Genomic DNA, 144,179 nt, shown 5'->3' with positions numbered 1-144,179 from the left:
CAAGTTAAGTCCTCGATTGCAAGCCGATAATAAGAAACCTCCAATGGAAAGGCTGATCCCCGATCATAGCCTCTGGTCTTATGAGGAAGAAATACTAAAAGGGACTAAACCATAAGGGGGCCTAAGAAGCATCGGGACTCGCTGTTTGTAACGTCCTCTAGAAGAAAAGTCTTGATGCAATAATGTTCCAACAGTGTGGTACAACGCTTTAACGTTGGATGGGTAAGCAACAGAGACTTTGAATAGAGGTATGGAGCGGTTGCAAATTGATATGGACCGATCCTATGGAAGCCTCTGCAACAAGAAACCCAAGACAACAATCCCCTCATAAATGAATTCGATTTGCTTCATTGCACGTCTTTAGAGAGTAAATGGAGGTATGGGACTCAGGAAGACTTAATGGCTCGGCATGGAGCTCCACTCAGATACACAACGAAGGACTACCAAGAAAACCTCCACTTCTACTTTGTAACAGGAAACCACAATCGATCACTATCAGCTTCAGAGAGTGGGGAAGTCAGGCAGTTGAGGCAAAAGAGACAGGGACCAACCGAGCAGCTAGAGGGACACACGATGATAGAGACGTGGCTTGACTAGGGGTTTTCACAGGAAGAATAGAAGGACATCTTCGTCCATCATCATCCAGTTTTCTTTTTCTTATTATTTATGTAATTTCCATATTTCCAAGAGGGGAAACAAATTTCAATTGTAATCATCTTTGGGTAGGAGAGCTATCACTAGCCGAGGCAGTTGGTCAATCAGATAGTTGGCCCTTGGCTGAGATATGTTGTAAATGTTGATTCAAAACCCCCCTTCTCTGTATAAATAAGGGGGAGAAACACTTAATATTGGTTCCAAAATTCTGCACCGAAAGGTCCAAATTCTTTAGTTCCATTTGGTTCTAATGTTGGTTCATGAGGGACTAGAGCGATATGCATGATGAATGTAATGGACTAGGGATGGGACTCGAAGATTAATGAAACTATTCTTTGATTCCTATCAGAGAAATGTGCAGTATGTTTTCTTGTCTGTAATCTCATTCCATATATGTTTTTCTTTCTCTAAAGTAGTGTGATGAAGCTGTCAGTTTCTTCCTTGTTCATGATTGTATATTTGTTACCAAGTAGCAACAGTACCTGTGTTAGCTACAAATTTACTTAAGTACATGTAATGTGCACATATTTGCTTAAGCTTTTGGATACAAATGTGCCCTTGAGTATATGGCCCGAAACCCTGACTAGCGCTCCACTCCTACCACTTTCTCATCTCCTCCCTCATCCATACTTATACTGGGGTATTTTTGCTTAGGATTATGTTACAACCCTATGCATTGAATCCCCTCCTTTCTCTCCTCCTCTTCAAATTTACTGTTAGGTCCCTATACTACTAGTGTAACCCCTTATTGTTATTAGTATAAACCCCTTATTATATTGTTGTGCTCATGTAGTCCCCATATTGTTATTATTGTGCCCCATAGAAGCCCACTATTGTTATTATTGTGCCCTTACATTATTATTGTTATGTCGGCTCTGATTATATTATGACCCCTTAGACTCCTATATATAGAAAGGAGGTCTTTTCATTTGTATCATCCAAGAATTATTCATTTGTGTAATGTAAAGGAGGTTGCCCACTCGAAGAGGCTGAATTATAAGGCGTTTATCTTTCTTTTCTATCTTTTTGTGAGCTGGTTTCATAACATTTGGTATCAGAGGTTTGGATTCTAGGGTTTCGCTGCTCCAAGCAAGTCATCGTGGCATTTTCATTACAACGTTTCAGAAGATAAAACAAAAACCCATTTGAGAAGAAATCAGTCTGAAACTCGTGTCTGAATTTCAGATCTTGTATCACTATATTTTCGAAGCTATGATATGAGGAAGTTATGGTTTTTGCAAGCTTGAGAATTTCATCTAAAACAGGTTATCGTGGAAGTTTCGCTACAATTTGTTTTCTACGAAGGTTCAGACTCTGAAATTAAAACCCGTTTGAGCCAAAATTGTGGGGAAGCTCGAGCCCGAATTTCAGATCTTTTTTCACTATATTTTCAAAGATACAGTCCAAGACATTTAGGGTTTTTGCAAGCTCTCGAATTACATCCCAAATAGGTGACCTGGGGAAAAGCGTCATAATTTTCTCTCTGAGGATTAGATTGAAATTTCGTAAGAAGTTATAGAAAGAGGACGGACTATAGTTTTCTATGTATCTTTTTCAGATCTGAAGGTCGGAAAAGTGACACGTGGAACTTCATACAAGTTCACTCTTTTGAAAAGGTATATAATCAGGTCATCTTGGGAGATTGTGCATAACTCTTTATTGGAGAATCCAAATTCGATAAGACTGGAGGCATTTGAAAGAGGACGCAGAGGGCTACTGCAAGTCGCACTTTCAGAATAGGAATATCCGAAATTATAGAGTTACAGTTGTTTCAAGATCAAGCTCCTAAAATCAAGAAAAGGCAATATGAGGAAGTTTGATGGCAAGGATCCAGTAAATTGGATACTACAGATGGAGCAATATTTTGATCTACATGAGGTGCAACTGTTACAAAAGGTACGTATTGCATCTTCATATTTAGAACCGGATCAATTTTTATGGTATAAAGGGTTTTGTTCTCGTAAACCACTTGTTACGTGGTCAATTTTCATGAAGGAAATGATAGCACATTATGAGGATACAAAGAGAAACACCTTCTTTAGCCAATTGATAAATCCCAAACAAAAGTGTTCAATGGAAGAGCACATTGAGGACTTCCAAAAATTGAATATAAAGGTAAATGATATTCCAGAGAAGCAAAGGATTGATGTCTTCATAGGGACTTTAAAGGAACATTCAACATGAGGTTCGTCTTTGGGAACCTGATTCATTGGAGAAGGCATTTAGGTGGGCAAGAAAAATTGAAAGAGAAATTATGGAAACAAGGAATCCCACCACTCACGACTATAATTATGGAAGTGTTTTTTCTCCTAGCCTTCCACAAACTACAAGGTTTACACCACAACAATTTCAAGAAAAAAGAGAAAAAGGGCTTTGTTACAATTGTGATAGTAAATACACTAAAGGTCATAAGTGTGCTGAGAAGAAATTATTTTACATAGATTATGAAGAGGAAGAAGAAAAGGATCAAGAAACATTAAAAGAAGAGGATATGCACCAGGAACCAACCCCATAGAAATAAGAAATGAATCCGACCATATCTTGTAAAGCATTAGCAAGAATTACCACTCCTCAAACTATCAAGATAGAAGGAAATATCAAGAAGAAAAAGGTTCAAGAAGTGAAAGATCACATTGAGAAAGAAGAAATGAATCCAACCATATATTGTAATGCATCGGCTGGAATTACCACTCTTCAAACTATCAATATAGAAGGACATATCGAGAAGAAAAATGTTCAAGAAGTGAAAGATCACATCGAGCATCAAGAAATGAATCTGACCATATTTTGTAATGCATTGGAAGAAATTATTGCTCCTCAAACTCTCAAGATAAAAGGAAATATCAAGAAGAAAAAGATTCAAGCAGTGAAATATCACATCGACCATCAACAACAAGTTCTCCAATTTTTAAAGGATAATGCCACTTTGGTGCAGAATCGAATGAAACAACAGGCAGAGCAACATCGCAGTGAAAGAAGTTTTGAGGTAGGTGATTGGGTATTTTTACGGCTACATATCAAGCAAGCTATTTATGAGAAGGAAATGTTGGCAATACTACATGCACTTAAGAAATGGCGACCTTACTTAATGGGAAGACACTTCAAGGTAAAAATGGATCATGATAGTCTTAAATATTTTTTAGAACAAATATTATCTTTAGAAGAACATAAAAAATAGGTCACAAATATGTTGGGTTATGACTTTGAAATCATCTTTAAAAAAGGGAAGAAAAATGTTGTTGCAGATGCACTCTCAAGAAAGGATGAGGATGTAGAAGCATTGTTTTGTGCTATTTCTATTATCCAACCAGATTGGATAAACGAAGCAAGGGATGAATGGAAGGAGGACGAAGAAGTGTGGCCACTCATTCAAAAGTTGCAGAAGATCCCAGTTCAAACAACATTACCAAACTTGACGAGGAAGGAAAAATCATATTGGAACCTGGAGCAGTCATAGAAACAAGAACTCGACAGCTACGAAATCAATCAATTTCAGAGTATCTCATCAAGTGGAAGAACTTACCCGCTGAAGATTCCACATGGGAGGACAAGAATTTTATACAGAAGCATCAAGAACTACTCAAGCGTTGAGGACAATACTTTTTGAAGGAGAGGGGCATGTTAGGTCCCTATACTACTACTGTAACCCCTTATTGTTATTATTACAAACCCCTTATTATATTGTTGTGCCCATGTAGTCCCCATATTGTTATTATTGTGCCCTTACATTATTATTGTTATGTCGGCTCTAATTATATTATGACCCCTTAGACTCCTATATATAGAAAGGAGGTCTTGTCATTTGTATCATCCAAGAATTATTCATTTGTGTAATGTAAAGGAGGTTGCCTCCTCGAAGAGGCTGAATTCTAAGGCGTTTATCTTTCTTTTCTATCTTTTTTTGAGCTAGTTTCATAACATTTACTACAACTGCAATTTAAGTTGCCTGTTGTTGTGTGTCGGCCACCAGAACTAGGAATTTCTCTTCGAGGTCGGCCTGATTTACCTCCTGAGCATTCAGATCCACATGTTCACTTGAGCTTACCCTCATGAAGGCTTATTGAACCAAGCCCCCTTTTATCCTTTTTTATTTTTAAACTACGTGACAATTGGAGTGCAACGAAAATCCCCTCTTGAAAATCTTCCATGCACTCCTCTAAGATGTCCTAAGCACTGGTCTACAGTCAACCTCGAGGTTGTCTCTAGGAATCTTTCTATGTCTCCTGAAGCACTCGTGATACAGGTGTCGTTAAAAGCGACAACAGAACACAAAGGTGTCCTAGGTAGCATAACAATTCATCTTAGAGGTGGAAATCTAAAACTTGCTTGCCATCCACTAACATATGGTATGTGGTGGTGAACTCTGGATCATTTTTGTATAGTTGTGGCTATTCATAGGTCTCGTGGCCACAAGAGTTGAGAACAGTAGCCAGTGTTTAGCTAGGGGCCGACTGAGGCAACCTGCAACATGATTGGTGTTGCTCTTTTTGTATTTAATGTTCAAGGGGAATTGTTGCAGATATGTAGGCCACTTTTGATGGCTATCATTGTGCAACTTCCTTTGTGTTTATATAAACTGAAGAGGTTGGTGATTTGTGTGGATGATTGTCTCCTTCCCCATAATGTAATGTTTCCATTGTCAACAAGCCTGCACGATAGAATAGATCTCTTTATCATAGGTGGGGTACTTGTAAATTGTATCAGAAAGTGTCTCACAATGATAGGCCATCAGATTCCTGTGTTAGGTTTGGACTGCACCAATAGCATAGTCGGAGGTTGTTGTCTCGATTTCAAATGGTTTTTGCATGTCTAGTAATGTGAGTACACGTGCAGAGTAGAGGCAGCGCTTCAGCTCAATGAACACCTTCTGTTGGGAATCATACCAAGAAAACTTTACTTCTACTCTGCCTTTGGTAATTTGACTCAAAGGTCAAGTGATATGGGAGAATCCCAACACGAACCTTCGATAAAAATTTGGCAAGGCCAAAAAAAATGTGAAGCTCTATTAGAGTGGTCGGGGTTGGCCAATCCCGAATGACTTGGATCTTCGGTGGATCCACATGCACGCGTTTCTCATCTATGATGTAACTCAAATATTGGACCTGGCTCATGCCAAAGGTGCATTTCTCCAAGTTGTCACACAATTTGTGTTGCCGCAGGGTTTGAAGGACCTATCAAATGTGTTGCAAGTGCTCTTCCCAACTCTATTGAAGATGAGGATGTTTTCCAGATAAACAACCATGAATGAGGTTGTGAAGGACTGCAATGTGTTATCCATCAACCTCATAAAAGTAGTATGGGAATTCGTCAACCCGGAAGGCATGACCAACCATTCAAAAAGGCCTTCCTTGGATTTGAAGGCGACCTTCCATACATTTGCAGGCTCTATTGGAACCTGGTGATAGCCAGACTTTAAATCGATCTTGATGAAATACTTGACCCCTTTGAGTTGGTCTAAAAGATCATCAATCCATGGGGTTGGATACTTTTTCCTCACAATGATTTTGTTTAGTGCCTGATAATCAATGCAGAGCCTCCAGGTCCCATCCTTCTTCTGTACAAGCACAATTAGGCTCCCACAACGTGAGGAACTCAGTTGGATGTGCCCTTTTTACAGCGACTCATGGATCTTATGCTTGATCTCTTCATTTTCTAGAATGGAGTGGTGGTATATCGTCCCATTGGGTAGAGGTGCTCCAGGAGTCAAATCGATCAAATGTTTGACCTAATAGTGTAAGGGTACTCTTGTGGGTGAGGAGAATATGTCCCTGTATTCTTCCACGACCTTATCCACCTTCTTCTGCTTCGTGGAGGAACCCTTCCCAGGGGCCATGCATGTGGCCACGATCTTCGCCTTACTTTGAGATCGAATCAGAAAGAAAACAAATTTCCAGGTCTAGGAGATGATCTTACTACTGCTTAGCAGATATCAAAGAGATGGTAGTAGGCGGGGCTACCTTTGATATCCTGTATAACTTATTGCCCAAAGTAATAATAACAGTGTGAGGCCTAGACTCATACACAACATGACGCTTCCACAAATATGGTGGGCCTAATAATACATCACAAACTTCAAGAGGAGTGACATCAAACAACACCTCACTCGTGAAGGGTTTGATGTTGTAGGGAAGGGGGCATTGTTGGTTGATGCATAGATATCGTTCTTGGTGGAGCCACCCAATGCTACGTGCATGGTGTGGTTGGTAGGCCTAATCGTTTAACAACTTCTGTTAATATGTGGTTATTTTAGCTCATATAGTTGTCAATTAACTGCAAAGGTGACCCCTTCACCCACATATATGAGTGGAAGAGATGCTCCCCTTCCTGTGGGTCTTCAAGCTCAACCTTTTGGACCTTGGTGGTGGAAACGGTGGCGTTGGGCTCTGCATCAATAATCTACTTCCATTTGTCATTCCCCTTGTTGGGATCTGATAACCAGTCAAAACATGCATCTTACTCTGAAGCCTTCATCTTGACCACTAGTGACTGCTTGGCATGACACTCACTTATGTTGTGAGTGGGGCTCTTGGGGAACTCACATCACTTCCTTGTCTTCTTTGTCTTCATGGTGTTGTTCTTTCCTTGCGGCTTCGATGGGTTGTCTTGGGTCACCCCGCCTTGACTTTGTCCTTTGTTCTGTGGTTTGGGGGTGCTTTTTCCTTGCTTCCGATTGGAAAATCCAAAGTCTTTTTTTTTAGTTTAATTTTTTGTTCAATGTTGGTAGCATATTGGTATGTTGCACCAAGCAAGGAGATGTCCAGGAACTCGTTTTCTTCCTTAATGAATTTGTGTAGACAATCGTGGTACTTGAGCACCAAATGTTGCTCAAAGTCTTTGATATCCAACTTTGTGTGTAGAGTATGAAAAATATTTTTGAACTTGTGTACATCTTGGTCCCTTTGCTATCATAATGTTGTCCATTGTATGTATTTGTCCTCATAGCTCCCCACTGGGTAATATTGCTCCTTGACAACATTTTGGAAAGAGTTCTAAGTGGGTGTGACTATGAACAACAAGGTTCCTTGACTCTTTTCTCATAGTAAGTTTCCCAGCAGTCCTTGACATGGGGAGCAGCCTTAAGTAGTGCAAAAGTAATCTTCTCCCTATGGGAGAAACTATGGATTGAAAAATAACTCTCTAGTAGATTCAACCATCTATATACAACATTTGCATCTATTTGACCTTTGAATATAGGGATATCGAAGTTCACTTGTACCTTGAAAGGGGTGGGGCCTCCAAAGTGATCGTTGGATGAAGATGCATTGACGGTGGGCGTCCGTCGAAGGATCTAGGGAAAGTTGTTCATCGTCTCGTTCCTTTGCCGCTCGAGGGCTTCTTCAAGCAACAATTTGATAATATCACATGCTCCCTCATCTTTCTTTTCTTCTACCATGGGAGGTTGTCAATGTTGGTGGGGACGATATTGCAAGGGTTCAATGAGTTCATGTCCCAACTCCTCATACTCGAAGTTGTGCTACAATTAAGGAAATTGAAAGAAACAATGGCGAGGGTCCAAGTGGAATAGGTGGGTGGCCACCAATATCCACTTGGATCAAAATCATTGTTGCTTAAGTGTGCACACCCCCTAGAACTTCTACATTTGAATACCTTTTGAATAATGTATGAATCACATCAATTAGAGTTTGAATCAAAAGTTATGCCTCTCAAAAGTTAGCCTATTATGTTAGACCACCATAATTTGAGACGATGCCATGTCAACCCCTCTTACCCATGAAAAATGGGATAGCCATGTGGGCACTATGAAGAAGACTCTAGAAGGGTTGAGTTGTAAATCATATTGAGGATTGAATGGATCAAATTAAACCCCTACTTACTATCAAGTTGTGTTATAACTAGGCCACTAAGAGGAAAGGGGGTTCAATTATATTATTTTGCATTTTTGTTCCATAATAGAGAAGAATAGTTCAGAGTGGATAGAGAGAGGGCATAACAAAAAGGGTTTGTGTTTTGTAGTAGCCCATGGTCATAGGTCTCACTCCTTTGTATTTGTACCATTTACATTCAAAGAAATATAGAGCGAAGAAACCTCACCTTTCAACTAGGTTTCCTCCTAAAAGGATTTCTCATGTCATATCATGGTGTTATTTTGGTTTTATCAGTGATTTTTTCTATTTCTCTATTTTTCATATTTTATATATTGCATGCATAAGTTGGAAAATAATAACTTAATAAATCCAAAAATCTAAGGAAAAGTAACCCTCATAGTATATGTTTTAGATTTCACTGCATCTTTATCAAATATGTTGCAACGATCTATCTAGTAGAATATCCATGATAGTATATAGATCAAGTTTACTTCTTATTTTTCTCCACTTCATTTTAAGACTAGCAATTTCAATTTACCAAGTATCCATAAAAGCATTAATATGTCCAACATTTAAAAATATGGAGTAGACTATCAATGATCACATAGTAGTAGGATGAAGAAGACTATTATTAAGTAAAACATAATGGTTCTCTCCTCATATAAAGGTGTAAGACTCGATCACAACAGATGCTTTCACAATAAAAAGTTTTCATCCTTTGAAAAGGGGTTGTCATCTTGGGAAGATTTGGATCACACCATGAGAAATGGATATCCAGAACTTTTATATGGGAAACATGAACCCTTTATTGGTCTTGAATAGGTGACATACAACTTACCATGGCATCACTCTACCATTAATTATAAACTCCACCCATCATTATGTAACATCCCTGGTGAAAATTCCATGTAATAAAATTTAATAAAGGAAAAAATAATAACCATGGTTGATGGGACACTTATTCCAAGCTTAATGTTGGGCAATACATCCTATTGTGGGTGTTAATTGGTTTATTATGGCTAAGGAAATTGGCAAAGGCAATGGCTAAGGCTTTGGAAAGGAAAAATTATATTTTTATCACATTTATTTATGAAAATAATGGAAATTAGGAGAAAAGAAAGGTGAAAGGTCATGGGTTGCATGTGAGGAGGAAAATAATGGAAAATGAAGAAAATATAGGCCTAATTGATAAAAAGGATTATGAGGATTAGTTGGTACCTTTTGTCAGTTCAGTTTTGGAGCTCTCTCATTATTCTCTCTCTCTCTCTCTCACTCTTGGATACTTAGAGTTTTCTTGGATCACTTTGGCATTGGATCAAGAAAGGCAAAGGAGGTAAGAGGAAGGAAGGAGAAAGCAATGAAGAGTAGGATCAAGCAGCTATAGCAGGATTCTTTGTAGGTGTTGATTTTCATGTGTGTTTTCCTTGCTAGATTTGGCATGCATGGTATTGCATGTGGTTCTTTGTTGTTATGGCATGGGTTTTTCCAGGTGTGATAGTGTTTTCAGCCTAACCTTGTCATTTTCGGATAGCCATGGTGTGATGGGGTTCTCATGTTTTAGTTGAGTTGGATTTCCGGATGGATACGACGCTGAGTGAGGTGGGTCTCTGAATAAGAGAACACGTGGCCTAGTAACCCCTGAACCAAACTGTGGGTTGCGGTAAAGCCAACTTTTGTGTTGCCTTAGTAGGTCTAGGAATCCTCGGTCGGTGAATGGCGGGATATATAGTAAAACCTAGAGGTGGGAGCTCTCCATCAAGCCCAGTAATCTTGAGATGGGATATACGGTAAAGCATGGAGAGTGGGTCTCAGTTTAGGGCCAAGTGATCCGGTGTGGATTGCGGTAAATCCTAAGAGACTAGGAGACATGAAAATTACTCACAGTGTAGGTGGAGAAATCTAGTGGCATCCATACTTTTTTTGGCCTAGTGATTTGGTGGAGATCATGGTAAAGCCTATTATTACATGTTTATTGTTTGGCCTAGTGATACGAGATGGATTACGGTAAAGCCTGGTTTCTATTGATGAGGGTGAGGTGGTTTAGCCTCGGGATGCCCTGGTTGGTTCTTTTGGTTTGAGTCCCACATTCATGCTTGGAATATGGTATGGGGGTGAATGGTTGAAGAGAGAATTGGGTCATTCATTCTATGGTCGGGTGGAACGTGGTAGTCCCGTCCCAGGTTGGATTTTGCATCCATTAATAAGAGGTTCTTTCCTTGACATCTTATGTGTAAATGTATTGGTTTATATGTGTATTCTATGGTTGATTTATGGTTGGTTTTTTGTTGTTGTTATTATGCTGGTTATAAGTATGTATTATGACAGTGATGATGTATGGCTCTCTCCATGTTTTGATTCGTAAATGAATGAACAATGTATCTATGACCTAATAGATGGTAATGAAACTAATGATATAATGGAGCAATGCTTCTTAGCAATTCTTAGATAAGTATGAGACCTCTATGCTCAAATATGTTGTTTAGACCTGTAGATTACATATTTGTGACATGTTTGACAAAATGCTTGTCATGGCTAGTAGGGGTCCAATATAGACCTTGTCATTGTTTTTGCAAATGCATCATTTTTATGTTGTGTAAATTCATTTCCAAAAGTGTCATTGAGTTCTAGGCAGTGACTTGGGCTCTGGGCCTGAAAAAGAGGCACAAATCCTAGAGTCGCAGGCACAGGTCCGAGGATAAAAGTCCCAAATGCATGCATACCCATACTGTGGGAGCGTATGGAGCCTCTTAGATGCATGCTTATCCATATCAAGGGAGCTTCTGGGGGTTTAATGGTCTAAAATTTCAGTTGCTTTGAGGGGTTGGTTACCTGAGTAGTTGGGTTGGCTCCTGGAAGTTTTGTTGTTGATGTGGAAGGTCTGTGTGATGTGTTTCTGTCGATTCCACTTCCTTAAGGTCACCTAGGAGGTTGAATCCCATTATAGTGGCCTCTCGTTACATATTTACCCTGGTTGGCCAGTTACTTGGGTAGATGTGGGATGAGGGTGTTACAGAGTGGTATCAAATCATGGTTCACCCCTCAGACTAGATGGGCAGTGTGTGTTGGTCATGCATTCATGTTGGTTGAACATGTGTTAATCATCCTTGTGGTCTATATGATTGTTTCATATACATGGTGTCAGTCATGGTTGTAGTGATGTCACCATGTGAAAGATGATGTTGTTGTTGTGAAGTGTGTCGTCATAAGTGTATGATTGGTTACATGTTGTTTATGCTTGCGTATTGTCGTTGTACATTGGTATGGTTATTGTTGTCATGCATGAGTATATGGTATGTGTAGTTGATATGGTCATGCATTGATGACTAGACTCTAGAGAGAATGATGGTTATATTGTTATGTGCTTATGTATTATATGTATATATGTTGTTACGATTATGTTATACATCTATTACTCTGATTGGTTGATCTTGCAGATGAGATATCCTCCCCGAATTTTTCTAAGGTAAGTTGGTTTATTGTGATTTGGTTTAGATGACATAGTATGCTTTGCACGAAAGAGATCACAAAAGACTAACAAGATGGTAGACTAGGAAGATTCTCCTTATGAATAAGATGAGTAACGTGGTGTTGGGAACTCTTTTGACTTAGCAGACACATTGAGAAGCTTGAAGGAAGAAATAAGAAGTTGTAAGGCGGACAATGAAAAAATCATGCCGACACAATAGAAATAAGCAGATGTTAATGCAACACTCCTTCAGAGTTTTTCAGAATCGTAGCGGTAGGGGCCATTTCGGATCAACCATGGACAGGAGGACAAAACTAATGGCACATAAGGCAGTAGGTCTCATGGTGATCATAGGTCGAATAGAGATGACACAATGAGAGATGGCAGGTTGTTGGATACTCCAGATAGGAGAGGTGATGGACACAGGGACTACTCTAATTTTGGTTCTGATAGGTATTATGATCATCATCGTTATCATCCTTACATGAGGAATGCTAGGGGATCTTTCCAGATGAGTTTAAGAAAGAAAAGCCATCTACTTTTGACGGAGACTTGAAGAAGTCAGAAGATGCAAAGGCTTGGATACTTGGGATGAAGAAGTTCTTTGAGTTTCATAATTACACATATAATATGAAGGCCAGAGTAGCTATCTTTAGCCTGAGAGATAAATCAAATATATGGTGAGAAGATGTGAAGTGAGTCAGAGACATCAGGACAAAGGACTTGGGTTGGCATGAGTTCAAGAGGATTTTCAGGAAGAAGTACTTGTTAGAAAGGTACTACAACAGTAAGGCCAAAAACTTCTATGAACCAACGATGGGATAGATGACAGATGAGGAGTATACGACCAAGTTCCTGGAGCTATTAAGGTATGTACCATATCTTAAATATGAGAAGGTTAAATTTCAGTGATTTGTCAGTGGTTTTCCATTAGCATTTAGAGATCAGATTGAGTATGACGAGCCTCGATCACTTGAGGAAGTTATTGGGAAATTGAAGCATTGCTATGAGCAGTCGAAGCGTAAGAATGAATCTCAACAAGGAGAGAAAGGGAAAGATAAAGGTAAATGGCATCTGAAAAGAACAAGGCCTCAGAACATAGAAGAGAAAGAAAATGTACAACAAAATAAGTTAAATGCAACTAGACAGGGACATGGGGCACAACAACAACATAGAGGTGATGGTACTGGACAGTTGGAGTGTTGGACATGCGACAAGGAACACCTTAAGAGATATTTTCCACATAATCAAGGTGGTAGGCCTTATATCTATAGTGCATAGGAGGCGCATACTGTTGGGATGTTGGTCATAGCATTCCTCATATCTATGCAGCACTAGATAACAGTCAGGCAGGCCATCAAGCATCTATCATTGAGATGGACGGTAAACTTTGTGATCAAGTTGTTTCTATTTTTATTGACCCTGGATCTAATTATAGTTATGTTAGTCTTGAATTGGTGGATAAGTGTGGTTTGAATAAAGAAGTGCATGTAGAATCTTGGTTAGTGTAGTTGGCTACAGGTACAAAGAAGTGAGTTCACCATTGGGTAAGAGCTTGTGTATTTGAGTTGAATGGTATGCCTACCGCAACACATTTGAATGTATTACCTTTGGTATCATGTAGTATGTTGTTGGGCATGGATTGGTTGTACCTTCATAGGACCAAGGTGGATTGTTATGACAAAACTATTGAGTGCTTGGATGATAACGGGGAACCAAGAGTCTTACAGGGAAAGAAGAAAGTCACATCAGTTAGGATGGTGAGTACTGTGTAGGCAAAGCGCAATCGCAGAAAAGGGTGTGTGTTATTTGCAGTGCATATTTCTAGCGACAAAGGTAAGGAAGTTGAGGATGCAGACGTTTTGATCAGGTACCCAGTTCTACAATAGTTTCAGGATGTGTTTCCCGCAAAGATTTTAGAGTTTCCACCTCACAGGGAAGTATAATTTTCTATTAAGTTAGTGCCAGGGGCAACTCCAACATCAAAAACACCATATAGGATGAACACACCTGAGTTGGTAGAGTTAAAGTTGCATTTAAAGGAAATGTTTGACAAGGTATACATTAGGCCAAGTGTATCACCTTAGGGCACACCATTATTGTTTATGAAGAAGAAGGATGGCACTCTCAGATTATGCATTGACTATAGGTAGTTGAACAAAGTGACCATTAAGAACAGGTATCTGTTGCCAAGGATTGATGACTTTTTTGATCAACTGAAGGGAGAAACAATGTTCTCAAAGTTTGATTTGAGATCTGGATATCATCATGTACGTACTAAAGAGGAGGACATTTACAATAAAGCTTTTCGGACCAGGTATGGGAATTACGAGTTTGTTGTAGTTCCATTCGGTTTGACTAATGCCCCAGCTACATTTATGTGTTTGATGAATAGTGTCTTGAATCCCTATTTGGATAAGTTTGTTATTTTGTTCATTGATGACATATTGGTATATTATAAAAATGAGGAAAAGCATACCGAGCATCTAGAAATAGTGTTGAGGTTGTTGAGAGAGTATCAGTTGTATGCTAAGCTCAACAAGTGCAGTTTCTTTCAGACTGAGGTACATTACTTGGGACATGTTGTCTCCAAGGAGGGCATAACAGTGGATCTAGAAAAGGTAAGAGCTATCATGGAGTGGGCAGCTCCTAGAAATGTAGATGAGGTGAGATCCTTCATGGGGTTAGTAGGTTACTACAAGAGGTTCACCAAGAAATTCTCACATATTTCTTATCATATTACATCATTGCAGAGGAAAGGTAAGAAGTTTGAATGGCCAAAGGAGTGTGAGGCCAGTTTTGAGCAACTTAAGCAGTTTTTGAAACAAGCTCTAGTGTTAAAGATCACAGATCTGGACAAATAATTTGTAGTATGTATAGATGCTTGCAAGAGAGGACTTTGTGGAGTCGTTATGCATGATGGTCAGGTGGTATGCTATGAGTCACGGAAACTAAATGAGAATGAGCAAAACTATCTGACGCATGATCTTGAGTTAGCAGTGATCATACATGCATTGAAGATGTGGAGGCACTATCTTCTTGGAAGGAGGTTTGTATTGATGAGTGATCACAGTGGATTGAGGTATCTATTTGACCAACCCAATCTAAGCACCATGCAAGCTAGATGGTTGGCTACGATTAGTTAGTTTGAATTTGAGATCAGATACATCAAAGGAAGGGAGAACAGGGTCACAGATTCTCTTAGCACGCGGATACATGTAAATCATATAACAATTATGAGTTCCTATGGGACAGATCTACAAGATAGGATCTTGCAGGCAGGTCAACAGGATGTCAGGTATATGAATATTGTGCATAGGTTGCAGCAGGGTGCATGTACAGGTACAGGTATAGGTGTAGGTGCACAAGATGTGGACTATTGTCTTACAATAGATGGATTGGTCAAGTTTAGGAACAAGATATATGTGCCAGACATCAGTGAGCTCAAGAAGGTGATCTTGAGGGAGTTTCATACGAAACCATATTTAGGTCACCCAGGCTATCAGAAGACATTGACCGCAATGAAGAAGTTTTATTATTGGCTGAATCTGAAGAAGGATGTAGCAGAGTTTGTGGCTAGATGTTTGGATTGTCAATAGGTAAAGGTAGAGTGTAGGCATCTAGGTGGACTGTTACAGCCGATTGCGATTCCATAATGGAAATGGGAGGTTATTTCCATGGACTTTATCACAGTTTTGCCGAGGACAGTGAGACAACATGATTCCATCATGGTTGTTGTGGACAGGTTGACAAAAGTTGCACACTTCATTCCAGTGAAGTCTACATTCTCAGCTAGCGATGTAGCACAAGTATTCATTAGAGATGTGGTCATATTGCATGGATTTCCAAATAAGACTGTGTCAAAAAAGGATGCAAAGTTCACTTCCAAGTTTGGAAGGAGTTGTTTGAAGGTTTAGGCACAAAGTTGGCCTTCAATACAACGTATCATCCGTATAAAGATGGACAGACTGAGATGGTCAATAGGATATCGGAGGACATGTTGAGTATGTATGTGATGCAGCAACAACGAAAATGGGAACGATATCTTCCACTGGTAGAGTTCGCTTACAACAATGGGTATCAAGAATCTTTGAAGATGAGTTCGTTTGAGGCATTTTATGGGTGGAGTTGCAATACTCCCATTAGTTGGAGTGATCCAGTTAACAGGGCGTTGATTGGACCGAACATGTTGGAAAAAATGGAACAAGAAATGCAGGTAATGAATAAGAATGTGAAAACATCATAGGATAGGAAGAAGAGCTATGCAGATCGAAATAGGCTGTTCACAGATTTATAGGTTGGGGAACAAGTGTACTTGTGCATCAAACCGAAGAAGAGCTCCTTACAGATTGGATCATGTGCCAAGATGGCACCACAATTTTGTGGACCTTTCAAGATTATTGAGAGGATTGGGCCAGTAGCCTATCAACTTGCACTGCCTTTGACAGTTTTAGTCCATGATGTTTTCCATGTGTTATTACTTAAGAAGTATGTTAAAGATGTTGATCATGTGATTGACTGGTTTGTATTACAGGTGGAGCTAGATGGAGAATTCTAGTCAGAACCTCAGTTTATATTGCAGAGAAAGGTTCTCATGCTCTGAAACCGAGAAATCGAGTAGGTTAAAGTGCAGTGGAAGCACTTTGGGCCTGGTGAAGCTACATGGGAGATGGCAGATCAAATGCGGGCTATGTATCCTTCCTTATCCACTGGTTGAGCGGATGTTTTGTTATATGTTTTTGGTACATGTTTTGGTGATGTTTGGTATAGGTACATATATATGTGGATGTAAATACTTCCATAAGCTAAGTTATAAAGCTCCAATAAGTGGTATGGGTGTCATGTCATTATAGTTGTCATGTTGGTTTTCTTTTTAGCAGGGTGATCATTGTAAATACTGAATCGAGCTATGTTATAAATATCCATGGGCAATATGTTTGATTTTCAATGGTTTTGCTAAGGTATAGGTGTGGTTGAACATCGAGGACGTTGTCCCCCAAGGCGGAGTGTTTTATAACAACCCTGGCGAAAATTCTATGTGATAAAAGTTAATAAAGGCTAAAATAATAACCATGTTTGATGGGACACTTATTCCAAGTTGAATGTTGGGCAAGGCATCCTAGTGTGGGTGTTCATTAGTTTATTATGGCTAGGGAAATTGGAAAAGGCAATGGCTAAGGCTTTGGAAAGGCAAAATGACATTTTTGGCACATTTATCTATGAAAATAACGAAAATTAGGAGAAAAGGAAGGTGAAAGGTCATAGGTTGCATGTGAGGAGGAAAATGAAGGAAAATAATGGAAAATGAAGAAAATAGAGGCCTAATTGATAAAAAGGCTTATGAGGATTAGTTGGTACCTTTTGTCAGTTTAGTTTTGGAGCTCTCTCATTATTCTCTCTCTCTCTCTCACACACATACTCTTGGGCACTTAGAGTTTTCTTGGAGCACTTTGGCATTGGATCAATAAGGAAAAGGAGGCAAGAGTAAGGAAGGATCAAGCAAGGAAGAGCAGGATCAAGAAGCTACAACAAGATTCTTTGTAGGTATCGATTTGCATGTGTTTTCCTTGCTAGATTTTGCATGCATGGTATTGCATGTGGTTCTTTGTTGTTATGGCATGGGTTTTTCCAGGTGTGACAATGTTTTCAGCCTAGCCTTGCCATTTCTGGATAACCATGGTGTGATGGGGTTCTTATGTTTTGGTTGAGCCAGATTGCCTAATGGATTCAACGCTGAGTGAGGTGGATCTCCAAATAATAGAACACATGGCCTAGTAACATCTGAACCGAACTGTGGGATGTGGTAAAGGAAATTTTTGTGTTGCCTCAGTGGGCCTAGGAATCCTCGACTGATGAATGGCGAGATATACAGTAAATCCTAGAGGTGGGTGCTCTCCATCAGGCTTAGTAATCCTGGTATGGGATATGCCGTAATGCCTGGAGAACGGGTCTCGATTTATGGCCTAGTGATCCGGTGTGGATTGCATGAAAGCCTGGAGAGTGGGTCTCGATTTATGGCCTAGTGATTCAGTGTGGATTGCGGTAAAGTCTAAGAGACTAGGAGACAAGAAAATTCCTCACGGTGTAGGTGGAGAAATCCGGTGGCATCCATGATTGCTTTGGCCTAGTGATCTGGTGGAGATCATGGTAAAGCCTGTTATTACATGTTTATTATTTTTCCTAGTGATCCAGGATGGATTACGGTAAAGCCTAGTTTATATTGATGAGGGTGAGCTGCTTTAGCCTCAGGATTCCCTAGTTTGTTATTTTGGTTTGAGTCCCACATTCATGCTTGGAATATGGCACGGGGTGAATGGATGAAGAGAGAATTGGATCAACCATTCTATGGTCGGGTGGAACGTGGTAGTCCCATCCCAGGTTGACTTTTGCATCCATTAATAAGAGGTTCTTTCCTTGACATCTTATGTGTAAATGTATTGGTTTATATTTGTATACTATGGTTGATGTATCCTTGGTATTTCTATTGTTATTATGTTGGTTATAAGCATTTATTATGACAATGATGATGTATGGCTCTCCTCATGTTTTGATTTGTAAATGAATGAACAATGTATCTATGACCTAATAGATGGTAATGCAGCTAATGATACAAGGGAACAATGCTTCTTAGCGATTCTTAGATAAGTATGAGACCCTTATGCTCATATATGTTGTTTAGACCTATATATTACATATTTGTGACATGTTTGACGAAATGTCTGTCATGGCTAATAGGGGTCCAATCTAGACCTTGTCATTGTTTTTGCAAATGCATCATTTTTATGTTGTGTAAATTCATTTCCGAAAGTGTCATTGAGTTCTAAGCAGTGACCTGGGCTCTGTGCCTGAAAAAGTGGCACAAATACCAGAGTCACTTGCACATGTATGAGGAGAAAATTCCCCAAACACATGCATTCCCATGTTGTGGGAGCTTTTGGAGTCTCCTGGACACATGCTTGTCTATATCAAGGGAGCGTCTGGGGGTTTAATGGTCTAAACTTTAGTTGGTCTAAGGGGTTGGTTACTTGAGTGGTTGGGTTGGCTCCTAGGAGGTTTTTTGTTGATATGGAAGGTTTGTGTGATGTGTTTCCATCGATTCCACTTCCTTAAGGTCACCTAGGAGGTTGAATCCCATTAGAGTGGCCTCTCATTGCATATTTACCCCGGTTGGCCGATTACTTTGGTAAATGTGGGATGAGGGTGTTACACATTATTGATGAGTGAGTTTACTATAATGCATGAATGAAAAATTGGATGAATGATACATATATCTTTACAGACATTGATATGGGAAAATAATATATATTAATGAGTGAATCTACTACATTATATGAACAATAAATTGGTTATACATGATCCACATAGCTTCAAAAATATCAAGTTGTATTTGTAGCTCATAGGTTTATATCATGGGAGAGAACTAATAGGTTTACATCATGCAACGCTAGAGATGAATATACCACAAACTCTAGGCTTGATATGAATTGAATGGGAATAAGTTAAATCTGGAACTTCCTAGGAACATGAGCTCATACTAGATTTGACTTGATTTACACCCTACCATGGCATTAGTCTACCATTGAGTCGAAAGCTGCCCCCCAATTATGCTTGATGAGTGAATTTAATATGATATATAGACAATAATTTGAATGCACATGATGCATACATGGCTTATTACACCAATACACATGTATATTTTGGAATAAGGCTTCCAAAATTTTAATTTAATTATCAATAGTTAGTAGGTGGATGGTAAGGATTTAACCTCCACGAAATATTCTAGAAAATTCTTAGTACGAAACACAAAGCCAAGGTTGAGATTTTTCTCCAAAGTAGTTATGCCTCTTTTGCCCTTTCAATTAGATTGGTTAATTAAAAAAATGTCATATGAACAAATATCATAGGAAGCGAGTTATGATTTTTTGGCATGTGGTATTGATAAGCCATGGTATTGACACATTGTATTGTAGTAACACCTATTTACAGATTAAGAATCTCCATGGTAAAGTGGGGGTAAATCTCCATGGATAATAGTTTTATTTCACACTTTTTCAAATGCATATATGTTTAATTTATAATAATAATAATAATAATTTAAAATAAAGTTATAATCAAATTCATTTTTACGATTTTTAATTTTAATTTAATTTAATTTTAATTTTAGCAACTTGAGATGTATTATGAAAATCTTATTATGGATTGATGCATATCCCTCGTTTAACAACAATTTAATTTATAGGGTTGCGCTAGAAGATATTGCTATGGAAAAATACCATGTATTAATGAATGAGTCTGTTGTGGTATATGGACAACATATTAGATGCACGTGATCTATATAACTTTGTAGATATCAAGTTGAGAACATATGTTTATAATTGGTCAGTTTTCACGGGACAATCAATTAATTGTATCATAAACTTTGGGTAGTCAATCTAATATGAGGTGGATAGGGATATGTTATGTTATGCATAAAACAAATTTTGAATATATGTGATCCTTTCCATCTCTTTTATGGCTTTCTCATTATACTAGGCTTGTGGAATTAATATGAGAGGGCAGGGATGGCTATATTAGAAGTAAACTCTACGCCATATTTATATGGAAAAAAATGGATACAAGTTATAATTAAAGCTGATTTTGAATAAACTTTGACCACAAAGAAGCTATAAATAATGCAATTATGAATCTCATGAAGAGTTTGATCATATCTTAAGATGAACATTGGTGACATACTTCACACATGCAAGTTGGCTAAAGAGTGATGTTTCTATCGTGGTGGATGAGCAAGTAATGCATAAAAGAGGCCTTTGGGAGGGGAACAACCACTATAAATGACTGCTAATATTCCATAGGTTGAAGAACAAAAGGTGGAATCCACCTAAGGAGGGGATCACATTTCATTAATTAGTGAGTGATGTAATGGATGACTAAGGTGATGATCAATTATTGGTACCAATGGAATTAAGCATTCATTATAGTGATGAATACATGTAGACAAATCTACTTGAAAATCTACTCATAATTGCCCTAACATTAATCGTCTTACATGGATCTTGTCTCGAGTTGTACGGTCAAACAACTCTATATTTAAGAAGTGTAATTATAAATACACAAAAAAGAATGATTAAGCATATCATTTTTTCAAAAAACACTTCATTGGTTAATGAATGCATTGTACAATCACCATTGAATATATATCTATGTTCTAATATTAATATCATGAAAAACCTAAAAAAATTATAAATACTATAACATATAGAAAAAAAGAAAAACAACTTTATAATAAATAAATATTAAACTCTAACCAAAATAAGATAAAATATTTCATTATATTATTTATATTAAAAATTATACTTCCATTTGCATTACTATAGAAATAACTTTAAAATTTGCATTATTCCACATATAACTTTAAATTGCATTACTCTAGAAATAACTTTAAATTTTGCATTATTCGAGAGATAACTTTAAATTGCATTATTCCAGAGATAACTTTAAAATATTAAGAGTTTGTCTCTTTAAAATACATTTTCCCAATAATCTTCAATTCATTAAGGATTCACTCCATATATTCTCTTAGCATTATAAAAGCTTATGGATTAGCTCCATCATGAGAATTCATAATTTATTAGTTATATTATGCTAATTTATAATTATTTTATTGTTCATTATTATTTTTATATATATTCATTTGTAATTATTTTTATTATTAAATAAAATATTCAATTTTAAAAAATAAAAAAATAAAATAATTAATCAACCTATTTTTTATGTTATTGAATAATTATTATATCCATTATAATGTTAAACATAAACATATATGTTATAGTATACACGTTCAATCCACCCACCATTATGTTATACACACACTTTAGATGATAAGTAAACCAAAGCAATGCATTACTAGCTCGTATGAGGGATCATTTATACTAAAAGTTCAAATCCCTATCTCTCAATTTGGTTATTATGAATTTTAAAAGTACATATCTTTGAATTTTCAAAACTAGGGCATTATGGATTTTTAAACTATATACCTTTTGAAGTTTACTGAAAATAATATTACGTAATAATATTTCACAAACATTGTCATTTCCTTTACTCTCCCTTTTACATGACATAGGAGTCTTGGTTCTTAAGGACATGGCTATAGTTTCAGGCTCAAATATGTTCACAAGCACATGGAAGGAGGTTGGGAAGCTAGGAATATCGTGTCAACTAGCCACGGAATGGAAAAGACTATATTATCCAGTTGAAAATGGTAGGTATATATTTGTCGTCTCAAGAGGACAGATTGACAATGCAAAAGAGTGTAAAACTTTGGACTCTATTTGTCTTAATTTATTTACATATTCATTACATTATTATTATGCTCCATTTATATATTAATCACATTATCGTTATGGTCTTTAACCCAGATGGTGTAATCATCATCACATTTATAAGATATAATTTGTGACTACATTATTGAAGTCTTTAGCCATTGTTATAGTGATGATGGAGATACACAATTTTATTTATTTATTTTTAATATTAGATATCTGATTTTTTTTTTTCATATGCTTGTATATATTATTTGAAAAAAATCTAAATATTTTGTTAAAAATGGTTTATATAAAATTTGTTTAAATATTTTTTTAGGGTGTAGTTTAATTTATAGAAGAAATGACTTTTTTTTTTTCACGGTCATTTTTGTGGTTAATTTTAATCAAAATGCGACAATTTTTTAAAAAAATTTAAGTTTAAATTGTTTAATCTGCATAATTCCAGTGTTTCATGAGTTTTCAAGGGTGCTGAATTCATTTATGCATTCGAAACTGTATTTTAATCAACAAAAAAGACTATTTCGTTTTCGTCTGTAAGTTAGACTAAGCCTTTTTTTAGTATAGACAACAATGTAGAGTAATGTAGTGCAACAAGATCTATGACCCTTCTCAAGTTAAAATTTTATGTTTAATTCGAATGCTTTCTACATGCTAAGACTAATATGGAGTCAACTATTCAATTTATGGATTTTATGTGTTTAATAATGGTATTCTTATTAATTTTGCGTGTATATATGTATTTAACTAATAGATAAAATGACTTGTTTTTTTGGCAGTTTTTTAAAGTCAATTTTACTCAAAAATATGGTAAATATTTTAAAAAATAATAAGTTTAAATGGTTTAATTTGCAAAATGCAAATGTCTTAAAGTATTTTCACCCATTTAAATATTTAAAAATACATTTTAAATATTGAAAAATTTAAATTAAAAAAACTTTTTCATTTATATCTATATCATTATTCAAAACTCATACTTCAATTTTATTTTAAAATTTAAGAGGTAATCTTTTAAAATAAAAGAAAAACCTTGATTAAAATAAAATAAAAGTTATTATTTCCTTTATAAAAATTATACTAAAAAAGAAATTTAAAAATATTAGCAAGAAGAAAAAATATAAATTTAAATAAAAAATTTAGCTTATTAAATTATTACTTTTATCTAAATTTACATAACATTCAATATCTTCCATAAATAATTACTTTTATCTAAATTTACATAACATTCAATATCTTCCATAAATACTCATTTCTTTCTTGTTATTTTCAATGATGTTTAAATAATACTTATTTTCTCTCCATAAAATTATAAAATTATATTAACTATCAATTATAAAAATATATATATTAAATCCTGACTTAATAATTGAAAAAAGTATTATCAAACAAAGTGCACCAAAAATATATTATTAAACAAAGTGCTTTAAAGCTTAACCTAATAAGTTGGAATGAGACATCACCGACCAAAGTACACCAAAGCCCTTATATGTGCAAGGAAAAATGTTTAACTTTTCAAAGATATTTTTCCTTTAATATAAAGAACTGGACACATTTCCAACTAATCAAATTAATTTAAATAAATATTAATAAAATAATTTCTCCTTTACATCTATTAATTAAATTATTAATAAAATAATTTCTCCTCTGCATATATCAATCTAAAAAACCCAAAAGCTGAATGTGAAAATTCCAAGAGCCATATATATAATTATATCAACGTACACACTCATAACACCCTCTCTCCTTCCATTCTACCAATGCAAGTGGGGTATTGCTATTTTCCACTTCATCGTTGTGGGTTATTCCAATTTGTAATTTTACTATTAAAAAAATAAAAAACTAACTTCTTCAAAAAGATACGCATATGACTTTCTTTATAATAAAAAAAAAAAAATCCAAGAATGATCAAGTTCCTTATAAAATGGCATGAAGTTTAAAAATGTCGATAGCAACCCGTGAGCAAAGCAGGGCACACAATAGCCACCTAGAGATTAAAGGTGTGGGGCAGGGAAACTTTATTTAACTTTTTTCGGTTATGTTTGGAGCACAAGAGACCTCAAACCTTGGGTTAAATATCTCTAACCCAGCGCTTTGAGCAAAGGCGATACAGAGATTTTGAATTCCGCGTTATCATGGTCGCAACCCTCAGCTGTTTCGTGACCAGAAGCAGCAGCAGGCCTCCCATCCATGTCAATATGCCTTCCAGCACAACGAGAAGAGCGATTTTCCAAAAATTTTAACAGGTACATTTCTTCAATCCGTATAATTTAATGTTAGAAAGAGTGTTATTTCAGGCTTGTCTGGAATTCATTACATAGCCTAAACTGATGTCGGAAATTCAAAGAAATAGGCGTTTAAAGGATCAAAGGACGTCAGAATCGGATTAGAAAGAGTTCTAATCGAGTTTATTATCGGCATTGCACGCAGAAAACATTTCTTTGTTTAAAGACAGAAGGCAATTGCTCGTCCGGCCTTAATTTCAGCGTCAATTACAAGTTTTGGCGTTAAATTGGGCCTGGCATAGCTGTTAATTGCACTTGTTCTTTTAAGCTTTAATTTCCGTAAAATGAAGCTGTTTGCAGTTGGTACGACACGTATTTAAAGAGAATTTGCGGTGAAATACCACATCTTTACCGTGCCAGAGCTTTGTATATTGAACAGGACACCGACATACTATTTAGTGAGCATCGGGCGGGAATCTAGGCGTCCGTTGACGTCATGAGGCGTTCGAGAGGCGGGAAGCCGGCGTATGAGGGAATTGATACGTGCGTCAGGGCCAGGATTGCTTCTGTTTTCCGAGTGTTGCTTGTTTTTCTGCTTTTGGCGACGCCTGGTGCCTGTGAACGAAGAAAAGGTAAAGCGGATTATGTTTTTTAAAATTAAGTTTCTTTTGATTGAATCCTTGATGCAATCGTGTGATAATTTTGGCGAGGAATTTCAAATTTGTTCGTAATATCTTACTTCAAGAATAACGATGCGACTCTCAGTTAGGTGATGGCTCTTACTTTTGCGAAATGGAATTTAATCATGCATATTAGGATTCATAACGTCAACTCCTCCATTAAATTCAGTCATCAGGGTTTAAGCCCGAGGCTGACAGTTTCAAGTTTCAACTAACGGAGATTCAAATCAGGGTTTTTAAGTCATATGAAATGAAGATTGTTTGTGTGTTCCGGTGGATTGCTATCTACTTCTTGTCTACGGAGACTTGAAATTTAATCACCTGGGATGCTTGGACCATTAAAGAGATTAGGAAATAAGCTCCATGCCAAGTTCGTTAGTTTATTTTGGCTCCAGTTCCCCTGTTCTGGTACAGAGTGTGTAGGTGTTAATGGCAAAAGCATGCTTTTAAAGACTTTGCTGGTGATACGAAGAAACATCTTCCAATGCCTCATGTACTTTTTACGGGTGTGAGCCTGCATTCGTTTTTCATTCCGTGGGGAACAATTAATATAGTGGATTTCAGGGTAAACATACCAGAAATAAAAGAAAAATGATGATATCAAAAGTAGGGTAACAAATAATTAATTCAAGCAAAAGAGACATAAAGGATAAAAATTTCATATAGAATGTTGTGAATGATCATCTGTAACTCGTTTACCACCTATGCATTGCAATTTCCTACTACTGCTCTGCTGTATCTCGTGGAGAACCAATTATGGAATGAAGGTGCGACTACTCTGCCTGATCTGATTTTTTTAAGGGCGAACTTGTCACTTTCAACGCTTGATTATTTGTTATTTGGAAGAATTGGGGCCTGCGGTCAATGTTGACCATGCCGCCCACAATATGCCTGTCTAACACGCTGGGGCGAAAAGGCAGATTCAAAAAGCATATATTTTCGCCTGGTCCTGTATATTGCTACCACGGTGGATCTTTGTTATGCTAGCCCCTCTTTTGACATAGGTTAATTCAAATGATGGCAATTTCCTATCCTTTATCGTCAACTGTGCACCTTTTTCTGCGGCCATTGCAACATTCCTTGGTTCCAAGCATGTCCAATTTCCTAACTCTTTATGTAGTTGATTGCTGCTCATGTTATCTAGTGCCTTTATTTAAGGTTATTTACTATGAATTCTCGAGTATCCATGGAAAAATGATCTTAAAGCAACCCCATTTCCATCAGTGAAAGGAATGTGCATCTTTCAAGTGTACTGGAGAAACAAAAGTTGAACTAGTAAAGTCCATTCGTTTATGCTACTTTGTCAACATAACTAATGATAAATCAATGCACTTTATGTTGAAAAATGTAACTAGGTTTGGTCTTCATAATTGTATTTGAGTCATAATAAAATGTACTTATGAAAAAGAATGAAAATAAATTTTATTATTATTATTATGACTTATTAAAGCATGGGTTTCATGCTTGGGTCATCATGTTTTAGGTCAAAGTCCCCATTGAGGACTTCTAGGATTTATTCTAAGTCAATAGAGTCATTGTACATTTAAAGAGACCCTTCTTGGGCTTTTGAATCATGTAAAAAGAATTATTTTTGAGTCAAAAATGAATTATGTCACCTCCACACCAAGTCGGCCTCAAGAAAGGTAATTCGACCTCACCAGAAGCCTATATATTGAAGTAGTTCGATTCATTTGGAGGACAATCACTCACACAAGTTCGATCTCCTAGAAGAAGCTGTGAAAAAGTGCGAAGTTGCAGTGGAAGAAGGAGAATTGAAGGATCAAAGGTTTTGGGTTATCTCTCTCTCTCAAACGTGTGATTTTCTGGGCTACAGCATCAAGGTCGAAGTTCTGTTACGACATCAAGAAGTTTTGTTACGACATCAAGGTTGAAGTATGACATCAAGGTCAAAGTGCTGCTCCAAGGTAGAAGTGTTGCTTCAAGGTTGAAGAGCTAAGTGCTTCAAGGTCGAAGTTGTTGCATTAAGATCAAAGTTGCTAGGTCGAAGATACTACTGCATCGAAGTGTTGCTGTTGCTATTGTTGCATCTAGGTCGAAGACAATACTGGAAAGTGATCATTTGCTGAAAAAGGAAAGGGTTGACTTGGTGTGGAGGAAGTCTGTGTCTATGTCAAGAGTCTTGGATTATCTCAGGAAAACTATTGAAGGAAGAGTTGTTGACTGGGTTTTCCCCAAGATTGGGGTTTTGCCTTGGCTGTCTACCTACATCTGGTGTCCTTGATCTTCATGCTATTGTTTTGGTAATTGCTTGATGAACTAAGATAAAAGAAGAACATAAGAAAGTTAATAAGAACACAAGAATCTCACAAGTAATTATCAAGTATAAGAAAATCTTTCTGCCTTTTCAATTTTCTAACATGGTATTAGAGCTAAGGTGAAGAAGAAAGAAAAAGGCAGGTTGAAGATCTATTCAAAGAAGACTAGTGTTAATTTTAGGTATGTTCTATGCTAGAGCAATTTATTTCAATTTTCTCAGTTAGCACAATATCTTTTCCAGATTAGCAATCACATCAGCATTAAAGTAAACTGCAGATAGAACATAAACATAAATCGCAGAAGACAAGCCAAGACAAGAGGACACAAGATGTGGCGCTAGCTAGGGACAAACACCAATGTGGTGAAACCCTTGATCAATTCTTCTTTTATGTTCTTCAAAGTTCAGCAGAGAAAGAGAGAGAGATAGTACATTTATAATAGAAGTCAACACTTTGAATATCGCATGAGATCAGTTGAAGACACATTGCTTCAACTGATTCTCTAAGGTGACTCCTTCACCTATCATAGTGCTACATCTCGTCCATTTGCCGCACCTTACCATGTAGTACCATCATGCATCATCATGCTGCTCATGATCTCATCACTATGCTGCCCATACATCATGCTGTCTATGATCTACATTATGCTACCCATACATCATGCTGCTCATACATCATGCTGTACTCCAAGTCACTGTGGCATGTCACCGAGATCCATATACCAGATCTCTAATCCTCTTTTCCATTGCTGCTGAGATCCTCCTCATTTCAGCACCATTGAAGCCATCATTACGGAGATCTTCAGTGTTGCTTCATATCAATGTGATCCACTCACTGTGATCTCTATGCTTACATTCATGCACTAAGACAGTCATTACATTATGTTAATGAGCTCTTCATTGAAGTCATCATTATGTGGACTGTTGCAATATACCTTTGTCATCACTGTATATTTGTTGAGACAATGATTCTCATTACTGCTTTATTATGTAACCCTTACTGTTATGCTGCTGAGTCTATATCATTCCTTTATCATTTGTACCAAACAATATGATAAATCTTGTAGAGCGGATCTGCTCCAATACTCACACGAAAGAATGTCAGATACCTCCTTCAGATCATAGGTATGCTGAGACTCTTCTTCACTGCGATGACGTTATTCATTTCTCTTGGCATGTGACTACATCGAAACCCTAGGTGCAGTCAAACCCTACTGTGGCTCCTCTCTATGTGACTGTGGCTTCTTATCTCCATTGCAACATATTCCATATCTGCGTATGACCTGCGTATATGTTATGTAGAATTGCTGCGTATGACAACGTATATGTGTATATAGAATTGCTGTGTATGACAGTGTATATGTGTATATAGAATTGCTGCGTATGACAACGTATATGTTATGCGTACATCGTGTATAGAGTTCTGCGTATTACATGTCATCATGACTGCGATTTAAATGCTATGTATATGCATGACAACGTATAGAGGCATGCCAACGTATGGAGGTTGTGCTATAGTCTTCATTATATGTATGACAACGTATGTGCCATTGCTTCGTATATGCAAGAGTCTCCATTGTTGTGTGTGTATATGCACGAGTCTTCATTATATGTATGACAATGTATGTGCCATTGCTTCGTATATGCAAGAGTCTCCATTGTTGTGCGTGTATATGCATGAGTCTCCATTGCTGTGCGTCTATAGTGTCTTTATGAACGTTTATCATCTAGGGCATTAGCTAGGGCATCATCTGCAGCTATTATACACTTAGCCCAATGTATCTTCATTAGTGTCTCTCCTTCACCAAAAACCCAAGACGTGGAGAGGAGGAGATCACGTGAAGAATGTGTGTAAAAGGAATTCAAATCTTCTCTTATTTATACTAAAACGTAGATGATGAATGGACATGACTATTGGGCTTTAGAGCCTACATAAGATGTTGGCCGACTTGACAACTAGTCTTATAATACAAATAAATTCATAACTCCATAAATACTTATTGCAATCGGATGATCTTTAGATCAATCCTACACCTCTCGATGAGAGGGGTGCAATAAAAATATCAGCTGCCATAAATAAGATGACCTACATGGAGTTTGGCCCTAGTTGCCAATTTAACAACTAGGGAATAAAAGAAGGAACATGGATCAAGCAAACTTTGCCAAAGAAGTTTCACCAAAGAAGAACAAGATGGAAGGATCCGAAGTCAAGGACCTATTTGTTAGGGACTCTATCCTTTACGTATCCTGCAAGTTTGGACCAAGAAGGAGCCCTTGCCACTTTCCAAAGATAAGTATCTTACTCCTTGTATTATCTTTTATATTTGGTTTCTCTTATATAAGTTTGTTTATATTAAATACTAATCACATTTCTATTCATATTTTCCTTGTTTAGGAAAGGCTTACTAAATACTCAAGGATTATGAAAGAAGGCCTCACAAGACAAAACATTGGGATTACAAGGTTTGTTAAGAAACAAAGGTATGCCTTAGACCATAAGCTTTGTTCTCTTCATGATAAAGGAATATTCATTATTTTTGGTAATCTGTTATACATTACTAACATTGTTGTGTCTCACACTCTTGAATCATAAAGATTCTTGATTGGGTGATTCATCATTAGATAAATCTACCCTCCTCACATCTTTGATTATTCTTGTGGAACCCTAAAGAGGTTCTCTATAAAACCCTAACTTAAGGGTATGACGATGATAATGTGTGAAACCCTAGCCTACTTAGGGTTATTGATGAAGTCTAAAGAAAATGTTTGATGCTTTGATGATGTCATTTTTGGGGTTTTGGTATAGTTATGAAAACCCTAACTTGTTAGGGTTGAAAGGTGATATCTGAAATCCCAAATCTTTGGAGTTTTGGTAATTTAGGATTTGCTATATTATGTATTGAAACCCTAGATCTTTAGGGTTTATGAGCAAGACCCTTATGACCTAGGAATGAATCCCTAGGTATATGTTTGTTTGTTTAATCAAGTTTGTTATATGTCTGACTTTAATGTGTTTGTGTCATTGGGTTTGCCTGACATATGTTATTATGATATGCTTATGCATGATGATGAAATCCTAGATATGTATATATGCTGACCTAATTATTGATAGTCATAAGTCTTAGGGTTTGGAACTAAGCCCTAGTCGAAGTTTGATATTCTAGGATGATATTGTTTGTGAATTCTAGTGTTTTGTGGCTAAACCTTAATGGAAGTTAAATTCTCTACTCTATGGTTTGACAAATCTGAGATTTATGAAAGGTTGATAAAAACCTGAAATTGTATTGTGATCAGTTTGATTGTTGAGAATTAGTAAATGAAAATCTAGGGTTTACATCAAACCCTAGTAGAAGCTAGTCATGTTGTTGATTGAGTTGTGATTGGTTTTGATTGTTGAATCTCATGTATGAAATCTAGGGTTTGTATGAAATCCTAGTAGGAAGTCTAACATATGAATTCTAAAAGTTGTTAGATGCATTGTTATACTAGTCTCTAGGGTTTGCTATATGTTATAAAAGAGTTTGTCATATCTCTGAAAGAAATATTGAAGCCCTAGATATAATGAGATTGATATCTTGAGTTGTTGATGTGATTTAGGGTTTGTAACAAAACCTGGGCAAGAAGTTGAAGTATAGAAGTAAAGTCTCCTGCTAGTTATGTTTATAAAGTCTAATGCTATATGTTATAAAAGGGTTTGTCATATCTGTGAAAGAAATATTGAAGCCCTAGATATAATGAGATTGATATCTTGAGTTGTTGATGTGATTTAGGGTTTGTAACAAAACCTGGGCAAGAAGTTGAAGTATAGAAGTAAAGTCTCTTGCTGATTATGTTTATAAAGTCTAATGCTTCCATTATTGTATGATTTTGATGAGGTTAACTTCATGCTTCTATAGATTTGGTTGTACTTGCTATCTAAGTTGTGCAGGTACATAATCTTCAAGATGGTGAAGATGTTCATAAGTAAAGTTGATATGATAAGCATGATGAAGAAATTTATATGGATGATGATGGTCATGATAACTTTGATGAGAAGGATGGAAGCCATGAAAGATTCTCCGATGTTGTAGAAAAGAAGTTGATCTCCCTAGGTTAAGAGGGAGCTTGGGTATATTCCTTGTATAGGAATGATTAGATCCTCCCTGGTTAAGAGGGAGTGATGGATATGGTTCTCTACTTCATGTGTCATGCACTAGAATAGGACTAACAACTATAAGTCTTAGTGAAGGCCATGAGTGAGAGAAGGACACATCACTCTTGTCTTCATGGAAACAAGTCCCTAGTTAAGAGGGAGGGCATATTATAGTCATGATGGACACCTTGAAAGAAGAAAATTGGAGAATGCATTTTGAGGAGCTGCTGAGATAAGAAAAGTAGGATTTGTTTGTAGAATATGTTGCTGCATAAGTAGGAAAGGAAGATGTATGATTAAGGAATCTTCTGTCAAGATTCATTTGGAAGTCCTACTATGATAAATTGAGAAGCAACATCAATTGTTTGGAAGACCCTAGAGGTTTGTGTTTACTTATGTACATTTGAAAGATTGTTATTGATTGGGGTTGTGTTTGTACAGGTAAATCTCTTGAAAGTTTTGATAGCATGTTTTACATGCTTGTTATTATCGATCATTTTGATTGGGAGAGATTTGTTATTACTGATCTATTTGATCAGGATGGATTTGTGTTAATTTTAGATAACATTGGTATGTTCTATGCTTTAGCACAATTTACTTCAATGTTCCTTTAGCAGCTCAATGACAATTTCCAATTATATCCAGTAGCAATCACATTAACTTAAGCATATTGAAAGTAAATGCAGATAGAACATAAAAACATGTGCAGAAGACAAGCCAAGACAAGAGTACACAAGATGTGGAGGATGCCAGGGAAAAACCCTAATGTGGGGAAACCCTTTGATCAAATCTTCTTATTATTCTTCAATAGTTCAGCACAGAGAGAGAGTACAAATATCATATTAACTTGCCCAAAACAGTCTTGTCAAATTAGCAGTCAACATCAGTCAACTGCAGCCCTAACCAGAAAGTCAATGGTGGTCAAAGCAACTCCAAAATGTCCTCCAAGCAGCTTGATCAACAACAAAAGAATTTAGCCTTCCAAGAGGGTCAAATTCAGCCCAAAACAGTTTGGTCAACCCAGTCAAATGCTACTGTAATTTATGCAGTCAAAAGTTGAAGTCAACGTTGAAGTCAAACCAGTCAAACTGTTCCAATCACCTCGAAAACCGTGGCAATCAATGCGGCCTTCAAAAATCAGAATTTGCCACAAGAATGAAGTCAAAGTCACCCAAGTCAACACTGTCTTGTTTCCTGAAATTTTTGGCCTCCAAAACAGTGCTAAAATTCGTCCTCCTTTCACACGTGTGAAGTAGAGAAGCCTCCAAGCTGTACGAACCAATCAAGAGAGGAGAGAGAGAGGTATGTGATGAGATGAGTGATGTCCAAATAAGAGAGATGTCACTCCTATTTATACACTTTGTTGAGGGTGAGGAGACACATCCACTGGGCTTCATGAACCTACATTTGATTGAGGCCGACCTTGGCAATTTGTGCATGAGAGAATAAATTCAAAATTCCATTTCTGCTTGTCAGAATGAGATAATTTTTATATCAAAACTGGACCTCTCGAAAAGAGGGATCCAATGCAATAATCAGCTCCATCACATGAGCTGTCCTAAGGTGGAATTTGGCCCTAGTTTCCAATTTTAACACTCCCTCTCAACTAGGGAGAATTCCACCTGCCAATCCATCTGTCATCATCATGCCATCCTGTCATCCTGTACCATCCCTGTCATCATTGCCCTGCTCTGCTCTGTTGAACCATGAAGTAATAATGAAGAAGAAGTGATCGAGAGTGAGTCATAAGATCATACCACTCTCCACTGACAAAAGTCAGTCCTTGATCCCAGATCAAGTTGTTGAACACCATGCATCCTAGTCATAGGGAGTACGGCAGTACACGATGCGTCCATCGGTAGTGCTATGGTCCCTAACCATCTTTTCCCAACTCATTGGCCAGATGAGAGGTACTTCCCATGAGTCCCAAACTCTATCGGTAGGATGTGTGCCAGGGCATCAACAGGACAAGGTGAACCACTCGTCTTGCTCATATGCCGTAGGAGAAGGTGAACCTGCATATGTAAATCATAGGGGAAGGTGAACTGCTCACCCTACATGCATGTGTTCGGATAAGTGAAGGTGAACCACTCACCCTACACACATGTCAACCATAATGGAGTATCGTAGGGGAAGGTGAACCACTCACCCTGTGTCTAGCATACCACTAGGGGAAGGTGACCCTAAAGCCCCTAGGAGCTCCCAGAGCTTAGTGTCCAACTCATACAGGACCCTCATAGGAGGGTTGTTCCACGACTCCAAGTCTGTCTCTAAAGTTTAAGAATTTGACCTTCCCTAAAGGCTTCGTGAGAATGTCTGCGAACTACTCATTCGTCTTGATGTGTTGGAGCCTTATTGCTCCCCGTTGTACCATGTCCCAGATAAAGTGGTACTTGATATCAATGTGCTTGGAGCGGTCTTGGAACATGGGATTCTCTGATAGGTGAATCCCACTCTGGTTGTCAGAAAAGATCACAGTGGTATCCAACATGTGCTCAAATAGCTCATTGAAGAGATTCCTCAACCAAACTGCTTCACAACAAGCCATACTTGTAGCAATGTATTCGGCCTTGACGGTGCTTAGTGCAACCGATTTCTGCTTCCTTCTCATCCAAGATATTGAAGCAAACCTCAAAGAGAAGCAACACCCAAACGTGCTCTTACAATCTACCACACTGCCAACCCAGTGAGCGTCTGAATATCCATGTAGCCTCAAGTTCTCGACAGTGTATCTCAGTCCATAGTGGATTGTGCCCTGGAGATATCTCAAGAGATTCTTAACAGCAATCCAATGAATGTGATGAGGCTCGACCATAAACTGACTCAACGTGTTCACAACGAAGCATATGTCAGGACGGGAGTTGACCAAAAACACCAGGGTCCCCACAAGTTGACGATACTCGGAAGGGTTTGCTAATCCGGGTCCAACAACACTTCCACATAGCTTCTTAAAGTTGAGTTCCATCGGAGTAGTCACGGACTTGCAATCCACCATCCCACATCTCTCAAGTAGCTTCACAATGTATTGTCCTTGAGAAAGGAAAATCTCACTTGGCTTTTGCAAGATCTCCGGCCCTAGGAAATAATGCATCAGCCCTAGGTCCTTCATCTCGAACTCAGAAACCAACTCCCTCCTGCATTGACGAATGAGAGGGTCATCACCTATTAGAAAGAGATCATCCACATAAAGGACCAGAATGAGAGGCTTGTCCTTTTCAACCTTGAGAGGCTTGACCATTTTTGGGAGGTGACATTTCTAAATGTACCCATTTCAGAAACTCCGAAATGTTTTGGCGTTTCATGTAACTTAGTGTCCTAACCATCTTTTGCATTTTATAGTATATTTTTTTTTTGTTTCTTGCTTATGGTCATGATATGATTTTAACTTTCCTTTTAGCTGCATCAACCTCCGAGACAACATTTCCAAGCTTGACCCAGATATGTGGACAAGGGGAGTGGGTGTGCCAGTGCCTTGTGGACCTAATAGTCACGTGGACTCAGAGAAGGAATATGATGAAATAGGGCTTGTAATGTGTGGAGGGCGATGAAAAATGTGGACCAGGAAATTGGGACTGCGCTACCAAAATCGGGGTTTCCCAAGTAGTGCACTTCCTAAATCCATAAGCCAATAGCGGAGATCCCACAAGACTAGGGTTGAGGATTAACCCCCCATTAAAGGTGAGGGAACAAAACTACGGTCAAAGTCCTTCCTTCTTCCAAGTCACCCAATAGTCCATGCCTAAGATGCCCAAGGAAAAACATGCATAATCGCTTGATTGCACAATGAAAAACATACCTTTTGGGTTGGATTGCCCACCTTCATACATACGCTCTTGACAGATGGGCGAGGGAACATATGATTGATGCAGGGAGTGGAGATTAAATGGCGCATTGTATTGGCTATACTAGTGGCTACTGGCTGTCCACTGGAGAGAGATCTAGGTGAAAATTTCTCCTATCGGGTCACCCACTGTTGGTGGGTAACAAGGCCGATTAGAAAGGTACACTAGCGAACACAGAGAGTAAGAGGGGTGGGCTAGAGAAGGTATATAAGACCACAAAAGAAGAAAGGCTGTAGGGATAGAATTTAGACATAGGAGAATCCAGAGGAGAGATTGGAGATAAAATACAAGCAAAAAAGGAAATGAGACTATGGAGGGGATTCGAACTGGAGATGAAGTCGACAGGGCTGACACCCACCAAAGACTGCTGATGCCTGGAGTATCTCGTCGCAATTTTTCTCAGAGGATCTACTTCAAGATTAATAACATGCATGACAATTTGGATTGGAGGGAAATGACAACTTTTCCTTAGTGCGCCATGGAGCCAGATGCGCTGCGCCGTTGAGTCTTCATTTAGGAAAATAGGAATTTCGAATTAAAAGATGGCAAGAGGGGGGGCAGAGTAAGGGGACTAGGCTTGGCCGAAGCTCACAAAAGTGGTTGGCCAGTGCCCATAGGACGACTTGCAAGGGCGCCTAGAGCATATGATGACCAAAACTCAAGCCAACCAAGAATGAGCAAGGGATTGAGTAAAAGATTTGGGAGGGTGGTGGTGGCCAACAAGGAATAACAATTAAAATCCACACAATCCAGGCCAACGATGGCTTGGCGGTTCGAGTTGCAATTAATGTAGATGGCACAAATCATCATAATCCCAAGGCCAATAAAGCTCTTATATGAGGCTCCTCAATGCGACGACATATGAAACATGGTCGCAAGCCTGTCACCCCATCTGAGATTCAAATTTTTAAATATTAAAAAAATTATGTATAGCTATTAACACTTATAGTTACAGTCTAAATATTTTAATAAATTTATTTTTATAGTTATATCATTTAGTAATTCTTAATATATGTTATATATTATAATGGGATATATACATTTATAGAAAATGTATTTGATGTATATACTAATATATATCTTAATTTTGAACAATGCATCTAGTTGTTTGTAGTCCCTCTCAATTGATTCTTGGAACTCTTACCTTTGTGATGGATTACTGGCAAGATATGCCTGTTGCTATAAATACTGCATCCCCTCTTGAAGGTCATATGTAGGTTGCTCATTGTTTTTGATGATGGGGAGCATCCTGACCCCTCTATCGAGCACTGTAGAGATCTTCTCTAGTGTTTCGACAATTCGCCCCAAAAGAAGACACATTTCTTGTGATAGGTTATGGAAAGATAGTATTATCATTCAACTTTGAACAACTTGTATTAGAAGTTGATGAAGACCTTGGTTAAGAGATTTGGTTCAAACTCCAGATGAAAAGGCTTTAACTGTTGAACAACAAAAATTAACATTTGACATGTAACACGGGACAAATGTGAAAAACCATGAAAAACATGTAATCTGGTGCTATTGTCCATGTAATTCGAGTTGACCTTGGGAGAATCCGTAACCTTGCTCGCATATTAGAATATCTCGTAACCCTATTTGCTTACTTTACTGGTTTTTTTCGGTTGTGGTCCACATATGCGCTTCCGATAGAGCATAAAAATCCTCAGGTCATGCAGGTTTCATGTCCCGTTTGGTTTTTGAACTCACGCGATCCACTGAAGCTTGTGCTGAATCTATATAGAGTTCATGCCTCGATTAGAAAATCAAGCATTAAATCCTGTAATTCGAGGGTATTGTAATTTACTCGAACCTTAGACGAATTTGACTTTTCTTTTGAGGTTTGTGGAACTTCGAACTTCAAGGTTCAAGTTCGACAAACCCTATGACATTGCATAAGTAACCCAAACACATAGCATGATAATTATCATGTACTTCATCTTGTTTCATTACCAATCACATCATCGCTTGGAATTTAAATTAACCCACAAAATAATGAAAACAATGACTACATCACATGCAACTTCATCATCCTTTCATAAGAATGAAATTTTAGCATACATGTGGCAGGATGTGGTAGTGAAAATATTGTTACTTAATGGCATTTTGAGTAAACGTCAAAGATTCAAAGGTATATGTTTTTAAAATCCATAGTGACCAAATTAAGAGACAGGGATTTTAACTTTTGGTATAAATGATCCATAGTACAAGCTAGTAATGCATTGCTTTGGTTTACTCAATCATCTCTCTAAGATAAAAGTATTTGTGTATAACATAATGGTTGGTGGATTGAAGTTGTATCCTATAACATATATTGATTGTTCAACATTATAATGTATATAACAATTATTCAGTAACATAAAAAACAATTTGATAAATTATTTTATTCATTTTATTTAAAACACTTTTTTTTTTGCCTTTCTTCAATATCGTCATCTCTTTTGCAGATGTTGTAGAATTAGAGTTTCATGGAAATTTTCATCTTATTATATTGAAATTTTTATGGCTCTAAAATCTCCTTTGCAAAATTATGACCAAGTATCCATCAAGGAAACTTAGCCGATTATTCCTTGATCTTAAGTCTCCAATAGATTGAAAATAGATGGAGAGATTGTCTTTGTCATAAATCACTCTAATCAAGTTTTCTGCCATTGACCTTGCTCTTTGACTCCATATTCCCTAGATTGATAAAAGAACTAGTCTCTTTCATGTGTCAATCTTTTACAAAAATTAAAACCCATTTTTTTTAAACTTTTGAAGGGTAAGTTAGGGCTAGGTTACAACAAAATATGCATTAAATAACATAAAATATCATATATATCATATTCCTAGGGCTAGGCTTTATTAAATTGAAAAAGAAAAATATCATTTGATATGCAATTTTCAGCCACCTTTTTATGGCTGATGTCTAGAGTTTTGTAGCTTTTTTATGCATTTTTGGCCATTGGAAAATTACTTCAAACAATTTGTTTGTTTACTCATTCAATAGCCTTGCTTATTTATTCTTTATCATTAATTATAGGCTGTTTTGTTATTGTTGTTATGAATTTTGCATGTTGTAAATTACGCTTGTTAAAATTAGGTTACAACAAAATATGCATTAAATAACATAAAATATCATATATATCATATTCCTAGGGCTAGGCTTTATTAAATTGAAAAAGAAAAATATCATTTTATATCGAATTTTCAGCCACCTTTTTATGGCTGATGTCTAGAGTTTTGTAGTTTTTTTATGCATTTTTGGCCATTGGAAAATTACTTCAAACTTTTTGTTTGTTTACTCATTCAATAGCCTTGCTTATTTATTGTTTATCATTAATTATAGGCTGTTTTGTTATTGTTGTTATGAATTTTGCATGTTGTAAATTACGCTTATTAAAAACTCTAATTTATAACAACAATAATTAATTTCAGGATAACATGTGTTTGGGATCTATTTGAGTCTCTCCAAGACTATTTAATCTCTCTAGATTTAGCCATAGGTCCTTTGAACTCGTCACCTCATCTCACCTAGAGCCATATGTAATTGAATATTACCCTTGGGTGTTTATTTTGCGGAGTCCTTGGGGGATATTTAGCTAGGGAATTCTTGGGTTACCTAATTTGTGAGATTTGCTAGGGAAGCCTCCCTTGGGGGGATAATATCCATCCATAGAACAATAGGGGAACAACTACTATACTGACAATGGTGGTTGATCTCATTGTTGCCCTTAACCTAAAGTGTTTAGTGAGGCTTTGCACTAAGGTGCTAGATTTTGCAGTAACAAGCTGCATAATAAATAGGCCAATAATGTAGCACTTTAGCCTTAGCTTTGGGTTTGATTAATCAACAGTAAAACATCCTGAACAACTTTGGCATGTTCACACATGTAAAAGGTGAATTATTGAAATATGCCAAATGAGGGCTAAGTCAAGAAAAAAATTATATGAAAAGGGACGAAAATGTATCATGTGCCCTCTAGGAGTGGGTCAATGATGGAAAATGGGCATGATATGAAATTTATCTAGGTAAAATGGAAAGGGGATAGCACAATGGATGTTACTTAGGGCAAATGATGAATAGATAATGAAAGGGGAATAACAACTAATAAAACCACAAGGGAATGCATCACCAAGCTAGAGGAAACGACAACTAGGAAAAAGACTTGAACCCAACATGAAACAAACAATAGAAAGTAATGATCGTTAGATAATGAGCACATGTTAAGGAGATAGGAGATTTTTCCATCAATATTCAATAATGGAGTAGCACCTTCAACAAGATGAATACACATAATATGTCGCTGAATTAAGCTCCACCAATGATACAAATTGTCCAATAAATTTTATAAGATGAAGTGAGCAATAGAGCACGAAAATGAAACTATTAAGTCATCTTGTAACAATGTCATTTTCCCGCTTGGTTGGCCAAGGGTAAGATAAACAATGAGGGTAGTGCAAAATAATACGTGCATTAACAAAATTCTCTAAGATTTGAAATTGGTACATGGAAGGTTGATGGGTGTCATCCTACAAGTATAATGAATTGGTCCTTAGACACCCTGTACAATCTATGGTTTAAAATGCCTATTATGCTCTCGGTGCTCTTGTGGGTTTTTCTTTTCTTAAGGTATCTTTCCTTTGTCCTAAAATATCGTTATAGTTTTGAGCATTTCATGCAAATGAGAGATGGCATTCTTGTTAGAGCCATGTATACTCATTAGCTCCAGATCCATAGCCTCATGACTCCTTAGGCCAACTTAAAGTTTGTTCACATCAACTTTGGGTTGAGACAATGTTGAAGAATCTAGGGCAGTTAGAGTTAGAGTGATTCTTCTTAGCATGATAACTATTTGTGAGGTGTTTCAACTTATTCTTCTTGTTCAATCTTCACTTGTTATTATTAGAGTGTGTCTTCTTTAGTTCATCAAATAACTACCAAAAACAAAGAGACAAGAACACAAGATGTTGGCATTCTGCTAAGGCCAAAACCTCTCCCTCTTGGAGAGGAAAACCCGCACTAAATTATTCTTATAGAGATTCCAATTGACGAATACCAAGACCTTGACCCTTGACCTATTAGGCCACTCCAAGACCAAGACACCAATCCTCTCCTTCGTTACTGCTGAGATCATCATCATCACTGCTGCTTCACCTTCTCTGAGATATTCATTACAATAACGAGATGATTACTGCTGCCTCTTTGTTAGATCTTCACTGACATCTTCACTATAGTTTTATTGAGATTATTTCTGCATTCTCATCTGTAATTATATCTTCATCAAACTGAGATCGAGTTCATGACTTCATCCAAATTGTATGTCATGCCAAATCGTGTTACTGTAGGATCTATTCATCGCAATTGGTGAGATCATTGAGATCCTTTTTGCCACCCTTAATCCGAGACTGTAACTGTGATTATATGATATGCCGAGGGTACACTGTAAGATCACTTAGTGACTGCGTTTAGTTTGTTGAGAGAGCACTGTGAGATCATTTAGATTCATGATTGCATTTAGTACATTGCAAGAGCACTGCGATTACTTAAATCATCCGTTGTGTTTTTTTCCTACTCAAAGATCCTTATTGTATTGCCCATCAAAGAACTGAGATATAGAGATTGTACATATGTAGAGGATGTATTGCTACATCCACGATTACAATGATTGTGTTTTATATCACTGTGTTGAAGACTGTGATCATGAGGAGGTCGAGACTGTTATTGCATTGAGACTGTCATCACAGGAATGCCGAGGGAGTGTATTCTCCTCCTTCATCGAGACAAAGTATCCACCGAGATACTATACTTCGCTGTGCTCGTCGAGACTTATAGAAGAGTTTTGTCCTATTCCGCAGTTGCAGACACTTATCCAAAATTCCTTGTCTCTGTGGTGATTCCAGTTGCGTATTTATAGGTGTTTATCCATGTATGCAAGCCAACATGAACCAGTGAACTGTTGTGACTTCATTTTTGAGCCGACTTGACATCTATATATGCTTTGAGGCCAACATGACTGTCTTTCACATTGTTTAGCTGGCAGACTTCTTCTTGAGCTTGTCTTGGAGGGCTACTTGACATTTCTATGGACTTGTATACATTACACATATGCTCAAGAAGAGCTCTTTACACATGTCTTTGACTCTTTGACTTTCCTAGACCTATTTATTTATTTAATTTTTTACACCCTTAATATTTATTTATATATTCCTTTTTTTTTCATTTATTGATTTAGTTATTTTTTTAACGCCTTCTCTTTTATTTTTATTCCCTTGTTAAAATTAAATAATTGATTAATTAATTACTTAATTAAATAATTTGATTATTATTTTTTAATGAACACTGTCTCTTTTATTTTTATTCCCTCATTAATATATTTTTTTAAAAATAATTTTTACTCTTTATATTTATTTATTTATTCCTTTTATTCATTTATTGATTTAGTTATTTTTATTTTATTATTTAGTTATTATTTTTAATCCTTATTTTTCCAATTCATTACCAAATAAACAATTATTCAATAACAATAAAATAATGCATAAATAAATTAGTTAATCAAGTAAATAAATAATTATACAAATTAGAATTCCCTACCCTAGTCAAATATAGCCGTTTGGTTATTAAAAATAAATAAATTATAATAATAGATAAAAAACTGTTTAAATATATTAATTTCCCTCCTTGGTCAAATTTAATCGTTTTCCTCTAGCCGTTAGGATGACCTATCTTCCTATTTAACCTTCCTCTGAGATCTGTCTCTTCATCTTGTCTTGAAGATGAACCACACTGGCTAGTTCGAAACGCGTCAACCAAATATTGGCAATGTGATTTTTTCCGAAAATCTTCATTAATTAATAAGTTATGGATCACAAAAGCTTGAATTCGAAACTCATTCTTATCATTTATAAAAATAATATTTCTTTTTCTTGACAAGTACAAAGATCAAAATTACATTTGTAAATACCGAACCTAGTTACACTTTCTTCAACAGACAGATCATCACATTATGAAATCAAAGATGTGTCATGCTTGTCATCTGCTAGACATCAAGTTGGTGGAGCACCTTATCTTCTATTGCCTTAGATATAATGAGATAGGAGGAGCTTCCACTATCTTTACAAAGTTAGGAGAATCCCTTACTATTTTTCTTTTGATTCTTCTAGGAAAGGTGTCTAGCAATCTTCTTAAGGGAAGTACAAAGTTTTAGAGGACAGATTCTATGGGTCTACCCAAGAAAAAACTTATTAAGTTGATCCCTTCATTTTTTCTCCTAGTCTTTGGTGGAAGATGACCTTTAAGTGCTGTGTAGAGTCCCATGTGACATCCACTTCTAGATCAATGAAACATCATGTTTCTTTGAGGTCTACAATTAGAAGAACAATTGCCACTAGAGCCTTGAGGAGGCTTCACTCATGATAGTTTAACTATTTGCTCTCCCATCATCTTGACTTCCTAGAGTCTCATCACCAATTTCTCCTCAATGACCTTTAGTGTTAGGAGAATTGTGATAGATGTTTGTAATATCCCTAAGGAAAATTAACAATAAATATGCAAAGCAAACATAGACAAAAACACCATAAAACAGTGACAAAAATCAGATCACAAATTGACACCAAAACTGTGCTACTGAGCTCTTTTTATTAATGAAAATGGGTGTACAATAAGGTGCTGGAATGAGTTGTTAAAATTGGACAACTAGGTCCAAACTCCATGTTCTGATGCTCAGATTAAGAGGCTAATATTTTTGTTGGATTCCTCTTTCTGAGAGGTGTAAAATCCATATAAAAATAGTCTTAATCCGATGAGCAGAACTTATATTTTGAATTTATTATTCTTAATAAATTATATGTGCTAGGTCAGCCAGTTTTGTAATGTAGGCTCACATGCCCAACAGATGTGTCACACACCCTCATTGATGGATATATATACAAGAAAAGTTGGAGAGGATTTGAAGAGAATACAACTCACATCTTCCTCTCTCATCCTAAAAGTACGAGCTACATGGAGGGTTGTTGTGACACATGCTGGGCTGACTGACCAAAGGAGACTTTGCTGGTTGAAGCATCCTGTTGACCGCCGAAACGAACACATACATTTCTCTTGTTTCTGATTTGTCTTCTGTAAGATCTGCTTATATGTTCTATCTGCATTTTGCTTATCTACTTGTATGATTGCTGTGAGAAAAGCGAAATTGCTCTTAGCATAGAACATCTACAAAACTTTACATGGTATCAGAGCTCAGGTGAAGACAAACTCTATCTATAGCAATCATCAAAAAATCAACAAAGTCTCTCTTGTTAGCTGCGCAGTTCTAATGCGTCTGGGTTATACGCATGAGAAGAAAGGGTGCAGATGTTAATTCCGGGGATTCGGTCGAATTAACAGCAAGAGGAGAAATCGGTTGACAGGATTGCAGCGGATCTTTCATACGTTCAAGAAGGCAAAGGTTGCGCAGGCTTGAAGGTTGAAAGATCGAAGGAACACGATGTCTCTAGCTCGCAATTCCAAAGGGATAACAGCGCAGTTCTAATGCGCACTGTTCATGCACATTGCTGAGGGAATGCGAAGGGTTATACTTGGAGACGGTGAGATTGATAGGGGTCTGGAGTGGTAATTTAACAGTGGTCTCTCATACGCTCGAGGAGCAAGGGTTTGCGCAGGTCGAGGTTGAGAGAACGGGTTGAAGACGGAATTCGAGCAGCGGCTTGGGTATAAACAAAGACGCAGGTTATACGAGCGGTGGCACGTTCAGAGAAATAGCGCCGGAAGTTTATACGCAGTGAGCTGTCAGGACTTGGTTGGACACGTGGTCAGAGATCGGTGGTATTACGCAGGTCACTGATGGTCTGACGCGTGGACAGTATTATATACACAGGGTTATATATATATACGCTGATGCGTTTGGAGCAAACAGCAAAGGAGATTGCGCAGGATTGCGGAGATAACGCGTGGACAGGGTTATATATATACGCAGGTTTATATATACAGTGATGCGGTTGGAATAAACAGCACGAAGATTACTGAAACATGATGAATCTGCTTCGTTGTGGAAGAGCCGCAGTCAATAAAGGCTGTAATGTTCTCGAATGCAAAAAGATTAATACGCAGGTCAGAAGATCTATCTGTCACCTAGCCGCAGTAAGGGAAGATATTTATATGATATAATAAAATACGCTGGAACATATGCTGTCTAGAATTCACAGGCCCTAATCTATGCAGTCAAGATGGCTCCCATATACGCGGAACATGATGGAGACTTACACGCTGTACATGAGAGGAATGCAACACCGTTCACAAATGGATTACATGCTGTCATGAAAACATATATGCACAACTATGGAAACCCTATACGCTGTGCAGGCAATGAACGCATCAATGCAGTGCAGTCAATGATAAACATTGCTCGTGGAATACATTATCGCAGTCAATATGTGAATGTGTTACACTATATTCACGCAGTTATATATCAGACACAGTCAACGTGTGATACCCTGTTATACGCAGTCAAATCACTGTCAAAATGAGGTAGCTGCAGACCATACGTGAAGAAGCCACAGACTCCTGTGAGTATCCTCGAATGAAGAAAGCCGGATGTATGTGATCTGGGCACATCTAGTCTTGATGAGCTAAGATCACAACAGTTATAAACATTGAACAATGATCTTGATTTTAGTTGGATAAAGAAGATCTCATTGACATACAGCAGCCTTGAAGCATTGGATGATGTTTCTATATGCTGTAGTGATCACCTCTGAAGAAAGTAAGAGACAAGGATCATAATCTTACAGTACAGTAAGATGCAGTTATGATCTCAAGGTTCAAAGATCATCTCAGCCTCTTGGAATAATCATGGTGTGTAATCACTCATCAGAGCAGAGATGAGATCATTAGCATGAGTAGCATAATGAAACATGATGTAGATCATGGATAGCATGATGTATGGGCAACATGATGAAGATCATGGGCGTACAGTGATGTATGAGAGCATGATGATCATGAGCAGCATGATGGTGCTACACAGTAAGGTGCAACAAATGGATGAAGGAAAACATACAAGGGGACCTTTCCCCTCAAGTGTCACAAAGACATCTGAGATATTGCAACTGGTCCATTCTGATCTTTCCGGTATGTTGCCTGTAACATCCCTAGGGGGATGTTCTTACTATATGACATTTACTGATGACTTCTCTCGCAAAACCTGGATATACTTCTTGAAGAAGAAGGATGAGGCTTTCATGTGGTTCCGTACCTTCAAAGCCTTGGTGGAAAATATGACCAGAAAGAAAATCAAGATTTTGAGGACTGACAATGGCACTGAATATGAGTCAAATGAGTTCAAAGACTTTTGCAGAGAAGCTGGCATTAAGAGGGAGACTACCACTGCATATACTCCTGAGCAGAATGGTGTTGCTGAACGCAAGAATAGGACTATTGTGGAAGCTGCCCGTGCCATGCTATGTGACCAGGGTCTTCCAAAGTCTCTGTGGGGAGAAGCTGCAAATACTGCTGTGTACATTCAAAACCGATGCCCTCATTCCGTTTTGGACTCCAAAAACTCCCGAAGAGGTTTTCTCTGGTAAGAAACCTGATGTCTCACATTTTAGAATTTTTGGATGTCCTGTCTATTTTCATGTGCCGAAAGAAAAGAGAAGTAAGCTGGATGCTACTGGGAAGAAAGGAATGTTTGTGGGCTACAGTGAGACTTCTAAGGCATATAGAGTCTATGTACCTGGTCAAAGGGAAGTAGAGATAAGCCATGATGTCACTTTTGACGAAGATGCTTCCCTGAAGAAAGTAGTAGATCTTCCTAGTTCTGAAGAAAACCATGAAGAAAGACCTGGAAATCTGGAAGAACCCCAGGATGAGACTATGCCTGATGTTGAAGGGCCAATGGACCCTATTGATCCTTCCCCTTCTCTAGGAAAGAGGCCATCATGGCTCAGGGACACCCTCGAAGATGCTGAGGGTCATGCTGCCCCAAGGGGAACATTCCAAGAAAGCAAGAAGCCGTGTAGATACCAAGGGTATCTAGCTGCCTTGAGTACTATTATACAATCTGAACCTGGATCTTTTGAGGAAGCCATCAAGCATCAAGTCTGGAAGGATGCTATGCATGAAGAATATGAGGCTATTATGAAGAATGATGTCTGGGATGTGGTCCCGAGACCGAAGGACAAATCTGTTGTCACCGCTAAATGGCTCTACAAGATTAAACATGAATCTGATGGGAGTGCTGAAAAGTTTAAAGCAAGATTTGTTGCCCGTGGCTTCTCTCAAAAGGAAGGAATTGACTATGACGATATATTTGCACCTGTGGCTCGATATACCACCATCCGATCCATCATAGCCCTTGCTGCTACGCAAGGATGGAGTCTTCATCAGATGGATGTCAAGACCGCTTTTCTGCATGGTGCAATAAAGGAAGAGGTGTATGTAGAACAACCTCTGGGATTTGAAGTTCAAGATCGAGACACTTATGTCTGCAGGTTGAAGAAAGCCCTCTATGGGTTAAAGCAAGCACCCAGAGCTTGGTATGAGAGGATGGATAGTTACTTGATGAAGCTGGGCTTCACTCGAAGCAATGCTGATCCAAATCTTTACTTTAAGGTTGAGGAAGGAAAGCCTCTCATTCTAGTGCTGTATGTGGACGACCTCTTCCTGACAAGTGATGACCCTCTCATTCATCAATGTAAGAGGGAGCTTGCTGCTGAGATGAAAGACCTAGGACTGATGCACTATTTCCTAGGCCTGGAGGTCTGGCAGAGACCTGGAGAGATTTTCTTTTCTCAAGGAAAGTATATTGTGAAGCTTCTGGAAAGATTTGGGATGGTGGACTGTAAGTCCGTGTCGACACCAATGGAACTCAACTTTAAGAAGTTGAGTGGCAGCGCTGCAGGGCCTATCTTGGTCAATCCTACTGAGTATCGTCAACTCATAGGAGCTTTGATGTTCTTAGTGAACACCCGTCCGAACATATGTTTTGCAGTGAATACTTTGAGTCAACAGATGGTTGAGCCTCATCATTTTCACTGGGTTGGTGCCAAGAATCTTTTGAGATATCTTCGGGGCACGATAAACCATGGGCTGAGATACACTGCCGGGAGTGTGATACTCCGGGGATATACTGATGCCGATTGGGCTGGCAGTGTGGTGGATCGTAAGAGCACATCTGGATGCTGTTTCAATCTTGGTTCTGCTTCGATCTCATGGATGAGCAGGAAGCAGAAGTCGGTGGCTTTGAGCACCGCGGAGGCCGAATACATTGCTGCTAGTATGGCCTGTTGTGAAGCAGTTTGGTTGAGGAAGCTCTTTAGTGAGCTGTTCCAACATGTGCTAGATACCACTGTAATACTCTGTGATAATCAGAGTGGGATTCGTATGACTGAGAATCCTGTGTTCCACGACCGATCCAAGCATACTGATATCAGGTACCACTTTATCTGGGATATGGTACAACAAGGCGCCGTAAGGCTCGATCATATAGGAACTGATGAGCAGGTCGCGGATACTCTCACTAAGCCCCTGGGGAAGGTCAAGTTCCTAACCTTCCGTGAGAGTCTTGGTGTCGTGGAAAGACCCTATGATGTGGGTCCTGTTGGACGATGAGCTCTGGGAGCTCTGGGGGGCTTTGGGGATAGCTTCTCGGAGCTATAAGCACTCACAATGCTTCTGCCCCACCCTTGTGATTATTGAGCTGGTTCGCCACTCATTTAATCTGTGCCCCGTATGCATCCTACCCATTGAGTTCAGGGCTCATGGGAAGTACCTCTCATTTGGCCAATGAGGTGTGGAAAAGCTAGAGACTATTAGCAAAGACTGATGGACGCATCAGAGATTGCCGTACTCTCTATCTAGGATGGCATGGTCCAACCACTTGATCTGGGATCAAGATTTGTGAGGTCTGGGACCTCTGGACTGATTATGTCAGTCGGGGAATGATGTCTTTGTGACTGACCCACTTCTGTTCTGAAATAAAGAAGCCAGCAAAGCAAGTTTCGGCGGGATGACTCACGATGTTAATTGCACTAATAGATGGAGTTCTCCCTAGTTGAGAGGGAGTGTTAAAATTGGACAACTAGGTCCAAACTCCATGTTCTGATGCTCAGATTAAGAGGCTAATATTTTTGTTGGATTCCTCTTTCTGAGAGGTGTAAAATCCATATAAAAATAGTCTTAATCCGATGAGCATAACTTATATTTTGAATTTATTATTCTTAATAAATTATATGTGCTAGGTCAGCCAGTTTTGTAATGTAGGCTCACATGCCCAACAGATGTGTCACACACCCTCATTGATGGATATATATACAGGAAAAGTTGGAGAGGATTTGAAGAGAACACAACTCACATCTTCCTCTCTCATCCTAAAAGTACGAGCTACATGGAGGGTTGTTGTGACACATGCTGGGCTGGCTGACCAAAGGAGACTTTGCTGGTTGAAGCATCCTGTTGACCGCCGAAACGAACACATACATTTCTCTTGTTTCTGATTTGTCTTCTGTAAGATCTGCTTATATGTTCTATCTGCATTTTGCTTATCTACTTGTATGATTGCTGTGAGAAAAGCGAAATTGCTCTTAGCATAGAACATCTACAAAACTTTACATGAGTGCACTCGGGGTTGCTCAAGGCAAGCTAGCAAAGCCCAAATGACAAATAAGACACCCTTCCTTTGATTTGCTACTATGCTGCTCAAGCTTTGCGTTGAAGATGCCTAGAAATATGTTGCTGGCTGAATGAATCTGCTGCTAGGGCTTTCTCCCATGCTTAGAAAATTTTGTTAAATTAATCCCAACCTCTCCACCAAATACCCAGAATAACCCACGAAGGAATTGGCCTTTGCTTGACTTCGGAAATTTGGCTTTATTTCCCCTCTATGGCTCAATTGTTGGGTAATTCGACCCACTGTTGCAAATGACCTCCAAAATGGCTGCAATACTCCTCAAAATGTCCCCCAGGCCTTCACTCAAAGTTTCAGCCAAATCCCCAACTCACTCCATCTCCCGGAGTGCTCCCACAAAACACTGCGCAATCCTTGTGCTGTTGTAGCTGCCCCTCTCCCAAAAGTTCGATCCTCTTGATGGTAGTGCAAAAATGGCAAGGTGAAACTCCCTCCTTGGGTTGGCACTCGAAGTCCACCAAAGCAAGGGCCGAGATCTCTGCTCAGAGATGCTCGTGCGCTAAACAACACTTGCAGACTTGGCTTTAGCTCAAGCGTGCTCTTGTCTTAGACAATTTTGTAAATGAGAGATGAATGAGCCAAATGAGTGTCTCTTCCTCCTTTTGTCAAGATGCCTCCAAAAATGCCATTATGGGCCCACTTCGAACTCCTCACACCAATTCTGCTCCAATGAGAGCGTACTTCCCATGTGGGCCGAAATTCTCTTGTGGTGGCCCCCACGCTCCACCAAAGCCACAATTTTTCCTCTAGCTCTAATGTTTGAGTTCCTCTTAAGCCAAAAGTCAAATGTGGGTCCTCTAAGCCCACTTTTCCTGAGTGCATCCGTGCAATAAACCAAAAATGAGCAAAAAATGATATTTACTTAGCAAAATACTAAGTGGGAATATCACAATGTTCAATTTCTAGCCATGATCGTCCATCCTAGAGTCCTCATCACATGTTTATATTAGAAATAGAGTATCAGGCAATGCATTGGTCCATTGAAGATTGATGACCTTATTGGGGAGTCCTTTTCATCTTCCTTTCATTTTGCTTCTGCTTCTAGACTTGATGTATTTTGAAACCAATATATTTTTGTTCATCAGGGGTTTTGTATTTTTTTTAAATTTTTGATCGCTATTATCTATCTCTTTAGCTCGTTTGCTTGTTGTCGAGATTTGTAGCTTGGGAGGTACTCCAAACCTAGGGTACAGGGTTGTGGAGGAATTGGCATCACAAAAGTCATTTGTGGGCCAAGTACCCAAGAGGTGGGTTTTGCACCCAAGCTTGTGGGTGTGAAACCATGCATGGTTTTGATGATTTGACACTTGGAGATTATGGGGCACCCTTAATGGAGCAAGGGGCTGCCAAGAACACCAAGGGAGCATGCGCCAAATGGGAGAAAAAGGTTTTTTTTTGTTTATATATATGGGCAAAGTGGCACAAAGAATAAATTCGGCTTGATCTTAAGGAGGCCCAAGAGAGGACTAGACGTTGGCACTCATGATCATATAATTATAAGTGATGTGAGGCCTCATTTGGCATCCAATCATCCAAGGGCAACTCATCATAAGGGGAGGAACACATCTAATCTGACCGCAGACAATTGGAGCACCAACCGAAGTTGAGGAAGGGAAGTATTTGAGTCTTTCTTGTGACAGGTTGGAGGCCGAGTTTGGTAGGAGCAGGCCGAGCTTAAAGGTGGAAGATTCTGTGCACAAGTATAGGTGGAATTCTTTGTTTGATAGGGCCGAAAATTTCTGTGTAGGTGCAGGTGGACAACTCACTGTTTAAGAGGGTCGAGAGGGCCTAAAAGTAGTCTTTCCTAGGCCGCATTCTCACAAGGCACCAACGCAGGGATAGGTGATCTAAAGAGGAGGATAACCGCAGGTTTGGAAGGGTTGTTTGGCAAGAAAAGTGCAGTTATGAAGTTGTCACAAATTGCTCTAACCAGAGGGCTGAAATTCTAGAAGTAGGTACATAGGCCTAGCTACTTTGAAGACAAAATGGTTGACATCCAAAGGTATGTGATTGTTCTTCCATGGTTGATGTTGTTTTCTAGGTGATGGTGTCCAATTTGGACAGAGTTTGGAGGACATCTTGTGTACTGTTTGGAGGGTAGTTAGAAGGTGTGTTGTGTGCCCTAAGTGTAGACCTATAAAGGAGCATAAGTCTGCTAGGAGAGGCAGATTGGTTAGCGTAATGGTTGTTCCCTTGAAGGAAGAAGTGGCAGCCAAAGACAGCTAGTGAACAAGCCCTAGTCTATTGTTGAAGAAGGACATTCTACAGTGAAAGTGGGCAGCCTTCGTGCCCTTGACTTGTCTTCATATAGCAGCAGAGGAAGGCAGAAGTGGGCAGCCTTCGTGCCCTTGACTTGTCTTCATATAGCAGCAGAGGAAGGCAGAAGTGGGCAGCCAAGGAGCTGTTCACAAATGGAGTTGTGAACAACTACAAGAAGACCCTATGTGCTGCTGACTTGATGGACCAAGGAGCAGCTAGAGGGCAAAAGTATTTGCAGCTGTGTTCGGTGACCTAAAGGACTTGTGATCATTGAAAGAGGCAGATTGGAAGCAAAAGGACCAACTACTGTGTTCAGGGTACACGGATTGAAAGGAGCCGAGGTCATCTATATTAGCGAGTAAGTCAGTGCTATCTTGTTCAACGTAGATTGGTTGTCAATGACTGACACCAAACCCTAGTTGTATTTATTGTATTAGTGATTGTATGAAGGCCATGATCCCTAGTATGGAAGACCTAGACAGTTGTATTAAAGATTGATTAATATAACGATGTTGGGTTGAAAATTATAAAAAGTTGTCTATTGTGCACTAGTTGATTTACTGCTGTGTTTATTCCACTGTGCAAAGTAGTCTTGTTGTGGCATTTGAGTTTCTTGTCAGAGATTATAAGACCCTAACTTAGAATTTTGAGTGCTGTGGAAATTCAACATGGTATCAAAGCTACTTTGAAGGGCCATTGAATTAGAAGCTGTCTTTCTTGTGACAGGTTGGAGACCGAGTTTGGTAGGAGTAGGCTGAGCTTAAAGGAGGCAGATTCTGTGCACAAGTATAGGTGGAATTCTCTGTTTCACAGGGCCAAAAATTTCTGTGTAGGTGCAGATAGACGCCTCACTGTTTAGGAGGGCCGAGAGGGCCTAAAAGGAGTCTTTCCTAGGCTGCATTCTCACAAGGCACCAGCGTAGGGATATGTGACCTAAAGAGGAGGATAACCGCAGGTCTGGAAGGGTTGTTTGGCAAGAAAAGTGTAGTTCTGAAGCTGTCTCAGAATACCCTAACCAGAGGGCTGAAATTCTGGAAGTAGGTGTACAGGCCTAACTACTTTGAGGATAGAAAATTTGACGTCCAAATGTATGTGATTGTCCTTCCATGGTTGATGTTGTTTGCTAGGTGATAGTGTCCAGTTTGGAGGACACCTTGTGTACTGTTTGGAGGGAAGTTAGAAGGTGTGTTGGGTACCCTAAGTGCAGATCTATAAAGGAGCATAAGTCTGCTAGGAGAGGCAGATTGGTAGGCCTAGTGGTTGATCCCTTGAAGGAAGAAGTGACAGCCAAAGAGGGCTACTGAACAAGCCCTAGTCTATGTTGAAGGACATTCTACAGTGAAAGTGGGAAGCCTTCTTACCCTTGATTTGTCTTCATATAGCAGTAGAGGAAGGTAGAAGTGGGCAGCCAAGGAGCTATTCACAAACAAAGTTGTGAACAGCTACAAGAAGACTGTTTGTGAACAGCTACAAGAAGACCCTATGTGCTGGTGACTTAATGGACTAAGGAACAACTAGAGGGCAAAAGTATTTGGAGCTGTGTTCAGTGACCTAAAGAACTTGTGATCATTGATAGAGGCAGATTGGTGGAGTTGCAGACTGGAAGCAGAAGGACCAGCGGTTGTGTTCAGGGTATGCGGACCGAAAAGAGTTGAGCCCGACTATATTAGCGAGTAAGTCGGTTGTATCTTGTTCAGGGTACATTGGTTGTCAAAGGACTGACATCAAACCCTAGTTGTATTTATTATATTGCTGATTGTATGAGGGCCATGATCCCTGGTATGGAAGCCCTAGACAATTGTATTAAAGATTGATTAATATAATGAAGTTGGGTTGAAAATTGTAAAAAGTTGTCGACTGTGCACTAGTTGATTTACTGTTGTATTTATTTTGCTGTGTAAAGTAGTCTTGTTGCATTTGAGTGGGTTGTGTCAGAGATTGTAAGACCCTAACCTAGATTCTTGAGTGCCGTGTGTGAAAAATTTGGAAGACCCAAATTTCTACTGCAACAATTGATTAAGTATCTTCTATTTGTTAAATTACTGGACAAATTATTTACTGCATCCTACAACAAATACCGAAACTAATACACTGCAACATTCACCAATTAAATTAATTGTGGAAACAAGAAACTGAGCAAGAAAGAAATACACAACACATGACATTGTTATTTTTGGACAAATGTCCCTGGAAAAACCGAATGTGGGAAAACCTATGCATCAACTGAGGGTTTTAATTATTATGTAGTAGTAAATCTGAGTACAATTCAATGCCCAACTGGCTATCCGATTCAGAGAGAAACTGTCAAAAAGGTTAGTGAGAGAAATCTCACACTGTTCTGGGAGATTCGATTCTGATCAGGGGCTTGCTGACTGGCCCCACGATGCCTCTGCGCAGCTTTTGCGTCAACCCTACGCAGAACTGCGTCACTGTCGTTGGGATCTTAAGTAAATCCCTCTGCTGACTGGAAATTTGATCTCCAGGCCTTCCAGTCTCACACCCCGACTTCCTGCACTGAATCTCGTCTCTCCTAGTTGAAATTCGAACTCCCTTTGAAGCTTTGTGCTGTCTTTGCGCTGCCTCGCTGAATTGCTCTCTGCCTTGTCTGCCTTGCACTCCCCAGATCTGGAAACCTTCCTCCTGTCTACTATCCCTACCCCTCACTGTAAGAAATCACCTTGATCGATTCTCTAGCAACTACTGCTTTGCCCTCTCTGAGAAATTCGATCTCTTGATCTCTCTTTGATGTGTTTTCCAAATGCCCATCGAGTTCCTTCTTATAATCCTCCAGTTGAGTAATCAACGACCCAAATTAGATTCTAATCAATGGCTTAGATCATTTGGACTCGATCGTCATCTTCTTCTAGAAGTTTCACCCTCAGTTTGATTAATACCCTTTAATTATTTTAATTTCCTAAGTTTAGACTTAGGCATCCATTAAAAATAATTAATTATTTTAATAAAACTGTCTCCGGGTGGAATTTTCCAAAATAATTCTAGGTATTTTGGAATACATGTGTCCTAGCCTCCCTGCAAATTTTGAGGCTTAGAGCACATCCGATGCCTACTAGAAATCAATAGAAATTCAACACGTGTGTTTGGAGTTATATTTGCAAGCCAACTATGTATTTACAACAAGTTCCATTGACCTACCATTTTTACCAAAAACACCTTGTGGAAAATACCGAGGGATGCTTTCACATAGTTGTCAATGGCATCCCTAGCAAACCTACTAGTGTAGAGTTTAGACTAGTGTGCCACACCCAAAGGTATTCAAACTCGACACCTGCTGGCACAAAATTAGCCAAATGTCCATCAACATTGGTGACAACTGGTTAATCTATTCTTTGGGGTCTTGTTGACCTACTATTGTGGCCATTCATTGGATAGTAATAAAATTGTCTTATCTTCTCTCATCTGCTATTAACCTTTTTCCCTTTATTCTTTATTTCCTTTTGTTCAATTTGCTATCATTTTCTGTTGTGTACTGTGCCTCTAATTTCTTTTATACTTGGCTAGTTGGTAAGATTAAGTTTAGTTTAGGTGCGAATTATGTTAGGGTTTTTCTTATTCATTATTATTGAGGTTAAAAATCCTAGAGGAACCTGACTTCAAGCATTGTGCTGGGTATGTGTCGCCAATATTTGATGAATCCATATTTAAACCCAACACATGTCCCACCTTCTGTGGCCCAGGGTATTGCCCCTAATTGGAGTATTTGACAACTTTGGTTTGAGAACTAGTATATGGTAAAACCTTTTGTATTTTGTCAAGAATTCTTGGATATGCATAGTTTATATGGAAATGCGGTAAACACAGAATGATTTGGTTGTTTTTCATATGAAGTATGTCATTCACATGCAATTGTTATCATCCTTCAACTTTCCTTAGATGCACATTATCATGAATTGCATCAGACCAATGTTCCATGGGGATGCATCCCCTAGGGTTGGGTGCACACACCCCTCGCACCTGGGATGGGAGGACGTCTAGGGAAATGTTTCCCCATGTCCCCCTTTTTGGGAGACACTACTCCCCAAAAAGGGAATTGCATCAGATCAATGTTCCATGGGGATGTGTCCCTTAGGGTTGGGTGCACTCACCCCTTTCACTCCATGCACCTGGGATAGCGGGATGCCTGGGGAAATGTTTCCCCACGTCCCCCTTTTTGGGACATGCTTCGAATTGCATTAGATCAGTGTTCCATGGGGATGCGTCCCTTAGGGTTGGGTGCACACACCCACACACCTGGGATAGGGGGACCTCTGGGGAAATGTTTCCCTTCATCCCCCTTTTTGGGAGATGCTACTCCCCAAAAAGGGTGCTTCTGGGTGTCCCCCTCAGAAAGGGTAGGCGCCCCCCCTTAATTTTGTTTGAAAACAAAAAATTATGAGGAAGCTTAATATTGAACCATAGGCCCCTATACTAATGCTATGTAATTAATGGTAATATTAAATTCTTAAAGTAAAAGTTTCATCCTTTTACTTAAATTTTTAACATTACCATGAAATGACTCAGGATGTTTGAGAGTGGTTCCAACCTCATCACACTTCATATGGAGAAAATAGATATTCATATCCCATTCAAAATTCAGCAGACTTAACAGTTTTTAGGATTTCAAGATTGGGGGGATTCCAATGTTTCCATTGGATTCTATCAAGTATGAGGGTCTGGAACTAGCATTTAACAAACCCAAAATCAACCCTTTTGAAGGGGGACATGTCCCCCTCAATTTTGTCTAATAACCCTTGAAATTAAGAAAAAAATTAAATAAAAACAAAATTTAAAAAAACTAAAATTAAAACTAAAAAGAAAAATTCAAAACAAATATCAAAACCTAAACTAATTTGCAATCCCTAACTCACTCATTCGACTTGGCGTACCACACAGTGCTATATGACTTACTAGTTAACTATTGTCTCTCCTCCCCTGCGATTCTTCTTCAATGCACATTGTCCATTTTTAATTTTTAGTTTTAACTTTTGAGTCTTCATTCTAGATATCGATGACCTTATATGGGTTCTTTGACTCGTCACTCTTTACTATTTTTGAGTTTTAGTTATATCAATTTACCATTCTAGTCTTCAGACTTTAGCATCTACTATAGTCTATTTTGCTTAGTTCTAATTAGATTCTAGAATGATGAATTTAAATTTTAAGTCAATTTAGAATCTAGAATGATGAATGATGAATTTAATTTTTAAATCAATGTAGATTCTAGAATGATAAATATGGATCAATGTATTTCATTATTGAATCTCGTGGTATATGGATGAATGATACACACATCAGTATGAATGATGAATATGGGTCATTGTATTTTATTATTTAATTCAATTATGTATGGATCAATGTATTTATATTTTCATTATTGAATATATATATATATATATATATTGGTCATTGTATTTTATTATTTAATTCAATTATGTATGGATCAATGTATTTATATTTTCATTATTGAATATATATATATATATATATATATATAAGTTATATACCTTGACGCCCCCCCATCCCCCCTAAATTTCCTTAAAATTTGAGGGTACTCCTACACGTCCCCCCTGTGCATCTCTCCGCACCCGCATCCCCCAGTCCTAGAGTCTTGGTGAAACATTGCATCGGACTTCTGCATAATTGTGCTATTTGGCTAATGTGCTGTACGAAGAAACATCAAATCATACATACCAGTGGAGTAACTAGTGGTGAAAATGGATGTATTGCTTTTAAAATCATAATTCAAAAGTTTGATTGACAGAGGCCAATTTTTTTTGTTGAAATAATTGCTTAAGATCCCAACTTTAAGCCCTTTCTTTTTGTTTGTTCTTGCCAGGTTTGAGAAAGCACCTGGATAGGTTTTTTTGCTCTGTAGATCAAGATGGTGATGGAGAAATTGAACAACACGAAGCAACAAAGGTGATAAATAAGTTTGTTTATTCTGTCTCATTAGGGCATTTGTGTTTCCTTTTATGTTTTTTTCTTTCATGTCTTAAGTTTCTTCACCAATGAACATTTGAGGCAGCTTTGCCTAGAAACTAAAATGATATAATCTTCCAATGAAAAAAGTGAACGGTGATTTTGAATTAGGTTTTGTCATCTTATAGCTAGTAAGCCCTTATTGGGTATATATATCTCTGTTTGGTTCATTTTACTGTGTCAGCACACATCTAGAAATCTCTATGCTCTATTCAAATATATAACATATTGGGAAACATGCCGCTGGTTAGTTTTATTCAATTTGTTGGGGAATTATATCTGAATTTTATTGTAAAGTTTGGGGATGGTGTATATTACCTGAATTTAACTATGCATTTGGATGGAGGGAAGCTCATCTGCTGGCCACTTTAGCAATTGGTAGCCCATTGGGAACTTAGCTGGACTTGAACCTTAGCCGAATTAGAACTGGAGACCTGATGGCAAACTTCACCTCAAAGCAGTCTGTTTGAATGCATTGAGAGATAATCTACTGGGCTATCAATTGTCTTAATTATGAAGATATGGTCAGTGGTTTCGTCACTGCTTCATTTGTTGTGATAAATGAGCAAGGTCTACAATTGAGACAAATGAAGGGCAACCCAAAAGGAGAACCATTTCCACACAGGCTCCTGTTGTTGATTGGTTTAGCATTCTTGTACAGGTCCTCACAAGGTGCTATGTGGTACCACACAGGACAAGTGCTGGGAACCTTGACAGAAGTGCCTACTCTTGAAGTCCAACTCCTACAAAAGGCTGTGGGAGGCTGCCCTACATACACAAGTATCTCCACCAAAAAATTAGTAGACCAGTGCCTTTTATAGGTACCTTGGTGAAAGTAGGAGTTGATTTTTTTAATTTTACTGATTTGTAAATGGAATTAAATGCAGAAATAATGTAGAACAACAAATAGAATATCACTCTAACCTCAGAAAGTAACTCTTGAAATAGTACAAAGTGGTACTCTTACCAATTGGGGAATGATTTTTCTTGATTCACCTCTTGGTAGTTTGCTTAAAATGGATGATTAGGTCGTTGTTCTGCTCTTTTCAGACATGCAAAGTAGAAAAAACGCAGAAAAAAAACAATAAAAATGCCCTTTTGGGGCCACCCATAAGTGTGTAAACACACTAAATTAATGGATTTGTGGGTGGAAGTTCTCAGGAAGCAAGTTAGTATTGACAAAAATTGCATAGCACTAAAGATTTGCAAAGATCTCAGAGTTTTAGGTAATCTGGAAACTACTTGTAGTGATTTGGGGACGAAACCCCCGTGGTCAAAACCTAAAATATTATTCCAGCAGTCAAATAAATTTTTAATGGCTGGAAATTGTATACTTTTATTCCAGGAACTAATGATAATGTTATAGTATTAGATCTGGAATTAAAAAAATGGTTTTAGGTAATAGATACTTGGTTTCTCCCTTTGTTTAAGGATTTTGATGGATTTGCCATAAGTATTTTGTTATATTAAATTGTGGATCTGCAAAATGCTTATAACACTCTTGTGAAAATTGAAATATAAAAAATAATTTTACAGAAAATCAGAGGGTAAACTATCTTGGGTTAATAAAAAAATCTAATATCAAGACACCTAAGATATACTAGCTAGTGAAGTAAAATTTTGAGTAGAAGCTGGGAATTTATTATATTTTTTGTATTTTTATTTTTGTAAACGAAAAAAGAAAGAGGTTTTCTATTTTTCCGAAGAATGGTTGCTGCAATGAAGCTTATTTTGGCCTTGCTTACATTTAAAATATTGGATTGCGATCACAACTCCCTCTAAATTGGCTATGCACCCTGGATTAGAAAATGGGACTGGAATGTAGCAACTGTCACACCCAATTATAGTCTAGAACAATTGTATAGGCTCCCAAACAGTGTTGTTAAAAGCGCGATTAAATCGCGCTTTTTTCCCTAAGCCGATTTAATCGCGCTTTTTATGGGAAAAGAGCGGCTAAAAAATTTTTTGCCGATTTTTTTGAAAAAAGCGCGCTTTTTCCCGAAAAAAACGCGCTTTTTTCCGAAAAAAGCGCTGGGTTGCCAGGACAGCACGATTTTATAAAAAAAAATTTGGTTTTTCATTTGGTCATTTGGGTTTTTTCACGCAATTTTTTTGGAAAGAAACAATTAATTTTTGAGTGGGGTAGCTTAATGATCAATTCTAGGCCCTAGTATGGATATGCTATTCATGGTAATGTTAAATTCTTAAAGTAAAAGTGACATTCTCCTTAATCTTCATTTTCATCCTTTTACTTAAATTTTTAACATTACCATGAAATGACTCAGGATGTTTGAGAGTGGTTCCAGCCTCATTGGATTTCATATGGAGAAAGTAGAATTTTAGATTTCATTTAAAATCCAGCAGACTTATCAGTTTTTCAGGATTTCAGGATTGGGAGATTGTAATGTTTCCAGGTGACACCACCTGCTCGGGCTACCCCTGCCACCAGTAGAGGACGTGGTCTACCTCCTATAGCTCCTACTTCTAGTTCTTCAGCTTCTAGAGCACATCAGACTCCACTGCCATCTCCACCAACACAGGCACCAGCATCTATATCTAGAGGGAAAGGGAAAGCTGTGGCATTTTCTCGCAAGATGGGCAGAGGAAATCAATAGGATTAGACCTCATTTTATTGTATATGACATTATGACATGATGAGATACATTATCATATTTTTTGTTGATATTTTGAGGCTGAGTTGGGACTCAGGAGTCAGGACTTACTATTCAGGACATGATTCAATGTTATGTGTGATTTTAGCGCTAGAAATGATATTAAACATCTTATATATTAGTTTTTTTATCATATTTATGTGTCAATGTATTTATTTTATGTTGTAGATGGTTTAGATATTAAAAAAATTGAAAAAAAATGAAAAAAAAATGAATATTTTTGTACCAAACGCTTTTTTCCCGCTTTTTCCGATTTTTTCCGCTTTATTCCCGGCGCCGATTTAATCCCGCTCGCGCTTTTAACAACATTGCTCTCAAATCCTACAGGAAAGATTCTCTCCTTCAGAATGTTTCCAACTATTGGGCTAAATATGGCACCAAGTAGGATCTAAACCTTGTTGAAGGAACACTTAATAAGGGCTTGTCTAACACTTGGATTTGATTACCTATTAGTGCCAACAAAGGGACAGATGAGGTCTAGCACCCCGATCTCTCCTTCCACGTGACTGTTGTCCTTCAATTGACCAACCCAGTCACCTTGTAGTAATTTGGTGTACCTGTATCTATTCTATGAAGAACTTTTGCCATATAAAGCTAAGAAGAGAAAGCATAAGATAAGATAATTTAATAACTGTTCAATAAATGACAACAAAAGTAGATCCATGGGACAACTGAGCACAATGATGTCAATACAGAGCAAGATTACTAAAATATCTCCTATATAAAGTATAAGAAGCAAAGTAGAAACATGAAGTCTATTAGTGAAAACATGAGAAACCCATAGGATCCAAGTGCAGGCAACCTCAATAGGAGGGAGATGTGTAAAGGGAAAGAATCTAGGGATTGGTTCATGATCCACTAGATCTACCTCTTTCGAGATCTAAAGGCCAAATGAAGAAAACTCAAGATAGGATGATGTCTCAAAGAAGAGCTAGGGGAAACTTTGGACCCTCTATTGTGCTGTTTCCTGGCTGCTATAACTCATTGCTAATGTCTAGGTGATTTGATTTGCTTGCTAGTAAAGGATCTAGTCTATTGGCATCTCTGAGGTCTCAGGGGAGGGGGAATGTCCATCTGGTCTGTACTGTTTTGGAGTTAGTAGCAATGTTGTCATCATCCCATCTCTTAGTGCCTCTAGCTGTTGCGAGTATTGTAAAGAAGGAGGTAATCTGTTGAATAGGATCCAACCTAGGAGGTAGATGGAGAGTGTGGTATGAAGTTTGAGGGCCTCTTGTATGTAAAGGGATAAACATCTTTGATTTGAGTATTGGAAGAAATTGGAAAGGGTCTGGATCCCCCTGATTAGGCGATAAAATCTCCTATGGATCTCATTATAAATGGGGCAATGGAAGATGAAGTGCTCCTTCTACTCAATTTGTCAAAGATGATATAGCTAGCAGATTTTGTCTAAACGATGTATTTGGTGGTTTGTTTTAATTTGCAGTCGATGAGATCTAACTTTGAATTGTCCAAAGGGAATTTGAAGGGCATGCATCTAATGGTGAACTGTGTAATGGGGATGAACAATGAGTCTGCCCATCATCACCATGAAGTGCTCAACATAGAAGGCCATCGTCATATGTAACCCACACTCAGGGTTTGTCCAAGTGACATGTACTTGTTGATTTTCTAATAGCAAGATACACTAGAACAATTTTCTTCTTGATAACTACTTCCAATGATACAATTTTAACTTCTTTAGAGCATTCAAATCATCAAGAAAATTTCAACCATTAAGATCAATAGAGCAGTAGAGATCACAATGAGACAATGAAACAAGTGACACCAAAATTACATGGGGAAAACTCCACTCCAAGGGGAAAAACCCAACAACCTTTCCTTATGAGAAATTGTTTTTTTCATACAGTTTGTACATCTAATTTTCTAGTCAAAATGTCAACCTTTGACCACAATAAATGCCAAGTCAAAATCAGTTAAAAGAGAGAAAAGTCAATGATTTGTTCATTGGTCAAAGTTTGGTCAAGGGGCTAAATTTTGACCTGTAACTGTTGGCCAAAGGGTCAAAATTCGGTCCTACAACTCTACAGAGAAAGTTTACTCAAACCACAAAGTTTGACTTGTGGTCAAACCTCAGTCAACGCCCCAGAAACAACTTGAAACTTTGGTCGACATAAATTCAAAGATGCTAGGAATATTCAACCTCCAATTTCAGTCGACATCTTGGTCAAACAGCAGGAGAAAAGTCCAAGTCAAATCTGGTCAATGCAGAGAACAAAAAGTCAACTCGCTGGTCAAGATAGTCTTCTTCTTCGCACGTGTGAGTAGATCTTCTCTTGTAGAATAGGTCCGAATTGTTGTGGATGGATGCCCAAGTGGAGTGAATCGAATGCCAATATATAGTAGTCCAAATAGGTGGGTTTTGACCTTGGGTCAAACCGCTTCAGGAGGTGGGGCTGACTTGGAAAGCTAGAAAAATTATTTCTCCTTTGATTTTGATGATGAAAACACCGACCACAACTACAATTTCTCAATAGTACTTATTACCTGTTAGATATCCTCATGAACGATTGTGTTCATCTCTTGTTTGGTTGTTAAAAATATCTGACTAGAGGAAGGCGGTCCAAAATAATACAAACTGAAGTAAGGAGATTTGAGACGTCGATATACCAACATCGAGATCAAGTCAAAGGACTAGTTTCGGCAGTGGACTTTGATTAACAATAGGCTAAGTATGGATATCTTTCACACCACTACACTGTATCACAAAGCTCTAAATACAGTGTAGAAGTGAGACAAAATTGAACACTGTCTCAGGTCGGAAGGGGTGAGCACCAAACTTTATAAGGATGATGGGCTGAGGAATTGTTTGTTTGCATCAAATGAAGCGACAAAGGAGGATGGTTTGTACTTTCTCTATTGTGGAGCAATCAGACTCTAGTAAACCAGGACCTTAAACCTTAGATCCATAAAGAATTAGGGCAGACAAGAGTGTCCACGAGCGACATCTAGGAAGAATGTCCTGAAAATGATGCTGAAAACATTGTCCCTCTAGAAGAGCTAAGTACCCATAGCCCTTGTTGATTTGGGGTTGAAGTGCATGCCACAAACTAAAGGAGAACTTGTGAATAATACCCCTAGATAAGTTCATGTGTAGGTGATCTCAATCTCCTCACCTTTGAAAAAGAAGTGGTGATGAATAATCAATCCCCACAAAGGTTTGCACTTGGAATAACTTCTATCAAATGGCACATGCTGTGATAGTTCAACGACAACCAATTTGGGATGAGGGTCTAACCTTTTATAAATTTCCTTGTAATTGCTAGTTGGAATCCCTCATAAAATAATAACAGTTGATTTGTACCCACATGTTGAAGAATAAGTCACGTACATGAGAATATGTTTCTTTTACACGAGAAAATAGTCACCCACTAGAGTGTTGATTTGCTTGGCTTGAACAATTATTTGACGCGAAGACTCGAATGTTGGTCGAATATGCTTGCATGAAGAATAGTGGCCCAACAACCTACCCAAGATGCACCAACAACTATATATTGAAAGATATTCGACTCACATGTGTGAGTGTTTGACCCCACATGTGGCTAAGAGTGCTCATGAGTCTCTTAATGAGGCAATGCTTTAATCGGAGAGTAGAACATTGGCCTCAATTTGTTATTGAGACATGAATAAATGGTCAGTACACTCCAACAACTTGTTTTTGTTGAAATTCTGATGTTCTATGCTGTAACAATCACTTATTACAAAACTTCTTTATGCTGCAATATTAGATAAGCAATTCTAGATAGAACATAAATCAAATGCACAATAGAAGACAACCAAGAATACAATGAGACAGAGAATTTAGGTCCAATGACCAGGGCAAAACCCACAAGGGGAAAACCCAGCGAAATTCTTCTTCTATTAGAAATCAATTGTTCAACAAAGATACAAAGTACAATGAGAGATCAAGAGAATGAGTAAGTTCACCCAAATCTGAACAAGCTGTAGCATGAAGATCACTGGTAGCAGCAATAGATGCACACACTGAATCAACCTTCCCTTCCACTGAATCAACATTGAAACACTGAAGCACTGAATCAACCTTGGCTCACCAAGTTCTGCTCTTACTCTCTAAGTCTCTCTCTCACAATCTTCTTCAACTCTCTCCAACTCTTTCTCAAGTTCGAATTCTTCTTTCACAATGCACAAGTAATGAGGGGAGAAAGAATGACACACACACACACATATATAGGAGGAACAACAAATTCATGCCATAAAGGAGGAGTAACTCGCATGCCAAGAGGAGTGGAACTCATACCCATTTAGGAGATGTAATTCATGCCATTAAAGAGGTATGCATGCCTTTGTAACTTATGCTTTTAAGAGAGAATGTAACATGTGCATTAAATAGTGCGTAAGAGGAATCTTTTATGACGAGCTTTTATTGAGTGTAAGAGCATTAATGAAAGTGTAAGAGGAATATGCCATGCCAATAATGAGAGTGTAAGAGAACATTATTGAGAGCCATTATTGAGTTGAATTTCCTTTCTAATAATATATAATAGTATCATAAGAATACCTACACTAATATTGACGATTAAGTCGAAATTGAACTATGAGGATTGATTGATGATCAAAAGGGATTTTCCATCAACAATAATTGATTACCAATTGATGCAGGGTTATTTACTCTTTTTGGAAAGCCATAGTTGAGACTTTCTATTTTCAGAAATTCATCTTTGAGCTGCCAAATTTTCAACACTGCCTCTCAGTTAGTGAGGAATTTCTTTCTACAACAAAAGATCTCTGCTTTCTTTGCTCATATTTGATCATCTCTACTCTGTATCATCTGGAACAATGATGTCGCACTCTAATGAAGAAGAATCATCATAGGGGAGCTCTGGCTACCACCCTATATCCATGGACAATAGGGGAGCTTAATCTTGTTGAAGAATCTAGGGCACATGTAGTTAATGAGATTCTTCTTGACTTGATAACTATTTGTGAGGCATTTTAATTTTCTTATTAGCACAATCTTCTCTTTGATATTATTAGAGTGTGTGTTTCTTATTTCATCAAATAGCTACCAAAGAACAAAGAGACAAGAACACAAGATGTTGGCATTCTACCAGGGCCAAAACCTCTCCCTCTTGGAGAGGAAAACCTGCACATAATTCTTCTTATAGAGATTCCAATTGACGAACACCAAGACCATGAACCTTGACCCACTAGGCCACTCCAAGACCAAGACACCAATCCTCTTCTTTACTGTTGAGATCAACATCATCATTACTGCTTTATCGAGATCATCATCATGATTCCACAGGGATCCTTACAATTGCACCATTGCTTGCTTCATCACTGCGTCACCAAGGTCTTTCTACTGCTGCATTATCAAAGTTATCATGGAGATCATTATTGTTGTAACACTGTGATCATGGAGATCATTATTGCTGTAACATTGTGATCATCTCTGCACTTTCACGAGATAACAACAAGGTTTATGTATGTATATTGAGAGTATTCCTGTAGGACCACCGAGATCCTTATCATTGCTGTTATACCGAGTAGTGTGTGATCTTCCTCAAGACTGTGTGACTACATTCTTGTATGACTGTGTTTCAGTATTGAAACTGTGATTATAAGGAGGCCGAGACACTTATTACTTGCACCGAGATACAATACTTCATCACCGAGATCTTGTACCTCATCACCGAGATCCTGTGCCTTATGCACCCATCCGAAGTTGCAAACTAGTCTGAGATTCTGTCTTCCTGCACCCATCTGAAGTTGCAGACTAGTCTGAGATTCTGTCTTCTTGCACCCATCCGAAGTTGCAGACTAGTTTGAGATTCAGTGTTCCTGCACCCATTCGAAGTTGCAGAGTAGTCTGAGATTCACTGTGCCATCTGAGATCTGTACTTACTGTACCATCCGAAATTGCAGAGTAATCCGAAGTTTTGTACTTCTGTGGTTGACCGAGATTCTGCACCATTCGAAGTTTCAGAGGTTTACAAAATTGTCTTTTCTGTGGTGACCCTAGCGGGGTATATATAGTGGTTAGCGCTCCATATTAAGCTGACATGAACCGGCAAAGAGGTGTGCCTTTATATGTGAGCCGACATGACTTCTTTTTAGCTATTTAATTTCATTTTTGCAGGTTGACATGTCTGTTTTGCTTGCTGCCTTCTTCAAGAGGATTGTGCTTGTCTTGGAGGGTTGTTCTAGACATTAGGTTGACTCATATACATTACATATATGCTCAAGAAGATCTCTTTACACGTCTTTGACTCTTTGACTTTCCTAGACCTATGGAATGAGCAAGAAACTCATTCTTATAATTTACAAAAATAATATTTCTTTTTCTTGACAAGTACAAATATCAAAATTACATTTGTAAATATTGAACGTAGTTACACTTTCTTCAACACTCCCTATTAACTAGGGAGGTATTTATAATGGTACTTGGTCATTCTCAATCTGAAGAATTTCTCATAAGAAGAATCAGATTGGTAACCCATCTGTATAATATCATAGTAACCAACATTGTCATAGTGCAAGGTCTTGACTAACAACTCCATCTCTCCATGAGACCATGAGCTACAATGCTGGCGAGACCAATGATTATAGACACCTTCATCATTGTCTCTCAAGGTACATACCCCCCGGGTGTTCATTGAGTATGAACTTCTAGGACTATTCTTATCTTGGGTTCCCAACCCTCAAAGCATATCAGTCCTCTTGCCTACTCTTATCTTGGATGCCCTACACATCCTCAAAGAGCATCAGATGCCAGATGATTACCCAATCCTCCCATTCTTTCTTCCCAGATGAAGACAAGAATGTTGTGTCTATCATGTGTCTTCATTTCCATTCATGGCCTTCACCTAGACTTACGATTGTTAGTCCTGGTCTAGTGCATGACACATGAAATAGAAAAACACTACTGTCACTCCTTTTTAATTAGGGGTGATCTAATCCAAGCTCCCTCTTGATCAGGGACTTGTCAGAGCTCCTTCTTAACAAGGGACTCTTATTTTTATTAGCAACTTCTTCTTTGTGGGTCCTTCAACTACTTGATCAACATCTTTCCTTGATGTCATAGAGTTCAGTTGAGCTTCTTCCTTGTAGGGCATCAGCCATCGATCACTTTCCTTCTTGGTTCATCATGTCATTCCTTTATTCATGGAAAATGGCCTTCTTAATACATATATGGAACCTTCGTCATGTAGCTACTTCTTTCCCATCATGCTTCTTTCAGGAATTTCCATCCACCACATGAATGCCAATTTTACTTGTACTTACAATTCTTGTTCTGGTAGCCCTGCATGCACTCATCCATATACTATTCAAGAAATCAAAACATAACATTAAATTAAATCGCACATTACTAGATGGCTCTTCATCATGACATCTTCCTGTAGGTACCAAGATCCTACTTTCATGTTGACATATCTCCCAAAGATATCAATTGTCAAGGGTCCTCATCTTTTCCATTAGAGTCTTCATATCTTTCCGGGAGATTTCCTAGTCAAGTCTTCTTGGTCTTTTGGAATATGATCACCTTTATCAGGGTTGCATATCTCATGATCTCTTCCTTCCTCACACATTCCATTTCTAAGAGCTTTCAATCAAAGATTCTTTCTTGTAGTCAACCACCTCATACTTTATATGAGTACATATTATGTTGATTTCATCTGGTGTGACTTATGCCTTCCTACATCCTTTTAAGGGAGGAGATCCTTTTTCTATTGATCGTGCTTCTCAAAATAGAAGTAATGATCCATGTTACCTGCAACCATATGACATGTCATTATAATATTAAACACAAGCATACATACCTTATTTTGCCTTCAGGTCATCGAGGCTTCTTCCAGCAGCTTCCTTGATTGAAGAAATCTTCAATCCCTTGATTTGCTTCATGTCATCACACCATTATCTCATGGATTCCATAAGTTGGAATTCTTGTTGAAACACTTGCTTCCTCTCTAGATTAGTGAACCCTTCGATGAGGATTCCATCAGAGAATTTTGAGGATCTTGTATATCCCCAACTGGCAAATGTTTCCTTTTTGACTTGATGTATGATGAGCCTTGTCCCAAATGACTCCTTCCTTTTCTTCAATGTCCACTGAGGTTCCCAAGAGCTATATTCTTCATGTTTGTCTGCCATGGGTTTTGTCCTTCATGATTCCCATGGTGATGTCACGAGCTCTTGTTTCTAATGCTTCCATGATGCCATGATGCATCTTATTATCTTGGTCATATCTATAACACAAGATTTAGGAGCTTATGATAGGATCCTTTTGTGAGGGATAACATCTTACTCATAGGAGAGATTTGTTACTCCCTCTTTCCTTGGTCCCTTTCTTCAACATCCTCCATCTTTCCCGCGATATGAGCTTCTTTCTATAAACTTTCCATAGCATTGAATCTTAGTTATACTTATTCGGTTTGCTTGAGGACCAAACTTGTCTTTCCTTTCTGCACATGTTTGAGTTCTTTTAACCTTCAATATTTTTGCCATCAACTTGCCTTTCTCTATCTAGCATAGAGACCACAAATTGTTGAATGAGGTAACCTTCTTGTTCATGGACAATTGTTACCTTGCTTATCAGCTAGAACGATGATGATTATCTTCCTTCCTAGATCTTGTAGATAGGATCTTATGAAGATATCCTACATCTTTTGATACCTTTACTTTCATGAAGATTAGATTTCATGTGACCTTCTTTATTGCACCTTCAGAGAATGAGTTTATCATCTACATCACTTTGATGTCTCCAATATTGCTATGTGAGGGGATCTTTCATAAGCATCCCTTTCCATAAATTTAGAGGAGACCTATTGATATGTTTAATGACTTCAGCTTCTTAGAGGACTATGACTATCCTCCTTCTTCATGCAAGGAATCTTGATGACCCATCCAACCTATAGATGTCCTTGCAATCATGAAATCATTTATCCAAACTTAATTATAGAATGAAAAGATACTTACTTGTCATGTGAAGATGAAATCTTTACCTAGATCATGTTGATGAAGAAGATGTATGAGGGCTTCTTCTTGGATGATCTTCTTTTAAGTGAGAAAGCCTTTCAATAGACAAGGTTGCTCTCTTTTGATGAGGATGATTTGCTGCTTCCTCAGATGGTCTTCTTCTAGGGCACGAAGATGATCCTTTGAAGATGTCCATGCCTTATTGCCTTCAATTTGCCTTCTTTTGTAGTTTAGATCAAGACTGCTTCTAGGACTTCGACTTTCTTCGAGATGATGTAATCTTCGTTTTTGAGGTCTTTGAGCTTCCTTACTTTGTAGACAATTTGATGAGGGTCTTGGTGGTCTTTTGATGATGACTGTGAACATAAAGGCTCTTGCTATTGTAGACTGTCTCCTTGATTGCATAGGCAAAAACCCTTGCTGATGTAGACTACTGTTGTAGACTGATCCTACAATTTTCTTAGAGCCCTACAACTTGCTTTGATGCCCTTCTTGAAAACTGATCCTTGTATGTTTGTCATGTTCAGTGTGGAAAAAGTTTGCAAAAAACCCGATTTAATCCTAAAAACGCGATTTTTTGAACTAAACGATTTAATCCCCCGACTTTTTGGCGACTTTTTTCACAAAGGAAAAAATCACGATTTTTGCCTTTCGGGAGTCGACCCAAAAAGTCTGCCTCCCTTCCCAGGCCGCGGATAAACAGGCTGCAAAGGTGAAAAAACTGTAAATTGAAGCTTCCATCCATGCATTTTCAAGTTATTGCATTGTATTGTTTGTCATACTTCTTGCGAGTTTAGTAGTCTCATTTGTAATCTGTTAGTTTTGAGGTTAACATATGTTTTTGTTTTCCAAGGAAAAACAAATCTTTATACTTAATATTTCTAGTTAGAAAGCAAAGTATACATTGGCTAAGCCTCCAGGCTTTCGGTGATCCACTGCCCCTTCAAAAGATTACAAAAGTACCAAAAGGACAGGCATACAACAGTCTTCCGTAGAAAGAACCCCACACCATCAAAAACATTATTACAGTTGTTGAATGCTTCCAGAAGAAACAACAAAGAGGAGGTCATGAAGATCAAATAACAACAACCTGTCCAAAAAAAACAAAACCAGTGCCTCAAAAAAGAACCCATTTTCAGACAAGAACAAAGTACTTGTGAAATCTTGTGATAGCAAAGATCCTTCCTGCAATGAGAGCATGTTTTGAAAGGGAATCTTCTTTAGTGGTGAACTCCTTGTAAATGTGGGGAAAGGTTATGTATCAGAAGTGGATTTTACCTCCAAGAGTTTTTGAATAATAGATGCCAAGGCTAGGTTAGTAATCTGACATCTACTATTTTCTCAGAAAATAAGCAGCTTGGAGTCAACAAGCGTTAATTTTCACATCTACTGTGATACTCACTGTTAATTTTCATTGGACCTACCACCTGACACCTTATTACCCAAGCAGATTACAATCCACTGAATAAATGCATGACTTATTTCTTAATACAATTAGCGGAAACAAAAATTAAAAGGGGAAGAGGATCTCAGTGACTGATTACTTGATGACTTTTAGATGACTTATGATATACATTTATTATATTTTTTGTTGATATTTTGACTCTTGACAGTTGAGACTTAGACAGGACTCAAAATTCAGGAGTTGATTCACTATTTTGATATGTGATGTAGCACTAGACTTCATATACATATTATATATTAGCTTACTTTACATGTTTATGTGGAAATGCATTTATTTGATGTTGTGGATACTCTAGATGTTAAAAAATATATAAAAAAATGAATAATTTTGTGTTTTTTTAATTTCGCCGACTTTTTCAAAAAACTCCCGACTTTGATGAGTTTTTCAACTTTTGGACCCTTGCCGAATTAATCCCGACTTCGACTTTTTCCACATTGGTCATGTCCCTTCCCAAACACATTTGTAACAGGGTGCTGCTACACAATTTTGCACATTTTTTGCTAAGGAAGAGGACCCACCAATTTCGACTTAGGGACTTGGGAGGCAATTAGACTTAATTTGGTTGCTAGTGGAATGTGGGGGCTACCCACATGGGAATTCGAATTGGCCCATTCGAATAGCTCGGAGGGAAAGTCGAATAGGTGGATGGAGGGGCCCACATGAGGTAAGGGAGGCCTAAGGAGTTATAAGGAGGGAGCAACTCTCATTTTGGTTCATTCTTACATCTTGCAAACAAAACTACTTGACTGTTTGCTTTGCTATTTCGCTGAGTCAATCGATTGTTTAGCCATGAATCTCTCAAGTGGGAGATTTAACCTCTAATTTGGGGGACCATCTGTGCCCGCTCTAGAGACTTAGTTCCACGAGTTTTTCAGGGGTTCCGGGGTTGTCAGACAACACCATCATCCAGCGCAAAGTAGGGAGTGCATATTTTTGGGCAGTCAAAGAATACGCAAGAGGAGTTAGAGCCATCAGTGATTAGGTGTTTGTCGGGAGAGTTAGAGGGTTGAGAGAAAAACAACAGAGTAGCATTCTTGCTGAGTTTACAGCCAACAGAGCTAGCATTCCAGCAGTTCGAATTGCTGGGCTTGGGGACAGTGCAGAGGCCACTTCCAGCAGTTTCGTGGAGCTTGGGAGTAGGAGCTGTAGGCCGGAAGCCCGTTCGGGAAGTCAGGGATTTGATAGCAGGGGTCAATCCAGCACTTTGGGACCATTTCCGGGAGGATTGACAGGCAGTTTCTAGCAGGTCGAGTTTTGCAGTTGTAGTTAAAGTTGGGCTCCAAGGGGGTCGAATTTTAGAAGTCTAAACCAGCCAAAATCCTTCGTGGGTTTTTCTGGGTTTAGGCCAAGGAGTCCGGGGTTAAAAGCACATAATTTTCTGGGTAGTAGAAGTGCACCTTCCAGCCATTCAAACTTCAGTAGAAAGGCAGTTTTCTGGGGCAGCGCAGTGCAGATTGGTGCAACAGTTGGGCAGCCTTCAATTCAACCATTTTCCCACCTGGGTTTGGTCATGCTTGTCCATTGAGACAAGCCCAGGTGCACCATCTTGTTATCTATTGTATTTAGCCTTCAGAAAATTAATAAAATGGCTCAACAGTTCCATATTTGCAGTTTTTCTGTGGATGCTTAATGTGTATTTCGTTTTTATAAATTGCTGCATAGATTATTTGCTTGTTATCACTTGTATTCCTATTTAGGATCATTATAGTGGTATCAAAGCCTAGTTCTTGGCTCAACTGTGGGGATTGTCTCCTATGAGAGAAGGGGACCAACAAAACATCACCTATCGAAGGCAGAGGTACCTGAGCAGAAAAAAAGAGTTGGAGATTACTCCAGACACAGAGGATAGAGGGAAAGCAGTGGTAGAGGAGGAGGACATGGTGGAACCCAAGAGCAGGGAAGAGATGACTTTCGATAGCTTCATGAGGGCCTTGAATGACTTGGCCAAGGGCCAGAAAGACATGTTGGAAGAAATCAAGTCGCAGAATAGAGAGAGGACTACTCCTAGAGGGTTTCTGTTTGGGAAAACTTCTGGGGCCTCTCAGACATTCGATCATCCCTCACCAGCAGCGTAGCACCCATCAGCCAGTGGTGCCAACTCGTGCTACACTGCCTTCTTTTGTGCCAGTGGCACAAATCGAACCTGCAAGAGGGGAAGGCCCCCCTCAAATGGGAGACTATTTCAGAGGGTGGCAGTCTATGGATGAAGACTTTAAGGAAGCCCTCTCCTTCAGAGATTACTGCAAGCTCAAGCAGAGTGAGAAGAACAAGGGTCATGGAGGATAGGGGACCCAGAACTACGAGCTGTAGAGGACCATAGGGAGGATGTATTTCCCTACTTTCGATGGCGCAACCAAGTGCCCAGCCAGGGCTTGTGTTGAGAAGATGGACACATACTTCCAACTCAATTGGATGACAGAGCAGGAAGCCATCAAAGATAGCCATGCTACACGTGGAGGGGGAAGCCCATGATTGGCGGTTTCATGGCTTGAGCACCCTAGGGCATGCCCACGTGGCTTCTTATGAGGACTTCACCAGGAGGGTGGTAGAGCGTTTTGACCAGAGAGATCCAGAGGCCCATTTCAAAGAGTTGACCCAACTGCGCCAAACAGGCAACCCAGAGCAGTACATCTTTGAGTTTCTGCGGGTATCAGTGATGGTCCCGGATCTGTCAGAGGCTAGGAGGGTGTACACCTTCATTGAGGGCTTACTTGAGCCCCTGTGTGGACTAGTGAATTCATGCAGACCCTCCACGCTGTAGGAAGCAGTCTTGTGCACTAGAGATCTACAGGGGGTCATCCCCAAGATTAGAGCTCCTTTTCTTGCACGAACCCCCTTTCCACAAAAGGAGCATGAGACTAGACCTCCAGCTTAGAGGACCACACAGGGGAGGGGGCAATTAGATGATGAGACACGAAAGGACCTCAGGAGGAGGAAGCTGTGCTTCACATGCAAGGAGCCCTGGGCACCAGGGCATCGGTGCACTGTCGGTAGAGCACACTATATTGAGGTGTTTTTTTACAGTGACCAGGAGGACGAGGTGGAGCAGGATTGTGGTGGGGCAAAGGGTGAGAGTTTGTTTGATAGAGGGCCACCACGACCACCTCCACAGGGAGGGGCATCCCTTGCTCCAACTGGGGGAGTCCTTGCTTCCTTGTGCGGGATTCCCAAATTTTTGACACTAAGGATTAGATGCACTGTACAAGGGCAGAGGGTGTCAGTTCTAGTTGACAGTGGGGCTACCCACAATTTCATCGATGCCCATTTGGTTCAGAGGAGGGGCCTCACCACGACTGAGTTCGAGGGCTTTTTAGTCCTAGTACCAGGTGACTGTACCATACAATGCACTAGATATGTGTCTTCCTTGATAGTAGTTATGGGGAACTACTCGATGACAAACCATTTCTTTGTGGTTGATGTGCTAGACAACAATGTGGTGATGGTGTCCAATGGTTGTATTCCCTTGGGCGAGTGACGACAGATTGGAGGAAATCGGAGATGGAGTTCATTGGGCAGATGGCAAACTGGTAGTTTTGAGAGGCATGCAGTCTTATCCACCTTAGACAGTTTCGGCCCACAGGATGGAGGTAGGCCTGCGACATGGGGACATTTTATGGGTAGTTGAGCTGAGGATATCAAGGGCTGGGGGACAAGCTCAACCACCACTAGCAGACATACATGCTTTGCTGGACAGATATGCAATGGTGTTTGGGGACATTCCACCAGGGCAACCACCAGACAAGGGATTTGAGCACACTATTGAGTTGGAGCCGGGTGTGCAGGCAGTGATCACCACCCCTTATAGGCATCCCAAGGCCTATAAGGACGAGATAGAGAAGGCCATCCAGGAGCTGCTAGCATTGGGCCATATCAGGCCAAGTTCCAGTCCTTTCGCTTCTTCAGTGGTACTGGTGAAGAAGAAGGATGGAACCCTTCGGATGTGCATTGACTACCGGGCCCTCAACCGAAAGACACTGAAGAACCGGTACCCCATTCCCTGCATAGATGAGCTGATGGATGAGCTTAGAGGAGCCAAGTACTTCTCTAAGATCGATCTGCGTTCAGGGTACCACCAGATCAGGGTGAGGGATCAGGATATCCCTAAGACAACTTTTCGGTGCCATTTGGGCTGACCAATGCTCCGGCCACCTTCCAGTCATGAACCAGTCTTTCGGGGACAATTGAAGAGGTTTGTGCTAGTTTTCTTCGATGACATTCTGATTTACAACCGGACATGGAGGAGCACCTCCAATACTTGGAGGATGTACTACGCATTCTGGAAGAGCAACAGTTTTATGCCAAGCTCTCCAATTGCGAGCTTGGGTTGATATAAATGTTCTACCTAGGGCATATCATTGGTTCCGATGGGGTGAAGGTCCATGAGGAGAAGATTCGGGCCATTCGGGATTGTCTAGTACCTCGAGATGTCACTGTGTTGATGGGCTTCTTGGGCATTTGCCCCTATTACAGGAAGTTTGTCAAGGGGTTCTCACAGCAGGCAGCACCATTGACCGACTTGACCAAGAGAGGGGCTTTCGCATGGACTGATGGGGCACAGGTTGCCTTCGACCGCCTCAAGGAGGTGATGAGAAGTTGCACGGTCTTGGCACTTCCGGATTTTTCCCAGCCATTCACTGTGGAGTGTGATGCATTCAAGGTAGGAGTTGGAGCAGTATTGTCACAGGAGGGGCATCCCATTGCTTTCGAGAGTCGGAAGCTCCTACCACATGAGCTGTCATATTCCATATATGACAAAGAGATGTTAGCCATCATGCATGCATTGGCCAAATTCCGTCAGTACTTGGTGGGCAACAGGTTTCGAGTGAAGACTGATCACAACATTCTTTGACACTTCATGAAGCAGTAGGGCCTCAATGACAGGCAGCAGAGATGGGTCAGCAAGGTGTAGGCCTATGACTTCGATATAGAGTATGTGTGGGGAAAGCACAATGTGGTGGCCGATGCTCTATCTTGAAGACCAATTGGGTTATCCCTCATGAGCATCTGCCATGATTGGAAGGCTCAGTTGTTGGTGGAGTACTCCAAGGACAAGAGGGCATGCGAGGTATTGGAGGGTACCCATCGAGATGAGCATTACCGAGTGATGGATGAGGTCATCTATTACAAGGGGTGCATTTTCTTAGTGCCCAACTTGCAGTTGAGGGAGAGGGTGCTCCAGGCAGCACATGATTCACCATTATCTGGGCACCAGGGGTTCCGGAAAACTTATATGGCAGTCAGGGAGAGATTCACGTGGAAGGGCCTCAAGGGGGACGTGCTGTAGCACGTACGAGAGTGTGAGGCCTATCAGAGGAACAAGGGGGAACTGATCCACCCCACAAGATTGCTACAACCACTTCCCATCCTTGAGGGGAAATGGGAAAGTATCTCTATGGATTTCGTCACTGGGCTTCGCACAGTGCAGGGGAAGGATTGCATCTACGTAGTGGTCGACAGGTTGACCAAATTTGCTCACTTTTTTCACCATCCCCACCAGATACACGACTGCACAAGTTGCATAACTGTTCTTTCAGGAGATTTTCAGATTGCATCGGCTCCCCAAGAACATTATGAGTGACAGGGACAAGAGCTTCATGGGAGGCTTTTGGCAGGAGCTTTTCAGATTGGTCGAGACCAAGCTCACTCCTAGCACCAGCTACCATCCTCAGACAGATGGCCAAACCAAGAGGTTTAATTAGTGGTTGGAGGGGTGTCTGAGGAACTACATGACCGGTCAGCAGAAGGCCTAGATTCGGTGGTTGCATTTGGGCAAATATTGCTGCAACACCACACATCACATGTCCATTGGTATGACTCCTTTTCGTGCTTTATATGGATATGATGCATTATCTTTTGCTGACATTGTTTTTGGGGACAACTGAGCCCCAAAGGCCAAAGATTGGGTCCAAGAGAGGCAAGACATCCTCAAGGCTCTCAAGGATAACTTGGTCACAACCCAAAATGAGCAGAAGGTATACGTAGATCGACATAGGATGGAGAGGCATTTCGAGGAGGGGGACTTGGTGTACCTCCGGCTACAGCCTTACAGGCAATCCACGTTGAAGCAAAAGGGGGCCGAGAAGCTACAACCACACTTCTATGGGCCCTACCGGGTGGTTAGACGAGTTGGGGAGGTGGCCTATGAGTTAGAGCTGCCTCAGGGGAGCATGATCCACAATGTTTTTCATGTCTTATGCCTTAAAAAGGTGTTGGGACAACAGGTGACAACAACAACTAATCTACCCCCATTGGATGTTTGAGGGCCACTTGGTTTTGGAACCTGAGGCCATTTTGGAGAGCAAGGAAAGGAAACTGAGGAGCAGGACCATCAGGGAGTTCATGGTGCGTTGGAAGAACTTGTCGAATGAGGATGCCACCTGGGAGGGTGAGCACATATTAGAGCACCCAGCTTTGAGGTTGCTTGAGGGCAAGCAACATTTGAGAGGGGAGGACTGTCATGTCCCTTCTCAAACACATTTGTAACAGGGTGCTGCTACACAATTTTGCACATTTTTGGCTAAGGAAGAGGACCCACCAATTTCGACTTAGGGACTTAGGAGGCAATTTGACTTAATTTGGTTGGTTGCTAGTGGAATGTGGGGGCCACCCACATGGGAATTCGAATTGGCCCATTCGAATAGCTTGGAGGGAAAGTCAAATAAATAGATGGTGGGGCCCACATGAGGCAAGGGAGGCCCAAGGAGTTATAAGGAGGGAGAAACTCTCATTTTGGATTCATTCTTACATCTTGCAAACAAAACTACTTGACTGTTCGCTCTGCTATTTAGCTGAGTCAACCAACTGTTTAGCCACGAATCTCTCGAGCGGGAGATTCAACCTCTACTTCAGGGGACCATCCATGCTTGCCCTAGAGAGTCAGTTCCACAAGTTTTTCAGGAGTTCCAGGGTTGTGAGACAACACCATCATCTAGCGCAGAGTAGGGAGTGCGTATTTCTGGGCAGCCAGAGAATACGCAGGAGGAGTTAGAGCCATCAGTGATCAGGTGTTTGCTGAGAGAGTTAGAGGGCTGAGAGAGCAACAACAGAGTAGCATTCTTGCTGAGTTTACATCCAACAAAGCCAACATTCCAGTAGTTCAAATTGTTGGGCTTGGGGACAGTGCAAAGGCCACTTCCAACAGTTTCGTGGAGCTTGGGAGCAGGAGCTGTAGGCCGGAAGCCCATTCGGGAAGTCAGGGATTTGATAGCAGGGTCAACCCAACACTTTGGGACCATTTCCGGGAGGATTGACAGGCAGTTTCCAGCAGGCCGAGTTTTGCAGTTGTAGCTGAAGTTGGGATCCAAGGGGGTCGAATTTTAGAAGTCTAAACCAGCCAAAATCCTTCGTGAGTTTTTCTGGGTTTAGGCCAAGGAGTCCGGGGTTAAAAGAACATAATTTTCTGGGCAGTAGAAGTGCACCTTCCAGCCATTCGAACTTCAATAGAAAGGCAGTTTTCTGGGGCAGCGCAGTGCAGATTGTTGCAGCATTTGGGCAGCCTTCAGCTCAGCGATTTTCCCACTTGGGTTTGGTCATGCCTGTCCATTGAGACAAGCCCATGTGCACCATCTTGTTATCTATTGTATTTAGCCTTCAGAAAATTAATAAAATGGCACATCAGTTCCATATTTGCTGCTTTTCTAGGGATGCTTAATGTGTATTTCGTTTTTATAAATTGCTGCACAAATTATTTTCTTGTTATCACTTATATTCCTATTTAGGATCATTATAATGTCTCTTTTTGATGCCCTTCCTTTGACTTCAACGCCTTAGCTCTGATACCATGTTGAAGAATCTAGGGCACATGTAGTTAATGAGATTCTTCTTGACTTTATAACTATTTGTGAGGCATTTTAATTTTCTAATTAGCACAATCTTCTCTTTGATATTATTAGAGTGTGTGTTTCTTATTTGATGAAATAGCTACCAAAAAACAAAGAGACAAGAACACAAGATGTTGGCATTCTACCAGGGCCAAAACCTCTCCCTCTTGGAGAGGAAAACCCGCACATAATTCTTCTTATAGAGATTCCAATTGATGAACACCAAGACCATGAACCTTGATCCACTAGGCCACTCCAAGACCAAGACACCAATCCTCTTCTTTACTGTTGAGATCAACATCATCATTACTGCTTTATCGAGATCATCATCATGATTCCACAGGGATCCTTACAATTGCACCATTGCTTGCTTCATCATTGTGTCACTGAGGTCTTTCTACTGCTGCATTATCAAAGTTATCATGGATATCATTATTGCTGTAACATTGTGATCATGGAGATCATTATTGCTGTAACACTGTGATCATCTCTGCACTTTCATGAGATAACAATAAGGTTTATGTATGTATATTGAGAGTATTCCCATAGGATCACCGAGATTCTTATCAGTGCTGTTAGACCGAGTAGTGTGTGATCTTCCTCAAGACTGTGTGACTGCATTCTTGTATGACTGTGTTTTAGTATTGAAACTGTGATCATAAGGAGGTTGAGACACTTATTACTTGCACCGAGATACAATACTTCATCATCGAGATCCTGTACCTCATCACCGAGATCCTTTGCCTTATGCACCCATCCAAAGTTGCAGACTAGTCTGAGATTCTGTCTTCCTGCACCCATCTGAAGTTGCAGACTAGTCTAAGATTCTGTCTTCCCATACCCATCCAAAGTTGCAGACTAGTTTGAGATTCATGAGATCTATATTTACTGTACCATCCAAAATTGCAGAGTAATCCGAAGTTTTATACCGCTGTGGTTGACTGAGATTCTAGCACCATTCGAAGTTTCAAAGGTATACGAAGGTGACCCCAGCGGGGTATATATAGTGGTTAGCCCTCCATATTAAGCCGACATGAACCAAAGAAGAGGTGTGTCTTTATATGTGATCCAACATGACTTCTTTTAGCTATTTAATTCATTTTTGCAGACCAACATGACTGTTTTTCTTGCTGCCTTCTTCAAGAGGATTGTGCTTGTCTTGGAGGGTTGTTCTAAACACTAGGTTGATTCATATACATTACATATATGCTCAAGAAGAGCTCTTTACACATGTCTTTGACTCTTTGACTTTCCTAAACCTATGGAATGAACAAGAAACTCATTCTTATAATTTACAAAAATAATATTTCTTTTTCTTGACAAGTACAAAGATCAAAATTACATTTGTAAATCCCGAACCTAGTTACACTTTCTTCAACAAATCTATCACCCTATAGTCACTTGGGGAGATTGCCGCTTGCCAACATATAACAAAGATCTCACACAACCAAGTCTCTTCTCTGCTTGGGGGGATAACCCACTTCACAAGGATCTCGTACAACCAAGTCACATCTCTGCTTGGGGGGATCATTCGCTTGACAAGGATCTCACACAACCAAGTCACATCTCTGCTTGGGGGGATAACCCACTTGTCAAGGATCTCGCACAACCAAGTCTCATCTCTGCTTGGGGGGATAACCCACTTGTCAAGGATCTCGCACAACCAAGTCACATCTCTGCTTGGGGGTAAATCCACTTGACAACGATCTCACATAACCAAGTCTCATCTTTGCTTAGGGGGATCCCCTCGTCAACACATGACAATGATCTTGCACAACCAAGTCTCATCTCTGCTTGGGGGAATCTACTTCTCAACATATGACAAGGATATCCCACAACCAAGGCTCATCATCCATGATCACCCTCTCTAGGAAGGGTCACATTTGTCAGTCTACGCTGCTCTTTGAAAACCAAGAACTTTCCTTTCAACAAAGGCTATGTCAACTATCTGATCATCAATCACAATGTGATGGAGAGCCTCACTGCTCCTCTTTGCACCATATCCCAGACATAGTGATATTTGATCTCAATGTGCTTGGACTTGTCATGGAACACGAGATTTTATGCAATTTGAATCCCACTCTTATTGTCACAACATAGTGTTGAAATATGTAACTAGGTTTGGTCTTCATAATGACATATGTAATCATGATTTCATGTAATATATGTAAAGGAGAAAATTAAAACTATTTTGTAATGCTTGAGGCATGGGTTTTAATGCTCAAGGAATTTTATTTTGTTGGTAAAGCTCCTATTGAGAGCTTCTAGGGCTTGTAATGTGGTCTACAAGTCAAATGAATCCTTGTCATGTATAAGAGACCCTTCTTGGGCATGTTACATATTACATGTTGATTTTTGGTAGCATCATATGTGCTCTAGCCTTGAAATTTGGTGGAGAGGCTAAGGCACATGAGATCTCCAAGACCCAGAAATTGTTTGGGGAAATTCCACCCGGATGAGGAGTTAGTAAAATAATTAATATTTTTAATGGGTTCCTAAGTCTAAACTTAAGAAAATAAAAATATTAATGGGTATTAATAAAGATAAGGGTGAGAAGCTTCTAAGAGATGAGGATCAAGTCTGTTTTAATCTTATCCGTTGATTAGAGACTTAATCTCGACCATTGATTCATCAACAGGAAAATTATAAGAGAAGACTTGAGGATCATTTGGAGATACACCAGCAGATACTCAATATCTCAAGGAAAATCGGTTTTCAAGAGAAGGAGATCGATTTCAGAGGGAGAGTTGTAGGGTGGAGGAAGAGGAGGGTATCAACAGCAGTTAGTGACTGAGGAGGAGGTGATGCAGGGATATTGAGAGACAATGCAGAGGGAGACGTAGTCCAAGGGAGACGTAGCCCTCATGCAGAGGGACACAAAGCCACTCAGAGCCACGCTCAGCCACGCAGAGTGACGTAGAGGTGACACAAAAGTGGGAGAAGGGTCTCCAAAGTGTCAGAAAGTTTCCAGGGGAAAGTCTCAGGTGTTTTCTTTCAAGTTCTCTGTAAAATCATTCCTTGTAAAAGCGATTGTTGCTGAAGATTAATAAAACCCTCATCTGCTGCACCGATTTTCCCACATTGGGTTTTTCGAGGACAATTGTCCAAAAACAACTGTGTTGATGTGATTGGTTCTTGTGTATGTATTTTCTTTGTGTAATTATGTGATAACTGCAGTAGAATTTATTTTAATATTTGCTGAAGGGATTTCGTAAATAATTTACTGTGAAGAATAAGTAGGTGAAATAAATCAGTTGCTGTAATAGAATTTCAGGTTAGAAATTTTCACATTACAAAAGAAATTATATGAGTCTATAGATTGTCAAGGAAACCCCTCCACGACCAAGTATACGAGCTACAAGTCAAGTCCGCCTATATGCATCATCAAGTCGGCCTGCCAGTGAAGTTGGCCTATTTTGGAGCCCAACAACGCTTATATAAAGGAGGACTCGACCTCTCTCAAGAAGTGTCACTCAAGTACTACAGAAGTTTGAGCAAGAGACAAGAAGGAGCCTCATACCCTAGCAAAGAAAGGAGAAACATAAGAAGGAAGAAAACAGATGTGTTTAGGTCTGTTTTGGGTCATCTCTCTCACACGTGCAAACTGGAAGGAAGAAAACATATGTGTTTAGGTCTGTTTTGGGTCATCTCTCTCACACGTGCAAACTGTAACTAGGGCACACTTTCAACTGCAAAAGGACGAAATTATAGTCAGATCAAGGAGTATCAAGGGTCAAAGAAGTTTGGGAATACAAGTCGAGTCATTAGAGAAGGAATTTCTGCTCAAGCGAAGGAGAAGAGGAGTTGTCTTCACCATGATTCTGTGTCACATGCAAACTATGGTTACTGCAAAAAAGAGCCGAAAATCCCAGTCAAGGTGTAGGTCCGAGTTTTTGATGAAAAGACAGATTTTAAGGAAAGAGACTTGGATTGATTTTGCTAGGAGTCAAGAAGAATTGTGACTTGGTCTTGGAGGGGTCATTTGGTCAAGGGTCTAGGTCTCGGAATTCGTTAATTGAAGATTCTATAAGAAAAATAATTTATGTGGGTTTTCCTCTAAGTTTGGAGAGGTTCTGGCCTTGGCTGATCACCTATATCTTGTGTCCTTTGTCTTATTGTTCTTTATGGTGCGATAACTGTTTGATGAAGAAAAACTCTAATAAGAAGCAAATGAAAGAAGGAACTAAGTAATAAAGGTAAAAAACATATCACAAGCTGTTATCATTATAGGAGAAATCACCTACAGTGGCTACCCCTAGATTTCTCAACATGGTATCAGAGCTAAGGTAACAAAACAAGGAAAGGAAAGGAAACTTAGTAAAGGACACTCAAGGATTGAAGCACTGAAAGAAGAGCTACTCAAGAGCCGAGTTCAAGAACATCTCCAAGCAGAGTTGATCAAATTCTAGGCTCTATTCCTCTATTAAGTCCATTATAAAGGCAACAAAGAAGTCTAAACTTCAAAGACCTTTTTAAAAGATGAATTAACTACAAGATGGAACAAAATACTTGGCTATATTCCATAGAGGCATGCATACATATAGGGCATCATTTCACCTATAACAAGACCGAGTAATAGTCAGATCAAGGAGCTATAAAAGGGATAAGAGAAGCGTTGATGATCAAGCCAAAATCTTGAAGGGAGATCTGCCGACCAAGCAAAGAAGAATCGAGTCATTCCTTACCCTAAGTCACATGACACGTGGACACCAGACATGGAGGACACCTAAATATGAATATTCGACATGAGACACAACGACCCCGGCAACAGAACACGAGGGACACATTTATATATATATATATATATATATATATATATATATATTTATATTGAAATATAGTTCTTGATCCATATTAAATTGTAACTTATCTAATCAAATTAAAATATAATTACTTCATTTAAAAAAAAACAAATAGAATCAAAATGTGATATGCTTGGTCTTGAATGTTCAATGTTCATTGTTCATGTACAAGCACATAAGAAACTACTAACTATAAATTTAGAACTTAGATATTAAAACCGTAAAATGCAGATTTTCCATTAAGTCATCAAAATCAAAATGTATTAATGTTTACATAGATACTGACTTTCGAGTCCAATGTCACTAGAAAATACAAAAGAGTAGATACAAAATAAGTAGGAATATCATAGCTTGTCACTGTCATCAGTGGTACTGGTCATGACTCACTAGCCACTAGCCAGTGAGCCATGAGTCCACGACTCATCACTCTATCAATATTCCATGTCCTCCTCCATGTCATAATCATCATCACTGCATCTGACTCTACTCCATCCTCCTCCTCTATGCCCAATCCAAGATCTGCTACGACATTTGTTGGTGTGGAGGATGACCCCTCAAGATACTCTGACCCATCATCAAAAGTCACTGGCTCTAGCACTGGGTCATTGAGATCCTTGTTGGCTAATGCCAACTCAACACTGACTCATCATCAAAAGTCACTGGCTCTAGCACTGGGTCACTGAGATCCATGTTGGCTAATGCCAACTCAACACTGTCGTCCAAGCCCATATCATCAGGAAACACATCCCACATCTTTGTCTTTCCATTCAACCACTCCTGCCTCTGCCTCTGCCTGTAAATAAGACAAAGGTTGGTGTGCACATACACCATTGTCTCTGTCCTGGATTGCTCAAGCTTGCTCTTTTTCAAACTATATAGATTCCCATAAGTGCTCCAATTCCGCTCACAACAAGAAGATGATGTAACTTGAGAGAGGATCCTCAAGGCTAATTGTTGTCTAATAGGGCACACTACCCCATGAGTTGCCCACCAAGGATAGGCATCTTTGACCCTCCTGTCTCCGAGTACATCATACCCCCCAAATCTCCTAGTGCTAGTGGAGAACTCTACAAGGCCTTCTTCCACCTCAAGAAAATATGCTCTATCCTGAAATATCCTTCTGAATGCTATCTTCCTCCCCTGTGAAATCTCTCCATCCATGTGAGGAGGGTATCTGTGTGAGGTCCCACCACGGAGCCACTTTTGACTGTAGTACTTGGGATTCAAAGAGTGAGCTAAGCAATGCAAAGGTGTGCAATTCTTATCCCACCTAGAGATAAGAATATCCTATATGGTGGACCATAAGTTCTCTGCTAATGCCTCATATCCAGGGCACTCATTCTCCATAACAATAGTCTACACAGACTCAATCATGGAATCCCAACCCTCATAAACCTCTCCTAAGATGGGCTGGTCCATGTCTGCAAACCGCAAGAAAGAAATGATAGGGTTCATGATCTTTATGGTAAGATTCACCCTCTCCCACCAATCATCATCTAACACTATGTCCTTTACCTATTTTGAAGCAGTTTGATCCGTCTTTCTCCAAAAAGACCAAAGATCTGAAATAACCATGACCCCAAGAGCAGCCTTCACCTCCTTCAACCTCTTAATCATGATGAATGAGGAAGCAAACCGATTATCCGCAATCTTCAACAATGATAGATGTGTGTACTCTTTATATATTATGAAGGCATTGGTATGGTTTTGTACAAAATTTCGGATATGGCGTGCATCCTCAATAAGATTGCCAATCCATGTCACATATGAAGCAATAGATTTAAGCGCTAAATTCAAAGAATGAACAATGCATGGTGTCCAAAATACTTGTGGATATTTAGTTTCCACAATCAAGCCAACAACTTTGCAAACAGGTGCATTATTTGTGATGATTTGCACACAACTTTCAACACCTACATCTTCAATAACTTTAATAAACAACTCACCCATATATTGTGCATCCTTGTATTGTCCGAGAGTATGAACTGCTTTCAAGAAGACTGATCCATTTTGGGAATATACCATGAAATTGATGAGTGGACGGCGTGCTGTATCTGTCCATCCATCAGAAACAACACTGGCACCAGATGAGATCCATGATGATTTAATAGGTTGTAGAATTTTATCCACCTCCTTCCTTGCCTTAACCAACAATGTGGTTCTAAGCTTCTTTGAACTTGGAGGAACATACCCAATTGGAGTCATATCAACTTGAGCTTGACACATCTCAATAAACAAAGGAGACCGTGAAACATTAAAAGAAATGAACTTGAGTTAGAAAAAGAATGCTATTGTAAGATCAACCTCACGTCGCTTCTTATGCTGAAAAATCTTGTCCATTGGACCTCCACAAGTTTGGGCTGCCTTCTTTTTTGTTGGCTGAATTTCAGCCCCTCTCCCAATTCTACTACTACTATTATTCCTCAAGAATGGAAGAGGATCTTCATTTTTCTAATTTTCCTGCTTGCTGCCACCACATTCCCAAAGCCAGCTGCATCCTCCCTTTCCAAATCCATTCTTTCTTTAGCACTGATCTTTTTGCATGCTCCAATTCCACAAGGAAGGCCCAACAAATGGCCCTTAACTCGAAAGTAAGTGCTCTTAAATTCACCCTTGCAGAAATTACAAGACCAAAGCACATTCCCTCCCGCACCAACCTTTGGCCCTTGTTTCTTGGTTACATACTTCCATAGAGGGTATTTTTTTAGTTGTGCTTGTTGTCTTGCTACAACAGCATCATATGTGGGCTGAGAAGCACCTAAAGCTTCACTTGAAGCACTTGGGGCACTATGACCAACAGAAGGTGAAAAACTTGGAGGGGGGGAGGGGGGAAGACCACGAAAAGCACCACCCTTGTCTTTCCTTTGACCTCTGCCAGCTGCCTTGGATGATTGAGCCATTAATCTTCTTGCTGTTATAAAGTCCACACTCCACGGGTGTAATAAAAATGACTTGCAAGTGCAAGTTGCCAGTTGCAACAGTCGCCAAATCCTTCACCTACAAAAAAACGATTAAACAATTAAGAATACTCGATGGTGAAAACATTTGCCAAAACTTGTGAGCTACAAATTATACTTTACAGAACTCTGTTGTGAGCTACATTCTCATGATTGCTGACTGGGGAAAGGAAATTTCATATATGCAAGATTATTTTTCATTTTTGCAGCTAGGATTGATTTTAAGATTCAGCATAGAACTTCAGGTGTTTTCATATATTAATTCTTTTTGATCACATGCATTGTTTGAATTATGATTACAAAGGACTATACTGAGTTTTTAATAGTTTTTGTGAAGTCTTTAGCAACTCCATATTTTTTGTTGGGTATAATGTATCTGGCAGACGAGGCTCTGACTGAAGCAGCTTTTTGACATCCCATTTTGAGTTTCAGGGCAGCCTATTTGCTGCCGACTGAAAGGCTGCTTCTTTGCACAACTGGCCATCAGCTGGTCTCTGTGGATGGATAAATGTCCATATATGTATCCTGGACCTTGTTATGTTACCCTGGAATAGTTTCTATTAAAATTTGGCACCAAAGTTATAATATTCACTTGGATGGAACCAACGAGCAGGGAAAATAGTAAACAGCTAGAATATTACAGCAACCATCCAACTGAAGAACATAGCTTGCAAAGTCTCAAGGAGCAGCATGCTCAGAAGTACATCCTGTCCAAATTTCAAAATAATCTTTACAGCAATATATATTGGAAAACCTGCAAGTCTGTGTGACACACTGGCTCAAAAGAATAAAACAGTGAATTTGTCATCTGCTGTTCAGTAATCCGAACTCATATTTTTGAATGTTGTCTCAGCTCTTCACTCAGTCATGACACTCTTTTCAAGGTTTCAAGGGTGGCCATAACAAAAAAAATATTCAGATGATATGCTAGATGCTGCAATGGTTAATTATAGGCTAATACTAGTTGCTGGATGCTCGAGTCTAGAAATATGATTTCATGGTTGATGATTTGGGTGAAAGACCTGCAATTCTGGGATATGAAAGTGATAAGCTGGTTAACTGTGCATGCTTGATATGTACTATTTTAATACGATGAACATCGGTATTGGGAATTAGTGTCTTTGTCTGAATGTTGCACACCTTAGTATGGATGCAGGTCCATTCAGGTATTCTAGGTTCAAGCATAGTTCGGTTTAGGTGCAAAAACTCATGCAATTACACTGGTTTGCGCCTACAAGTGACTCGTAATGAATATAGCAAAAACAAACCAGGATACATCGGACTCACAAGTAAAAAAAACTAAAAAAATAAAATATCAGTGTACAAAGGTTCAATTTTGCCTATACAATTGTATAATAGATCAGGACACAATGACCATAAAATACAAGAGTTTCAAAGTCATATAGTAATTGTGGTTAACTGGAGTTAAGACACATGTCAATGTACCAGATCTGTTCGCTAGCAATATAGACTCTGTATCAACAAGCATAGGAACAAGATCTTTGACATGGTATAGTACTTACGCGTGTAGGATCTTTTTTACATGGAATCCATGCAAGCAATTGCTTAGACAAACCATCCATGAAAGAAAGTGGAAGTGGGGATCTAACCAAATAAAAGACAGTGTTCGTGAAATTGGAGGCTAACACTGTTCTATATTGTATGTGGCGATAACATCTGTACAGCTGCTGGTTAAGAACGGTCATCGAACAACGACCAATTTTGACTTTTGGCCCTGTCAGAGCCTGTATACTATCGGAGTGTGTAAGAAGCAAGCTATATTGGTTTTGTTAAACTTTTCATTAGTTGAGTACAAAAATAAATAAAACAAAGAAAAACTTCACCACTTGAAACAAAAAACACTGGCGGTTGTACACAACTTGGACGCTATGTACAACAGACCCACAAAAATTCATTGGAAAAGCAACGTATATTCTGAATCTGGCTTACTTGGTAGCACTGCTGCACCACGCAAACGGCAATGCCCAACCTTTCCACCGAGCAAACGTAGCGACTCGACGGAGATTCTATAGTGACGGCAGTGGAGGAAAAGAACTAAAAACCCGGAAAAAGTAATCGCGTGGGATTTATAGCTCTTTTTTCGTGGGACACGTGTCCAAATCGGGAAATACGTTAGGTCAATGTTTTTTACACCTATAAAACGCGTTTTTCATTCACAGGACACGATGAAAACCAGTGAATACGTTTTACGTTTTAGATGACACTTTAAAAACTGTTTTTGGCATGTTTTAGGACGTTTTTCGTGTCCGGAACGTGAAATACGAGACATGAGACCTTGGGGGATGTGTCATGTGACTTAGTCCTTACCATATTCCTGTCACACGTGCAGCAGCAGAAAGGGCCGAAAATATCAGTCAAATTGCTGGAGGGAAGGTCAAGGTTGCAGGCAGAAATCTTGAAGTCTACCAGCAAAAGCCTTTGAAAGAAAAATTCATTGCAAAGAAAAGCAAAAGTCTAGATTATTTGCACCACTCCATGAAGTCAAACCTACAGTAACAATTGCAGATCTGAGAATTTGAAATCTCTCTATCTTTGTGATAACGTAGACCTCATCTTCAAGATGTGTCCTTGTGACATCATTACTCTACTCTACTTATAAATTCAAATCCTGTGGTGACTGAGTTCATGTGGCACAAAAGATGTAGTCACCAACCTCATATATATTCTCTGAAATTTGAAAGGACTAAGGAAGTAGACATGAAGCAGTCCAAGATTTCTGGAACTGTACTATCACTAGAGACATTGTTACACTTGTAGCTATCAGTTTTGCGTGAAGACCTGTGAAGCTGTAAAAACATTGATCCAAGGTCAGTAAACAAGGGCTCTGTGGCAATCATATACTTGAATGAAGGAACAAATGAGTATAGTGAAGAATATCTCACACCAATGAAGATGGCATCCATAATTGCAAGTCATCACAACAAAGGTAAGTAACCATAAGGTATGTATGGTATATTTTATGTTTTAGGGTTGAAAATATGATTCTAGGGTTTGTTAGAAATCCAGGGAAGGGATAAACCCTAGCATGACATAAAGAGGGAATAGATTCTGATCTAGGGTTTGAACTTTAGAAGCCCTAGGATGACCTCTTGATTGCATGAAAACCCTAAAAATCTTGGCATCATGTTTTAGTATCATATTCTTTGCTTGGGGTACTTGTTAATTAATATTGCAGGTACAAGGAGTAAAGATGGATGGGCTGATCCTTTTAAGAAGCATGATGAAAGGAGGGAACTATACCAACGCTTAGATTCTTAGACACTATTCATGATGTAATGATAGAACTATGGATAGCAAGGATAAGTAGAAGATGGAAGATCTCTGCCATGTAGGATGCATCATATTAAGGATGACATTATAATAACATACAATTGAAATAAGAGCTCATGTCATCAATACAAAGAAGTTGGAAAGATAGACGAAGTAAAAGTCTACATGCTTGTAGCAGTTATCATAGGAGAAAGTAGCTCTTGCAAACCTCATAGGAATCATAAGTAACACTTATGGATAAAAAAAGTCATCTAGTAGAGCTCATCATACATCATTCAAAAGGGAGCATTTGCAGGATGAGGATGAACAAGATCCTCTGTTGGAATCTTCATTGGAAGATTCACCTACTGGAAAAAGCAAGGGTCTCACCGAGAATTCCACCTTGTATGGGATTCATGGGATGATGGTATGATGATAAAGAAATGAAGCAGGTCATGATGATTGAAGAAATTTCAATCAAGGAAGCTGCCAAAGGAAGTCTGGATGACCAAAAAGAAGAAATGAGGTATGTATGCATGTATTTGATAAAGGAAAAATTGAGTCATGTCATATAGTTGCAGATAACAGGAATTCCTTGAGCAACTTATCAAACCATTGTGTAAATTATCTAACATTTTCATTGTCAATTTTCTGAGCTTCCTGAAATTTATCTAGGAGTTGTATGCCTTCCTTGACCATGACCCATCTTGTTCCAAGTAGATTTCCTCCTTAAGAGAGCCATGCAAGAAAGCAGTCTTATTGTCCATTTGATGTAGGCTCCATCCTTGAGGTGTAGTGTGTAATGGCCCATCTCGAATTAAAAGGAACATAGGGATATTAGCATGCACACGAGGCATGCATATGATAGCTACATATGCATGCATCGCCTACACTACACTAGTATACATATTGGTTAATATTGAAAAAACTCCCATATTTAGGGTAACGAACTAACTATTGAAGTGAATACATAACTCACAAGAATATAGTAGGGTACTTGATATATGTAACACCACCATAATATATATATAAATATATAATTCAACTATATAAATGCAATGTATTGAACTCACCACAAAGGAATTATGTACCCTACTACATACAAAGGAACTATGTACCCTACTACATACAAAGGAACTATGTACAAAGGAATTATGTACAAAAGGATTATGATATATATATTATTCTAACAAAAGAAACTACGTATTCTATAAAATCAAAAGAAAGTAATATATATTATAAAGAGAAGTATATATATATTAAATTGTGAATTAAAATAAAACCATAATACTATGAAAATAATTTGATATAAACAAAAAGGGAAAACATAATATGATAAAGGAGATACACTATAAATAAAAGGCATTGTCATCAAGTCGAGAGGAGAGAAGGCGGTGACCGCCTCTGCAACTTTTGAAGTTATCGAATTAAAGGCAGTGGAGAAATTTGGAAGCGGTGGAGTAACCTCTCCAGCATAAAAGGAGGAAAGGTACTGCAGAAAAGGGGGGGAAGAAAATTTTATACAGAGGGAGATAGAGGAGGAACTTACAAGAGAAAGACACAGAGAAGAATTGAGCAGTTGTTCTTGAAGCTTTTGGGCACGGGGGCCAAATTACTTCGAATTTGAAGTATTTTGGAGCTGGGTACCGAGATTGTACCCAGTTTGGTTGGGAGGTTTTGGTCTTTTGGTAGCCAGAGCAAATTGGGAAACATCAAACTAGAATTTCTTCAAATTAACTTCCAGGTATTCTTCTGAATTTTTATTTTCAAATTCATTGTCTGGTTAATGATAAATTTAGGGCAATATTATGAATTCTGGTTAAATTGTTAAAGCAGGTTTCATATTTTGGTCAAAGTAAATGTTTGAGTAAATTATCTAGGGCCTTACACAATGAGAGCGATAATGGATCTGATAGTGGTATATCAGGCAACCAGTGCAAATATCTCTTCATAGTCCACTCCTTCCTTTTGAGAGAAGCCTTGAGCAATGAAGCTGGTCTTATATTTTTCAACACTCCCATCAACTCCATGTTAAATTTTGTAAAGCCATTTAGAGGTGAACACAGACTTGTCCTTGGGTTTAGGCACCACGTCCCAGACATCATTCTTCATGATAGATTCATATTCCTCATTCATTGCATCCTTCCAGACTTGGTGCTTTATGACTTCTTCGACCAAACATCGCTTAGTTTGAACAATAATACTCATAGTAGCTAAATACACTCGATACCTATTTGGCTTCTTACTTTCACGAAATGTCCCTCTTTGTGAGACTCAGAGTTCACAATTGACAATTTTAAATGATATTAAAGATCTAAAAACAGTTGGTGGAACCCTAATTTGGGAATTTAACAGGGAATAATTAATACAATTTTCAGAATATACTACTCTGCAATATATGTACAAAATTCACCAATTTTGCTATTGAGTACCGACCTGGGGTTCTGTGGTTGAAGATGTCTCTGCTCTGTTGTGGTTCTCGCTCCCGCTCCCGTTACCAAAACGACCAAAACCTCCCTGCCACACTGAGCACAAATTCAGTACCCAACTCCAAAGTACTTCAAATTTGAGGTACTTGGCCGCCTGCCCAAAATTTTAAGAACCACTGAGCTTAGACTTCCTTCTATCAGTGACATGGATTTTCCTCCTTTCTGTAATTTCCCTTCTCTGTAATTCTTCCTCTTTGTAATTCCCCCTTCCTGTCATGGCCTTCTTCACTCCCTTGTATCTTTTATTCCACCGTCTTCCAACCTTCTTGTTGTTCGTCTCCTTCCTCCACCACTTCCTATTTCTCTTCGTTGTCATCCTCCTACTACCTTCTCGACCCTTCTTTCTTTTGGATGGAGGCGGTTCTTAATTTAAAAGAATCATTTGAAATAGTTTATTTACTTTTTAGATCTTATTAGTATTTTATTAAATTTTAGTTTCTAAAGTTGTTTTATTCATATATTAAATAAATTACTTTATTTAACATTTAATTAAATTCTTTTATTTACTTTAATTAATTATAAATTAATTAAATTTTAATTTATATCTTCATTATATATATATATATATTATTGATTTAAAAGATTAGTCATATATATAGTTCTATCAGGGTGGTACACATATCAATGCCCCACTTGGTATATTTATTATATTTTGGTGAGTTTAGGAATTTATTTCGATAATCGTTTCATCCACCTAAACTTAAGCTTTTTCACTATTAGCTACTAAGTATAGTAGTGCAATACACGCAGTTCATGCATATGTAGCTATCATATGGATGTCCCGTATGTATGCTAATATTCACATTTTGTTTATAATTGTAGGCGGGTTGTTACACTCTTGGAGCAGTGTGTTTTTTAGCATTTTCAAGAGTATCTTTGAGCCACAAAGGTCTTTTCCTTGAGGTAGAGGGACCAATGGGAGGTGGATCAATGGTATCCATCGGGCCTTCAACATTGGACATCGGTTCATTTGTAGGAGGTTCATCCTGTTTTTCTGCAACATCACCATTGTCCTCCCTAGGGATAGAGAGACCTCTACATTTCCTAAGGGCAGTGTCTTCATCAAAGGTGACATCATGGCTTACTTCCGCATCTCTTTGACCAGGCACATGATTCTATATGCCTTTGAATTTTCATTGTAGCCCACAAAAATACCTTTCTTCCCAAATGCTTCCAACTTGTTTCTTTTCTCTTAAGGCACATGAAAATACATGGGACAACCAAAAATTCTAAAATGAGAAACATTAGGTTTCTTACCAGTGAAGACCTCCTCGGGAGTCTTGAAATCCAAAGCTTGATGTGGGCTTCTATTTTGAACATACATGGCCCTGCTGGAAACTTCTCCCCATAAGAACTTCGGTAGGCCTTAATCATGGAGCATGGCATGGGTGGCTTCCATGATTGTTTGTTGCTTCCTTTTAGCAACACCATTTTGCTCAGGAGTGTATGGAATAGTTGTATCCCTCTTAATGCCAACCTCTCTGCAAAAGTCATTGAATTCATTTGATTCATATTCGGTTCCATTGTCGGTCCTCAATACAAATCAACTTTGGATGTTCAAACTTCAAAGATTATGCTCTATTACAATAGCTAGGATTTTAACCTTATCCAAAGACTTAGGCTTCTTGTCTTTTAGAGCTTATGACAAATGTTTAGGGAATGCTTGTTTGTATTTGTCAAGGATAGTTTGTTCAATAGGATTATACAGGTTAGGGAATTCCTTGAGCAACTTATCAAATCATTGTGTAAATTCTCTAACATTTTCATTGTCGATTTTCTTAACTTCCAGAAATTTATCTAGGAGTTGCATGCCTTCCTTGACCATGGCCCATCTTTTGTTGAAGGCTTGGTGTAATAGGTCCGAGTTCTTAAGGCTACCTTGGGGTAAATCTAGGTACTAATCCCTAGCACTTCCTTCTAAGGTCAAGGCAAACAACATCATAACCACATCCTCCTCTTGGATCAACCTTGCACCCACAAACCAATAGAACTCATGTATGTGTTTTTCAGCTGCAACTACATCAGTGCCATTGAATTTGTGCAAACAATCTTCATATTTCTTAGGGAAGTGTGAGGAGCATCAAGGAAGCCTCTCACATTCAATGGCTTGAATGTAGCAACGAGCTCTGGTGTTGGAGGTAGATGTATTAGCGAAGAGACTTCTAACCATAGGAATATTTGAACTAATTGAGATGTGAAAATATCAATAGTTTTGTTGTGGGTAGTTTTCACCTCAACAATCCTCATCTTGCTCTTTAGTGGAATTTTACCACATGAGAGGCTTCCCAGTTTTCACCTAAAGGATATTCTAAGTTAAATGGCTCAAGGTGAAATGAATCGAAGGCTAAGTAAGGTTCTTTTTTAATGGACAAGGGCACAATTCTTTGTGTGGGAGTAGCATACCATATACAAAGCCCTTAAAGAGGGACTTATGACCTAGGGCTTCAAGATATAGATCAACAAAGGAATACATTGGCATACAAGCACCAAGAAAAGGTTTGCAAATGATGTAATCAACTAAAAGGAGAGGGCAAACCTTCAAATTAAGCTCCAAGTTGAAGCCCCTACCAAAGTTAGGATTTTTCTAGGGCAAAAGTTGCTTAGGGAAGATAACGTCAACCCTATTAGGGCAAATCCAACCATTAAAATGATGGATTTTGAGTGCAAAGGATCAATCAAGTCGAATTCAAGCTAAAAATGCCTCAATGTCTATCTAATATGTGGCCTAATTGAACTTGGGCGTATGCCCTAGTCCTAGCGGCTTGCCTTAAAGGGATTAGAAAAATAAAGAGGAAGGAAAGAATACATTTTTCATGATTTTTGATGACCACAAGGATTCTTAGTGCATTTCTTTACTTGGGTGATGGAGTCTTCATGGCTAAATCTGAGATGAACCAACTTTATGCTTCGAGTAAGGGGAAAACCTAGTTTTCATTTGATAAACCATAGCTATCTTTTCATGGGGAAGAAATTGTGGAGGCACGAGCTACCCTTTCCCTCACCCTACTTTTCCCACCCCTCTGGTGCGCTTTTTACTTCTTTTTGATAATGCTTTTTATATGGTGCATAGCTCAAGGATCAAAGCTTGCTCTTTATGATATAACATTTGTTTTACCCCTTAAGATGAGTCAACTTCTTGCTCATCACGGTTGGGACATGCAATCCTGATGATAGGATGGAGCATCAAGTGCTCAGGGAGCGAGTGATGTCTAATTGTGGGGGGGGGGGTGTAGAGCTCATGCTAGGCTTTTTCCCACGTGCTAATTTCATCTCAGCCATCTTTTGCATTCTAAACTTTTGTTTTTCTTTCGTTGTGGCTATCTTATGGTTTTCCATTCTTTTAGCTACATCAACCTCCAAGGAAAAGTTTTCCAGCCCTACTTAAGGATGTGGATGTGTAAGTGCCAAATCGCAATGGACCAATGACAGTTAACCTGAAAAATCGAGGTGGCATTGAGGGATGATGAAAGATGTTATGTATGGAATGATAATGAACACACTACTACATTCCAAGTTTCTCCAAGTAATGCCTCTCCTATAACCCAAAGGCCTTAGAGGAGGTCCCATTGGACTAGGGCTAAAGACTAACCCTAGCGAAACAAAAAGCATCTGTAAACACTCATGAAAATGGCCTGATTTGGACCATGAACTCATATGATGAGCTTTTTCTTTGTGGTAAACTGCATTGGTCAATGCTATCTGTTCTTACCAAAGAACAAGGGCCAGCTTATGGTGACACTCATTATTTATATTATTTATGCTACTTTACTTGAATGTTGTTATTACTTGCATATTGTTTTAAGATTGCTTTTGTGAATGCTGTTGTTCCGTGCATATTGTTTTAAGGTTGTTTATACAAATAATATTATTACCTGGATATTGTTTTAAGATTGCCTACGTGAATGTTGTTCCTTGCATATTGTTTTAAGGTTGCTTATGCAAATGCTGTTAGCATTTGCATATTGTTTTAAGGTTGTGTATGCTTTTAGGCATAACAGGTCAGTGTATTTTTCTAAGATCTGATTTGAACATTTAGCATTCCATGTGTAAATCTAGAATGATTTGGTAAAACAGAAATGACCAATAAGAATGACCTTGGATCTTCTGCATTCTGTTACTTTGTGAAAGCTTTGTAGTCCTAATTCACTTTGTTTTGTGAGCATTGGAAGTGTTTGGAAATAAATAAGAAAAGGTTCTGATATATATTTGTTGGCTGTGCAGTTCTTATCTTCGTTTGGTGCCAAGTTAGATTCCACAGAAGAGTCAAAATATGACAGTAGTGGAGGCAATGATGCTTTTCATGATTTTGTTGCACCTCATAACTTTAAGGGTGACTTCAGCTATGGGGGAGCCACGATATCTGTGGAAGAGATGCTGGTATGTTTAATTTCCCAAGAATTCCCACTCACAAAATCATCTAGATTGATGCCCATTATAACACTCAGCTAAATACGTGATATTGTGACTCGTAAAGGTTTTTGGATGAGATGATGTTTTGCGTTCCTTCCTCCTTACTACTTATCCACATATATTTTGAATGTTGTCTCCATTTTGATTTTACTCTTGTTGCCGTCATCAGTAGATGTTATTGTTTCCAATGAATTAGATTTCTTCAAACTTTTTTTCTTTAAGATGAGGTTCCACATTTAGTCATTTTGTTTTAATTAATGTTGAAACTATTTAACAAAAGCATATTTGAGAAGATAATGATATCAAGGCATGCATTCATCAGAGGCTAGAGCACATTAAGTCCTTGCATCCTGACATGCATTTGTTGGAGGCTGGAGCACATTAATCCTTGCATCCTAAAGATCCAACCATTTTTTTAAGCAGGAATACATGATCACATTAGTTTGCACTCTTCCCCTTTCAACTTGCATTTCACATGGCATTTTTAGATTTTTTTTTTGTAAGCTTGGTAGGACTACATCTTCATCATATCCAACTTCTCACCCCGATCTGGGGGATAGCACAAAATTTGAACCCAAGACTTCTGGTTCGGTGAGACTTCATTTCCACGGCCATTGCCAATTGAGCTACCCCAAGCGGACAGCATTTTTAAATTTTCATTTAATTGGTGAAGATCAATTTCTTTGGCCTGAAAAAGTATGAGAATCTACTGTATGACCATTAGTTAGATTTGAGCTAAATGATTACCATTTAGCTAATTGACATTTTTTATACATGTGACTCTCAGCTAAAGACAAGCTATATGACAATCAACTAGTCAAATCTGTGTTACATTTAGTTGTCTCACCCTCAGAGACAAGGTGCTGATGAGAAGAAGGCAATGTATCTCAATGTATCAAGCTTCAAGGTTGCCTGCTTGCAAATATATTTGTTTGGCATCCAACAGTTGAAGAGGTGATTTATGCTCTTTATGTCAGTGTGTATTGGGCTTTCAGCGCAGGTTTCTTACTACTAGATCAAGTTGGCAATGATAAATTGGACCTCTGTCTTCTGATGATACATGCAAATGTGCTAAGATGTTCTTACACATTAATTGCCATTTTTAATTAACATCAACTAGCTGTGTTATTTTAAAACAAGCTTCTGATGTTTTTGATATTATAAGATGGTTTCTATCACATAGGGAAAAACCAGTACTTGTTTCCATGAGACATAATATGGCCAAGAACTGTATTCTGTAATTATAGAAATGGATGGAACCATTTTCTGTTAACAGGTTCTTTTATATTGAAGAACACAATCTGCAAGTAATGCAGCATTTTTCTTTTTTAACAAAGAATAATCATAATCACTTCTTCCACATGAATATTTTTGAATGAAAGAATAATTCTACCCTGTTTATATTTGGTGATAAATATTTCTCTTGATTTAGGGTGATTCTATTCCTTTAATTTGCAGTACAGATTCAGTGTGGCATAATTTGTTTAACTGAAAATGAAAAAATGCACTTATTTGTAACAAGTATTATAATTTATTAGTTGAGCCTGTGGAAAATGTGCTTTCTACAAAGACAGATTACGCCATTAATTTGGTTTTTAGCTTTTCTTAGTACATTTTGTGACTTGCAGGACCACTTGCAAAATATGCTAACAGCTGACCGTGTGGTGGATTGGATCATACATGGGCTACAGCTTCCTCAATATGCACATGCTTTCAGAGAAAATGCAGTAAATGGCCTGGATTTTCCTGCACTTGTTGAGGATCACAGCCAAACACTGTTATATGATTTACAGGTCCAAAGCCGTCTTCATCGTAAGAAGATTACATATGCTATAGTGAGACAAATGTTTGGTTATGGTGCTGTTCCAGGCTCTCCAGAAAATGCAATGTGTGTATCTTCAAGTTGTGGCATGATTCAGTTGCACTGGGACCCCCCATCATTTGTCGGATATCCTCCACTCCATAAGTATCTAATACACAAACGCATTGATAATTCATCTTCTTGGATGTCAATAGGTGACTCGAAAGAAAATTCCTTTCTAGATAAGGATGGGAGTCATCAAGGAAAATTTTCGGGTTATAGAATTCAAGCATGGGGGGACCATGGTCCATCGGACTGGGTACAAATCCACAGTTGTCACCATTCTGATATACGTGCTTCAAATGACCATTGTGCTATGACGTTTATCGCTGGAAGAGCGCAACCAACTGAAGATTTCATTGAAGCTAGTAAACTTTCCAATACAGATTTACATGGATTAAAAGTTAGTCAAAGGTCAGCAGGTTGGGGATGGATGTACTTGGCCAATTGTCTCTTACTCATTTTAGGTATCATCTCAAGACATAGTCTTTTCTTCAGAATTATTCTGGCTTCCTGGACCCTGTTCAGAGCTATGGTTTTAGGTCCAATACATACAAGACTTATGGAAGCTCAGGGTAGCCAGTATATTCTTTGGAGAATGGCAGGCTGGACCTTTTCAACATTTTTTTATTTCTGTCTCTTCATGCAATCAAAAATATGGGATCTTTCATGGCAAGTAAATGGTAGGACATTTTCATCAAATCCATGTTCGCCATCCAGGAGGGAACTTGTAGCAGAGATCAAAAGCTATAATTATACTGATGAACATTCAGGGACAGCTCAGAGTGCTGAAGATTTAGTGATAAGGGCTCTTTATAATGAAGATTCCTTTTCGTCCAAGGTCTCATCAGAAACACAGGGAAGTGCCTTGAATTTAAAGATGATGCAATGTACTACAGCACCCTGGGAAAGCAGAAACCAAAATATTGATGGTTCCATGAATTCTTTTCTTCTGGATACTCGATTAACAGATGTTGGAGATACTGGAATTGCTGCAGAGACAGATGCAGATTTGAGAAGTAAACGTGTTATGCAAGGGAAATGCATGAAAAAGATTGCATCATCTGGAACAATAGATGATAGAGAACATTTAAACACGTATAGCTTGAGCACAAAAAGTAAAAGACGTAGCTCTTCTGCTCCAAATGGAAGGGTTATTAAGTCCACTGAAATTTCAGCTGACACTATGGACATGGCTGATCACAGGAAGACTGAGTTCTCCAAAATGCATGGCAGAAATAGGTACAGGTATGTAATTATTGTATCTCAATGACTGTTCATAGGTAAAGTTGAGTTTTTCTGCTTATTTGAATAGAATTCTGTATGCTACATCCATTGTCTATCAAAGCAATTATTTGGCTTAAACAGGCAACCATATTCAAGTTATATTAGCAAAAAGAAATCTATTAAATATTTGGCTCTATTATCTGCAGGTGTAATTATGAGGGATGCAAGGCTAGATTTGATCGTTGGCATTATATATCAGATTGGCAAATGAAGTTTCAGAAACATTACTGTCGTGACTGTCAGAATGTTTTTTGTGTTAAGCATACACGGATTTCTCCTCATGGTCCTCTTGGACGGTGTGGTCTAGAGACCAACTGTCTTTGTCAAGCTTGCTTCCAGTGCTTGCCTTTAGAGGTACAGAAAAAACTTGAACAGATTAATAAACTTCGTGTGGGACCTTATGCATCTGGTGATTCTTTGTCACATGCGAAGAAAAGGAAACATCCAATTTTGAAAAATGCATTAAGTCACTCAAAGAATAAATTTTTTAACCTGTCTAGCAAGAACAGCATGCATGAATCTCAGAATGAACACCATTGGAGTCACAACATTGCAAAAGATCCATATCCCCCAAAATTAGACGTGGCATGTTCCAGTGACTCAACCAGTTGTTCTCTATCAGATTAAAGCTAATCTTCTTCTACGTCAAGATTCAAGTAGTTGCTCTAACAAAGCTGCCTCTATGTAATTCGAAGATGGCCAGAAATCTTCCACAAGGACATCCCTGGTCAGTGGTCTATGTAAATTCATATTATATTTCTTTGTTATATTGTGTGCATATTCAATTTGGCTGAAATTGTGATATTATAATCCTTGTGCTGGAAAGTGGTCTCCTTTTCTTTGATTTAAACCTTTTCTTTTATATGAACTTTGCATCAAAATATTATTTTATTTCATAGAAGGGGTATTTAATTTTTTTTATAACAAATGGAAATTACAAGAATATACCATGTATAATTAATAGCTTTGCTTCCTCTTTCAACTCAGATCAGGAGAGGCAACATGTCTAACTGATCCCCACAATTAGTTCCTAGCTACATGCATGTCTTTAACGACAACGTTTTGTTCCATAGAAAATGCTTCCTCTAATTATAAATAAAACCACAAATGCAGATGAGCAGCTCTTTCCAAAAAAATTGGGTTGCAAGAGTAACTATCACAAGCACTAGCCCTTAAGGCTTTAATAGTCCCTATATAAACAAAACTATGGTTTGAGTTCCCACTTAACATTTTACTGCTACAGTGGCTTCTTGACCTCAGAAATCACTAGAGCCAGAGTAGACCTTTATCATCTTTTGTGAGGCCAACTAAGCTGAAACTCTTGATGTTCTCTTACCATCTGACTAGCCTTTTGTCTACACTAACCACCACTCCAAAGGGGCTGCTTAGAAGGAACTGAAGGCACTGGAGATGGAGAAGGAAATTCTCGACTTAGGGTTCATGGGGCTCCATCCCAATAGTCGTCAGAGGTGAGCAACATCCAACTCAACTTTCTGGATTTGAACTGTGATTTGGAAAAAAAGATCAACATACAAAACCACCTTGTCAGAGCAAGAATACATATATCTGTAAGGGATTTATTAAAAACTATATACACATTTTTCCTGATTTATAAATGAGATTCCAGTTCTAACAAGTTTCCATGCAGTTTAGAACTTGTTAGAGAAAGGCTGTTTATTCTCCGTAAGGGCATCCTTCTTGGAAATGGGATTTTGGGAAAAGATAGCCAAAAAAGGTCCAACCCAGTGTCGTTCAGACTTAGCAAAGGGGTAGAACCAAAACAAAAGTTTCAGACACTGTATAATATAAAGGATGGCATTTGGGACCAGGGACACTCATATGGGCAAGGCACTGCCCAACAAGGAGGCCTCCTGAGATGAGGGGGTGAAAAAGTATTTCTTGGGTTCTAAATGTGATTTCCCAATAGTCCTTATTACTAAACATACAAAGTAAATTGGCTTGGACTTGAGTCCCAAGATTTTTTGTTCAATCGAGCATCTAAAAATGGCCTCCTTGCTAACCAATGATAGCCATCCACTTGTTATACTAAAGGAAGGCCTAGATATGTTCCACTGCTGATCTTTCCACCAATTTCCAGGTCTGAATTCCAAACTTAAATAGAAAAGAGCCAGAGCTTGGCTCTTGTCTCTGAACATTATCAAGTGCTAGCCTATCTGCATTATTCAGTTTGATCTTTTCCTTCATTTTGGATGATTGGGTTCCTCTCTGGTTCCAACATTAAAAATATCCAATATGATCTCAATCTTTCCATTGAAAAGCGTCAAGGATGAAAATGAAGGGATCTTGACTAATGACCTGCTATCCTTGAATAGGATTGGTGACCACCAAACTGAACATGCATGCTCATTAAATGAGATTACAAAACTGAAAATTTTTACCCTTATATTTCAAGAGAATCCCTTTATAGCCTCCCATGCTCATCATATACTCTAGGGCATAGAAGTTCATTTGATTTTAACTTTGGTCGGCAGAAGGATACGATCCTCAATGTCGAGGCCTAACCAAATTTTTCGCTAAATGGGTACTGTTACCCTTCCTTCCAACAGGGGTACATATAGAATTTTTTTTCAACAGGGCTGAATATGATCGTATTATTGATGCAAAAGATATAATTTTCTGTGCCATTAGCTGCGCCTGTGGGTGGAGATCCTGACAGATTTGATGAGACTTATCATGGTTTATAGTACATACATCAGCATTCAGTACTTGATAAGTGCAGATACAGTGAGGGGATGTTTACAGAGCTTTATGTGCAACATTGGATTTCATTATTGAAAGTGGAAAAGGCAAACTTTATAAAACACCTTTTCCCCACAAGCAAGTGCATCACACAAATTACTCAAAGTCATCAATTGTTGCCATCATTACAGTAAGGTGGATTTTGAGTTACAATTAGGGTTGCTATGCAGTGTTCCTTGATGGATCCTGTCATAGGGAAAGGTAATGGTTAAAAAATCTGATGTGCCAATCCATTCCACTGACATTCATTTTCTTCATACTGAATCAATTGTAGTTGGAGAAACCTGCAGTTCAGATGACGGGTTTTCAGACAACACAGGTTGCAGAGGGAGATGTTTGTCGAGGCATGCTATTTCCAATCTATATTTCTTTGGTTTGACTTTTAACATGGTCTTGTCTATTAGCTGGCTCATTCTCTATCGAATTTCAGCTTCAAGTCATTGTAATTTTTGTGTCTGAACTGTCAAAGCTTTATTCACAACCAGAGTGGACCACATCAAAGCCATGGGTGTCTTTTTCCAAGCTATATGAAATGTTCAGTGGATTTAGTTGCATGCTTCCAAATATTGCTGAAATTTACTTTGAAGTGAGGTCAAGGTGTTAGTGTCATTGTAGTTAGCGAGTATTGCTGATGAATTTAAAGCAATGAAGACTAACTGAAAATCACTCAAGCAAATAGCTGTTGTATTATTACTGCCATACTCAGTGGTTCCAGAGAAAGAATTCGCTGGATATCACGAGTTTGACAACTAGAGACTTGGGCCCCAACCAAACTCCACCGTGGCACATTCAAGCTAGCACGAGGGTTCCAGTATGTTCAAAGCACCTCCAAGGTGGGCTGTTGCCTCTGCCAAGCCGCTGAGACTAAAAAAATCATAACAGGTTTTCACCTTTCTGTGGCAGTATTAGATTGAGAAGTGGATCTCCAAGCGATGGGCACTTGATTTAAAGGGATATTTGGGGCTTTATTATATTTTCATTGTACCGGAGTGTTGTGGGGAAAAATGCCTATGCAGGACGATCCTATCCACCTAAGTTGTGACAGTGCCTTAGCAACAAACAGAGACAGCTATTCTAGTATTCTTCCTTTATGAATTAAGAATGAAGAGAGATGGATGGACTAACCGGTGTCTTCCGTTTGTCCCTCGATCCGGTGTCTCTTCTCTTTGATAGTTCTCAGCTACTTGCCTTCTCGCTCGCCCAGCTTTCAACAGGTCCCTGCAAGATCACAAGAGGAGAACACTACACAAAGACATAGATTCATATTCATAACTAGTTCAGGATTAGAAATAAACTAAACATACTAATGCAATCATACATCAAAGATACATCAGTATATAGGAGAAACCAAGATAGCTTTATTGATGAATAACAAGGTTCAGGAAGAGATACAACCAAGAAGGCTCCAATCCAGCATCTCCTTCCCAGCAAATGGAATTCCTATCTTCACCTCCCTTCAAAGCATTAAGCACCCAATGATCCCAATCTCAAACCAACAACAATTCTTTGCAATAACAAAATTCCAGCCTCTAAATCTCATGGAGGAGAGATCCATATATAGATGTTTGGAGAGAGGATGAGTCAGCTTGAGATCTGACTAGTGTCCTCTCCCTCTGTCAGTTCTTGTTTCCACTTGGAGGTTCTTGCTTCCACTTGGAGTTTGAGAACCTTTTACTCATCATGAGTCGAATTCACTGAGGCAAGTGTCATTGAGGAAGATTTTGGAAGCTTCCAGGGTCTTGACACCTCGTTGAATGAACCTGCCATTTGTCAATTCCCGCTCAGCGCACCCTGGTAGTGCTTCTACCTGCGTTGCAGTGCAGGTAGCCAGTTCAGACTTTGCATTTCAGTGCAGACAGCTAGTGGAGCTCTTGAACTGATCCTGAATTGACTTGTTTTTGAGCAGTTTCTGGTGGAGAACTTCTGTGAATTGCTGTGGTTTGTTAGCCTTGTTCCTCTAGGGGTAGGAACAACATGTTTAGGGACTTTGGATCCCTTAGATTATGGACATTTCATGCTTATAGCTGTAAGGCACAAAAATGTCTATAACAGTTGCCCCCTAAAGTATGAGGCCGTTTATCGGGTGAAATGCTTTATTAGGAGGATCCGAAGTTCATCCAATGCTGGGAGGAGACCTGTAATAAGATACAATACAATACATTATTTTTCATACTGCTTTCATGATCTAGCTGAGGCGGGCATTCCCATGCTCAGCTTTATAAATTCATTTTTTTGTACATAGAACAGACAATCGTCTGATGGTAGACTGATAATTTTGATGAAATTATCATCCTTTGGGTAGGATGATTATCTGCTGCAATGATGTACATGTCAATGTCTTTATCTTTCCTGAATATATATCGCAGCCCGGATGGATGAAACTAGATCCGAGGTCTTCAAACTCGTTCGATCTTCACTCTAAGTACAAGTCGATCCATGTGAGAAATGTTCTGAAGTCGAACATGGAAAGACATCGCTTGATTACCGGTCAATGAGGTAAACCGTTAACAAGCGCGAGAGGAATCACCGATAATGATAATGACCCTCAAGGTACTGCAGTACAATTCACATGGTGTGAATAGAGGACTTGGCATCGAACACCACACAAAATCTTTCGGTCGAAGGTCATTGATGTATACCTGTCGCCGGAAGTGAGAAACTTGCCATTGAGGCATGCAAGCTTCAAAGTACTGAAGGGGGTGTTCCTAGATCAACTTCTTGGATAATGAGCTGATGTCGACAAGAAGCGATCCGTCAAAGGAGGGCCTTAATGAATCCCACATCAATGACACGGAACGGAGCTAATGATTTTGATGGAGGTGAAAACGATCTGATGACATATGATTCAGGGTGGCGGTCATGAAAGGATGAAGGATAATGTACGACAGTGGATGGGACACGGTTGACTTCTCTGAACGACTTCTCTTGAACATATGGTGACACTTATGCGATGGATCGGTAGCATTACCCCAAATATGGATGGTATGGCGAGACCATGGTGATGTGACTGGTGAATGAAACAACCCAACCCGATTGTGGTATGGAGGAAAAGTGTCATGTTCAAGAGCGACTTGCTACCATCAAAGTTTTCTTGAGTTTCTCCCAATTTTCCCCAGTCATTGCTGACCAGTACCTCTTTATTTTTGTCAAGCTTGAGGAGGATAACATATGCTTGTTCTATAACTTGCCCTTCGGGCAAGCCCATCGCTATGTTTTAACGAGCCTAGCGATAGTGAAACTCGTTCTCGTCTAAAGACAAGTTTGTCGCTATTTAATGATTTTAACGAGTCTAACGACAAAGATAACTCGGTCCTTTTCATTTTTAGAGAGTCTGAAAAGGTACGTAAAGTCAACTCCGAAAGTCCTTTTTCGTCATCTAATCCCTTAAGTCCGAAAAAGTATAAAACAATACAGAAGGGACGAGTTTTCGATAGTTTTAACGAGCCGAACAAAACAAGCGCTCGATCTTTTTGTGCAATAATCCCTCAGGTCCAAAAAGATTAAAATCTAGAGGAGGGATAGCACTTCCGGTCGCTTTAACGAGTTGGAAGGCCAAAACTCGGCAATCTTTTCATATTTCACGAGTCAGATGAAAAGAGCTTAAAGAAGACTCGTCTTTTGAGGAACGAGTGATAAAATGGGTTAGCAGCTGATTCCAGGTACAGGTTGGAATTTTCCAATTACGGCGGTGTCACAAGGATGGCTAGTGTAATCACTCTTCGCAACTGTTCCTCAAAATGGGTAAACAATCAAATGGAGGTGAATGATCGGCCAATGGAAAAGTGGAGGTGATGGTGCAAACACGACCAAGGCTTTAACGGCTGATAATTTACATTCTCAGTGGTTATTTACCGGGTAGTTCATTTTTTAACGAGCTTAAACGCGGATTGAAACACTTGCTCGATCTTATGTTTATTTTTTAACGAGCATGAACTATGTGCTAAAACTGCTCGGATCTTGCGTTTATTTTTTAACGAGAATGAACTGTGTGTTAAAACTGCTCGAATCTTGCGTTTATTTTTTAACGAGCATGAACTGTGTGCTAAAACTGCTCGAATATCCAGTCATATGATAAGAATGTCTCATTAAGATTCTATTTTTTATGGAGCTTCATCTTACAAAGCTTTGCTCCGGAATCCTTTCTTTATGCAAGTTCGGAAACGACTAATCCTACGAGTTTAAAGGGTTAGAGGTCCTAAAAATTTAAAAAATAAATAGCCGCCCCTTGCTTGCACTCCGAAAGGTTTGCATGCCCCCAAGTATAAAGTACGATTTCAAGGTTACCCCTACTTCACTTCCGCCAAAACATTTGTTTTACCGCGAGAGGCCTACCTCTTTCAGGTTACCCAAAGATTGTTCCATTAATCTTTCAAACAAAACACTTCTTCGGCGATGTCTACCGAGATAAACAAAGGTGAGCGACGATGCCTGCCAACTCACATAACTTTGACAAAAGAATCTTATTCTAGAACAACCCCTCTTCCATGCCGGACGGGGTACGGACTAGTCATATTCTACCGTGGAAATCTACCCTATACCCAAAGTTTTCCTGCCGAAGCAGACCAGGACGCATGCCCCCCGGGTTCCAGTCATATCCTTCCGAATCACTCACGCTCATCGGGAGGACGGACCGTGGGTTGAGACATTTCTTGCGTGAATAGACCATTTAGGGATGGTGTATGACTATTTGCGATGCGTGATCCGGGAAATGAAAGCTGGTCTACGAGCTTGACCACTCTTCCTTCGTGCGGAAAACACATTACTCTAAAGAGTGATGAGACGATGGCTCCCATGCAATATATATAGTCTCGTCCAAGGAGTAGGTTATAATCCAAGGGTCCTTGAACGACCATCATGTTCATTTGAACGGTCTTCCCTTTCAATGTGATAGGCACATTGGGGAGGATCCCTAAAGGTCGACTGGTTCCTTTATCAAAGCCTGTCAGATTTCTCATTTCAGGCAAAAGCGCTGGCGAACCAAGCGCTTTCCAAGCAATAGCGGAAAGGATACTCACAGATGCCCCCTCATCAATGATGGTGCCAGCCATTACCATTCTGTATATTTGAACGATAATTCTGAATGGTATGCTTGCTGGCAACCGGGGTCTGCCTAGTTGGTTCCAGTCGAAGGACACAACGAGGTTGCTTGGCGGTGGGACCGAATAGACGGCCGAGTATGACTCTGACGAAGTTCCTTCCTGCGATAAAGGAATGGGCAAATTTCCCCCTTGTTCGTTGGAGTCTGTGTTGATGAAGAGAATTTGGACGGTGTCGTCTTTATTCTCCTCTGTGATGATATCATTCGAAGATAGAGCCTCTGAAGGCAAAACCGGGTCAACTGCCGCCTCAACCTTTTGACTTTCGTCAGGTATGGATTCAGACGGTTCATCTTCAATGATAGGTGCTTCGGCTGACCACCTGAGCGGGCCAGCCGGGTTCTCAACTAGTGAAGGACTTGGCAGGAGTTTTTGATATCCAGGAGGAAGTTGCGCTCGTAAAATCGGGCGATCTTCCAAAACTCTTTTAGCCTCGTCTAAGAAGGGACAACGGTGGATGGCATGGTCGCCTTCACACAGTTTGCAGGGAAATCTAGCTTTCCCTCTCTGTCCTGTGGCTTCACTTTCACTAGTTGACGGTGTGCTGTCAACATGGCTATCAGAGGTTGACGCCACCGATTTGTGCAAACGGGGAGACCAGTCCCTTAGTATCCGAGGGATGCAGGGACAATCTCTGTGGAAGTGGTCTCCCTTGCATATGACACATGGCGATTTAGGCCTGGTCAGTGCTGTGTGTGGATTTTTGTCAGACGACACTTGTTTGCCCCCAGTCGCTTTTGGCTCCTTCTTCTTCTTCTCTTTCTTCTTCTTTTCCTTCTTCTCCTTAGGAACTTGGTTTTTTGTTTTACCAGTTCCGTCAAGCGAAGAGGAAGGAGGAGAAGAAGAATTAGATGAAGAAGAAGGCTGATGGGTAACTCTGGTCTGGTCTAACTGTTGACTCGACTGTTCAGGAATAGTGGTGTTCTGAACGACATTGGTTGAAAAGAGCCAGACCGGCACGCCAATTGTCAGTCCTGGAAGCGACAATGTGGCCATATGGGGCGCACCAACATCTCCCCAAGAGGAGAAAGGACTAGGATTTCCACCAAGGGGAATTCCCTGGTTGGTGTGCTCCATTTTCTCAACCTAAAGATCAACGTAGGAATAAAGGGTGATTGTTCCGTTTAAAATAAATTCTTAACGACGCTTAGACACAACTTGCTTTTTCACTTTTAAAGAATCGAGAAAAAGCTAAAGATGACTCTAGTCTCCTTCGATGTTTTAACGAGCCCGAAGTGACAAATGCTCGGATGGACTTTTTCCGTTATAGAGTCTGAAAAAGGCCAAAAGGAACTGCTCTGGAGTTCTAGGCAGAGGGTGTGCCAAACTTTTCGCAAAACCGCAAAATACTTTTTAGGGTACGGGCGGTCGATCTTCTTGAATGCTGTGTTCAGTGCATTGCGATCAGTAGGGCGGCCGACACGGCTTCCCAAGGATAAAGGTTATATTCCTATAGGGGTCTCCCAATGTATACGCGATGGTACGTGGGAGCACAATCTGTACTGGTACTAATCGTCCCTCAGGAGGAATCACCCAACCATCAGTGAGGCGACCAGTGACCAGGTTTTACGACGCCGGAACACGTCTCTAGCCTAGACCTCTATGTTGTGCGTTATGTTGCAAAGCGTTGTTAAGTTCATTCGATTTATTTTAGGTTGATCTTTTTAGAAGTTTGCCTTTCTGGATCACCACGAGATGTATGATACAATTCCTAAATGCAGTCTAAAGATGATAAGCAAGCTTTATATCTTTTCAACAATGAAAATCCTAGCTACAAAGGGAAAAGAAAGACACCATCTTTTCTCAAAGAGCAATCAACACACTCTAATGCACTTTCCCTAAATCAAGCATGCAAACTATCAAGATGCAAATGCACAATGCAGGTGTTTGTTTTCCGCTTTCTTAATATTGATGCCTAAAAAGAAAGCTTTTTGTACAACTTTGAATTCGCTTTTAAATGACAAATACGAACAAGTTTACTTTTTCGAAATCAGAAAGGGTAGAAGAGAATACAACACTTTACGACTTTCGAAATGAACACTTTTTTCGACACTTAAAAGAGACGAACTCAAACCAAGAGCAAAAGTAAATGTATAATCAACTGTAAACAGCCAATGAACTCTCTTCTAAGATCACAATCAACAGATCTGAATCAAGGGTTACAGGACGATTATTTAACTCTTGCAAAGGAAAACTGCAAATGACGCCACAAACACATAAAAACACTCACAGTCTTTTTGTACAAAAAGAGGCAGAATTTAAGCAGAGAAAAGGAGTTATCAGACTGGTACCTATGCTGGTTACAGGCTGCAAAAATCAGAGATCAAAACAAGGCAAAACAGAGCAGAGAACCCTAGCTGCACAAGGCCTAACTGGATCAACGCACCCTCAACACAGAGGTTTTGACATTCAATGCAGGTAGCCTTCACGGGACCTGCGTTGAAATGCAGAACCTCTTCACAGGGTCTGCGCTGAAGGAGAAACGAGAGTTTCTCACTGGGTTGTGGGTCACAGTTTGCTGATTAATCTACGGTTTCAGGCCAAATAAAAGCAACAAGCAAGGTACAATCAAAGGGATGCTTTGAGGGAGGACTAAGATCTATCACAAAGGATCATCAAATCATTTGTGAGTCCATCGTTCAGATCATAGACAAATCCAGTGATTGGATCAAAGCAGCAGCTGTCTACTTTGCATCTGAGAATAGCAGATGCAGTTCGATTGTTGCTGTTGAGTCTATGAAACAAACAATGATAGAGACACAAATAAAATGACTAAACAGATCTCCCCAGCGGAGTCGCCAATTTGTTGTGGGGAAAAATGCCTATGCAGGACGATCCTATCCACCTAAGGTGTGACAGTGCCTTAGCAACAAACAGACACAGCTATTCTAGTATTCTTCCTTTATGAATTAAGAATGAAGAGAGATGGATGGACTAACCGGTGTCTTCCGTTTGTCCCTCGATCCGGTGTCTCTTCTCTTTGATAGTTCCCAGCTACTTGCCTTCTCGCTCGCCCAGCTTTCAACAGGTCCCTGCAAGATCACAAGAGGAGAACACTACACAAAGACATAGATTCATATTCATAACTAGTTCAGGATTAGAAATAAACTAAACATACTAATGCAGTCATACATCAAAGATACATCAGTATATAGGAGAAACCAAGATAGCTTTATTGATGAATAACAAGGTTCAGGAAGAGATACAACCAAGAAGGCTCCAATCCAACATCTCCTTCCCAACAAATGGAATTCCTATCTTCACCTCCCTTCAAAGCATTAAGCACCCAATGATCCCAATCTCAAACCAACAACAATTCTTTGCAATAACAAAATTCCAGCCTCTAAATCTCATGGAGGAGAGATCCATATATAGATGTTTGGAGAGAGGATGAGTCAGCTTGAGATCTGACTAGTGTCCTCTCCCTTTGTTAGTTCTTGTTTCCACTTGGAGGTTCTTGCTTCCACTTGGAGTTTGAGAACCTCTTCCTCATCATGAGTCGAATTCACTGAGGCAAGTGTCATTGAGGAAGATTTTGGAAGCTTCCAGGGTCTTGATACCTCGTTGAATGAACCTGCCATTTGTCAATTCCCGCTCAGCGCACCCTGGTAGTGCTTCTACCTGCGTTGCAGTGCAGGTAGCCAGTTCAGACTTTGCATTTTAGTGCAGACAGCTAGTGGAGCTCTTGAATTGATCTTGAATTGACTTGTTTTTGAGCAGTTTCTGGTGGAGAACTTCTGTGAATTGCTGTGGTTTGTTAGCCTTGTTCCTCTAGGGGTAGGAACAACATGTTTAGGGACTTTGGATCCCTTAGATTATGGACATTTCATGCTTATAGCTGTAAGGCACAAAAATGTCTATAACACGGAGCTTTGACCACTTATTAATTTTCAGCTTCTAGAAAGTTATACTATATCAATTTCTTTTGGCTAGATGTAAGGAAGTCTCCAAATACTAAAATTATAATATAAAGGAATTTCTTCACCTCTAGAGGAAGGGTTTTCTCATTTGTATTTCATGGTTGGATAGTGGGAGTATTTCTCTCTCTAGGATTTAATGAAAAATATTTCTGGGTGTTAATTGGGGTTTTGGGTTTATAGTGTTGCACATAGTGTTGTCATCGATGACAACAAGATGTCATTGATGTCAAAGGGGTGTATGGGACAACAACAACAGGACTATCCTTGATGATCAAAGAGGCAACAAAGGTTTTTTTGAGAAGCGATATGATAGCTGAACCTTTCGCAAGGTCTCATTACATGATGATATGGGTATTTGAAGTTGAGTTTTTGATGAAGTCATGATACTCAAAAGATCTTACAAATAACATGATTGCATAGAGCTTGTCAATATCTTCCAACAATATATTTTGCTCAGAAAATCTCCTTTCAGATGAGAAGTTATGGCCATTTGAAAATCAAAATTAGATCGTGTCAAATTGCAAGGGTAAACTATAGGGACAAACCCAAAAATGTAATTTGTTAAACAATGGGAAAGTTTAGGGTGGATCCACCATTGAACAAGCAAATCAATGGCCATGAGTGCGTGGATTTGTGCACTAGTTAATGCCATTAAAGGGCATGTTAGTTTCAGTTCAATCAACAGTGCTCCTATCAAGTTAATAATGAGATGGGGACAAAGTTGCATGAGGTTTAACTGTCACTATTGGACCTATCAAATAGCCACACATGGTGGAATTTTGTTAAGCTATAATGCAGACCTATCAACAATTGACACGTGGCCCATCAACACAGTCAACATAAGCTAACGTCATCACACTGACGTGGCGCCTCCAATGGCTAGCATGTGGTAGGCAGAAATGACATTTTCAGATGTCCAGTATGTGCAAATTTGGATGATACGTGGCTCACTTGGTGTGTGCCAACGTGGCAAGTGTGATGTCATGATGATGTCAACAAATGGACAATCATGGCCCTAATGACCAGGTCATATTGTTTGGTCACATGAATGGGCAAAGGAGCTAAGTCGATGTGGAACTAAGTTATTGGTTGAGCAATAAGGGCATATGGTTGGCCCGACGTTTGAATTGTGGTGTTAACTCCAAGCCACATGTATATAAATACATGTGACCAAGGCTACAGTGGAATGCAATGAAGAGCAAAAGCATTGTGGCGAGAGTTGAAATGATTTGTGTTGACATATCTCTAGTCGTAGTTTTGAGTCCACGGAGGATGAATTCTGTATAGGTGACATATCTCTAGTTGCACTTTCGAGTTCGCGAAAGACAAGTTTTGTATATGATATATGGTTTACCGTGACATATCTCTGGTTGTAGTTTTGAGTCTGCAGAGGACGAGTTTTATACGATGTATGTTTCACGGTTATATTGATGTATGTTTTGGTTGGTCGCTTAGCGCTCAATCATGATTTTGCGGAGGGTTGTTGTGCTGTTAAGTTTGTTGCGCTCGCAGAGGGTAAGTTTTGATAAAGGGAAAAATTCTGGTAACAAAAGGGGCACAAACTCATGGCTTTGCAACTCATGACTGATAGCTCGATTCGTTAGTGCGTTGGATTGGAAGTTGGAGTTTCCAGGATTGAGTCTCGTCGATAACGTTATATATGTGGTATGTATTTTATATAGATGTATGACCCCGCACTTTGCATATGGTATGAAGTCTGACACATAACCCCACACTTTGCATATGGTATAAAATTTGATATATGTTGTATGATGCCGCAGTGGTATAATGTTTGATATATGGCCCCACATTGGTATAAAATTTGATATATGTTGTATGATATGTGGGGCACGACCACTTCATATATGATTCATATGTTGGTGTTAATATATGATATGATTCAATACACACGGAGTATGTGGTATAATTAAAAAAGGCCCTAGAAGGACTAAACCCTTTTGACAAGTTTGACATATGAACAAACCAAAGAAGGAAAAGTGTTCATTGAATTTTTTTATTTTTTTTGGTTTCATATCATCGTAACATTATGACATTATTGAAGAGAAAACTTTTACTTGGTCGTTTGGAAGCGTACATAAGTTGATTTAAGGTTAAGAAGAAGTAGGTTTCTTAGAATTCCAAGTAGATCAATTTGTGACAACATTGATACAAATGGGCAATATTAGTGTTTGTAGTGACAATGGTTGTGGTAACCAATGTGAGTGTGGTAGTAATAGTGTTTGCAAGTTGCAATGACAAAGATGGTGGTAGTGATTGTATGTGTAGACTGAGATGATGATACCTTAGGACAATACTTATGATTCAATGATATATGTTGATATTGGATCCCGTTTGAAAATGTGATGAAACAAAGGTCCACAAGGAAGTTTAAAGAGGATGTTGGTGTTGAGAAATCTAGGGTATTAATAGTTAAAAGATTTCTTTGCTTGATAATTGCTTGTGATACGCTTTTACTTCTTAGCTTATAGTCTTTTCTTCGTTATGTTATTATTGTGTTCTTTTCATCAAGACAATTACCAATATGCACAATAAAAGGCAAGTGCCACAGTATGTAGGCTTGTCAGCTAGGGCCAAAACTTCTCACCTCTTGAGAGGAAAACCCGATCAAAATTCTTCTTCTGGATCTTCAATTGATGAGTACCAAGACCATGACAAAGACCCTTGACCCTAGTATCCTCCCAAGAACCTTGTTACTAACCTTGATGCTCTGCCTCTTCCCTTCCTCGAATTTCTTCTTGATCTTGAACAACTCTCCTTGGATTCCTCTAGAGAAGCTTAGTCTCTATCCTTCACACTGCTTCTTCTCGGCTTCCCTTAGAGAATCTTGATCTCTAGTCTCTAGCTCGGTCACCCAGAACAAGTACCTTAGAAGAACCCTTCCTTCGCTATCTCTAGAAGAAACTTCTCCTTCGCTGACCCCAGAAGAAACTCTCCTTCGCTAACCCAGAAGAAACTCTCCTTCGCTGACCTAGAAGAAACTCTCCTTCATTATGCCCAGAAGAATCCTTCCTTTGTTATCCCTTCTTCACACTTCTGCTTGGAGCCTCTTCTTCGCACTTTTACTTATGCCTAGAAGAATCCTTACTTGTTATCCCTTCTTCGCACTTCTGCTTGGAGCCTCTTCTTTGCACTTTTACTTGACCTCTTCTTCGTACTTTTGCTTGACCGAATGCTTGTCGAGTTGCTTGCCTCTAAGTGAGGCCGAGTGTGGCTATATATACACCTCAACACATGTCAACACATGTCGTTTAGGCCGGCATGATCACTAGTGGTTAGGATGACTTCTTCTAGCACGTTCTTCCATCGTTGTAGGTCGGCTTGAAGAGGATAAGTGACAAGGTCTTGGAGGATGCTTTACATAGACAAGTTTGACCTTTTACAAATTGTAACATGACTTCATAACATGCCAATGACTCTAATATTTTATGACTAGATGACAAATAGTTCCTAAAGAATCTCAATGGGAGTCTTGACTCAAAAATAAAATCTCTTGCTCATGAAACCCATGAAACAAGCAATAGAATAATTTTATTTTTCTTTACATCTCATTACATAAAATCATAATTACATGTCATTATGAAGACCGAACTTAGTTAAACTTTTCAACACTCCTTCTTAACTAGGGAGGTATTCATAATGTTAGGATATTCCGACACATAGGAAATAGTTAAGTACAACTTGGTCTAGTGTAGAGTTAGGTAAAGTGTGTTTCTTTACTGTTGTACATTTTGTAACTTACAATCTGACGGTCACGATATGTAGTGATCCGACGGTTCATTCTCTCCTCGGTATTACCGATACTTGATCCATGGCTTGACACCCGATTGGTCCATGAATTATATTTAAAGCGCATGGAGGGTCATTTGTAGGGTAATCCGTGCATGAAAGAAACATATGTAAATTTTCATTCTTTTATTAATAAATTGCTTGAAGTGGCCGCGTTGGCTCAGGCCGTGGACTGTTTCCCTCTTTGAGGGTTTTAACCACGTCAAAATACTGGTGTATTGATCTGCGATCTGGTTGTGAGCGGTGTCCTTTGGTGTTTTGTCTGAGGAACTTACCCTGTAAATTCCTACATGGTATCAGAGCTATTTGAGGGCCGCGTACGTTGGTGATCCAAATCTGAAGCCAGTAGAACTGCATCCGACTGTCGTTTTCTAGATCTGCTGTTTCTGACTGCTTTCGGGCCGAGAGGACTGCTCTGTTGTGTTGGGAGCATCTGTTCCAGTGAGGAACCCCTTTCGTTTCACGCGAAAAGGTTTCCGGTAGCCCTAGCTGCGTCATTTTTAAGATCTGGAGGGAAAAAGAGCTTTCTCAAAGCAAGCACGCAACCCAAAGCCCCCCCCTCTCTCTCTCTCAAATTTTTTGTATAGATCAATTGGTTCAAAGCTATTTTAAGAGAGTAGAGGTCTTGGGTTCAAGTCTCCATTTTGTGGGGGCGGACTTTTTCATTTCCGCACATTCCCGCACTTCGTCGGCAACTTCAACAACTTTTTTTCAAAAAGCCATAACTTCTTCATCCGGAAGCCGTTTTCAGAGCCGTTTTTTTTAAACCAGCCTAATTTTTCGAGATCTATCAATTGGAACACTTGGTTTCAGAATCTTTAGCTTCAGTTTCCGTTGAAATGGAAAGTCAATACCAAGTTACCCTTGACAGCACCAACTACTTCCAATGGTTGGCTTACATTGATGATTTACTTAGAAGTAAAGGTCTCTACAGAATAGCCTCAGGCCAAGAAAAGAAACCGAAGGATGAAGATAAGGCTGCTAAATGGGAAAATAGGCAAGATCAAGCATGTGGATTGATAGGCATTTCTATTTCTCCAGATCTTAGATTCCATATTGCAGAAATTGATACTCCTGATGAAGCAATGAAACAAATCAATAAAGTTTTTGGGATTAAAAATGAAATTAGAGCCCATCAACTTGAAAATGAGTTGCTTACATTGGATCCTAATAATTTTTCTTGCATTGAAGATTTCTTGTCCAAGTTCAAGACCCTTAGATATCTCTTGGAAGGTGTTAAAGTTAAGAAAGAAGATAGTAACCTTATCTATTCCATTCTTACAAAGTTGGGACCAGCCTACTCTGTGTTTGTTTCCACTTTCCATTCTACAAGAGAAGCCTTCATTTCTCAAGGAACAGACTACAAGCCCCCTTCCTTTGACTCTTTTTGTGATTCTTTAATAAGTGAACAAGAAAAACTCTTACACCTTGGTCTTCTTAATCTTGGAAACTCTTCCAAGAAAGCGTTAGCCGCCCAGCAACAACCAAATTCAAAGAATCCTAAAAAGTCATATCCTAAAAAGAATGGTCCTAAACCAAACAAGGGTCCTAGGCAATTTCAGCGCCAAAATGAAAAATCATTTCAACAAAATGATAAGACAAATAAAAACAAAGGGAAGAAGACTGATAGACATTGCAATTTTTGTAATCGAGATGGCCACTTAGAATCAAAATGCTTTAAGATGGAAGCCTTGGAAGCAGCAATGAAGAAGCATAACATCCATTTGGGGCAATCTTCAACTTCAACTTCATCTTCAGGAATGGCACTTTCTGCATGTGGTTGTCAAGCATCTCGGTCTGGCTATGCATTAAATGTATCTTCTTCTTCTCATTCTCATGAGTGGCTCATTGATTCTGGAGCTTCTTATCACATGGCCAAAAACAAAGCCATGTTTTCTTCTTTAAATGATTGTAACACCAAAAATATATATGTTGGTGATGATAGATCTCTTAATGTTGTAGGGACTGGAACTGTTCATCTAGACAATGGTCAGTTTAATGATGTATTATGTGTTCCAACCTTATCCTGTAACCTTCTATCTGTATATCAGATAACTCATTCAGGTGAAGGTAAAATCGTTGAATTTTTACCTCATGATGTTGTAATCAAGGACTTAAGAGATCCTAAACAGATTTTGGCTACTGGCATTGCTGATGATTCTACAAGGTTGTATAAGTTTCACAACTTTGGGTCATCAAATCTTCCCTCAGTATTTGTTGCTCATAACGATGAAGTGAGCAAACTTTGGCATGAGCGATTTGGTCACTTAAACTATCGCTCCCTTCAGCATCTATGTAAAGAAAATATGGTGACAGGTCTTCCTATGGTATCTTGCAGAGATGGTGTTTGTTCTGGATGTGTACTCGGAAAACATCATCGGGACAGTTTTGAAAAACGTGCCTCTTGGCACGCCTCAGCCCCTTTACAGCTTGTGCATAGTGATTTATGTGGTCCACTTCCAGTTGTGTCATTCTTTGGCTGCAAGTATTTCTTAACTTTCATTGATGATTTCTCTAGACGCACTTGGGTATACTTCTTAAAACTCAAGAGTGAAGTATTTAACACTTTTTTGGCCTTCAAGGCCTTTGTTGAAAAACAATCTGGACATCAAATTCTTAAGTTAAGATCTGATAATGGCGGAGAATATGTTAAAAACACATTCATCAACTATTGCACTGAGAATGGAATTCAAATGCAACATACTGTTCCATACACTCCACAACAAAATGGTGTAGCTGAAAGGAAGAATCGCACCTTAAAGGAAATGGCTAATTGTATGCTACAATCTAAAGGACTTGGTCTTAGTTTTTGGGCTGAAGCAATTAACTGTGAAAATTACATAATAAATCGCACTCCTACTAAGGCTTTAAAGAATATCACTCCAGAAGAAGCATGGAGCTCAATCAAACCAGATGTAAGTCACTTTCGTGTTTTTGGAAGTAAAGCGTGGGCCCATATTCCAGATGAAAAGCATAAAGCTTTAGAACCTAAGAGTGAAAAATGTACTTTTGTTGGATATTCTGAAGATGTCAAAGGCTATAGACTTATTCCATTAAAGTCCAAAAATGTTATCATTAGAAGAGATGTAAAATTTGATGAAAATATATCGGCCTGCGAGCCTAGTCCGGCGGATGTGCCACCTCTCCCTATCTCTTCTACTTTTGAAAACATTTCTTCTTCAGATGATGAAAGTGAGGATGACAATCCTCCCCCACCATCTCAGGATCCTCCTTCAGCTCCTGAGCTTCCAAAATGGGTTCGTGCTACTCGAGATGCAGCAGGTGATCTTGCCGGTGATCCTACAGATCAGCGACGCACACGTTCTCAGTTCGAGAGAGCCTCTTCTTTACTGGCTCAAGCTCCAGTAAATTATGATCCTGACACCTTTGCAGAAGCTTCAGGCCATCCAGATTGGTAAGCAGCTATGAATGAAGAATATCATTCATTGTTGGCAAATGATACATGGGATCTTGTTCCTCTACCAAAGGGACGAAAACTTGTTAGATGCAAATGGGTTTATAGAACCAAGTATGGGCCAGATGGGAAAGTTGATAAACATAAAGCTCGTCTTGTTGCTAAGGGTTTTTCACAGGTTGAAGGCATTGACTACACTGAAACCTTCTCCCCTGTTGCCAAAATGAACTCTATTCGCCTTGTTCTTTCCCTTGCTGCCTCTTTCAAATGGGAAGTCCATCAGATGGATGTTAAATCTGCCTTCTTGCATGGAGACTTGCATGAAGAAATCTATATGGAACAACCCATTGGCTTCATACAAACAGACTCCAGCCTTGTATGTCGACTTAAGAAATCCCTTTATGGTCTCAAGCAAGCTCCTCGGGCTTGGTATGCCAAAATGGATAGCTTTCTTTTAGAATCTGGCTTTTCTAGGTGTCATTCTGACAATACTGTCTACACCAAGAAAGTGGGCAACTCTCTTATCATCCTTGTTCTTTATGTTGATGATCTTATCCTTACTGGTAGTGATCCCAACCTTATAAACCATGTGAAGTCTAGTCTTAAAAGGAAATTTGAAATGACATACTTAGGACACTTACACTATTTTCTCGGTCTTCAAGTCTTGCAATCCAAGGAGGGTATTTCCCTTTCCCAGTCCAAGTATGCTTGTGATATTCTACGTCATTTTCACATGGAAGACTGTAAACCAGCGCCTTCTCCCTTTCAGTCTGGAGTCAAACTTTCAGTCACTTGTACTTCCCCTGAAGTTGATGCTACCTTATACTGTCAACTTGTAGGAAAAATTTTGTATCTTACCCATACTCGTCCTGACCTTTCCTTTGCTGTTGGCCTTGTTGCTCGGTTCATGCAAAACCCCCGTGAAAGTCATTGGAAAGCAGCTAAAAGAATACTTCGTTATGTTCGAGGTACAATTCAGTTTGGGATTCATTACAGTGCCGAAGCAGCTCCTATATTGGTTGGTTTCACTGATTCCGATTGGGCTGGTGACCCTGATGATCGGAAGTCTACTGCCGGTTATGTGTTCACTCTTGGTTCAGGACCTATTACATGGGCTTGTAAGAAACAAGCTGCCATTTCTCTTTCATCAGCAGAAGCAGAGTATCGTGGTGCCGTAGAAGCTAGTAAGGGAGCCTTATGGCTTCGTCAAATCCTGTCAGAGTTTGGCTTTCAGCAGCAGCATCCGACCACACTTTGGTGTGATAATCAAAGTGCCATTCAGCTATGCAAAGATCCAGTCCAACATCAGCGCAACAAACACATTGAACTGCACATGCACTTCATCAGAAAGCTCATTCACGACCATGTTCTTGAAGTGCAATATTGTTCAACAGATGATCAAGTTGCAGACATCTTCACAAAGGCTCTCACTGAGGCGAAGTTCACTAAACTTCGATTTATGGTTGGAGTTCAGGAAGTTGTCACTAAGGGGGGATAGGCTCTAGTGCCTCTTTCCTTCTCCTATTGTGTCATATTTGTAAATCCTTCAATCCTATCCCAAGTTGTTCTTAAGGGGGGATGTTAGGATATTCCGACACATAGGAAATAGTTAAGTACAACTCGGTCTAGTGTAGAGTTAGGTAAAGTGTATTTCTTTACCGTTGTACATTTTGTAACTTACAATCTGACGGTCACGATATGTAGTGATCCGACGGTTCATTCTCTCCTCGGTATTACCGACACTTGATCCGTGGCTTGACATCCGATTGGTCCATGAATTCTATTTAAAGCGCATGGAGGGTCATTTGTAGGGTAATCCGTGCATGAAAGAAACATATGTAAATTTTCATTCTTTTATTAATAAATTGCTTGAAGTGGCCGCGTTGGCTCAGGCCGTGGACTGTTTCCCTCTTTGAGGGTTTTAACCACGTCAAAATACTGGTGTATTGATCTGCGATCTGGTTGTGAGCGGTGTCCTTTGGTGTTTTATCTAAGGAACTTACCCTGTAAATTCCTACACATAATGGTACTTGGTCATTCTCAATCTGAAGAATTTCTCATAAGAAGGATTCAGATTGGTAACTCATTTGTATAGCATCATATCAACCAACATTGTCACATAGCAAGACCTTGAATAACAACTCCATCTCTCCACAAGATCTGAGCTCAATGCTGGTGAGACCAATGATTTATAGACACTCATCATGGTCTCTCTCGGAACATCCCCTACCCGGGTACTCACGGTGTGTTCCATGAGGACTATTCTTATCTTGGACTCCCCAACCTTCAAAGAATATCAGTCCTTCACGACTATTCTTCTATTGGATGCCCTATCTCATCCTCAAAGAGTATCAGATGCCAAGCAACTACCCAATCCTCCATTCTATCTTCCCTGGTGAAGACCAGAATGACGTGTCTATATCTCCCTCTCAGATAGGGAGGACATATTGCAATAAAGGAATGTACTCATTCCTACGAAAGGAATGTACCTAAGCTCTCTCTTAGCTTAGGAATTTCCAAGTTTCTTCCAAGTAAGAAACTTCTTTTCAGGCTCCCTCTTAACTAGGGACCTACAATAGCTCCTCATGTGGAGATCATGGAACAACCAACTACTTGAAGAGCTCCTTCCTTTGATGTCATGAATTTATTCTTCGTTATGGAGTCTTCATCTTTTGGGACTTTTTCATAGGGCACAGACCATCCATCACTTTCATTCATGAGTCAATCATGTCCTCATTCCTTTTATCAGAAAGTGATTCATCCGGTTTCCATCTGGCTTTGCTTTATGTCATGCTGCTTTCTTCATGCCATATTTTCCGAAAGGATCTTACATCCTTCTATATGGTCTTCCTAAAAGTCATCCACATATCTTCCCTTCGACAGTCCTACATAAGCCCATCCAGATAATAGTTCAAAAATAATAAATGAACACTTAAATCAAATATTACTTTTATGATGGTCTTTCATCATGACATCTTCCTGTAGGTATTAGCATCCTGCATGCATGTTGACACATCTCCCAAAGATATCCATTGTCAAGGGTCTCCATCTTTTTCTGACTCTCATCAGAGTCTTCATATCTTTCTGGGAGATATTCCAGTCAACTCTTCTTGGTCTTGGATGTTGAATGCCTTCTACCTTTGTTGCATATTTTACGATCTCTTCCTTTCTTTTCACACACTTCATTCCCAAGAGCTTCTAATCAAAGTTTCTTAATTGTAGTAAGCTTCCTCATGATTCATATGAGAACATATTATGTTGATTTCATCTAGTGTGACTTATGCTTTTCTGCAATCTTTCGGAGGAGGAGATCCCCTTTTCTTTGATCATGTTTCCCAAGATGGAACTAGTGATCCATATTATCTGCAACCATATGACATGACTTTTATAATAATTTATGTAGGCATACATACCACATTTTTCCTTTGGGTCATCTAGACTTCCTGTAGTAGCTTCTTTTGAACAAATGTTTTTTTATCTTGCTTCATTGTTATGTCATCATACCATCATCCCTTGAATCCCATGCTGGAATTTCTTATGAAACACTTGCTTTCTTTCTAGATCGGTGAATCCTTTGATAAGGATTCCATCAGAGAAACTTGAGGATCTTACATATTGTCACCCATCATATGTTTCCTTATTGACTATTGTATGATGATCCCAGTTGATGACGACCTCTACTTCTTTCTATAAGTATCACTTGAGATTTCAGTGAGGTTTCCAAGAGCCCTTATTCTTTGTAATTGTTGACACCTAATCCGAATTTATGCAAATAATTAAATTAGGAATGTGAACAGTCATCAGGAGATGAACTGAGCAGTCACACCTTTTTGTATATAACAATAACATACCTGATGGAATAAAATGAATCAGTTTTTCTGCCTAATGGAGTTACTGCCTAGCCTGACATGGTATCAGAGCCAGCTCCTTTTTTAGCTCGTGTGCCTTGTAACTCCTCTGTCTGCCATATCCCCTCTGTCCTGACATAACGCGCTGCCTCTGCCATAACGCATCTGTCCTGACATAACGCTCTCTGGCGCACCAGCGCTGCCTTTGTCCTGACATAACGCTCTTTGGCGCACCAGCGTTGCCTCTGTCCATAACGTCTCTGTCCATAACGCTGGTCTGACGCTGGTCTATCCATATTTCAAATTGCTGGCTCCAATCTGCCAAGGCTTACCCACTACAACGACCATTCCTAGCGACCATTCCGCCTTGTTCTAGCTGTTCGGGGAAACTGTTTCTGGAGCATTTAACAACGTTTTTTTACCTTTTTCTTGTATCAACAGATACACAAAAATCAATCCCTTGGGGGAATCAAACCGAGCCTGTGCGCAAGAAACTCGTCGTTGAGGACCGAGGTGTTGCTCTCGATTTCGACAAGGTCTATGGCGATGGTGGGTACTTCTCCAATAATCACCCTGCGAAGGGCGTTGGTGATGGAGGGGTCCGTGTTCCTCAGCTCGAACTTCATGTAATCATCCTTCAATTCTCGAATTTTGATTGTTGGGAAGCGTTGGTAGGAGGACGACATTTGCCCTTGGCTCTCCATGTTCCTCTGTCCGATTCGGCTTTGATCTCTGCGCTTCTATGAATGTCGCCAGAATGAGTGTTAAGTCCAGGTCTATATCAATAGACAAATCTCAGCTGGAAGATTGCTGAATGGTTTTTAAAGCTCGCAAACCCTCGGCGCAGTATGTCTGGAGGCATGCGTGGACATGGATACCGATGGGTAACTGTAAAGTAGCGCCTCTGATTTTCAAGATGCTATGTTCTGGTTGATCGAACTCGTGCCATATTATGTGTCATTTTATTAAACAACCACTTGGACTCCGAGGACAAACACCGATGGTGTATTGGTAAAGTTGTGAAGTTTGTATTGTATAGGTCACGGGTTTGAATCCCGTTAATGTTTGAATGGTGTTAAAATACAATGCATTAAAATATTATATGCAATGAAGACTTTTAGGGCAGCGAGGTATAATGCTTGAGAATACATACATATGTATTATACCATAGTGTTTGGGCTACCATAGTGTTGTTTTCATAAAGTTGTTTTCAAAGTGACTAAGATAGTTAACGCTCCTGCGTTTAACTGTGTTTAATATATTGTTTGAGGACAGATTACATTTTGATATCAGAATCAATTTTCTTTTAGCAGCAGAAGTATTTTTACAGCTCTTGGATTTTACAATGCATTCAATCATATCTATGGTGGGAAGAGTTCTCACTGGCAAAGAGAACTATCTTGAATGGTCAAGGATGATAAAACACACCCTCATTTTCAATGAGTTGTGGAAAGGAGTGTGTGTCGGATAAGGAGACAATGACCCAGTACAACCTACCTCAGACAAAGAGCTCGTCATTTGGGAAAACAAGAACAACAAAGCTTATGCATTAATCGTAGCATCTGCAAATGAAGAGGTGAGTCGTCATATTTCGTCATATTCCACTGCCTTTGAAGCCTTACAAAAGCTGAAAGAACTCTATGACTCACATTCTGCACTCGAAGTTGTTCAACTCATGATTAAACTCTTCACTCTTGAACTGCAAAATAATGATCCTCTTGCTCTTGCATCTGAAGTAAAGTCTATAATGCATGATATCAAATCTACTAAGGTTGAATTGGATATTCCTCTTATCACTTTTCTCAAGGCACTTTATCCTACTTACTCCAATTATCTTGAGTCATTGCAAGCAAATGGAAATCTCAAACTTATAACCTTTGACTCTCTTGTGAAAAAGTTTGCTGAAAGAGAGAAAGCCTTTGGAAAGAAGACAACCCCTGAATCTTTTGAAGAGACTGTGTGCCTTGCTCATAAAGAAAAGCATCCCGCTCAAGATTCTACAAGAGGAAGAGGTGGACGAAGAGGAAGAGGAAGATATTTTAGAGGCAGGGGGGCAGACATTCTCAAGGAGAAAAGGCAGATTTACACTGTATTCGCTGCAAAAGAAATGGATCACATGATGCCTCTACATGCAAGCTACCATGGGACAAAATTGAGCAGAAAAGAAACCAACAGAAAGGTAAAACTGATGATACAGACAAAGGTAAAGCACCTGAATCCGCTCACTATGTTGAGGCACAATGTAACATTGGAGTAAATGAAGATTTGCTTAATGCTTCACTTGCTTCATGGAAAAATGATTGGTTGCTTGATTTAGGAGCAACCTGCCACATGTCTCATAGAAAAGATTTTTTTGAAGATTTCACTGACAATGTTGATGGAGCAGTATACTTTGCAGATCAATAAAAAATCAAGCCATCAGGGCTTGGCACAATCAGGCTTAAACTGCTTGGTCTTCTAGACTTTCTTCTGGATCATGTTCTATATCTCCCACAGCTCAAGAGAAACTTGCTGTCCTTGGTCCACATCCGCCAGCAAGGTCACTCCATTCATATGTTTGATGGCAAGCTTGAGGTAAAAAAAGCATCTGACCACTCACTTGTCATGAGGGGAATAGAAGAAGAAAGGCTTCTCAAACTGCAAGGAACATCTGCTCATGCACAACATTTCTCATACAATTCTCATCATGAAGAAGGTACATTTCCATCAAGTTTATTATGGCATGCTAGATTTGGACATTTGAACTATGACAGTCTCCGCTTATTGAAGAAAAATGGTGTTGCTGGTTTGCCTACAATTCCTAGAAAACTTAAGCAATGTGATGCTTGCATTCTAGGAAAGCATAGCAAACAGTGTTTTCATGATTCACATTCAAGAGCACATAGGAAACTTGAACTCATTCATTCAGATTTATGTGGTCCAATGCCTGTTTCTTCTGCAAATGGAAATAAATATATCATGACGTTTATTGATGACTACACTAGAATGTGCTGGGTTTATTTATTGAAGAACAAATCTGATGCTTTTCAAACATTCAAGAATTTTCATAAATGGATTGAAAATGATGCACAATCTCATATTGGGTCTATTCGCACTGATAATGGAAAAGAATATACATCAAATGAATTTGAAAACTATCTTCGCCAACATGGGATCAAACATCAAACAACTGTGCCTTATAATCCCCAACAGAATGGTGTAGCTGAAAGAATGAATAGAACAATCTTGAATATGGTACGATCCATGCTTTTCTTCAAAAATGTAAAGATAATGTTTTGGGCTGATGTTGTTCTATGTGCTGCATATATAAAGAATAGATGTCCATCTAATGCTATAAGAAACAAGACTTCTTATGAATTGTGGTATGGACATGTTCCTTCGATAAAACATCTCAGGGTCTTTGGTTCCACCTGTTATGCTTTGATACCAAAGGTACATATAAACAAACTTGGTGCTAGAAGTCGTAAGTGTATCTTCCTGGGGTATTCAAACACCTCCAAAGCATACTGCCTCTATGATGAAGTAAATAAAAAGTTTGTTGTATCTAGAGATGTAATTTTTCTTGAATCATCCAAATCTGACAATGTTGTTGAGCGACAACTTGATCGCTTGGATAGATTCGCAAAAACAAAATCATTTCAAGAATTTGATAATCAGCTTCCACATCTTGAAGGGGGGATTCCTATTCTAGATCAACATGTGGAATCTTCTTTTAAAGAACACTCTCCCCCGCATGAAACTCCAACAACGGATGATGCTTTAAGTGATGTAATTGATAGAATTGGGAGACTCAATCTTGATTCAGTCCCAACTCAATCAACAGAGCAGCCTGGACCATCTCAGAAAGGTCCCCCAAAGTGGCTGACGAAGACACTTGAAAGTGTTCATCCTGATGAAATTGGAAAAACAGGAACCAGAAATTCAAGCCAGCAAATTGGAGGTGATGTAGATGACTCTAATTCACCTGTTGATATGGATGTTTCTTATGATTGTGAATTGAACTTGTCTACAGAATTTGAACCAACTTCCTTTAAAGAAGCTGCTTCTCATGATGAATGGAAAGAAGCAATGCAAAAGGAGTATGATGTCCTCATAAAGAACGACACTTGGAAGCTGATTGATCCTCCATTTGGAACCAAACCAATTGGCTGCAAGTGGGTCTACAAGAACAAGTACAACGCTGATGGTTCACTTGACAAGCACAAAGCTAGGCTTGTGGCAAAAGGTTTTGCACAGAAGGAAGGGGTCGATTATGAGGAAACTTTTGCCCCCACAGCAAAATGGGCCACCATCCAGACACTCTTTGCACTAGCAGCTTGGAACGGTTGGAAAGTCCATCAAATGGATGTAAAAACTGCCTTCTTAAATGGAGATCTAAAAGAGAATGTTTTTATGTCCCACCCTGAAGGATTTGCTGTGAAAGGACATGAACATAAAGTATGCAAACTTGTGAAGTCCTTGTATGGCCTCAAACAAGCACCGCGAGCCTGGTATGAAAAACTAACTGAGCATCTTCTAAAACTCAATTTCAATCATTTTGATCTTGATGATGCAACTTTATTTGTCAAGAAAGTTGGCAAAACAGTGGTATATCTTGTGGTATATGTAGATGATCTTTTAATGACAGGGAAAAATGAAAGCTACATTGCATCCATAAAGAAGGAATTGGGGAAAAGTTTTGAAATGACTGATTTGGGCTATGTTCATTACTATCTTGGCATTGAAGTAACCCAACATCCAAAGTCCATATTTCTTTCTCAAAAGAAATACATTGGAGATTTGTTGAACATGTTTGGCATGACAGAGTGCAATCCTCTTACTACTCCAATGGAACAAAACTTAAAGCTCACATCTATTGAAGGAAAGGAATTTGAGGATGCAACAAAGTATAGACAGCTTGTAGGAAGTCTCAACTACCTAACTACTACCAGACCAGACATTTCATTTGCTGTTGGAATCCTCTCCAGGTTTATGCAAAAGCCTTGTGAGGGACATTGGTCTGTTGCAAAAAGAGTTCTAAAGTACTTGAAGGGAACTCAAGACTTTGGAATCAAGTACACACAGGTGGATGACTTCAGTTTGATCGGATACTCTGATTCAGACTTCGATGGAGACAAAGAAACTGGGGTATTTACTTCAGGATATGCTATGAGTCTTGGATCAGGAGCTGTCTCTTGGAGATCATGCAAACAATCCGTCCCAGCAGATTCCACAACAGAAGTAGAATACGTGGCAGCAACTGAAGCAACAAAAGAAATTGTGTGGCTCAGGAAAATTCTTGAAGATTTGCAAGTAAAACAAGTACAATCAACTCCACTCATGATTGGCAACACCTCTGCAATAAAGTTGGCCAAGAACCCAAAGTTCCATGATTGAACAAAGCACATCAATACTAAATATCATCTGATTCGACATCATGTTGAGGCCAAAACAATCCATCTCCGTCATTGTTCCACAAATGAGCAAATTGTAGACATCTTCACCAAAGTGCTTGGAAGAGAAAAGCTTGAAAGATTCAGAACGATACTTGGAATCACCAACATCCCTTCAGATTAAGGGGGGGAATGTTGACACCTAATCCTCACAATTGGGTGAATTTATGTAAATAATTAAATTAAGAATGTGAACAGTCATCAGGAGATGAACTGAACAGTCACACCCTTTTGTATATAACAATAACATACCTGATGGGATAAAATGAATCAGTTTTTCTGCCTAATGGAGTTACTGCCTGGCCTGACAGTAATCAATAGAATTTATTCCAGACATTCTTTCTGCTTCTCATGTCAAGAGCTCTTAATTCTAATGCTTCTACCATGATGCTATAATTTGATGCATCCTATCTTATTTACATTGCTTCCTATCTATAAATTACAAGTGGAAAGTACCTTCTAGTGAAGAAGATCATCTTAGTCATAGTAGAGATCTTTTGCTTCTTCCTTCTTAAGCTTCTTTGTCTTAGGTTCTTTCACTTCCTCAGTAATATGGGCTTCTTCCCTATCCCTTTTGTCCTTATTACGTTTAGGACAATCTCTTCTATAGTGCCCAAGTTCCTGACATCCATAGCATCTTACCTTAGCCATGTTCTTCCTTTTCTTTTGAGGACCAAACTTTCCAAATTTCCCTTTTCTTCTTGCCATAACAGCATATGCTTGATTCTGCTCATTTGGTTCAACATCAACCTTTGCCTTCAGTATGGTTTCTTTGATCTTATAGAGACCATAGATCTTGAAATAAAGTAGTCTCTTTCTTCCCATATAAACTTGAAGTGAAGTTACTGCATTCTTCCGATAGTGCATTTAGTACCACTGTGGTCATCTCTCTATCAGACATGACTTCTCCTAACTCTTGTAGTTGATCTCGAATTTCTGATATCCTCATGAAGTATGAGGCTATTCAATCTTCCTTGGACATCTTTAGTTTGTAGAGTTCTTGCCTTAACGAGATTACTTCTCCTACAATACTTACAGAAAACAACCAATTTGTCATATATGGCTTTTGCAATCTCCAACTTTGATACATATGGGATTAGAGAGTCTTTTATAGATTCTATAAGAATCCTCTGGGTTCTCATTTCTCCCTTCATGAATCTAGCATGTGCTTGAGTATCTTCCTTTGGAGGCTGGGTTATCGATCCCTTGATGTGATCCATGACCTCATTCTCAATAAGATTTAGGTCTGTGCTTTTCTTCCATGCAAGGAAATTTGTAACCCCAACCAATTTATTGCTTTCCTTGCAAAAATGCATTTTTCTATTATCAGATATAGTCATAGGCTTACTTGATAAATTAATGCTTGCTTCCTCCTTTATCTTGATGTTGATAGAGGATTTGCTTCTTGAGAGATTGATGAGAGAGCTTGATTCATGATCCTTCTTGAATGTTTTAGTCTTCCTTCTTTCTTGAAAATGGTTTTAAGACTCTCGCTGGTGTAGATTTATTCAATCTAGGGTTTTGAAGATATTGACCTTGGTAGCCCTTGAATCTGCTACGATCCTTCTTGATTGAATGCCCCTTCTTGACTTTAGCGCCTAAGCTCTGATACCATGTTGAGAAATCTAGGATATGAATAGTTAAAATATTTCTTTGCTTGATAATTGCTTGTGATATACTTTTACTTCTTAGCTTATAGTCTTTTCTTCATTATGTTATTATTGTGTTCTTTTCATCAAGGCAATTACCAATATGCACCATAAAAAACAAGTGACACAGTATGTAGGCTTGTCAGCCAGGGCCAAAACTACTCACCTCTTGAGAGGAAAACCTGATCAAAATTCTTCTTCTATATCTTCAATTGATGAGTACCAAGACCATGACAAAGACCTTTGACTCTAGTATTCTCCCAAGAACCTTGTCACTAACCTTGATGCTTTGCCTCTTCCCTTCCTCGCATTTCTTCTTGATCTTGAACAACTCTCCTTGGATTCCTCTAGAGAAGCTCAGTCTCTACCTTCACGCTGCTTCTTCTCGGCTTCCCTTAAAGAATCTTGATCTCTAGTCTCTAGCTCAGTCACCCAGAACAAGTACCCTAGAAGAATCCTTCCTTCGCTATCTCTAGAGGAAACTTCTCCTTCGCTGACCCCAGAAGAAACTCTCCTTCGCTAACCCAGAAGAATCTCTCCTTCGCTGACCTAGAAGAAACTCTCCTTCGTTATGCCCAAAAGAATCATTCCTTGTTATCCCTTCTTCGCACTTCTGCTTGGAGCCTCTTCTTCGCACTTTTACTTGACTTATTTTTTTTACTTCTGCTTGATCGAATGCTTGTCGAGTTGGTCGCCTCTAAGTGAGGCTGAGTGTGGCTATATATACACCTCAACACATGTCCTTTAGGCCTACATGATCACTAGTGGTTAGGCCGACTTCTTCTAGCAAGTTCTTCCATCGTTGTAGGCCGACTTGAAGAGGATAAGTGACAAGGTCGTGGAGGATACTTTACATAGACAAGTTTGACCTTTTAGAAAGTGTGACATGACTTCATTACATGACAATGGCTCTAATATTTTATGACTAGATGATAAATAATTGCTAAAGACTCTCAATGGGAGTCTTGACTCAAAAATAAAATCTCTTGCTCATGAAACCCATGAAACAAGCAATACAATAATTATATTTTTTTTCTTTACATCTCATTACATAAAATCATAATTACATGTCATTATGAAGACCGGACCTAGTTACACTTTTTAACAGTCGGTGCCTCCATTGGGGTTGGAGCCTCAATCAAGTTGGAGCTTAAAGTAGGTTGGAGCCTAGAGTAGGTTGAAGCCTACCCATTCTTGAGATTGGAGCCTATTCATTCTTGAGGTTGGAGCCTACAGTTAGCAGTTGCTTGCATTTTTTTAGGTTGGTGCCTCAATGAGGTTGTAGCCTGTCGCAAGTGGCAACTTGCATATTTTGGGGGTAGTTTCCTCCCGTAGGTTGGGGCTTACAAATTGTAGTAAAGAATTGAAGACAAAGCAAAAAAAGAGTTGGTGGTTTTCTCCCATTTTGGTTTCCACCTAAAAATTTTTATGCCTCCTTGTGATGTGATGTTTTCTTGTGTAGTTTCGAGTTGCGTTGTTTATGTGATGATGAATCGTGATAACTGATGATATAATGTTTATGGTCATTGCCTAATGTATGTATGAATAATTAAGATTATAAAATTATAAAATTGACTTCACAATGATTCACCCCCCCTCTCAATGTGACCTTTGGGCCAACAAGTGGTATCAGAGTAGGTTCCTTCAGGAACAACTAACTATTGGAAGGTCAAAGATCAAGAAGAAATGGCCACTACCAAAGTAGTGGGATAGTCCTCTATGTTTGATGGAACCAATTATGCATTTTGGAAGATAAGGATGGAGACATATCTCATCTCTTTTGGAGCTGAAGTTTGAGAAATTGTGAACAAGGAATATAAAGTCCCCAATGCTATTCTAATAGATGCAACAGAGAAGGCATTTTACACATATAATGCACAAGGTAAGCTTGCTATCTTAACTAGTTTGGCATAGTTTAAGTTAGTGAAAGTAACATAGCGCAAGTCAGCTCATGAGGTATGGAATAAGCTTCAAACTTATTATGAAGGAGATAAGAAAGTTAAAGAAGTCTAATTGCAAGCTCTTAGGGGACAATTTGAAAGTTTGAAGATGGAAGATGATGAGGACATTGCTTCATATTTCCTTCATGTAGACAACATATCTAACTCCATTGTAGGCCTTGGTGAAGATGCCTTTTATAGTTATGTTGTTCAAAAAGTTTTGAAATCACTCCCATCAAGATTCAATCCTAAAGTTTCATCCATTAAGGAACTAATAGAAGTTGACAAGATGACAATAGATCAACCTCATGGAACTATTTCCGCATATGAGTTAAGAATCAAGGAATGTAGAAATTCCTTGTAGATTCAAATTACAGATTGTAATATGCTAAAACAATTGAATTGAATCTACTCTACTCAACAACGGAAACAATAAACGATTGATGAAATCATGAAGCATACAAGAGAAAGAATTCAATCACACATAACACAATGATTTTCTTGGGAAAGCCACAACGAAAACCCCTTGCTATCTGTATATTGCATTAATCAGAAAATATGAGAAGATTACAATGCTTTGTTCAAGCCCAAGCAACCTCTGCACTATCTCTATTTATCTCACTGCTTCTCGGACAAGTTCAAGCCAATACTTAGCCAATTCTGCTACTTGCCAAGCACCTATTTCATTGCACATTTTCCTTGGGAATTAGCCCATATTTAATTGGGAAATTCCACAATTATGAATTGCGCAATCCTCATAGGCCTTCCTCTGATTGCATGCACCACCTGCACAATTCAGAGGATTATACAACTGAGAGTACACTGTCCCTGAATTCCAATCTCAATTGAGTCTTTCTCTGATCTGACATGAATGAATTAATTATGAGTGACTCTTCAGTTTACTGGTTAATCACTGCTGGTTATAGTCCACTACTGCAGGTTACACCCCACTACTAGATCTCCCACCAATTTCTCCACCAGTTGGAACTAGTTTAACTGACTTTAACTCAGTTAGACTGAATTAAATAATTACAACTAAAAATAAATTCAACCAGGGCTCCTTAAAAATATGGGACACTCTACATGACTCTAGTTAGATCCTCAACTCGAATTCACTGAGCCAACTAAGTCAAATTGAATTAGTTAGCTATTATAAGTTGTCATGAGATGTGGAATTACAATTTAATTCAAAAAAAAAATTAAATTAGGATTTTCTTGTTGCATTTTCAATGCTACCTCTCAACAAGAAAGGGATTATTTGCTACCTTTTCAACGCTACCTCTCAACAAGAAAGGGATTATCTGCTACCTCGATTCTGCCTCTGTGAAATTTGAATTTGTATCTTGACAATGCCTTTGTCACTCCTCTGTAGGAATGTACTCCAACAACATGATTCTCCTCTGCACACAATCTCGTAGATGGTGATACAGGATGTCGATATGCTTGGACCGATTATGAAAAACTAGATTCTCAGAGAGTTTGATACAACTCTGATTGTGATAGTAAATCACTGTAGGATCCATCTGCTAACCAAATAACCCAACAAGAATCTTCCTCTTCCATAGAGCCTCACAAGCTGCTTGATTAGCAACCATGTACTTTGCTTCTGTCGAACTGAGTGCAACTGATCTCTGCTACCTGCTGTAACCTGAAACTACTGCTGACCTAATACTGAAGATTCCCTCTGATGTGCTATTCTTGTCGGATGGACTCCCTGCCCAATCTGCATCTATGAAGCCTTGAAGCTTCACTCTCTCTGTTCGTCTGTACCAAAGACCAAACTGAGTGGTGCCTTTGAGGTATCTCAACACATGTTTAGCTGCCTTCCAATAAAGTTTGGTTGGCTTAACCATGGCTTGACTAAGCTGGTTAACTACAAAACACATGTCCGGTCGTGTGTTCACCAAATACATAAGTGAACCCACAAGCTGTCTATAAATAGTAGCCTCCACTACTTCACCTGAAGTAGCATTTTCCTTCCTCCAATTACCTGCTAGAGGAGTCTCCATGGGTTTGTTGCTTTCCATGTGGAACTTCTTTAGTATCTCGTTGGCATACTTGCCTTGAGAGACAAATAATTCTTCATCTCCTTGCCATACTTCCATACCAAGAAAGTAATGCATGAGCCCCAAGTCCTTCATCTCGAATTCTTTTGCAAGATCCTCTTTGCAAGATTTTATCAGCTTCTCATCACTTGTTAGAATCAAATCATCGACATATTATATTGTAATCAACAATTTACCTTCAATTACAATATAGTAAAGGTTTGCATCTGCTTCACATTTGGTGAAGCCCAACCCAGTGAAATAATTTGGTGTACCAAGCACAGGGTGCTTGTTTTAGTCCATACAATGTTTGCTTGAGTTTGCACACATGCGACTTTGTTGAAGGTCTCAAATGCTTACGACTGCTCAATATACACCTCTTCCTCAATCATACCATTGAGGAATGCTGTCTTCACATCCATCTGATGCATTTTCCATTTCATCTGCTCTAACAATGCTAGAATAGATCTGATTGAAGAGTACCTTGCTATTGGAGCAAAGGTCTCATCGTAATCAATTCCTTCCACCTGAGAGAATCCTCTGGCCACAAATTTTGCCTTATGTTTCTCCACACTCCCATCTGCTGCTTGCTTTACCTTGTAAAGCCATATGGAACTCACCACTGACTTGTCTGTTGGTCTTGGGACCACTTCCCAAACATTATTTATGATAATAGAGTCATACTCCTCAACCATGGCATCAATCCACACTGGTTGCTGCACTACTTTCTCGAACGAGGATGGCTCAACCTCTACACTCTCGCTCATCAGAGCCATGTAGCCAATGTACCGATTTGGTGACCTCCTCTGTCTGTGTTGTGATGTGGGTGCTCCCACATTCTCTCTAGCATCATGCATCAATTTGTCAGCCTCTCTGGTGCGCTTTCTTCCATCTCTGGAAGTCTCTTCATGAGTGGGTGTTGGGCATGGGATCCCTCGCAACAGGTTTTGGGGCTTAAAGCCCGCATTTTGGTCAATTGTATTCTAAGACTCTGCGAAGTACGGGCGCGGAGCGCGAAAGTCTAGGATGAGTCATAGGGTTGTCCGCTCTAAGAATTGTGGAATAATGTAAAGTTGTGTCGGCCTACCCATGGTCCGTGGACCATGGGATTGTATAAATAGAGCGAGGCTCTAAGTGTAAAGATAGTAATTTTAGTGGATAATAGATAGAACAACGAAGGCACGGTAAGAGAATAGAGGAAGAGTTGAAGTGTATTGGGTCATAGTAGTAGGAAGAGGTTCTGTAGCTGAGTGTGCAGAGGCCTAGTAGAGTTTGTAGCTGAGTGTGCGGACCCTTGCAACTGAGTGCGCAAGGCGGAGTCGGGTTTGTAAGTGGAATACTAATAAAGATAATTTTGATTCGGAATATTGTGTATCTATGCTTCTGTTTATCTTTATGCATTTATATTGTTTATGATTACGCGCACTTACCAGAATGTTGAATGAAGTAATAAAGTAAAGTTAAAGCACTAATATAATAGCGCAGTAAGAATAGCGATCGGGGTAGTACTTTCTTCGTGCCCTTATAGAGGTGCGTGGAGGTAGTGGCACAGGTAGCGAAGGATAGATTGCTACGCGGAGTAGCGCAAGCGCACAGGGTCGGACCACGACCCTCCAAAAACTTCATTAAGACATCTTGAGGGTGCGGAAACCTGGTTCCAACACCCTTCCATACTACTTCGGGTGAGACTTTAGTCCACGCTTCGCGGACTGTTGCCGAAAGGGCCAGTAGTACTGGGATTTGCTTGGCTAAATCACTTCCAAACCTGGGTCAGGCCCCACTAAGCCAACAAATGGTTCCATTGCCGTGACCGGGATATGCATAAGGGATGTCTTATGTCGTGCCATTGGAACCCAACAAAGAAAGAAATTCAAGAGTGGTTGGACAAGAAGATTCACGAGTTCGCGACACAGGAAAACAATAAGTATCTGAGAAAAAGTTGTTGGATCGCTACGTGTATACGGAAATGCACAAGATTTTCTTTGCGTCCTTTCCTTCTGAACTTTATGAGTGGATTGCAAGGTTAGACGACAACTAGGGAAGGTGTAGGCTCGACCAACTAGTAGTGTGGACTCCAGAATTAGTGTGCAGACTGGAAGCCTCAGAAGATAAGATAGCACGAGTTGTGGACCACTAGCTCGACCGAATAATAGGAGGATTTATCACTAAGTTCGTGGTGGACACGACCGTCAGTTACAGTGAGGTAGAGCGACTGTTTCTCAAAGGACCGCGAGGTAAGTATATTAAATCTTTGAATACCTGGATTAAGATGCTGTTATGTGAAAAGCGGGTTATGCGAATAAATTAATGTTTGGGACTACGCGGAGCGGAAGAATCTACAGAAGCAGAAGTAGTGAAGAATTAGAAAATAGTCCCTTAATTTCACCCTCACGGGAGAGCGAGGACGAGCTCATGAAAGTTTCTCCGAGAAGCATGGTCAGTTTGATAAGGCAGCAGATTCCACGGTTACCACCCACACCGCCACCCACTTCACCTCCTTCACCTCCATCTCCACCCACTCCACCTCCACCACCTCCACGGTTTAGTATGGTGAGTGCGATCAAACTACTAGTATTCAGAGTAGGGAATGAGGATCCAGACCAATTCTGGTTCGTGGTAAGAGTAGTATGGGAAGCACAAGGTGTCACAGACGACAACATTAAGAGGGCTACATTGGTGAGCACGCTGCAGGATCGCGCATTAACGTGGTACATCAAGCACTCTAATGACCACCCAAACGCAGGGATAACAGAGATCCATAATGCGTTGAACATAGAATTTAGTAGGCCAAAATCAGAGATGCAATCAATCATCAGGTTTAAAGAGATCGTGATGCTTTTGGGCGAGACCCCCTGGGATCTGGACCAAAGGCTGAAGAGTACGATCCGTGAGGCCAATATGACGGTAATGGATGCGCATCATCGTGCATGGTTTGTAGTATCTCTGACACCACACTTGAGGACAACGTTGTCACAGCAGACACTCTCTACCCAGGCCAAAGTGTTGGAGATGGCGATGAGATTACATGAGACTCCGATACAGGACCCTGGGTTGGGAGTTCAAAAATCTATGCGCAACTACAAAATATGTGTTTGGAAATGCAAAGCTTGACACAAGATAGGGCACCACGGCCAGAGGTGTGCGAGGAAGTATGGTGCATAAAATGCAATGGCCAGGGTCATGACAAGGATCACTGTCCAATGTTCGCGAACTACTTGACATGAGGAGGGCCAATGTTGTTGAGACCGGAGGTGCAGGCAGGGCTGAGCGCGACACCCGCTTTATGGTGCGCGATCTGTCAGATAGGAGGGAAACACACGATGGACAATTGTCATTTATTGCAGAAATATACTTAGACACCCCGCAATTGTTTTGTAATTTCAGCAGGTCGGTAGGCCACGATGAGCGCACTTGCCGCAGTTACGAGCTAATGATGGATCAGACCCCAACCTATAGAATGCAGACCGAAACGCGAGCCCTCGACCCAGATGCGGGGATGGCTTGCATTGGATTTCAGGGGTGAGGTCGAGGACAAGGAGGAATGGGACCAGGAAGGAGCCACAGACAGTTAATTTGTTACAATTGCGGAGGACCAAGGCACTATACCTGCGACTGTACCAACCCGACGAGGATATCCTGTATGTATTGTGCTCAGTTTGATTATGAAACAATAGAATGTCCTACGTTGATCACAAAGATGCGCGAAAAAGGGGTATTCCAGCCTCCCTCGACTCAGAATATACAAATGATGAGGTCTGAATTGTGCGAAGAGGACCCGAATGTAAGCATGATGCTCAGAAGCGGTGCGACCACAGGAGAGAATAATGGAAAGCAGCCAGAGGAAAGTACGTGGGTTCGCAAGGCTCCTGCAAAGGAACTCGAGTTTGATTTAGAACGCGCAAAGGATACATTCATGGAAGCTAAGAAGAGCTTCGTAGAGGCCTCCACTTCAGGTAGTAAGGATCAACCAGAGCTAGGAATGGATTCTTCAATGCTTACTACCTTTCTGGAGACATGCATGAAATTGCCGCGCGACAATAAGGTGGTTAAAGGACTACAGGAATTGATCACCAGGTGCGCAGGGTCAGGGGAACCGTGCGTCATCCGGAAATTGGGGAAGCATGCATTGCGCACTGGAAGAGAAATGAGGTTGACTGCACAGATTGGGGAATATGAAATGGATAAGGTAATCCTAGATCTGGGTTCGGACGCGAATGTATTACTAAAGCAAACATGGGAACGTATGGGCAGGCCCGCGTTACAATGGTCCCCTATTCAATTACGAATGGCGAACCAACAGAAGATTTTTCCCATGGGAAGGTTGCAAGGGGTAATAGTTGATATTGAAGGCGCGAGCACACAGACGGATTTTGAAGTGATAGAGATTGTCGATGACAACAATCCATATCCCGCGTTGTTAGGAATAGACTGGGCCACCGATATGAATGGAGTCATCAATCTGAAGAAGCGCAAAATGATCTTCGAGAAAAAGTTGCTACGCGTAGTAGTCCCATTGGACCCAGCCAAAGGAGCGCGCTACATTGAACCCGTGTGCGAAGATGCTCTTGATTGTATTTACAAGATAACTACGCGAGACCAAGATTGGGTGAATCCGACTATAGATGGGAGGATCTCGTGGGAGCGCGAAAGCCCCTGCACGTCGGATTCAGACCAAGAAGTAGAGCGCTGGCAGAATCGGTTGCACGAAGTAACAACGCTGAATTGCAACATGATGATTAGATCATTGCGTTGCATGACAACAGAGGCACGAGAGCTGCCGACATATGATGGATTGACAACGGTGGATGAATTCTTGAGCAAATTTGAAAGCGCAGTACCGGAATAGCAGTGGTTCGATGCGTTGAAATGGGCACTGCGCGCAACACCTGCACGATGGTGGGGTACACATCAAGGAAATTTCGAGGACTGGCGTGGATGTAGAAGGATGATGCGCCTACGGTTTGGGAAGCTGTAGCTGCGGCTAGAAGACAAATACGATGGACGAGATGACCCGTGTACGCACCTCGCGAAATGGACCAAGGTCTACGGGGAAGAACCACAACCCGAATAGGTACACTTATTCTACCATACCTTGGATGTCATACCCATGAACTAGTATACTGAGACAGAACTCCAACATGGTACAGACGAATGGGATGTCTTGCGCAAGGGATTTTTGTTAACATTCACATTTGAAGACCGGTGGCCAGATACTATTGACGATGAGCTGTAAGCAGTAAAAGCTGCCATCTTCAAAATACCACAAGAGCCATTGGAAATGCTGCAACAAGTATGGGCAACCCAGTTAAGCAACGCTCTAGAATTTTATAATGTGTAGGCGGAGGAGGATGATGATGACCCTTGAAATATTGATATCCTAGAAACCGAAGGCTGTCGTGAGGTTCGACGACCATCAATTGAGGATCTCGACATCACTGCCTCGCTAAAAACAAAGCAAGTAAACATTGGCACAGAAGCGACGCTTGGGGACTACTGGGATGATGCTACGGTAGATAAGGTTGCTGAGTTACTCCGCAAATACCAAGACTTGTTCCCGACCAAGATCACGGACTTAAAAGGGATCATTGGCGACTTAGGGATGATGAAGATCACTCTGAAACCAGACGTGAAGCCAGTTAAGCAGCGACCTTATTGCTTGAACCCAAAGTATAAAGAAAAGGTCCGCGACGAACTAGATAAAATGCTCGCAGCCAGAATTATCGAACCAGTGGAAGAATCTGATTGGGTGAGTCCTATGGTAGTGCAGGAGATAAAACAGAAAGGCGAAATAAGAATATGTGTGGACCTTAGGAAGCTTAACGACACCTGTGTTCACGATCCATTCCTGGCACCATTCACAGATGAAGTATTAGAGAATGTTGGCGGTCAGGAAGTTTACTCTTTTACGGATGGCTTCTCAGGGTACCATCAGATTAAGATCGCGTTGGAAGATAGGAGCAAAAAAACCTTCGCAACAGAATGGGGTTGCTTTCAGTACATCATTATGCCCTTTGGACTGAAGAACGCGCCAGCGATATTCTCGTGCATAGTGGTGGCGGCGTTCAAAGAATACATCCACAAGTTCTTGGAGGTTTATCTGGACGATTGGACTGTCTTTGGATTAGTTAAGCACCATGTAGCGAGTTTACGGTTGATGCTGGATACTTGCCGCTGACACCAGATTGCGCTGAACCTTAAAAAGTGCACCTTCCTCGTTCCCTTTGGCAACCTACTAGGCCATGTGGTCTGCAAACAAGGCCTGATGGTGGACCCTGCGAAGATTGTTGTTATTTTAAATATGGAAGCACCGCACAGTGTCAAATAGTTACGCGCTATAGGAAGTCTATTAAGAGTTATGCCCAAATAACCGCGCTTATGGAAAAGCTATTGAAAAAAGATGTGACATACTGCTGGAATGATGACTGCATGAAGAGTTTAGATGTCCTAAAGGGGAAGCTGGCCTCCGTGACAATTTTGGTCTTCCCAAAATGGGATGTGGAATTTCATGTACATGTTGATGCGTCGTGTATCGCGTTGGGAGCTGTACTCACACAGGAGGGCGTGGAGGGTGTGGATCACCTGATCGCGTTTGTGAGTCGAAGATTGTCCAAATCAAAAAAGAACTACTCTACTACCGAACGCGAGGGGTTGGCAATGGTGTACGTGCTCCAGAAATACTGACACTATTTACTTGGAGGACATTTTAAGATGTATACCGACCATTCCGCGTTGAAAAACTTGGTGAACAAGCCTGTGTTGGGGGGGCGCATATGTAGATGGCTTTTACTATTTCAAGAGTATGATTTTGAGGTCATAGTCAAGTCGGGACACTTAAACACAGGACCAGAAAGACTTTTCACGAATTGAGACCGGCGAGGAACCAACAAATTTGGAGGAGTGACTACCGGATGCACAACTCTTTGCAGTACGCGTTGCAGACGGACACTTCGAAGATATAATCCATTTTCTAACAATAGGGACTGCGCCAAAAGAGTACTCAATCCAACAGAAAAAGGAATTGGTGGTGCGCACAACAAACTTTTCTATCATCGCGGGGCACTGAAAGATATTGCGAAGATACATACTTGAATTTGAGCGGGGTCAGATCCTCGCGGAAGCACATGGGGGTGCTGCAGAAGGACACTATGCAGGATGCGTGATTGCACAAAAAATTCTTTGCGCAGGGTTATGGTGGCCGACCTTGCACCAGGATTCGAAAGTACATTGTAAGGCCTGCGATATATGTCAAAGGACAGGAAAACCATCACGAAGGGATGAGATGCCGTTAAATCCCCAAATGACACTGCAACCATTTGAGAAATGGGCAATCGACTTTGTAGGCCCAATCAAACCTCAGGGAAAGACGGGTGCGTGCTACATCATCACTGTGACGGAGTACCTGACACGATGGGCGGAAGCACAACCGGTCAAGGACTACATGGCTGCCACGACTGCAAAGTTTTTGTTTGAAAACGTGTTGACACGATTTGGCTGCTCGAAAATCTTAATGAGCGATCGCGGAACACATTTCTTGAATGAAACCATCAGCGCGCTCACAGAAGAGTTCCAGGTTTATCACCAAAAAAGTACACCATACCACCCACAGGCTAATGGAACAGTAGAAGCATTCAATAAAATACTAGAGACTGCGTTGACCAAAATATGTAATGCGCAACGAAACGACTGGGACCTGCGCGTACCTGCTGTGTTATGGGCGTACAGGACAACATGTAAGAAATTGACGGGACAAACACCATTCAGTTGGTCTATGGCACAGAAGCAGTCATGCCGATGGAATACATCGTACCTAGTCTATGAATAATAGCGCTCACAGGCATGACGGACCGTGAAGCTTTGGAAGAAAGGCTCGCGTAATTAGAAGAACTCGAGGAAGAACGATTTTTGGCTGGATTTCACCAGTAGGTACAAAAGTAGCGTGAGAAATTCCGGTACAACTGCCATATCAAGTTGTGCACCTTCAAGGTAAACGATTTAGTGCTGCTGTATGGCAGCAAGTTCAAAAAATTTCCCGGAAAATTCAGAATGCATTGGTTGGGACCATATGTGGTAAAAGAGGTCACAGACGGAGGTGCGGTCCAGCTAGTCAAACTAAATGGAGAACCCTTCCCAGGAAAAGTAAACGACAGTCGCCTGAAGCCCTACACGGGTGGGGCAGCTATCTGACTAACCAACCGGAGCACAATCTTCATGACCCGAGAAGCCGGACAGGGGTGCGGGACTATAAACACAAGCACTAGAAGTCAGTACCACGGAAAAAAATCGAGTTAGATGCAAATGATTAAGAAGTAGAAATGGCGTAGATCCAACAGCTAATAGAGCAGTGCGTTGCGGATCTTCGCGCAGCACAGGCACAGTTGGAGGGGTTCCGTGCCAAGATCGCCGCACCAACAGAGTGACTCGGGACTAGTCACGATGATTGTGTTGGGGGCTTGTTGGGCATGGGATCCCCCGCAACAGGTTTTGGGGCTTAAAGCCCACGTTTTGGTCAATTGTATTGTAAGACTCCGCGAAGTACAGGCGCGGAGCGCGAAAGTCTAGGATGAGTCATAGGGTTGTACGTCCTAAGAATTGTATAGTAATGTAAAGTTATGTCGGCCTACCCATGGTCCACGGACCATGGGATTGTATAAATAGAGTGAGGCTCTAAGTGTAAAGATAGTAATTTTAGCGGATAATAGATAGAATAGTGAAGGCATGGTAAGAGAATAGAGGAAAAGTTGAAGTGTACTGGGTCATAGTAGTAGGAAGAGGCTCTGCAGCTGAGTGCGCAGAGGCCTAGTAGAGTCCGTAGCTGAGTGCGCAAACCCCTGCAGCTGAGTGCGCGGACCCTTGCAGCTAAGTGCGCAGCGCAGAGTCAGGTCTGTAAGTGGAATACTAATAAAGATAAGTTTGATTCAGAATATTGTGCATCTATGCTTCTGTTTATCTTTATGCATTTACACTGTTGATGATTATGCGCACTTATCAGAATGTTGAATGAAGTAATAAAGTAAAGTTAAAGCACCAATATAATAGCGCAATAAGAATAGAGATCAGGGTAGTACTTTCTTCGTGCCCTTACAGAGGTGCGTGGAGGTAGTGGCATAGGTAGCAAAGGATAGACTGCTGTGCGGAGTAGCGCAAGCGCGCAGGGTCGGATTGCGACCCTCTAGAAACTTTATCAAGACATCCCTAGGGTGCGGAAACTGGTTCCAACACCCTCCCATACTACTTCAGGTGAGACCTCAGTCCGCGCTCCACGGACTGTTGCCAAAAGGGCCAGTAGTACCGGGATTTGCTTGGCTAAATCACTTTCGAACCTGGGTCAGGCCCCACTAAGCCAATAGTGGGTGCTTCCACTCTTTGCTTCTCTGCATGTGGCTGCTCCACATCATCCTGAGGTTCCTCTTTTGGAGCTAAAAGTTCCTCATCTGCATGTAACTGAATCTCCCTCTCAAGGGAACATATCATGGCCTTCTCTTCATCAAACTTCACATCTCTACGAACCATTGTCATCCTATTGGATGGAAGGTACACCTGATAGTTGTGAGGTGTATCAGTGTACCCAACAAATATGCCCAACTCAACTGTTGCCTCTAGCTTTTTCAATGCATCCTTGGTAACATGATAGTAGACTGATGAACCAAAGATCTTGAAGTGTGCCACATCTGGTTTCTTACCTGAAAAAACTTCTTCCGGTGTAGTCATCCCGAGAATTCAATGAGGGTTTCTGTTATGCAAATAAATAGTTGTGTTGCATGCTTCAACCGACGAGTTCAACGGTAGGCCTTGATCATGTAACATCGCATGTGCCGCTCACACAATACTTTGTTTTTCCTTTCAACCAACCTATTCTGTTGTGGATTATGGGGTGTTATTAACTCTCGTCGAATTCCTTTTGATGCACAAAAATTCTTGAACTCATTCGACACATTCTCCACTGTTATTGCTTCTGAGAGCTTTAACTTTCCTGCTAGTATCTTTCTCGACAAGTGCTTTAAACTCACAAAATTTAGCAAACTTCTGATCCTTCTTTTGCATGAAGAAAATCTAGCACTTATGAGAAAAAACATCAACAAATATTACATAATAATTGTGCTTGGCCGTGGATGCTTTTGAGAACGGTCCACACCCATCTGAGTGAACTCTATCAAAGGATCGCTTGTGCTCGCCTGTCTTTATCATGAAAGGAATCTTTGGTGTACTTCCCCAATGTACACCCTTTGCATGTGTCTCTCTGCGCTAGTGTACCCTTGGGAAGTCCTGTAGAAATATGCTGCATGATCTTCAAAGCTTTGTGATGCAAGTGACCCAATCTTCTATGCCACAACTCACCGATGTCTTGACTCTGCACCATATCTGCTTTTGTGCTCAAAGCAGTGCAATCTTCTACATCCAATTTGTAGAGGTTCTTCACCAGAACCCCGATCCGCTTCCCCTGTCTTGAGGCTATGTGACAAAGGAGAACCTTTCCCTTGCTAAATATCACATCGTAGCCATGGTCCTCCAACATGGCAATTGCAGCCAAATTATTCTTCAAACCCGGAACATACATGACATCTTTTAATGTGAGAGGAGAAGCATACTCCCTCTGAAAGGTAACAATACCGATGTTGGTTGCGCTATACCTCCCATCATCTCCCATCTCGATGTGCATTTGGAGGTCCTTCTCCTCCAAGTCATTGAAGAACTCTTTGTTGCCGGTCATATGGAATGAGGCTCCACTATCCAGGTACCACACACTACCCATCACCGATGTCACCATGCAAGCGATGAGGGTGAAATCCAGTTCGAATTGTGAAGCAAGAGCTTCACCTACCGCTCCTCTTGAGGGCTTCTTACCGGCCTTCTTGTGCGGAAACTTTGTGGCATAGTGTCCCAACTCGTGACAGTGAAATCATTTAATCTTCGACATGCCCTTCTTCTTGTCACCCTGACTAGAATCTGATTTGGAATGGGATGAATTCCCC

General features: G+C 39.7%; 1 protein-coding gene across 2 annotated transcripts; it reads left to right on the top strand.

The window, feature by feature from the left end:
- The first annotated feature begins 24,287 nt into the window (after positions 1-24,287).
- LOC149250334 (uncharacterized) lies at positions 24,288-100,064 on the top strand. 2 transcript variants are annotated; one of them, XM_089459029.1, is made up of 6 exons: positions 24,288-24,508; positions 24,927-25,119; positions 57,167-57,249; positions 95,961-96,116; positions 97,778-99,258; positions 99,444-100,064. In XM_089459029.1, the coding sequence occupies exons 2-6, from the start codon at positions 24,984-24,986 to the stop codon at positions 99,922-99,924; spliced, it is 2,337 nt and encodes a 778-aa protein (XP_089315155.1). In that variant the 5' UTR covers positions 24,288-24,508; positions 24,927-24,983; the 3' UTR covers positions 99,925-100,064. The 2 variants fall into 2 exon arrangements, with proteins under 2 accessions (XP_089315155.1, XP_089315156.1); XM_089459030.1 differs by having other exon boundaries at positions 24,693-25,119.
- Positions 100,065-144,179: the final 44,115 nt, after the last annotated feature.

The sequence above is a fragment of the Pinus tabuliformis genome, chromosome 7 (assembly GCF_031772625.1).
Source record: "Pinus tabuliformis cultivar Carrire ecotype Pingquan chromosome 7, CPIR1, whole genome shotgun sequence".
Lineage (NCBI taxonomy): Eukaryota > Viridiplantae > Streptophyta > Pinopsida > Pinales > Pinaceae > Pinus > Pinus tabuliformis.
This window is presented reverse-complemented; position numbering and strand designations above follow the sequence as displayed.

Excerpts from the sequence above, each read along its gene's own strand:
- LOC149250334 (XM_089459029.1), top strand. The coding sequence starts at position 24,984 with ATGAGGCGTTCGAGAGGCGGGAAGCCGGCGTATGAGGGAATTGATACG. Across the intron at positions 96,117-97,777 it reads TATCTGTGGAAGAGATGCTG|GACCACTTGCAAAATATGCT; the intron begins GTATGTTTAATT and ends TGTGACTTGCAG. Across the intron at positions 99,259-99,443 it reads CATGGCAGAAATAGGTACAG|GTGTAATTATGAGGGATGCA; the intron begins GTATGTAATTAT and ends TATTATCTGCAG.